The 144179-nt window shown below is 40.8% G+C and overlaps 3 protein-coding genes across 7 annotated transcripts; 1 reads left to right on the top strand and 2 right to left on the bottom strand.

Moving 5' to 3' along the window:
- Positions 1-32598: 32598 nt before the first annotated feature.
- NOL10 (nucleolar protein 10) lies at positions 32599-75376 on the bottom strand. The gene is made up of 21 exons (XM_081943245.1): positions 75232-75376; positions 71973-72018; positions 70157-70255; positions 69459-69536; positions 67494-67531; positions 63574-63710; positions 61839-61904; positions 60975-61035; positions 59272-59357; positions 59035-59113; positions 57399-57548; positions 53228-53294; positions 51150-51202; positions 42530-42656; positions 41082-41161; positions 40683-40781; positions 39243-39332; positions 36779-36952; positions 34579-34826; positions 33950-34052; positions 32599-32982 (listed from the first exon to the last, which is right to left on the bottom strand). Exons 1-21 carry the CDS (start codon positions 75295-75297, stop codon positions 32863-32865), a joined length of 2067 nt encoding a protein of 688 aa, XP_081799371.1. The 5' UTR covers positions 75298-75376; the 3' UTR covers positions 32599-32862.
- Positions 75377-75379: 3 nt separating this feature from the next.
- On the top strand, positions 75380-108492 carry ATP6V1C2 (ATPase H+ transporting V1 subunit C2). Of its 5 annotated transcripts, XM_081943248.1 has the most exons (15): positions 79315-79410; positions 79616-79777; positions 81235-81393; positions 82834-82901; positions 86464-86549; positions 87279-87308; positions 89577-89671; positions 90587-90678; positions 91510-91608; positions 94445-94513; positions 95638-95730; positions 100077-100170; positions 101933-102030; positions 102734-102863; positions 103854-105640. In XM_081943248.1, exons 3-15 carry the CDS (start codon positions 81265-81267, stop codon positions 103947-103949), a joined length of 1179 nt encoding a protein of 392 aa, XP_081799374.1. In that variant the 5' UTR covers positions 79315-79410; positions 79616-79777; positions 81235-81264; the 3' UTR covers positions 103950-105640. The 5 variants fall into 5 exon arrangements, with proteins under 5 accessions (XP_081799375.1, XP_081799373.1, XP_081799374.1 ...); XM_081943249.1 differs by lacking the exons at positions 79315-79410; positions 79616-79777 and adding an exon at positions 75380-75466; XM_081943247.1 differs by lacking the exons at positions 79315-79410; positions 79616-79777 and adding an exon at positions 75398-75470.
- On the bottom strand, positions 105418-125024 carry PDIA6 (protein disulfide isomerase family A member 6). Its single transcript, XM_081943246.1, has 13 exons — positions 124889-125024; positions 118704-118845; positions 117765-117822; positions 115550-115676; positions 114682-114788; positions 111768-111904; positions 110991-111105; positions 109987-110127; positions 108667-108751; positions 108499-108571; positions 107804-107962; positions 107115-107211; positions 105418-105772 (listed from the first exon to the last, which is right to left on the bottom strand). The coding sequence occupies exons 1-13, from the start codon at positions 124920-124922 to the stop codon at positions 105698-105700; spliced, it is 1350 nt and encodes a 449-aa protein (XP_081799372.1). The 5' UTR covers positions 124923-125024; the 3' UTR covers positions 105418-105697.
- Positions 125025-144179: the final 19155 nt, after the last annotated feature.

The raw sequence follows: 144179 nt of genomic DNA, 5'->3' as shown, positions 1-144179 counted from the left end.
CCTAAAAGGCCATTAACTTGGTTTAAACAAGGTTCAAATTGCCCTAATTAAAAATCAAATCCCCTCCCCCTCCATGGGGCGTGGGGCCCACATTGGGAACCACTGCTTTAGAGTAAAATGAATATGAGGAGATAAGTACCAAATTTTCTTGGTTTATCCTGAGGATTTGAACTAGATCTTATCCATTATTTTTTTCATCCAATCCAATGGCCAACATTGCTAAAAAATTCTGTACCATTTTGCACCCATTCCTGGAAGCATTGGAATGGAGAGGTGACACTTTCATATAAAGGACTTTTAAAAACTTGAAGGTTCAAACCATTTTCCCCCATGTCCCTCTAGGGAGCTGCCATTAGGCCTAACTACCCTCATCCTTTATTCTTTATTGAGAAAATCCCTCAGTTATGAAAAATTTGCTGAATGAATGTTGGTCATACTCTGATGAGTATTTTAATGCTGCTGGTAAGTATCATTTAAAGATGCTATTTAAAACTCTTTAAAGGTGCCAAATGTTTTTGCCACATTTTGTCTTGGCTTAAGACCTGTGAATCCTGCAGGAAAAATAGAATAGAACTCTTTGAAATAAACAAAGGAATGAATGGAGAACCATCCAGTACTGGAAGAGCAAGAACACAAATCTTTAGTTAATTATAGTACTGGACATACTTAAGCTTCTTGTGAAAGGAATTAAATTTGGTTGGACTAAATCTGTAAAATACTAAGACTATGTCAGCACCTGATTGAAGCAGCATCTTTCTTTTTCTTCAGGGAGGAGTGGTAAATCATGGTTGTGACCTAGTTTGAGACTGAAAACATTTCCATCATTTTGATTGTGACTCACTCTTTTGTATAGTCGACCTGGGTAACCACCAGGAGTATATTCTGCCTACATGAGAACATTTAACAACATTATGGTATATTCCACAACTAAAACAACCCTTTCAATTATAGATAAAATGAGATTGGTGCTGGTTTCCTAATAAATGTTTTACACTCTGGAATGAAAAATAACAGATCTTGCCTTTCCTCCTCTGCTGTATGTGTAACGCTTTCAAATCTTGGAAGAGAACTGTCATATCTCCCGTCAGTAATCTTTTCTCAAGGTAAAACATATCTAACACCTTTAATCTCTCCTCATAAGCAGGGGTGGGATCCTACCAGTTTAACAACCAGTTCGCTGCACGCGCATGCGCAGTTTACAGAAAACTCACCTTCTGCATTACTGCTGGCGAGGAAAACAGCTGAGACGCGGAAATTCACTCTGCCGCGCTGATCAGCTGGGCTTCGGAAAAGGGAATTTAGATGAGTATAGCGCAGGGGTCGGCGGGCCCATTTCAAAGTCGGAGTGAACCGGTTCGCTCCCAGCTGATAATCGGAGCTATCAGTTCGCCCAAACCAGTTCGAACTGGTAGATTCCCATCCCTGCTCATAAGCCTTAGTTTTGAGCAGGGGTGGTTTCTGGCAGGGACTACTGCTGGCTCGCTCGTGGGCACACCCCACCAGCCCGTTTTACGCTTGATGCGTGCTGCGCATGCCAGCACACTGCAATAAAATTGCATGTTTCAGTTTCTTTGAATCCTTCTTAACGTGTGAATCCTGGAATGTTACTACATATGAGGTGAGGTCTCACTGAAGTGAAATGTAATCAAATAATTTTTCCCACGATTGAGAAATGATAACTGTAGTTGCCTTTTATGCAGCCATATCACACAGCCAGCTCATGTTCAGGTTTTAGTCAAGGACTACTTGAAGATCTTCTCAAGCACCCTTACCAAGTCAGATGTACCCCATACATAACCATCTGTAAGTTACTTTCAGTCAGAATGAAGGTGGGGGAAGCCAGTGGCACACCACACACTCTCTATCTTTCATGCAAATACGAGATGATAAGACATAGACCCAAAAGGACAGGGCTTGCACTGTGATACTGCTTTTGTCATTTGCCCTTCTAGAGATGTCGTTGCTGCTATCTTACAATTGCTTTTGATTTTTGTGAAAAGCTTTGCACTTATGTCCCTTAAATTTCTGGTTCTTCACCAGGGCCTTTTGTTTTAAAAAAACAAATGTCTTTCTGCATACAGCTGAATATGCATTGATGATAAAGCAAAATTCTGATCCACAGAGGAGGCCAAGAACCTAAAATTATATCCACACATGGGGTTTTGTTCTCCAGCAAATGTGCTTTGAACGTTGTTATTGAAGATGGGGCTTCTTTGGAAGGCTAGCATGGTGAAATCTCTGGCTTTCAGAATATTTAACTGGATTTCTTGCTTTAACACGAACTTAATTCAGTCCTTAATTCCAAGAAAAGTTAAGTTCTGCAAGTCATACAAAAAAAATTAAAAGGCGGTAGTGGGGGCTTCTAAGATAAAGTTGGAACATGAACAGAGAGATTACTATAACAACAGAATTTAACAGAATAAAAAGGCTGACACTGCGGCCTTCTTTGCCAACCTATCCGCTGACATCTCCATAGTTTGGATCATAAAAGTTGCTTTTTTGTGTGTATCTAGGCACCTCTTTGATGTGCTGTAATTTATATTATAAAATGGGCACCAAAAGCCACTGGTATTATGGCAAACTGAAAACTGAAAATGAAGACTAGCAGCATCAGAATTCTATTTATTATATTCAAGATTTGCCATTTTTCTGCCTTGAAATGCAACCAAAAGAAGGAAGTATATATTCTGGTTTTAATATTTAGATTCCCCCTTCCTGCTAGAGATTCAGTTCTAGGCCAAAACTTTAACACGTAAGCCATAGTGGCTCTTTTACTACCTCTTGAAAGCATGGGTTTCAAGAAGAGAAAGTTAAAAATATTAACTGAATGGGATTTTAACCCAATTACACATTTAAATGGAGGAAATTTCATACAGATTTCTTTGGATATAGCCAACAAATCTAGTTAGCAATCTTTGATTCAATAATTTAAATCAACCAGATCCACCTGTTCAGGGGGGGAAATATGTATGAATGTATACAACTCCTTCTGACCTTCTGTCCCAGGTGAAATGACTAAAATCCATACACATTAACAGGAATTGAAGTTCATAGAGAGCACCATGTTAGCAAAAGTTGCATTCGATTATGTTTATAATGTTACACAATCTACTCAAAATATATAATTGAAAGCTTATTGCAGTATCAAACATGGATTGTATATTTAAAACTAGAGAACAAGTCCGGTTTGGAAAGTGATCTGACTCATCCATTTATTAATTATAATAACATTTGCCTTACATGTTTATGTGCAGCCTGTGCACATGATGAATTCATCTTCACCTTTGTAATGTTATGATACAGCTGATTTGTTTATAGAACAAAGATATGTTCCTTTATTAAAATGTCTAATTTTCCTGATGTCCTTGTAGATTACGGATGTAAACCAAACTCAGAACAATGCTAAATTTAAAGGTATATGTGCATGAAAGGAGAAAGCATTTTGTTTTTATGTTGAACAAAAAATAATCCTACTTTCTGTGGCAAAGATGCATTCCAATGAAACAAAATTCAGGATACTTTTCCTTTTGCTTGAACCAGCTCTCAAATGGCTTTTTGGAGAAAAATAAGGATTCAGAACAAGTCTTGCCTAGTTGTATTTTTTCCTTCATTATCTAAATCCACTTATCAGAAAGTCTTTTTTACCTAATGTAGGTAAAACACTTTAAATCAATTTAAATGTCCATGTTGTGATTGGGTAACATGTTTGTGTGTTATTACCCAAAGGAAAAAAATAATTTTACCCAATTTTAGGCAATTTATCCAGATTTGGGAAACATTGTCTTGGAGGGACAAAAAATTGGGATGTTCCATGATGAATTTTTCTAACTATCCAAACTGCGGTTGGCCAAAAAGTTTTTTTTTTAATTGAAAACCATAAATTTCAAAGAAAAGTATGAAAGTGAGATAAAAGTATGCTTTTTGCATCATTAACTGCTGCATAAAGCCGACCAAGGAGAGAGGACCACAGTTGGATTCACCCATGATCAAAAATACTTAAATCTAATCTCAAAAGGGGTTTGTTATTGTTCTAAGGTCAAAATAGTTGAATGGAACTGAACGTTCCAGTCTTAGAATATTTGTTGAGGTTAAAAATTAGCGATTGGTCTAGAAAATTGTGAAGCCATATACCAGGCCTAGCACTATGAAGTATAAGGCTTCGCCTCTCTTAGGTTTACCAGACATAGGATGAAAGGAGGTCATTGTCCATTATGTCCTCCATCCTCCAGTCCTTAAAATCAAATATTGTCCAGCTTTTAAAGTATCTTGGTTGTTTTTAATTGAACTATTTGTACAACAATAATCATTCAAACTTTTTGTATACTATGACCTTGTAAATGGTTTGATTTGATTCTTTCTTTCCTTCATTCATCAACAGACTTGATGACTTTGATCAGGGATTCTCAAATGTTTTGGTCCCAGGCTACCTTTACATTCTTAAAAATGATTGAGGACTCCAAAGAGTTTTAGTTTATATATGGGGTATATGTATTGATATTTAGAAATCAAAACTGTGACATTTTAAAATATTTATTTATTATTTGACTTTAGCCCCCTTGAAAGGGTTCCAGGAACCCCCAGGGATCTCAAGACCACAGAATGAGAATATTTACATGGATTTATTTCCTCATTCCAGCCACTGGCTTCAATCATGCACCATCATAGCTAAGATTATGGAGTCTGCAGTTCCCAGGAATCATCTTGTGTGTCCTTTGATCGAGCTGCATTTTTCAATGCTTGGAAGAGAGGCTTCTTAGACAAAGTAGCTCTTCCTATTTACTCTTGCAAGCTGAGAAATAACAAACTTCCAGCTCTAATCCCATCTGATAATTGGTTCCTTCTTTTGTCCTAGCCCGTTCCCAGTGCCAGCTAGGCAGTGACGTGCGGTGACGTTTATGACTGGTGAGGCTGGTGACGTCATCAAACCACGTCGTTGCTCCGATAGCAGGGGAGCAGCCCAAACGGAGAAGTTTCTTCAGCTCCAGCCTCAATCAGCGCAGCCGCGGTCCCCTTCATCTTGCCTCAGGAAGGAGGGGAATGGGACCATGTGCGCAGGGGAAGGGGATCGCGGCTCTGCTAATCTGAGGCTGTGCGCTGAGGAGCCGCCTGCACACATAGTCCCATTCCCCTTGCAAGGATCCCGGGCTCACCCGATGTAAAAAATGCCTAGGTACCGTGTTTCCCCGAAAATACAACCTGTCCCGCGCTCACTGACCTAGCGTTATCCTGAAAGCGCCAAGTTACAGGAGCCGGGGGTGGGGGGAGCGCTCACGTTGCTTGCCGCCTTCGGTATACCGCTAGGTTGGGGAGTGGCGTTCTGTCCGGCCAGAGGGGAGAGTTGCCGGGCGGCTGCTCTCTTGTGAACTGGCTCCCGAAGAGCCGGGCACAGCCTCAGGGGCGAAGCAGCCATGAGGTAACCATGCTCACGAGCAGCCGCCCGGCAAATCCCCTCTCCAGCCGGGAAAAGCACCATTCACTGACCTCAGCAGCCGCCCGGCAAATCCCCTCTCCAGCCGGGAAAAGCATTCACTGACCTTGTGCAGCTCTCCCAGGCCACCGCCGCTGCTGCCGCCACCGCCCACCGCCGCCACCGCCCGCCGCCGCCTGCCACCCGCCGCCGCCCGCCACTGCCCCGCTCCGCGCATAACTTCCAAACTCCAAAACTTCCAGCATCGGCCGCTCTAGGAGTGCTCTCTATGGTGGGCCGGCTGCTGGAAGACTCTGTCCAGAAAACTCTCTGTCCGGCAGCCGGCCCACCATAGAGAGCACTCCTAGAGCGGCCGATGCTGGAAGTTTTGGAGTTTGGAAGTTATGCGCGGAGTGGGGCAGCGGCGGGCGGTGGCGGGTGGCGGGTGGCGGGTGGCGGCGGCAGGCGGCGGCGGGTGGCGGTAGCAGCGGGCGGCGGTAGCGGCGGGCGGCGGCAGCAGCAGCAGTGGCGGGCGGCGGCAGCAGCGGCGGCAGCCTGGGAGAGCTGCGCAAGTTCAGTGAATGCTTTTCCCAGCTGAAGAGGGGATTTGCCGGGCGGCTGCTCAGGTCAGTGAATGGTGCTTTTCCCGGCTGGAGAGGGGATTTGCCGGGCGGCTGCTCGTGAGCATGGTTACCTCATGGCTGCTTCGCCCCTGAGGCTGTGCCCGGCTCTTCGGGAGCCAGTTCACAAGAGAGCAGCCGCCCGGCAACTCTCCCCTCTGGCCGGACAGAACGCCACTCCCCAAACTAGCGGTATACCGAAGGCGGCAAGCAACGTGAGCGCTCCCCCCACCCCCGGCTCCTGTAACTTGGCGCTTTCAGGATAACGCTAGGTCAGTGAGCGCGGGACAGGTTGTATTTTCGGGGAAACACGGTACCTAGGCATTTTTTACATCGGGCGAGCCCGGGATCCTTGCAAGGGGAATGGGACTATGTGTGCAGGCGGCTCCTCAGCGCACATCCTCAGATTAGCAGAGCCGCGATCCCCTTCCCCTGCACACATGGTCCCATTCCCCTCCTTCCTGAGGCAAGATGAAGGGGACCGCGGCTGCGCTGATTGAGGCTGGAGCTGAGGAGCCTCCTGCACACGTCCCATTCCCCTTGCAAGGATCCTGGGCTCGCCCGATGTAAAAAATGGCGAGATCGGCACACTTGGAGCTGCTGCTGAGATGTCCAGGGAGGCTAAACCAAGCCGCGCGCCTCTCCCAGCCACTTTCACGGCTTCCTGGAGTAATTCTTTTTTATTTTCATGATGAGAGTGGTGAGGCTCCGCCTCCCCTGCCTCCCCTGACTGCACGTCACTGCAGCTAGGAGTGTACTCCTCATTAATCTTGGATCTTCCTTTGCTGGTGCTTAGATTAAACAAATCTGGAGGTGGAGAGGGAGAGAGATGTTGCAGGGCTATAAAACATGACTAATGAAAGCAAATCCCTTTGTGAGTCAAATTCTGGAGACGGAGAGGCCCTTAATGCTGCATGTAATTAATGGGGGAAATTACATGATATTGTTGATTCATTCCTGGCATCCCCTTTAATGTTCTTTGGTATCCATTCTGCCAATTCTGGATTAGCTAGCATACAAGAATTTCAGAAAACAATGTATTTCTATTTGAAATTTGAAAAGCATGTATCATCAATTCTACATTATTGCTAATGTATGTTCTGGAAAATAAAGATTTGTTGCAAAAATATTGCTATTGAAAAATCGGTCCCCAAAGAAGACTTTTCCCCTCAAAATGTTTTTTTTAAATTCAAGAGTTAAAATAAAACTCACTAAAGAGCAACCAAGAAAGAACAAAACTAAGCAAGACCAAAAAAAAAACAAATGCATTAAAAAGTACATTAATATTGTTGTCGTCTCACCTCTGCACAGTTGAGCACTGAACTCAAACATGAATTCATACTTAAACATGGGCCAGCAGTGTGCAGCAGAAGCCAAAAAATCAAATACAATCTTAGGTTGTATAAAGAGAGGCGTAGAATCAAAATCACAGGCAATATTAGTACCTCCTATTCTGGTCACCACATTAGAAAAAAGATGTTGAGACTTTGAAAAAAAAATACAAAGAAAAGCAACGAAGACGATTAAAGGCTTGGAGTCAAAAACATATGAAGAACTGTTGCAGAAATTGGGTACGGCCAGTCTAGAGAAAAGAAGGACTAGGGGTAACATGATAACAGTATTCCAGTATTTGAGGGGTCACCACAAAAAAGAGGGGGTCAACTTACTTTCCAAAGCTCCAGAAGACAAGACAAGAAACAATGGATGGAAACTAATCAAGGAGAGAAGCAATGTGGAATTAAGGACAAACTTTCTAACAGTGAGGACAATTAACCGGTAGAACAGCTTGCCTTCAGACACTGGAGGGCTTCATCACTGGAGATTTTAAAGAAAAGACTAGATAGCCACCTATCTGAAATGGTATAGGCCAGGGTCTCCTGCTTGAGCAGGGGGCTGGACTAAAACATCTCCAAGGCCCCTTCCAGCTCTATTCTGATTGATTGATTGATAAATATATTACAGCATTAGTAGTTTTGCCCCCTTGCAAAACTGATCTACAAAATATACGCTTCTACAACTCTATTCACCCACAATTTGAACTATCATCAATCTACTGTAAAAAAAACCCACAATTAACAGGTATAGTCCAACAACAGAAACTAACTTCAAAGTCCTCTGTGAACAATCTATTACTGGGTTTTACTTGCAGAAAGTCTGCAATGGCTTCAATTTCAACCTTCACCATTGCATTCATTGTCTCTGTGGTTCATCCAGGATCAAATATCCTTGAATGATTCTTAATAATAAAACTTTTCCTTAAAATTATAACTACTAAGTCTTTATTTCCTAAAGTCACAGATTTCTGTTGTAGGTAACTCCACGGCATTCGCTACCTTCTATCCTTCCAACCTTGGTGGCGCAATGGTTAGACAGCAGTATTGCGGGCTAGGTATGCTCACATTGCCAGGAGTTTGATTCCCTCAATCCTCAAGTAATTTTCCTGCGAAATTCCTTCTCCTCCAATTCTGTCATCAACAAATCAATTTCCAATCCATCTGATTGGAAATCTGATTCTGCTATTGCTGGGAAAATGGCCTCTCTGGGAGATATATAATTGTTATTGTTTCAATAAGCAATTTAACCAATTTTTTGAAGAAAACTAATAGGTGAAAAAGCACTTTCCCCCCTAAGGGCTTCCAAGAAAGCTTTTAATGTCTTCATTTTCATTTTTAATGTAGTCCAAAAAACTTAGGGTATTCCTCTCAAGGACAGCCTGTTCCACAACAACCTGACCGCAGGAGTGATTGAGATAATTTTTCCCACAGTAGAAAATGAATAGAGACAAAGGGAAATGTTCTAGTCTCTTTAAGGGAAAATGAGAGAGAGAAATATTCAGAAATAAAATATAGTAAAACAGCCACTTCTTGTAAAAACAAGTGAGATACAAATTCCTTACTGTAAAAGTCCAGTGTAAATCAAAGCACTCTCACTACCAAATAAGAAACCTTCATGCCATCATCTTCCATGCGGTGAAAATGGAAGTATTTCATTAATTCAGAAAAAAAAACAGTTAAATTTTTTTAATTATCATATTATATTGATTTTTACATTACATTGTAATCCAGCAAGGGGTAACGGTCAGTTCAGCATTCAGTCAGATCAGGGGTAGGATTCAGCCAGTTCGTACCAGTTCGGGCGAACTGGATGCTAATTTTGCATCTGGTTCGCTGAACCAGTTGTTGCAAGGACCGGCTGGCCCCACCCACTCTGCTCCACCCTTTCCAGGAGTCTCCACGCAGCCTGTTTATCATGCCAGATAAGTATAGGGCCCGTGCAGAGGCTCTGGGAGGGCAAAAAATGGACCTACTGGAAGTTCCAGAAGTCTAGAAACAGGCCTGTTTTCAACTTCCAGAGGGCCTCCAGAACCTGGGGGAGAATGTTTTTGCCCTCCTGGAGGCTCAGGGAAAGCCTCTGGAGCCTGGGGAGGGCAAAAACTGGCCTACCAGAAGTTCTGGAAGTCTGGAAATGTGCTCATTTCCAGCTTCCAGAGGGCTTCTGGAGCCCGGGGAAGGCCGTTTTCGCCCTCCCGGAGGCTCAAGAAAAGCGCCTAGAACCTGGGGAGTGTGAAAATGCCCCCCCATGAGGAGGCCAAGGAGGCCACCCCTCCCCCATGGCTGCACCCACCCAGCAACCGGGCAGAGAACCGGTTGCTAAAAATGTTCAATTCCACCCTAAATCAGATGTTTAACATTTGGAATGTATGTCAAAAAACAAATTCCAAAAGTGATATTAAAACAAAGACGCCTTCAAAAATCCAAACAGCTGATAGGAAAAGATGGAGGCCCAACTCTCTGGCCAATCTGATCATGAATTGCAACCTTCCAGGTTCCTCTTCACAGGTAAATAGTACAGTCATCTAAGAGTGATCTGGGGTCATTCCTAGATGCTGCTATTCCAATCTAGGGAGCACGTTCCGCTTTGACAGTGAAATCAGCTGTTTGTTAGCAGGAAAAAAAAAACCTAGCCACTCAGAATGCTATTTTTGGAAGATCTTCTGAAGAAGTACCGTAATTTCATATACATGTAGGCCTAAATAGATATTTTTTGAAGTTTTTTACTATAAGTTTTGTTGCAAATGCCAAGAACTTAAATAGTTAGTATGTCCTCTTTTTCCGCCCCATTTGTCCTCCATTCCAATTGTTTATTTCCTCCTTTGCCTGTTGAGCTATCTGGTAATGATATCTCTGCCCTGTTAGTGCTAGAAAAGCAATAGGAACAAGGGGAAGTAAACATGTTAGTTCAGTTTTACATTTAGGTTTTAATAACTGAATATCATTTTAAAAACTACACATCATTGCTAAAATCCAAGTTGTCACAGTAGACTTCTCTTACTGTTTGCCTCATTTAGTTATTGACTGAAGTTAGGACGGGGTAAAAAAATAAATAGCTTTGCCATCCTATCCTTGCATTAATCTGTAGTCACATGATCACTATTTGTGTGCTTTGAAACTGGTGCACATTTATGACCATTGCGGCATCCCATGGCTACATGATCATCATTTGTAACTGGCTTGTGACAAACAAAAATAGGGAAGAACACAGAACTAAAATAATAAGTTGTAGTTGGGGAAGTTTTGCTTAACAATGGTTTGCTTTCCAACCAATATGGAAGCGTCAAATACATATTTATGCAGTCCATGTATAAGTTGTGTTTCTTCAATGAAGAGAACCTACCTATAAGGTGCTAGGATCTAATCAGAAATCTATAAAATAGCTAGCTTGATAATATAGTTTAAAGTTTGGGGGTTCATTGATTCCTTGTTCTTTCAAATCCTGTAACATTTTACTCATAGGCTTTTTTTATTAGATAATATAAAATACATTACTTGTCTTTACCAGCCATTTCATACCTTTTACATTTTTATTACAATTATTAGGAACAGAAAAGTAAGCCTTGATCTAATGTTCATTTTAATAGCTGTGATTCTTCCTTACCAAGACATTTTAACTTTCGCCATTTAAAAAATACCTCATATTTTTCACAACCTTTTAAATTATATTTAAATAGTCTTTATTGATTCTTGTCAAATAAGTCCCCAGGTATTTAACTTTTTAACAGTAATATTAAAACGTAGAATTTGCTATAAATATTGCTTCTTCAGCTAAGTTTCATGTCAACAATTGAATTTTATCCATATTAATCTAATATCCTGAAATGTTTATATTATTAACAAATCTAAAGAGTATTTCAACTTTTGACTAACTGTAAATGCAGAATCTTCAATGTATAATTTCAGTTTATATTCTTGAGTTGCTAATTTAATTCCTGTTGGTTTTTTTACATAACATCTCTGCTGAGAGCTCTAAGCCTGTTAAGAATATGCTAAGATAAAAGGGACAATCATGTTCTTGTGATTAAAAACCATTTTCTATGATCTTGGCTTTTTTGTTTGTTACTCTGTATTCATTAAAAAAAAACTAGGGTCATAATTCAACTTCTTCAGAATCATAACCAAGAAAGGCCATTCCAACTTATCAAAAGCTTTCTCCACATTGAAAATAAAACACAATTGCCTTCTTGTTGCTCCGATTTATTTTGTCAGTAACATTCAAAATGTGTCTGGTATACTGTCACTCATGTATTATTTTGTGGAAAATCCAGTGTGGAGAGGTGTTTTAGTTCAGTTAAAAGACCATTTATTTTCATGGCAGGTATTGCCCCAAAATTGTAGTATAGTTAATAAAGAAATAAGTCTGCAGAGGACCACAGTTTCAAAGGACAAGGCAGAAAATAAACAGGGTTTTTCCCAATCTTTTGTTTCTTCCAAATAAACAGATGGTTGCTCTTCTCTTTCTTCTGGTTAATAGTGGTGGTGATATAATATTCATCCTGTGCTCTTCAGCTTATGTTCAAGCAAAAAATGATGAATTCCTTAACTTCAAAGAACTGTGATTGTCTTTTCCCCAGAACACAGAAATAATGAGACAATGACAAAAGTATAGGTATACAGAGTCAGATGTCTAAAGTGGAAGGGTGAGGAACTTTGTTATTAGTCTAACAAATAAATGGACTATGGATAAGCAGGATGTTGGCTGCATGCCAGCAGTGGGTATGGCCACAGTAATTAGTGACACCCCCTTGCCAGCATACAGCCCCCATTACAGAGATATTTATAGAGAGATATTATTCACACTAGTGGTGGGATTCAATTTTTTTTACTACCGGTTCTGTGGGCATGGCTTGTTGGGCATGGTGTGGCTTGTTGGGCATGGCAGGGGAAGGATACTGTAAAAATCTCCATTCCCACCCCATTACAGGGGAAGGTTACTGCAAAATCCCCATTTCCTCCAAATCAGCTGGGACTTGGGAGGCAGGGAATAGATGGGGTTGGGGTCAGTCAGAGATGGTATTTACTGGCTCTCCGAACTACTCAAAATTTCTGCTACCAGAGGAGCTGATATCATGACGATACGGACATGCAATCTCAGAGCTCCAAGATCGCAGCCAATACTTTTACCGCTGGGTGGTCCACCTGGACCTAAACCATCCCGAAGAGACGGTGACAGGAAAGAGTACATCTTGCTGATCTCAGGGACATTGCAAACTCCCTGATTGATCCAAGAGAATCTCTTCTAGCTGGCGATAGAAGCGCAGCCCCAAGCTGCTGAAGTCGGGACAGCTCCACAACTGGAGGAAAGCGGAAAGAGAAAGTGTGTCCATCTGGTGAGGAAATTTTATTTTTACAAAAGAGACTGCCAAAAAAAGATTAAAACCAAATCAAGCTTGTAAAGAAAAGAAAAGAAAAGAAGTGGCGAATTTAAGCTATTTTGGACAGTGTGGTATCCTTTTTTAAAATTGTCTTCTATGGATGAAAGTTTTGCAAACACTTCCTACTTTTTAAAGTGAAAGTATTGGCTTTTCTTCTTCTTTTTTATCTATGGATTAAATCTTTTTTTTTCACAATACTGGCTTGGATGGTTTTTTTCTCCTTTTGTTCTATTTAAGAGCTTTGTTTCTTTTAAGCTTGGAATATAAAGAGGATATAAAAGGAATATAAAGAGAGCAGTAACATCAGAGAGAAAAGAAGTTACATTGCCTCTTGGAGGTTGGAGGCTGAGTTCTGGAAATATTTTTCTCTCTCTTTTCTTTGATCATTTTGACCTTGCACTTCAAAGGTTTTAGCTTGCAAAGAGATAAGATGGGTTGTTTATGCAGGTGCTCTTTGGATGTCTCTCTGGCAGCGAGAGAGAAGTGAAAAACAAAGCTTTGTTTTCCAACTAGAGTGGCAGTGTTTATAAATTGGACAATGACACAATGCCAAGAAGAAACCATAACATTACAACAGATTATGTTTGAAATTCAAAAATTATTTGAAACATCAGAGAGAATTGAGAAGAAATTGGAAAATATAGATGGTAATATAGCAAAATTTGATGAAATTGAAGATAGCCAGCTAATGGAAAAAGTGGAGGTTAGAGTCTCAAAAACCCAAGGGAAAAATGAACAAAGAGGCAAGATAACTGTGGATATTGACAGTGATCTGTGCGTGGTTGGAAATGGAAAGAATGGAACATGGAAAGGGAAGAGAGATGGAAAGGAGCTCTACCCCAGATTTCAAGGTATAGAAGGAGAAAAAAGAGAAGAATTGATGGATTTAAGGAGAGGAACTTTGACAAAAGCACTACTGATAACCAAAGATAAGCTTATTAAAGAAGCTGATGGAGGGTTTCAAGAATTTATAAGGCATGCAACAAGCAACAAGGTGCGAAGAGAAGTCCACACAAAGTTGATTAAGGAAATAACCAGAAGATTAATCCCACATAAGGCAAAAGAAATAAGATTGTACTACTACTGGAAAGACACAGGTTGAGACATGAAAACTATTAACAAAATACTAGCTAAATAGTTAAAATTAGAGCATTATGTTAAAAAAGAAGTGATAATGGATATAGCTAGATAGATAATTGATAATGATATAATGTATACATATGTATTGGTTTGACAAGAGAAAATTTGGTATAAATTTTTAAATGGTGACCATGAAAGGAAGTTTAGAAATTTTGTTATATATGAAAGCCTATAATACTGAAATTGGATTGATCATGGATATAGTTAAGTAAATAATTGATAATGATTAATGTATACATATATATTGGTTCGACAAGAGGAAATTTGGTATAAATTTAAATGGTGACCATGAAAGGAAGTTTTGAAACTTAGTTATGTGTGAAAGCCTATAATATTGAAATTGGATATAAATTGTAAACAGTGATTAAGAAAGGAGGTTTAGAAACTTTGTTATCAAACATAATTAATTTTTATTTAGAACGTTTCACAAAGATAGAATGTTGTTGGATTATATTGAAAATAGACAATGGAATGCCATTATGTGGTTTTGCTTTGAATTTTGGAATATTTGTTATAAAGGGATGTTAAAACAACCATAGTCATATGAAGGATGAGGTATGATGATAGTAATATATATATATAAATATATTTGATGTAAAATATATAATTTGATATGGATTATAGGTGATGACTGTGGAAGGGATGCACGAAAGTTCTTTGTAACCAATTGACACACTTTTTATAATTTGTAATGGAATATGTTTTTATGGTGTTTGTTGTGTCTTGTTTGTTTGTGTCTATTAAAAAAAAAAATTAAAAAAAATATGCTACCGGTTCTCCAGAACTGGTCAGAACCTGCTGAATACCACCTCTGATTCACACATACATTTCCTTCATTCATATGTGCCAAACCTTCACTGAGTGGGAAGTGATTTTTGCCAGAGAAGCACACTCAGCAAAGTAGAAGGCAGAGCAAGCCTTACCTTATTAACAGTGATTGTTTCTCCAAATATCACCATGCCTGCAGTGAGCTCCTTTAAAATATTCTTCACAAGCCATTGTGGAAGCTCCTTTAAAACCTTGTGAAGATATGCAAAATTTTACCTTCATCAGTGGCTGATGGAACTACAAATGGAACTATAATATCGTTTTTACTTGTGGATAAGACAAGAATTTTAGGTGCCAAAATACAGCCCCCAAAATTGGTTAAAAGTTTGAGTGTCAACTAATCCTCAAATGCCCTTATTCATAGGTAGTATTCCCTTTTCTCATGAGATTGCAAGCTGAAGTGAGAAAAACTTCAGAGGGGGCTTGAATGAGCACCTTGGACAAGGGGCTATAGGAAAAGGAGCAAACCTTTTTCTGGACTGAACTATACAGAAATATTGACAGAAGAGGACCTGGACCTATAAGCATCACCTTGGCACATATTCTGCATGATGATTGGCGGTGAGTTATCTTTTAGTTGGTGACATTCAAATATCAGCCATGGAAAAATATCGCTTAGTACATGTACAGTGATTTGTAGAAGAGATATGGGTACAGTACAGTTTATTTCAAGATTATTTCCTCCAGTTCCAGTAACTGGGTGATTGAGCCATAGTTCACAAAGGAGTATTGTTCAACACGTGGGAGACTTCCACAAACCCATTCAGGTCAAGATGACTACCTGCTTCTGAGGTCTTGACCTCTTGCTTTCATGAGCTTCAAAGGAAAGCCAAGAGAATAGAAGAGAAAACGATAAATTAAACTCCCAAAAGGAGAAAGAGATCCTAAGATTTGGCTTCACTACATTCTGTGCTGGCTTTGCAGCATTAATGCAGCTACCATGATTGCTCATTTCAAGGAAAATATTTTTCTAAGCATGAGATCAAAGGGGGGGGGAAGCACTTTGGGTCCCAAGCACAAGGAACTTTTGAACAATTGAGTCGGGATTGTTTATGTATCTAGAAATGCTGTGACAAAGAAAGTTCTTTTCATGGGGTTTAGTCACAGCAGCGTAAATCAAGCATTAATCAGAAGTGGACAGCAACTACTCTATATTTTTCAAGGGACTTTTACCGAGGCTGAATTTTAGGTGAACCCAATGTAATTCTTGTTTTTAGTAGCATGAAGGCAACCAGACAAAAGGCGCCACTGTATCTTTGTCCTAAAGCATAACCATGTTAAATATAAAAGGATAACTGAAACAATATGAAGCAGCTGATCCAACCCCTTGCAGGAGACACCTAGTGCCTCACAAGTCTGATTGGCTCTTTAGATTCTTGTGCAAAGTAGCATTTTTTTTTTACAAAAAATCTGTATAAATCTATAGTTGTTTGAGACATGTCTACAAAGCATGTCAGATGCAAAATTGCTGTATTTCTGTTAGGGCAATTCTTTCACTTCAGTGCCGCCTCTAGAAACAGAAACACTGAATATAAGCACCTATAAGGGATAGATTATATTGTAGGCATGGGTCTAATCTGGTGTTTCGTAACCTGAGCAATTTTAAGATATGTGGCCTTCAACTTCCAGAATTCCTCAGCCAGCCTGCTGGGTGGGAAATTCTGGGAACTGAAGTTTATACATCTGAAACTGAGTCAGGCTGAGAAAATTGGTATAACCCAGGAGTGTCAAACTTGATTTAATTGAGGGCTGAATCAGGGTTGTGTTTGACCTTGGGGGGGGGGCAGGAGGCATGACCAGGGTGAGTGTGGCCAGCTCATCACATGTCGGTGGTGCCTGTGGTGGCCTGAGCTGCAACCCTCTGCCAGCAAAAAGGGAGCTCGGGAGGGGCCACCTGCAGCCATCACAAGCTCCGTTTTCGGGTGCAATGAGTTTCTGCAACCCTCTACCAGCAAAAATGGACTCCGTTTTCGCTGGCAGAGGCACTGTGGGCTGGTCCTTTGCTGCTTGTAGGGCGGACTCACAGGCCAGATCTAAGCACTCCCTGGGCTGGATCTGGACCTGGGGCTTGAGCTGAACACCCCTGGTATAACCCATCACAGATTCCCACTTACCCAACTCCCACTAGGGAGATTGCTGTCCATCTCCCTTTCTTGCCTTCTGTGATACTCCTTATGAATCCAGTATCTCACTCTGTTTTTGGACACATTTCCTGGTTACTTATTACTCTACTTTAAAAAAAAATTTTTTAAGAATATAAAACGCTTCTGGGACCCTTTAAATGTCTCAAAAAATAAAATAGTTTATAAAAGTTAAAGAGCTTAGTAAGCATATCTCAACTGTTTATATCTCAACTTCAATAAGGCCACATTTAGAATAAAATGGTTTCTGAAAACCAGGGAATGTAACATTTGCAACACATAAATGCTTTTTAAAAGACATTGGTCAGAGATAGGTCACATCAGGAGTGGGGAACTATGGCTCTTTCATGACCTGTGGACTTCAATTCCCAGAATTCCTGAGCCAGCCATTCAGGAATTCTGGGAGTTGAAGTCCCCAAGTCATAAAGGGGCCATAGTTCCCCACCTCTAGGCCAGATCCATTGTCAAGGCATAAAAGGGAAAAACATGGATTGTTAAGCCTAAAACAAGAAGGTGCAGTATGTGCAAGTGACTCAGGCAGATACCTCCCTAATTCAGATGTGTATAAGGGTTTCTGGGGAAGGAAGTAAAGCACAGTCAGATTTGCAAGATTTTGTTACTATAATAAAAATAGTTTGAGCTTCCTTGTAGGTTGGTTTCTTGGTTTGGTCTACATAATGGGGCTGAAAAATTCATTGTTTGTTTGTTTGTTTCTTTCTTTCTTTCTTTCTTTCTTTCTTTCTTTCTTTCTTTCTTTCTTTCTTTCTTTCTTTCTTTCTTTCTTTCTTCCTGTCTGTCGGCCTGCCTGCCTGCCTGCTTCTGCCTGAACTTTCATTGTGCGGGTATTTGCATTTTTCAACGTAGACATATTTTACTTTTCTTTTCAATTCCTTTCCCCCCCCCCCCTTGTAATCCAATGCCTCATCTCTCTCTTTCACGCATGCACACACACACACAGACACACTCTCACCCATATTCTTACCCACACAAATTGTCTTGGATGCCAGAATATTCTGATTGTCTTGTTTTTGGCATGTTGTATATAGATGCTTCCTTCGCTGTTAAACCTAACCTGGTGTTTCATTGGATGAAAGGAATAAATTCCTGACAGATTTCAGAAAGAAAAGTTGGAATGAATGAAAGAAATGAAATATATATATAGAAAATACAGCTGTTCCAGATCATCATTGTTAGGGACAACATAATAGCATTTAATATACTTGCTTTCTTGTTCCTCCCCAAAGCTTGGGCTTTGTTGGCATCTTGATGTCTTTTTAAATGGAACAAGGAAAGGGCAACCCTTTAGATGCAGGTCCCAGCAGTCTCCCAGCAGTGACGTGCGGTGAGGTTTATGGCTGGAGAGGCTGGTGATGTCATCAGGAAGGCGGAGAATGGGACCACGTATGCAGGAGGCTGAGGCAGCCTCAGCCTCCTGCACATGTGGTCCCATTCCCCGCCTTCCTGAATCAACATGAAGGGGACCGCGGAGCGCGACCACCTTCATGTTGACTCAGGAAGGCAGGGAATCGGACCACGTGTGCCTTTTCCCTTTTCCCTTTTTTTTTCTTTTAATGATGAGAGCGGTGAGGCTCTGTCTCCCCTGCCTCCCCTGACCGCACGTCCCTGTCTCCCAGTCAGGAATGAAAGGCATAGGGTACTGGGAATTGTAGTCCAGCAATCTTGGAAGAGGCCTCAGGGCAGGGCCATCAATCTCCTGGCCCACGGGCCGGATGCATCAGGTACTGGCCATGGCCATGCCCGGTTTAGTGAAGGGAAAAAGTCCCAATAGGTCACATGACGCCACCATGATGGCATGAGTTTGATACCCCTGCCTCAGGGGAAAGGTATAAGGGCAAGTTTGTCATTTTCATTGATCTCTCAGCTGCTTGGAGAACCCATACAGTTGAAAGACTAAAAAGCTATACCATTTAAGTGAGCATCAAATAAATGATAAATAATCCATCAATCAGCTGTATATTTGCGCCAATTGTTTTCTTGCCTTGTGTAGTGGCAACAGTGTTCTGAAATATACTGATGTCTTAATTTTAAAAATAATATGCTAAAATTGCTCCCTTTCAGTTCCTCTTTATTTTCTTTAAGCTTCACTGACTAAAGAAATGGTAAGTTTACTTTTCATGGGGCTTACTTGTATTATCTTCTGTTGGTGCATGCTTTCATTTCAGGTTGGCTGATCAAAGAGGCCGGGTCTTTCTTTTCGCTGGATTTTTGCAAACAGAAATTAAATAGCCATCTCTCCAGGGTGCTTTCATTTGGATTCCTGCATTGAGCAGGGCTTAGATGGCCTAAGCAAGCCATTCTATCTCTTAAGATTCAGTGATTCATTATGGGTTAAAAAATTGGTTATACTATAGAGTTAGATTACTATACTATACTATACTATACTATACTATACTATACTATACTATACTATGATAAATGGCAGAAATTGTGGGATAGGAATTATAAATTAACAATGTCAACTGCATATAAAGAAAACCTATATAAAATGTTTTATAGATGGCACTTTCCACCAGCAAGACTGGCAAAGATCTTCAAGGACGGGTCCACTAAATATTGGAAATGTAATCAGACACTGGTTTCGTATTATCCCAAAGGCAAAAAAATATAGGACAAAAATTACATACATGGTTAGAAAAATGGTAAAGCAGCACATAGATCTAAAACCAGAAATATTTTTGTTGGGTATTTTACCAGAAAAATACAATAAAGGGAGTACATATTTAATTTTACACGTGTTAACAGCAGCTAGAATTGTGTTTGCACAACAGTGGAAAAACGAAGAGATCCCTATAGAGGAAAATGTAATAAAAAAAAATTAGCATGTCCAGAAATGGACAGATTAACTCTCATAGTTAAGGAGAAGGAAGAAACTGAATACTTTATAACATGGGATTTGTTTTATCAATAACAGGAACAGGGTAGAAATTTAATAGCATAAGAAAATGATTATTTACATAAGGAAGATTTACTAAAATGGATAAGCAAATACTATTATTAAATTATAATCATTACTGTTATGAATATTATTATGATTATGATTACACACACTGTTTATGTAGACACTGATTTTTAAAAAAATGTTCAATATGTTTTTTTAAAAAAGTTTCAGTGATTCCTAAATTCAAGACAGACAAAGCTCAGGGATCATCCTGAAATGTTCAGCTGTTGTATTAAAAGAACAGAATGTTATCATTGCATGTTGATTTTATCAATGGTAACATCACATTTCATGTTTCAGATCAATCTTGAGCTGAAAAAAATGTGGCTTTGTTAATGGGCTGCTCACAGGTGTGATGTTTTTACTGCTGCATGGTTCAAAGAGCTGTTTGACATTGCTTCCAAGGCATTGCATAGCCCTATTTATCAGTTCTCTAATAAAATACCCTTTCTTTCTTTCTTTCTTTCTTTCTTTCTTTCTCCTTCTCTCTCTCTCTCTTTCTTTCTTTCTTTTATCTATCTATCTTCTATCTATCTATTCATCCATCTATCCATATCTATCATATATCTAACTATCATCTATATCTATCTATCATTTGGCCAAGACTTTATTCCAGGGACATCTGTAGCAAGCCAAGTATTTATCAAAGGGATAAAAACATGGGTTGTGATCAGGAGTGGGCTGCTGGGGGTTTGGGAGAACCTCTAGGCTAGCTAAGATTCTGTGCAGTTTGGAGAACCCCCAAATCCTACTCCTGGCTGGCCCTGCCCACCCCTCCCCTCCCAGGAATCCCCACGTGGTCTGTTTTGGATGCACATAATTGCAGGGCACGCGCGGAGGCTCTGGGAGGCCAAAAAACGAGCCTCTCGGAAGTTCAGGAAGGATGGAGACAGGCCCATTTCCAGCCTCCAGAGAGCCTGGGGAGGTTGTTTTTACCCTCCTGGAGTCTTGATGAAAGCCTCTGGAGCTTGGGGAGAGCAAAAACTCCCCCCACACCATGGTGCAGGAGGTCGACTAGACCATGCCCCCCATGGCCACGCCCACCCAGAATCTGGGAAGAGAACTCCTTGCTAAAAATTTTGAAACCCACCCCTGGTTATGACATCACAGGGCAAACTTTGCCTTGTGCTAACTTACATGCAATGGCTTCATCATAAATACATGCGTAGAGTTTGCATGGTGACATTGCAATACACTGTAGATCATTTCCTATCCCTTCCTCCCCTCACAGGTATGCCTAAGGTGGGCAGGAGGGTACTGGAATGCCTTCCAACAAAGAACCCTGCAGTAAATTCAGAACTGAAAAACAAACACAAAGCCAGTCCTAGCCTAGCTTTCACTTGCACAATACTTTAGGAGGTTCGGCAGTGCATTTTGATCATAGGCAAACTCCTCATAGGCATTGGGATGCCTAATTTCTGCCTACAGGCTCACAGCTCCTCCAGTGAATGTTATACCTAGGTTCATTTTCATTGACGTAGAAAGAGTCTTCCCTTTGGACCATCTATTTTCTTTAAAATAAGGCCCAACGTGGAAGGGAAATTCAAGGAGACACATCTGCAGGAAGTATGAATCAGGGAAGACACTTAACATTTGGCACACTTCTCGGAAAGGATGATGGCTATTGAGGGGGTGCAAATGCATTTCTTTTCAGCGAGGAGGCTACTTATCAGTTTGGCAGGGACTGCACTTCCTGCCCTCTTTCAAGATGTTTGGAAGGGCCCCAGGAAGATAACTAGCTGGCCTGCCATGTTTTGATTTCCATCAGTTTGTCACAGACATTTCATAACCCTGGCTAACTTCATTGAGCTAGAACTGCATTATAACACACCTGCCAGGGAGGAATTAGAACAGTGTTTTTCAAACTGGACAACTTTAAGAGATGTGGACTTCATCTCCCAGAATTCCCCAGCCAGATGACTAGGGAATTCTGGGAGTTGAAGTACACACACCTCTTAAATGTCTATGGAGATGCTCAGTCATCCAGGTTATAGTTATCCCAAAGGTGCTTTTTCAAAAGGCAACTGGATTTTGGTTTTCCTTGAAGATGTTTCACTTCTTGTCCAAGAAGCTTCTTCAGTTCAGAACTCCTTTCTTTGGAGGAACTGAAAATGCATTATTTATTCCTGTTTTCAGTCAACATGATGCAAGTGTACGTCTTTCATGCTTTGCAGGAGACATTTTTACATTTTTTTTTCTTGAGGAAGGAAATGAAGAAGAGGGAAATTCTGGATTCTAAGCTATGATGTTATGGCAAAACTCTTCTCTTTTTGTTTATGAGCTAATTATGAAGCACACTACTTAGTATGGGTAAATGGCAGTTGTGAACAGTGTGACTTTACTGGAAGGTCACAGCAAGAACTACGGTGACGGTTCACCTGCCTTCTAAATGTGTTTGTGTGTGTGATTTTTTTCTTCTTGGAAAGTGAAGGATTTCTTCTCCCAAGGGATGTTCATACGTTGTCTTTGATTATGAATGCAGGTGATTGCAACCACCATCTCATTCTTAAATGCCTGGTTGAAATGAAATTAGGGGAACAGTTTGACTGTGAATTTTTTCTTCCTGGAAAGTCAGCTTCAGACAATGGGACATTGGCTCACATAAAACCCTAGGGGTTTTTTGCTTTCATACAGTTTAACATCTATTTTTGAAACATCTCCTTAGGAAATCTCCTCTCTTTCCCCCTCTCTCACTTCAAAGACTTCTAGAGATCCTGAGGTTCATGGTAAATTAGATGAGGTCTAACAAGAGACAGTAATATTTCCTACCCAACATATAAACCAAAATATGAACAGAGGGTATTGCCCTGACAAAGGATACCTCTAGAAAGCTATAAACCCAAATTCTACATCTGGTGGTGTAGGAAGTTAGACCCATTCCTCTCCTGGAAAAATGAAATATTCTAGGAAATATTAAAAAGCAGAATATTACATTTCCCTGAATGAGAAATGGAGGAACGTGTTTTTAGGCAGGAAACAGACTCACTCTTAATAGCCCCACCCTCCTCAATAGCCCACAGCAGTTGTCCGCACTTAAGAGATAAAGAGATAGCTAGGTCTATTCATAGGCAAATGCCCTCACCCAAGATCCAAGAATGGTAGGATTATCACTCTAGCCATCTCACCACATGGCACCTGGGAAGATTACATCACCCAGCAAGGCTCAACCAAGCCTGGGACTCAGGACAGCCTACAGAGTTAACCCTGCATGGCCCCATGGGAGCCTAACAACCAATCAGAATACAAGCTCAAATCCAAAAGCCCAGAGAGGGTATAAAATTCAGGCACTCTCAGCATCTCTCCCCCCCCCCCGCTTTTTTTCTTCATGCAACATCTTCAAGGCATGTGGGCCTGTCCACCATTAAAACTATCTTTCCAATCAGCCACCATGTGTCCAGGATCTTTCTCCCCACTTGGAACTGAATCCAGAAGGACATTTCTTCCAACAGTGGAAAGCAAGAAAGCACAACACTGTGGCTCCACTCCAAATGAGGTTTTGACAGTGTTCCTGATTCATCTGGTCATGGAGCTGCTATCCATAGGAAACAAATAGGGCCCTGATGATGGGCAAACTGATGCTCAGGGTGCTGAAAGGCAAACTAATGTTCAGTGTGCCCATTGATAGCTGTCTCACGTGGTCCTTGAAGCATCACATGCTAACAACCCAAAGATCTTCCTCTGAGTTGCAGAATCTCTGTGACCAATTTGTCAGAACTCAGATTAAAGCATGTAATAGGAGCAAATCCACGCCATGGAATAATTGGAGAAGGAAAAAAAAAAGTCAGCTTGAGGCAAGTTTGCAAATTACAGGGAAAGCAAAGTTGTGTGTCTCCTTGAATCAAGATCTGAAGCACATGACCTAGGGGTTATGGGGAAGACATATTTTCACAAAGCACTAAGTATCCACCAACGCACACAAAACGAAAAACCATAACATGACATAATGACTCCTGTATGATAGGAGTAGCAAGAAAACAAATGCTTTGGAAACATAGTGGCTTCAAAAAAACAACAACCCGTTGCCAGATCTTTGGGGTTATTCAGTGGATATACCCATCAATAAATTTAAAAAATGAATAAAAATAGGTTCTCATTACTTATTTTTAATTTAAACATATGTTTGAATAGAAAAGGAAATATTCTATAGTTTCCATCACATGTATAGACATCCATGTGACTGATTTGAATGAAGCACTGGAAGAATTCCTTGTTCACTATATTAGAATTAATACAAGGCCTACTATATTAAGCATCTGCTGTAATGCTTACACAGTTTTGTGAAAAAGTATTTGTCTGGTTTAGGTTTTTCCGACTCTTTGCATTTTATTTTATTTTATTGCCACTAAGTATTATCAGATCTTCTTGTGGGCTCTAATAATATACAAAGGAAGTCTGAGTGAACAAATAATGGCCACATTTGGTGTTTGGTTTGTTTATCTCATCAGCACATCCAAGATGTGATATGTCAGTATGAAAAAAGGGAATGCTCCCTTTCAGTGACTGGTTGCGTGGCCTTCAGATTCAGTAACTGCAGCCAAATTCTTCCTGCAGGAATTTTATAGCCTTTTCCACCCTGGCAGCTGCTTCAGTTTGTAGCATAAGTATGAGCTGCTCATTTCTAGTCCTCCCACCACCATTTCTAAGCCTATCTATCCTTTGAACTGGTCATTCCAAAGTATTCTGTTTGTTCTTCTTCATCTATTTTCTTGAAGTCTTGCTTGCAGGCTTGGGGCAATTGTTGTATTGCATAATGTAGTTATGCTTTAGCTGGTGAGCTGATATTCCTAGTTGAACTATTTTGTACAAAAGCAAACTTTTACTTCATGCAAGGATAATAAGGCACCCATGTCCAAAGGCCACAAAATATCTCCAAACCATAAGACTGCAACTCCCAAGCTTGATAGTGGTATGGGATTCTTATGGTGGAAAGCAGGGTTTGGTTTCTAAGAGATATAAAGGCATCCATATAACCCAAACCCCCCCCCCCAAAAAAAAACCACTTTTGAGACATCTGTCATTAGATCTTTCCTTTGGATGTTTGGAAGGTTTTGGTTTCCATACTTTTTGACCAACAAGAGACAAATAACAATGTTCTTCTTGGTGAGCAGTGGCTCCTGCTTTGTCATTCTCCCATGAAGCAAATCTTAATCCAGTCTCTTTCTGAAGAGACCAGATCTCTTCATCATCAATAGTGAATTTAGTGAGGTGAAAAAGGCCTGAGAAACTCTGATTGTTGTGTTGGGGGGTCTTAGTGATTTCCTGGGCAACTTTATGCAGGACGCTTGGAATGATTTTTAACAGGCGAACCCATTTTAAGAAAGCATACTACTCTCCCAAACCTCCGTTTCAAGACTGTGTGTTTGACAATAAAATCCCAAAAGTTTTAGAAATGGCTTTGTAACCTTTTTCCAGATAGATAAGCTTCAACCATATTTTTGTACCAGGGGTCTTCATAAATTTCTTTGGAAGAGGGTATATTGGCCCTTTACATATGGGTGGTCAGACCTTCACTCTTAATGAGAGAAACAAAAGATTGTGAGATTGTCATATTAGCTCTGACTACTAAAGTACTTCAAAATTGACCTTTGTTCTTTTTCATCCTCCTAGTGTTTTCCTACAGGTACAGGATCTGCCTTCTTGGATCAGTTTTCCGATGATTTTCACATCTGTTAATTGTGTCCTGCCATCTTTGCTTTAGTCTTCCATATGGGTATTTGTCATTAAGGTTAAAGTGATAGATAGTGGGGGGGGGTACTACTCATAGATAATGGCTCTACTACCCTAGGCAACATTTTCCGTATTTTCTCTGTTATTGATCTAATTCTCATCAGAGGTTGGACTGTATCATTGCTGACATACTCAAGAAGGGAAACATCTAATGACCCTGGAACATGTACATTTCCCCTGAATGCATGTAAATGCACTCAGCACTTTTGGTGGTTGGCTGGCACTCAGTGCCATACAGTACTAATCGGTGGGCCGCCATTTTATCCCCTTTTGATTGCTCTGATCTTTCATGATATATGGCATTCTTTACAGAATCATTTATAATAAAAAATATCTGCCACTCTGAACATTCAAAAAGCTGGTTTGAGGAATGAGGTTGTGCTAGATGACTAACAGTACAAATGGCAGAACTATTTTCAGGATACCTTTGACTAGAAAAATAACGTTGTGATTTACAATCACTCAGTTAAAAAGTTATATGATGGTCACTCAGAAGAACTAAATATTGGAGCCTAAAACAGCTTTACTAATGCCACTCATTAGCAATTATTGTTTATGGTCACATTGCTCATGTTTTTTTTTTAAAAAAATTTCATGGTAGTTTGTGTAGAATTATATGTAGACCTAAACTGATAAGCATCACAACTTCAATAAAACACTTTGCTCGCAGAGCAGACAAGAAGAAAAGCGATATTCATGGCTACAAAACTATTCATCAAGTTTAAAGTCTTGGAGAGAAGGCGTGTGCGCGTGTGTGTTTCACAACTTGAAAGCAAGGCCTCCAACATTTAGGGCAATTACCCTTGAAGCAACCAGTCACCAGATAACCACTTTGATTTCACTCTATATGGAATAAGTGTGTTGATGGGATTCTGGGCTGGAACCCACACACCTGAAGCCAGTTTAGCATACTGTAGTGGGAAGCTGCTGACCCAGAAACCAGGAGACAATGAATTCTAGGTCTTCTTTTAGCATGAAAGCTGCTGGGTGACTTTGAGACAGTCACTATCTCTCTCCCAATCCAACCACATCACAGAGTTGTGGTTGTAGGAGGCAGAAGGATTAGATTAAGTTAGATGATAGTTGATAGAAGATAGCTAGTTAGCTGTGTATGTGTGAGGGGGGCAGGGGGGGGAATTTGACACAATATTATTACCTTCATCACCACATGTAATTGGCTGAGTCCAGCGGTGGGTTCTGGCAGGCACTACTGCCGGTTCACTCATGTGTGTGCTTTGCACACATGCATGCACAGTGTAATTAAAATTGGTTTGCGCATGCGCAGAACTGAAAAAGAAGATGGCAGCGCCAATGGCGCCTCCAGGGGAACCAGTTCAGGAGCATGGCAGGCCTGGGTCGCTACTGGTTCCAGTGACTCAGGCTCCCAAACCACTATCCGTTCAGCTGAACCAGGCCGAACCGGTAGGAACCCACCACTGGCTGAATCTGAGTTGCTGATAGGAGGGGGAGACTACAGTCCAGTTCCTACCAGGACTCAAATTGGAGATTGTATCAAGGCTGTCAGTTTCTAAGTTATGTACACCACATAAAGTGCAGGGCTGTTATCACAGGCCAACCAGATCCTGCTCATTGTGCAGCAGAGCTGCTAATTACAAATGCTAGGGCCAGGGACTCAAAAAGACTTCCCTCTGCTCTGGGGTCCAATTGGCTAAAAATATAGCTGTGAAGTTGCATTCTCTTCATAAGGTTGCAGTTACCTGTATCTGAAGCCATTATTGTAGGCGTACTGGGCAACTCCTGTCCTTGCAAGTCATCGACAAGATTCACACGTGTATTTGATACTGATGCTAAGAGATGTCCATCTTAAATTAGGACTACAAAGGGACCAACGCTGTAGGATTGGTATTTGATGGCGCATCAAGTTGTATTTTTAAAGAACGAAAACTTCCTTCTGCATATGCTTACCTGGCAATATTATAAGTGGTAATACCTCCAGTCTTGTTTGTTGTCTCAAACTGAGTAATTAAAAATGCCTCTAGCTATAGAAAATAGAATAAACAATATGGACTTTTATTTTATACGCCTTAGAAAAGAGTGGGCTGAGTCCACAGTTAAAAATATGTTGTGATCTGAGGAAGCTGCATAAGGTCCCTTCCTATCTTTTGAATGTCTAATCCCTATCAGATCCTGATTTACTCTCCCTGCCCCCCCCAATGCTCTCTACAATCCCTTCTACAACTCAAGGGCAGCCCTAATAAGGGAGTTGCAACACAGAAACAAGGTGAGACACCCCAAAGGTACATCTTCAATCAGTCTCATTATCTCAATTTTCTATCTCCAGATCTTCTCCAGCAATGTTACTTTTTCTTAAATGGTCAGGTTGAGAAAAACCACCCTTCAAAAGATCATAAATAACCATGCCGTCAGTCAGTGATCTCACTTTTTCCCTCCCAGGTGCTCTCTGACTTCTGCCATGCCTCTTACTTATCCAGGCAATCCTTTCATGACTTCTTCCTTTGGTATGTTTTGTCTCCAAGACACCTAACAGCTGATTGGTAGCATATTTTGTAATTGGCTGTGTGAACATAGAAGAATAACCTAACCTAGCTGGAGCCAATGCCCACTAAGACCGAGAAGTCTTTTCATTTGACTTAGTATTGTCCAATTGTCTACAAGTAGAATCCTAATATCATCACCAGAATCAACCAACCAACCAACCAACCAACCTTCCTTCCCTTTCTTTTCTTTTCTTTCCTTTCTTCTCCCTCCCTCTCTTCCTCATTGCCTAGATAAGTGATTCCAGCAGGCTGTGTACCACGGCAGGGGTGGGCTGCTGGGGGTTCGCAGGGGTTTGGGAGAACCTCTAGCTAAGATTCTGTGCAGTTCAGAGATCCCCCAAATCCCACTCCTGCTGGCTCCGCCCACCCCACCTTGCCCCTCCCAGGAGTCCCCATGCGGCCTGTTTTGGATACAGGTAGAGGCTCAGGGAGGGTGAAAAACGGATCTACCAGAAGTTTAGGAAGGCTGGGCCCATTTCTGGCCTCCAGAGGGCCTCCAGAGCCTAGGGAGGCCGTTTTTGCCTTCCTGGAGGCTCGAGGAAAGCCTCCAGAGCCCGGGAGAGCAAAAACGCCTTCCCCCATTGTGCAGGAGACCGACTAGGGCACACCCACCATTGCCATACCCACACAGTAACCAGGCAGAGAACCCCTTGCTAAATTTTTTGAAGCCCACCCCTGACCTCAGGATAGAACTCTTCTGCTTTCTAACCTTAACCACCACACCAAACTAGCTCTCTGTACCATTCACAGCAAGGACCAAAACTTAAAATGCTCCACTGTTGCCCTTAGTGCCACTTCCTGTCTTTTTCTAACCCCCACCCCCACCCGCTGAGCCATCAACTCACTATGCTGCATGATAGAACTAGCCCAGAGAGTCAAGATCTTAGCCTGAGTCCAAACCAAGTAGATTAACACCCATAGATACTGCAAAACAACCACATAGACAAACGCCTCCGCATCAAAGCAGTTTTTCCAGAAATTCACTTTAATTTTACTGAACTTATTTAACAGCTCCAGGAGGTTGGTGGTCAGTTCTGAAATGACAGATTTGCATGGTGTAGCTTTTAGTCCGCTACCTATTTGAGGGGTGGGAGAGGAGCATTTGGATTTAAACATGTGTAATGAATAAAAAATAATATTTTTCCTAAATGGGGAGAAACAATTCTCCTAGTACTGCTACAGTTGAACTGAAAGAAACGTCCAAGGGCCTCATCAGCATTGGTCTCCAACATTGAAAGGATAATTCTTCATTTTGATCAACTCTTCACTTTTAATAAATAACATTCCTTCACTCTAGGTGTCACAGGCCTCTTCTGTGTGGGACAGGGAAATAATTTACTTGACTACTCTGGGAAGTATGCATTTTATTATGTGATTTCCATGAAGTCTTCTGCAATATCAACAGGGAGATAAGGAGGCCCTTTAATAGTTGTCTGCTCCGGCAGTTGTTTTCATTTCTGCTGGATTTTTTTGCCTCCCTTCCTTTAATTTTTGATATGGTTTTACTGAAACTCTACTGGTGGTTTAAAGTGCAAAGCTCTTTGGGGAAAAAATCCTTTGGATTAATAAAGGAGACCAGCCTCCAACCATTAACTCATTTTGCTTCTGGACTAACAGGAAACAAGTCACTCATTGTCTGGATGAAGAAATGGAGATCTGCATTGGTTGAGAATCAGATATGTCCCCAACCTTTCTGGCTCCAGGGACTGGTTTCAGAAGAACAATTGTATCCCATGGACTGGAGAAGTGGGGATGGTTTCACATGCACCACCCTAAATCCAGTGCATGCGCAGATGAAGCTTCGCTCAGTTGCCCACCACTTGTTCAGCCCATTTCCCAACAGTTTGGGGACCACTGAGATACATAATTGAATAAACACACACATTAAATGTGTTTCCAGAAGCTGTTTGCATAAGTCCTCTCAAAAGTTCTTGCTTTGAAGGTAGAATTAAGGCAAGCAAGGAACCAAATAACATTAAATACACAGGAAAATAAATGGGTCAGTGATTCAGAATCCCCCATTAGTAAATCAAATATAAAATCAAGGAACACAAGTGCCCACACAACCATGGGGCTGGCTGCCACCATGAAAACCCTCTGCCCCACCTCTATTAACAACTGTTAATCCACCATCTTGAAATTTTTCACCTTTTGAAATTTTTATAATGCCGTTTTATCATTTTAAAATTTGTTAATTCTAAATTATTCTGATTTTTGTGGTTGATTTTATTATTATATAACATATAATCGTATACTGCCCAGAGTCCTTCTCTGAGGGAGAGGGCAGTTAAAAAATATGAAGCATAAAGTATAAAGAAATGAATACTTCATCCCTCGTTACCATAGCATAGACACTATTCAAGCAATGGGCAAAACATTATTTCTGACTCTTTAATGGAACATTGAAAAGAAATTCTGAAAAGGAAATGATGTAAAAGGAATGGGGTCTCTGTCACTGTCAGCACGATCCATTCTTTAAAAACTGAACAGTGAAATTTGGTGTGACTAAAGACAGAAAGAGTTCAAAAATGGAACTGTCGACTCCAATGCTTCCCTACAAACAAAGAGACTGGTCCATAGATGCAAAATGAGGGTAGAGCATTTGTTTTATTTATTTAGCATATGGCATTACCAAGATCTTCTCATAGTGATGTGTTTTAAGCCAGGAGATCACATTGTCTGGCTGCCATTGTGAAAGAATTAGCCGACTCTATGCCGTTGCCCAGGAGACATCCCAGTTTAGGATTCCTACATTCTTCAGGGAGGCATCTTCCTTGTCTCCCGAGTCTGAGAGGAGAACAGACTCACATAGATACAACTTTCTACTCCAATCTCCTGAATTCAGTGCAGATGTCTTATTATGGCCACTGCTGCTACGGGATGGGGTGAGGGGAATCTAGAAGCCATTGTTGTCCACTTTCCCTACCTTTGTGATAAAGCAAAAATAATCAGGCTAGAATTGAGTTTCCACTGGTGCCTATCCTTGAAGAAGAGAATTAAATGAGATACCAGCATTATTCACTAACATTACTAGATGTCTATGGAGATTCTCAGTCATCCAGGTCATGGTTGTCCCAAAGGTGCTTTTTCAAGAGGCAATTAGACTTCAGAAAGTCCAGTTGCCTCTTGAAAAAGCACCTTAGGGATAAAAATTACTAGAAAAGAAATCCAGTAGGTGGATTTCAGGAAATTCTACTTTTATGCTGCTGTCTCTTTCTAATATGAAGCCACTAATGGGAGATTATCTAAGAAATTGTATGTTAGAGTGTACGTGAGCGTCGCGTATGTGTCAACCAACAAGTAGGAAATAAATCGGATTAGTCATTTGCAGGTTTCATCGACATTTGCTTGTTGTCTTAGTTGTGACCCATGGTAATAGATATATTGTGGTTTCGACTGCTTTGAGGTTGCAAGATCTGGGGGCTCACAATCATTAAGGGAACAATGAATTCTGCATTGCATCAGTAAATTCTACAGGAGAATATAAGAACGTGCATAATTAAAGCTTAAACCAGTGTGAGACATACAGGATCCTAAACACATAAATCATTTTACAACAAAATTGCTGAGGTAGAAAAAAAATGCATTATAGAATAGCCAAATCAAAGCCCTAAAAACAAAAAAGTGGCATCGCCTCAAAAGCTCCTGCAAAGTAGCAAATGGGTGATTATTATATAATCGTCGGGAAAATGGTTGAAATCATTGCTACTAAAGGAAACTAAAGTTTCATGTGTTTTTTCCAATAAGAAACATTGATGAATGTTGGCCCAGTGAGTTCAATAGACAAAATACATTTGTTGTTTGTTTTAACCAGAACCTCATTATTAACAGGATTTAGATGAACTTCAGACACTATTGTAGGTATGTACTGCAGGATTCCTGATAATTCTAAAGTTTTCACAAATCTCCTTTCAATTTTCCCTGCCTATCTTTTTCTTACAAAAAGTGGGGACAGCCATTGATTTAAGTTTTTCCATCTAAAGTATAAGTTCTTTTAAAGGAATTCATGAGACCTCAGTGCTCAGACATAGAAACATGAAACCAGCACCTGAGAAAACTGACACTTGACTAATTAGAAACTTCTGAAATAAAATTCACATTAAAGATATAGATCATATTAATAGACTGCAGGCTCAGTCTAATCCTAACCCTAACCCAGTATTTGTCAATAGAGAAAATAAAAAGTTACAGTATGTGAAATATATGTAAAATCAGAGTAGACATAATACCCGATGTAGGAAAGATTTCTCTTTAGATTGTTTAGCAAAATTGGAATTGCACACAAATCTCACATACAGGTATTTAAACTTAGTTCCTCTTCAGGATCACAGATTACTATCACCAAAGACTACTATTACCAAAGACAGCTTTAAAGTAAATCCTTTGCTAGAATAAAAGTTCATTTTAACATCATCATGTTGGGAAGAAGTGAAGCAAATATTATCTTAATTGCTTGATTTCCCAAATACCTATCAACGGGGCTGTGTACTATTGTTCATATACCATAAAAATATAATAAAGTTTTCCAATCCTTAAGAATTAGAGCCATTTGAAGTATCACAATACTATACATGTTTATTCCTGTTCACATAGAATGTATACCTATCAGCCACCACACACAAGGGTTATACAATAACCAGCTGCTATCTCTTCAGAAACACTTCAGTAATACGTCTGGGGCAAACAGGAGATCCATGATGCTTTCCCACAACATAATTGGACTTTGGATCATCTTTCTCTGTCACAGTGGAGAACAATCCACTATTAAAACAAATTTGTGAGTCCCCAAAGGAAAGAAGCCAAAGTTCTCCATCAATGGAAGCGCCGCCTGTTTCCCTGTTTGCTTTTGAGATGGCCAGCGGATCGCCTCAGTTTTCTCCTCTCTTCGTGATGGAGTTTCTCTGCTTCTTGCTGCTTTTTATGGTGCTCAGACTGAAAAAAAAAACAATTACAAAACTCACTTAAAGACAACACAGTAGCTTATATCCAACGGAGTCCATTCTAATAGATATCTTTTAGTGGAAGGAAGAGACAAAATGGTGCCCTTCTCCTTCCATTTGTATCTTTTCTCTTCTCCATCTTCACTTATGTGTTGGGGGACATATGGAGAAAGGGGAGAGAAACCAAAAGCTTTGGGGATGTGAGTTCAATCATTAAATTTGCAAGTAACTTCATATTTCCAGAAGAGAGATATGAAGAAATAGTATAAAACGTGCCAAAATAAAAAACAAATTTAGTGAAAAGTTTATTAAGGAATATAAATAAGTGGCTAACTTTTTTTTTAATCTGCTCATAATGCTAAGTTTAGATCAGGTCTGTCAAACTTGCAGCCCTTGGGCCGGATGTGTCATGTGCTGGCTACGCCCCCGCCTGTTTCAGCAAAGGGGGAGGGGGAGAAGAGTCCTAATACATCACGTGACACTGCTGTGATGATGTGAATTTGACACCCCTGGTTTAGATACTAAATGGTTCCCGCCCCACTAATGGTTTGGCCCATTATGGGGCGGGAAAACAGAGCTGCTTTGTTCTAGAGGTAGACCAAAGTGCGTTTTTTTCAGGCAGAAATACAGGTGTGGCTGGGGGAGAAAATATGAAAAACTCAAAGAAAAATGTGAAAACCACTTTTGGTTCAACTTCTGCAGCAGCCAAGTCATTACCCAGCAGAAGCATAATGTTGTCACAACACAATCAGACAAAGATTTAGTCCCCTTCCCACAGCTATTGGCAGCAAATTAAAATGTGCAAAGCAAAAAGAGTGTGGCCAAGCTGACCCAGCATAGACAATTTGGAAACAGTCATCCACCTGCAGTACGCAAGAGTGAAGCAGTCTCCTGCAAAGGACTACTTAGTACTCTGTTGCACTGATCTTAACAGTTCTAAATTTAGGATTGATGTTTACCTTTTTTAATTTAAAAGTAACTTGTTTACTTCCTACAGTGGTATCATGTACACTAAGTGCACCAACTCTCTCTTCAAGTTGCAAGCGATCTCCAAGTGACTTTCTGGGGGAAAAAAAGAGAGAGAGAAAGAGAGAGGATAAACTCAGCATCTATTTTCGTGATCAGTGTATCATCTTCCACAGAAATTGCTTTGAGAGCAAGTGAAACAGAAATGAAGAAGAGGTGGAGGGAGGAACCCAACTAGTTAAAGTATCTTGCGAAAACATTAAATGATCTTTAGATTAGGATAGGCCAGTGGGCTGACTGGCTAATAGATTATGGATCTTATAACATATAAGACCATATCCAGATTGAAGGGTCCAGGAGACTGGCACAATGATGCCAACTTGGCCTTGTGCCTCCCTATGCACAGTCCATCAACATTTCTAAAGAGTCAATTGTAGTTGCACCTCCTTTTCTAATTGGTGTGCAAATGAATGCATGAATTAAGAGAAACCTCTTCATTATATCTGCGCTATGAAATCAACTGCCTTCAGCAGAAATCTGAAATCATCACATCATCTTAATCATGAGCAATGAAAAGAAAATGAGGACAAATCACTAGAATGGAATAAAATCACGGTCTTACTTCATTAGCTTTTGCTTTTGGGCAGTGTCTTGGAAACTTCTAAATTCTTCCCCAGCTTTAATCTCAAAAAACTTGGGTTCCAGGACTGTTTTCTGATCCTCCTTGAACCTTTCCTGCCGTTTTACTTTTTCCTCTTGGCGTAGAAGGCTGCGCTGTTTCCTGACCTCTTCAACCCATCCTTTTTCATCATCTGAAGACTCCGAACTTTCTGCATCACTTGGTTTTCCTTCCGGCTCTTCCTCTTCTTCCTGAAGACAAAAATAGTCAGTTAAAAAAAGAGAGAAAAGAATTAATGTTCCTTAAATGAACCATTTACCTAATTAGGAGTACGTGACACCTCACAGATGCACTGCTTGAAACGGACTTCAACACAAGACTGGGCAAGGTGTTTTCAACAGAACGCCTTAATGGCTAATTGCCATCACCAATGATATACTTCATATTTTTAATCTACAATTCTCCCTGGATTATTATAGTTCCCACACCCCTCAAAAGGACAAAATGTATCCAGTATCAATTAAATTTAATATTCCTATTGTTGAAAAAAAGACAAAAAGGATCCAAGACTGCTAAGAAGCAAAGCATGTGCTACGTGTGTCCTCCAGCAGCTCAATTTAAGAAGCAAACATCTGAAATTAGGAAGCAACCTACCAGGGAACAGAGAAAGGAGAAATGGAAGAGATCCACCCCTTGAATTTATAATAGCAATAGCACTTAGACTTATGAACCGCTTTGCAGTGCTTTACAGTCCTCTCTAAGCAGTTTACAGAGTCAGCCTATTGCCCCCAACAATTTTGGGTCCTCACTTTACCGACCTCGGAAGAAAGGAAGGCTGAGTCAACCTTGAGCCTGGTGGGATTTAAACTGCCAAATTCCAGTCAGCCAGCAGTCAGCAGAATGCAGTACTGCCCTCTAACCACTGCGCCACCGTGGCTCATAATAATTCAACAAAACAACAACAACTTTTCCAAAGATAAACAGTGGCAAGAGAAGACCAGGATAAAAAGATTGTTCTTAAAAAACACAGAAATGTGCATGAGTTGGGGATCTGATGTACACGGGAGGGAAAACCATTCCACAGGCATACGTGCTATCAGTGAGTAACCCTGTCTCCATCATATCTCCCAGGATCGATCTGCGAAATTGTGACATAGGGAACCCGGTCTCATCCAAAGGCTGTAGGTGCCTGATGTATCTGGAGATGCTTTTTAAGATAGCCTGTTACTGAACTTGGTGGCAAAGTGCCAGCCAATTCCAATCTTTTAGCAGAGGGATGATTGCTTCACGTTGAGGCAGTCTAGATAGTAACCTAGCCATTGAATTCTGCACTAGTGGTACCTTCTGGACTACTCACAAGGAAAGCCCCACAAACAGCAGTTACAGCAGACCACTTAACAGTCACCTATGCAGTGAATTGATGTGATTAGGCAATTCTTCTTGAGGATAGAGCAGAACTAATCTACTAGTTTAAATTGATAATATACTTCCTAGCCATGAAGGTAACCATAGGTATATCCAGAAACAATCCTAAACGGCATATTTGTTCCTTTGGGGGAAACCAGTCCAATCTAGAGCAGGTAGATCTGCTACTTTCTATACAAATTATAATTGCCTTTATCCTTCCCCTCTTTCCTATTACCTTCTCCTATTGGTATCTTATGATTTATCACTTTGTTGTTTGTATGCACACTGAGAGCTTATGAACCGGAGACAAATTCCTTATGGGTTCAATCACATTTGGCCAATAAAGAACATTCTATTCTATGAAGCAGATACTCCTAATGCTTTAAACTCCTGGTAAAAAATTTAAGACCGTGTCCTACTTGCGTGTGATCAGAGTGCACACTACATTCCCATTTGGTCAAAACTGCATTTTTCAAGATTTTGTGCTCATAGAACAAATACAGCATAAAAGGCAAATGCCATGTGTCATGTTTTATTGGCTATCCACGTGTGCCTGTGCACAAGCAGGAATTGGATGCCTATGCAAAATGCACAACACAATTTTTCCAAATCTTGCTAGGGATTCTTAGCCCCCAGGAGCTAAACAAGTGGTGGGGATAGAAAGGTTAAGAAAATATGGTTCTACTGAATCCTCCTGGGATCCTTCTGAAGCAGTAGAGGGGAATCGCATCTCCATTTTTAAAAAATAAACAACTATTGGAGAACACTAGAAAAATCTCAAATTATCAGATTTTACCTCTCCCAAAGCTTCTTGGTATTCTAACAGCTTTAACTTCTTCTTCCTTTTCTCACTCATTTTAGAAACAAGTGGATTAAGCAGCCTAAATTCTTCGCTCTTCTCATCCACCTGGAAATCAGGATTCTCAAACATGACTTTAAAGCGGTCATCACTAAGGATGTTAGGCATTTTCTGGAAGAAAAATGAAAATGAAGTTGAGAAATGGTTCCCTTGCTTAACGTTTTCCAACTTTATCTGTTAAACGCATTTAGATCTCTAGAGACTTTTTGCAGAGCAAGAAGCAGCTTTGTGTGTGGGGGGGGGGGATTCTCCAATGAGTTATCTATTTGTACTCTTTATTTAATATCCTGCTAAACCAACTTTTTCTGCCTTTTAATAGTTTGCTTGGGGGACTATAATTCCTCTTCATATATTCGCTATCGGATGAGTTTTTATGTTTTGTTTTTCTTTTACTGTCAGTTGTCTTGAGTGCCATTTGTGGTGGAAAGGGAGGCTGTAAGTTAAACAAAGCATAACAAATGCAATTTGCAGGTTTGCAGAGGAAGAAGGAAGCTGCCAAGCAGAATGCTTTATGTGTTTTCTTCCAAATTCTTCACCAGTCCTTGAAATGTCCACATTACTTACCTAATATTATGCTGACTTAGGCTTATTTATCTTACGTTGGTTTATTTTTATTTCATTTGTTTACTTATTTAACTGATTTTAATATACCTATTTGTACTTACACATAATTCAAGATAAAAGGTTATTTTAAGATCACAGTGACAGAAGGGATGGGGGGTTGCTGCATTAAATGTTATGAGTGACAGTCCTAAACAGAATCCTTTGGGGATGGAATAAATAGACATTTTCTGTAATAATTCCATTGCTTGGAGAACATCTTTCTGAGGAGATCCATGCATCCCTTACTCAAAATTGCCCATAACAAAACAGCTGGTGTTTGGTATGTAAGTGAGGTTCTTCTAATATCATAAGGAGTCACACTTTTAATTCCATATACAGTGATTTCCTTGATAGTGTGGTTTTATTGCTAGCTTTTGAAAAATAGCATAGGTAAAGATTCCCCTCGCACATATGTGCTAGTCATTCCTGACTCTAGGGGGCGGTGCTCATCTCCGTTTCAAAGCCAAAGAACCAGCGCTGTCTGAAGACATCTCCGTGGTCATGTGGCCAGCATGACTAAAAGCCGAAGGCACACGGAACGCTGTTACCTTCCCACCAAAGGTGGTTCCCTATTTTTTCACTTGCATTTTTACATGCTTTTGAACTGCTAGGTTGGCAGAAGCTGGGACAAGTAACAGGAGCTCACTCCATTACACGGCGCTAGGGATTCGAATCGCCGAACTGCCAACCGTTCTGATCGACAAGCTCAGTGTCTTAGCCACTGAGCCACCACGTCCCTCGAAAATAGCATATATACACATCAATTGTGTCTTGTACTACTCACAACAGCCGCTGCCAGCTTGACCAGGGTTGAGATTCCCACCTTTACCTTAAGTCAATTTTGTTAGAAAATCTGAAGCCCAGCCTATTCGTCAAGGTACTCGGCATTTAAATAGGTTTAGGGTTCAATGTCTCATTTACTAATTAAAAGGCAGTTTCACCTTTAGAGTGAACTATAATTTTAATTAAGATTACAATGTTCTGACAAAGCTATTTAGTCACTATTTGCATTTTAGGAGTTAGAAAAAGGTCATTTGAGCCTGGCTGCTGGAAAAATACTAGCACCTGGGAACTAGTCATGTCCAACAACTTGTTTGGACAGCTGGCCAGAAAGGAAAATTCTTTGAGCCACTACAATTGCTCTAAAATATGCATTAAGTGCAACTAACAAGAATATTACTAATACAAATTGCTTTGTGATCTAACAGGAATCAGAAGTTGCTGGGATAAAATAAAAACAACTTCAACGTAAAGCCCAATTTAAAGTACTAAGAGGCAGGAGCACAGTATTCTGATCAAATAATATTATTCCCATTCCCCATTTATTGTGTAGATGATTAACTTTTAGTTCAGATTACCTAAAAGATCTTTAGCTTTACTATTTACTAAGCATTAGCCTTACTATTAATATTACTTTACTATTACTACATCACTATTAATTTCAATGTAACATTTCTAGACATGGATGTGCATAGTTCACTCTCATTTATGATCCTAACACAATGTATTTTGATTAACAGAATTCAATTTAGCAAGTAAAGCTCTTTTAGTTCAGTCATCTAAATATCATTTCCTGTCATGCTCTGGTAATATTAGTCTTAGCCCTGTCAGCAGAGGCCCAATAACTGGAGATAACAGGGTAAGTCAAAAGAGGAATTTCAAAGTTTCTGGTCTCCCATTAACTTATACCTCTCCATCACCCCACACATATTCAGATACTGGCATCTTTGAAAGAGCCCCACTGGTCAATTTCACTTCATAGAACTAATATAACAGAAACTAAGGAAGGGCAACCTACCTTCTGTTTCTTCTTTCGAGCATTTTGTAGTTCCTCTTCCCCCTCCTCAATCAACTTCAGTGCAAGTTCTTTATTAACTTTGGGAAGTTTCTAGTGAATAAAACAAGCATGGATCTCTTTAAGCATGGAACCTGGCACCTTCAATGTATTTGCTGATTTAATATATGAATCACAGTACAGACAGTAATTGTGTGGGATATATAATGATTTGGAAGACATTAAATTATATATTAAGTGAAAAGCAAGCTCTAGTTGCATCTACATAGATTTCTTGGATAATTCGAGAAATTCCAAATTATTCCAGGGGTTTTCAATAGAAAACATCAGCGATCGCCTGAGATAGCCAAGGACTTCTAATTTTACCAGTGGCTTAAGAAAGAGCAGGCTCACACTTGTTTTCACAACAGAGCAATGCATGATTTGGAAATAAGTCAAAAGAAAGGCTTCAAACTTTGCTACTGGTCTGAGGAATCCACTTTTAAAAATTAAGGAGACTCTTAAGGAAACTCCAAAGGGCAGATCGACGGACCACTGGATCTTTTTCTGCCATCAGTTTCCTATATCTCTGTTTCGTCAAGCAGCGGCATCTTTTTTTTTTTTCAGATTCACAAAGAAGCCTGAAAAAATGTTGGAATCTCTCCTCCACGATGCAAAGTGAGCTCTATGTACAATGCCCGTTTACATTGCAACCACTGACATTTTGCCAAGCTAGCACAAAGTAAAATTCAGGTGCTGACTTATCACCTGGTTCAAACATCATTTCTCATCAGGAAACCCTCAACTGCACAGGGGCTAACATAATTCCCCCATCAAGAACGGCCTTTTTTCAGAATCCTAAAAAGGGGGAAGAAGAACATGGATTCCTGCCGATAGTCAAGTCAATGCCAGTTATGCCCTTTGAGATGTGTTATGCCTAGCAAAGAGAAGAGCTCTGTAGCAGATGAAGTTGCTCTCCTTTCCTTTCAGATATAAGAACTCTAAGTAAAGGTAAAGATTCCCCCGCATATATGTGTTAGTCGTTCCCGACTCTAGGGGGCAGTGCTTACCTCTGTTTCAAAGCTGAAGAGCCATTGCCATCCGAAGACATCTCCGTGGTCATGTGGCCAGCATGAATAAATGCCGAAGGCGCATCGAACGGCGTTACCTTCCCACCAAATGTGGTCCCTATTTTTCTACTTGCATTTTTACATGCTTTCGAACTGCTAGGTTGGCAGAAGCTGGGACAAGTAACCGGAGCTCACTCCGTTACCTGGTGCTAGGGATTCGAACCGTTGAACTGCCGACCTTTTCTGATCAACAAGCTCAGTGTCTTAGCCACTGAGCCACCGTGTCCCATAAGAACTCTAAAACATCCCAAATGTACTGCTTATATCAGGGACTCTCTCTTTCATTCTGTCTCTTTGATGAGCCTATCCTGAATCAACCAAACTTCATCTTTACCTTTAGCTGCACTCTTTGTGCACGTGTTTCTTCTATCTTCTGTCTAATTTTCTCCCTTCTGTATTCCTCATAGGCAAAAGGATTTACCATCATTTTAACCTGCAAGCACAAGGGAGAAAAAAGGAAGAAATCATAAATCATTGCATAATTTTTCCATTTGATTTAACATTCTTATTTGCTGCATTTATATTCAGGATTGCTACCAAGAATGAGAGTTAAACTAAAAAAAAAAATCAGGCCATGTACTAATTAAAGGTTGCTGAAAGATGGCATTAAAATGAAACTCACAGCAGCCAACTAATTAAAAGTCATCGTGTCCATTCAACCAAAAGCCTGCCTGAAAAATGGTGCTGTATAAGAAAGGGAGCTAGCCCAACTTTTTTGGCCAAGCCCACATACCTTATGATACAATCGTATGTCCATGAAAAAGCCATGCATGTATGCCCGAAGAAGGGGTGATCCAATAAGATGAGCAAGTCCTGGAGACAAAATGGAGGATGTGGGGGAAGGAGAAAGGTAGATACATATATTGAACATGACCTTAATATAACACAAAATTTTAAAAAAATAAATTTCAGGATACTTTACCAAAAAAAAGTTTACATGTATCATTTATATAGAGGAAAAAAAGTGAAGAGTTGGTCTGGAAACATTACCAGAATGTGTCATCCCCCAAAGAGAGTCATATATGTTTTCAAATGAGAAATGCATGAAGTATCCATGGCAAAAAAGTAATCTTGTGGTGCTAACATTACTATAGACTTTTGATTCCAAGTCACCATCACAGACTCCCTGTAAAATCTAAGATAACCATTTTATGTCTCTGTTACTTACCGTATTTTTTGGACAATAAGATACACCGGTATATAAGACCCACCAAGATTTCAAAAAGGTAAGTAAGAAAAAAAAGTTTTTGTCTTCCCCGGCCCCCAGGAGCACTCTGCAGGCTTCAGCAGGGCTGGGGGAAGGCAAAAATACCCCCATTTTGGTGAAAAATGGCCTGTTTTTTGGCCATTTTTCACCAAAACGGGGGCATTTTCCCCTTCCCCCAGCCCTGCTGAAGCCTGCAGAGTGCTCTTGAGGGTGAGGGAAGACGAAAACACCCCTGTTTTGGTGAAAAACTGCCCGTTTTTCACCTATAATGGGATCAGGAGGCCAAAAATAGGTGTATAAGACGCAGCAACATTTCCACGCTCTTTTAGGGTGGGGGGGGGGAGGTGAATCTTATACTCTGAAAAATATGGTAGCTATAAATCTTAAGAAATGACAATTTTAAGTATTCCTAAAGGAACAAGGAACATGTAGATTTAAGAAACAACAACTTAGGTTTAATGTAAATTAAGGTTGATTTTTTTTTTAAAGAATGTATATGCTTAACTGGTTTCTACTAGGTAAAATATATTGATATAGAGTTTTAACAGTTTAAATTAAGCAAGTTTAATTTTCCTCAATTACTAATAAGGAATGGAGTCTCAAGCAGCTTTTAAATTAAGGTCTTTAGCAGGAGAATTATTTCTGCAAAAATGCTAATTAAATGTCTATTTTTTTCCATGGTATTGAAATTGGGGAAATTAGTGATTTGAATCAACCAATATAAACCATTCTTTGAACTTGGATCAAGGTAGAAATCAAAGTTCTCAATTTGGAGTAGGAAAATAAGGAAACCAAAACAGGAATCCTCCACCAACGACCTGGTAGGTAGGGACAGGAAAGCAAACACATTTTATCTTGGAATACTGTATATTGTAGCCACTAAAGTTCATAAAAGTAAAGAGAATATCTGAGGTCATACTCAAAAGGAAAGAGGCAAGATAAAATAAACCACATCTACAGCAGAAGTACTTTACCAAGATTTTCAAGATCTTTTCTTGTTACAAATTTATAGTCATCATAAACTGTTGTCTCCGGATTCTCCTCCAGCTCTTCTGTCAGATTGTCAAGAAACGAGCACCACTTTGGAGCAGGACCTAAAACCTGTAGATATAATAAAGTCAGATACAATGGCAAATTATTTCATGAAAACTCAGTGACCTTACCCTCCCCAAGAGCTCTCAAAATGATTGCTTCCATTTCCTCCCATATGAGGGTGGCTCATCCCTTTTCCACTGTTGATATCAATCTCTCTTCTGCTACCGTGAGCACACAGGCACACCCAGTGAACCAAGATTAAGTGAGTAAACTTCAGTATGTACAAAGCATTATCAAGGTGCATGTTGAAAGCTCTCTCTCTCTCTCTCTCCAGAGGAAAGGAAAAAAGGAAATAATGGTACCTACAGAATGGAACTTTAGATGCCCCACTTCCTTTTCGAATCTATCTGTGACAATTACACAGGGGGAAGGTAAACAAATCATTTCCAAAGAGAACAGCTGCCATCTAAGCCCCTCAAAGAGCCCTACTCCAGAGCAAAATAGATTCCAGGGACGATGGGCTTACATGCTCTTCATATAATGACTGTTGTCACTGTAACTGAGATCATGTCAACCTTACCTACCGCCTACACAACTCTGCTCAAGGATGAGAAAGATATTTGTAAACGTCAATAAAAACTGCTAATAAAAATTATCTTAATACGTGTTCACTAGCAGGATACTGCTAAGTACTTCTTTGGAATTGTTAATATAAGTTTAATTTGTCAATACACACGTGAAAAGTTAGGGGGGGGAGGACTCTACAAATTATTAATGATAAGTCTTGAATAAAAAAATGCTGCATACAGAAACATTCAGCCTGTGTTATCAAGTGTATAAATGGCCCATGGCAGTTGCTTTGGCAATAAACCTAGTGAAGCATAATTTTTCCTGATAAAATATTTTTGCTGGATGGAGATTTGGGTTCCCATAAAGATGTTACTTCGCCTTACTATTAAATGTAGCTTTCCAGCTATTTTTTTCCTCCTGTTCCTCCACATTTCAAGACTCTGACTTGAAAAATGTAATTATAATTTCCCTCAAACACCCAGAGAAAACATTCTTTCAGAATTAGCCACTCAATTTTCATCTTGTAGTTGTGTTTGTCCAAACTACTGACAGCTTCCCCATTAACCTACTTTCTAGCTTACTGAGAATAAGGCTGTCAACTTGTTCACGTTCCTCTCAGTATAATTATGCCATGCTTTGTCACAGGCTTTCTTTCCTCCCTCACTAGATACACCCAAGGATGATCATTGCTACCATTCATTTTCCCCCCTTTACTCTAGTCAAGACAAACACAACCCTAGCAGTCTCTTAGGTTCCCTTCCCCTATTTCTCCCTTGTTGCTCTTGAGCACTTTCCCTATTGTGTGCACGTGTGTGTGTGTGTGTGTGTGCGTGTGTGTGTCACAACAAATATATCTGCTCTTGCCACCAACAAATCTTCCTTAAAAAAATAACACGAGGACACTTTTTCCCAACAATAGTTACACCATTATCTACTCTTTCTTCATTAAGGCTGGCTAAATATGAAAGAAGAGCTTACGCAGGATCAATCTGACTGCAGATTACAGTATTGCCAGGTAAGTACGCCATCACATGTTGGCTTTCCACCATTTTATCTGCAAGCAAAGACAGAAAGCAGAGGATGCTATTTTATCTACACGCACCAATTTCAGTCCCTGGAACAGCTTCAGGTAAGCGATTCTGTTAAAATGGCATCCAAGAAGGAGGGAGTTCCAACTCCTCTTCACCACCACATACTCTGATGCTCCTTCTGCCTTCCTTCACTTTTTAAAAGCATTCATGTTAAAAGACAAGCCACACTTGAATAACATTTACGGTAAGAGCAGTGGTGGTGCAGTGATTAGAGTGCAGTACTGCAGGCAACTTCAGCTGACTGCTAGCTGCATTCAGCAGTTCAAATCTCACTGGCTCCAGGTTGACTCGGCCTTCCATCCTTCCGAGGTGAGGACCCAGATTTTGGGGGGCAATAGGCTGACACTGTAAACCCCCTAGAGAGGGCTGTAAAAGCACTGTGAGGCAATATATAAGTCTAAGTGCTAGTACTATTGCTGATTACACTGCCAGATCCAACCCCAACCTGCTGCCCAGCAGTCATTCCATGTTTCTCTTCCTCTCCTCTATGAAATCAGAAGCAAAGAAGAAAAGAGCTACTGGATTTTAAACAGCTGAAGAAAAAGAGAGTTTCAGCACTAACTAAAATGTTCTGTTCTACACAACGATGAAAGAACCTCTATTCTTCTTCATGACTGACCATCCTTTTTGGTCCCTGCTTTTGCGTCCTTTTCTTCAAAAAGAAATTCAAAGGAAAGGAGGAAAACAACAGAAAATAAAGCTTTTGCTTTTCTTTTAGGTCACCAGAGCTTTGAAGGTGAATCCATTGCTGGCCTTTACAACCCCACCAAGTGGGCTATCAGAGCAGCCTTCTCCAAATCTTGTGGTCACACACACCATGCTGGGAGTTGCACTGCAATGCCCTGGGAAGGCTGCACTACAAATCCAACAGAAAGTCAGAGGGCCATAATGAAACTCTTTCTAGAACAGCGGTGTGGAGATTATGAGCACAATCTTTAAAATATTGCATCCTCCAGATCTTCCCATGGACAAGCAATTTTTCTCCATGGATGTCCTGCTGCAAGATGCTGCCCGAATGAAGTATAATCTGCATTATTATATTTCTGTGCTAATGTTATATGTTAACCAGCCCAGGGATTTCTAACATCATCAACAATCCAGACCAATTCAGCATTGTGCTTTATGTGTCATCCTTCAACATCTTACAATACAATACAATAGTAGAGTTGGAAGGGACCTTGGAGGTCTTCTAGTCCAACCCCCTGCCTAGGCAGGAAACCCTACACCGTTTCAGACAGATGGCTATCCAACATCTTCTTAAAGACTTCCAGTGTTGGGGCATTCACAACTTCTGGAGGCAAGCTGTTCCACTGATTAACTGTTCTAACTGTCAGGAAATTTCTCCTCAGTTCTAAGTTGCTTCTCTCCTTGATTAGTTTCCACCCATTGCTTCTTGTTGTACCCTCAGGTGCCTTGGAAAATAGTTTGACTCCCTCTTCTTTGTGGCAACCCCTGAGATATTGGAACACTGCTATCATGTCTCCCCTAGTCCTTCTTTCTCTTAAGCTAGACATACCCAGTTCCTGCAACCGTTCTTCATATGTTTTAGTCTCCAGTCCCCTAATCATCTTCGTTGCTCTTCTCTGCACTCTTTCTAGAGTCTCCACGTCTTTTTTACATCGTGGCCACCAGAACTGAATGCAGTATTGTTTTGTTTTGATTTCTTTCCTCTCAGGCATTGTTAATCACTATGAGGATTGGGGATATACTTGCTTAGTCTTGTGAGCAAGTTGCCCCAAGGAAAAGAACCCACGAGAACTCCAAACAACAAGACAGCTCTGCCAGAAATAATTTTCACTTGTTTCCTTCTTGCTGTGCCCCTTTTTAAAAATTATGTCTCTTCCCTTTAGGTGGCCAAAGATAGCTATGTGACTCCTTGAGTAACCCTGTGGCAAGATCAGCCTTATCCCTTATTCTGAACCTTGGCTCATTTCTAGGCCAGATATTTAATACAGTTTGAGTCATCTGTATTGTAAGAGGGAACAAATGGCAAGGTTGTTCACACATACAGTGGTGAAAGAAATTACATGGAAATTTAGAACATTCATAATCTGGCAATGCTGTGACCTACAATGTGATGTGACTTTCATCTAAGCCTCATTAAGAGATCAAGAGAGTCTGGTTAAATAAACAACGAAAGAAGGTAATGTCAAAAGCTTTTAGTGAGCACACTGAGCCAACATTCACTGCCTTTGTTGGGGGGGAAAAACACCTGGTGCCACCTCTTTTGGCAATGATAACTTCAATCTAATGTCTCCTACACCTATTGATCAATCCTTAACATCAGCTTCGAGGTATTTTGGTTCACTCTTCTTTATAGAAACTGCTTCAACTCAGCTCAACTTAGATTATGACACATTTCAGCTGGGTTCTGGGCAGGATTGTGACTTGATCATTCCAAAATGTAGCTCCATGTACTCCCTTAAGAGAGATGATTATCTCAGGGCTTCACATACATTTCTACTAAGGCAGTAAATATTAGTCAGTACAATCAAATAAGGGATGATTATACTATTTGGGCTGGTTTGTTTAAGCAGAATTTCTTTTCTATTAATTGGATTTTGATGAAGTGGGCCAAGGTACTGTTGGATTACAGACAAATCTAAAGATTCGAACACGTTCTGGTACTACTCCACAACCATCCTGCTGCACATTTCTCCACAATAGCCAGCTATCAGAGAACTGAGGGGAAGGTCAGTAGAATCTAATTATGATAGAGGAGGAGATCAGGATTGTTTCCAGAACAAGAACAGCCAAACAAAACACACATTGCTTCTCCATCTTCTGGTCAAAAAATATCTTGTGTAAGTAAACTCAAAAGTGATCTTTATTATTTGACAGGCATACTAGTCCATCAATTTGGGGAAAGCGTCTTCTCCTAGATTTTCCAAGCTTTGGAAAGAGGGATTGTATTGAAGGAGTACACCCGTTTTTCCTAAAAGTTTGAATGCAAAAACAGTTGCCTTATAATTTCCAAATATCCTTCCTGTTCCTAAGTCTACAATGACTTTGTAAAATAGCAGAAATGGACTACTTAAATGGCCTTCTGGCCAAACAATGATATGTCACATAATTAGACTTCATATTCGTAATAGAAAGGAGCTATCATGAAAGCATCCTTTGGTTATTCAACAATTAATATCTGCCCTTCTCACTAAGTATAACTACCCGATGCCCTTTGTAGTTTCTAAAAGAGAGAGGTGCGGGTATAATTGCATCAGCTCAAGGACTTTTCATGACACAGTGAGTACTATACTCCTCGTAGTGAATAGGCTCTCTTTTGTTCTTTCCAAATCTAGGACCATAAAATAGCAAGTCACATCTATTTTTTTTGGCTCCCCTGTTCCAATACAGCTAAGATTTTTCTGACCAGAGGGATTCTATTTAAACCAAATGTGATAGGAATCCCAAAGCTGCATTGCACTTAATAGCATTTAGCAATAGCACATAGACTTATACATACCGTTTCACAGTGCTTTTACAACCCTCTCTAAGCGGTTTACAGAGTCAACCTATTGCAGCCAACAATCTGGGTCCTCATTTTACCCACCACGGAAGGATGGAAGGCTGAGTGAACCTTGAGCTGGTGAGATTTGAACTGCTGAACTGCAGCTAGCAGTCAGCTGAAGTAGCCTGAAGTACTGCACTCTAACCACTGTGCCACCTCTAACTACTAAAGTGGTGTCTGTTTTCACTTCTCTGCAGAGCTTCCTATTCTGTTTCAGGATAAAACTGCACATTTAAAATAAGGATGTTACAACAGATGGGGCAGGATGAAGAACTGAACACATTTGTATTTTAAATGAAATAATAGAAAACACATGTCAAGCCAAGTTCTGGTATGAACCTTCTTGTATTACTAATGATGTGGTCTTCTCTCTGCACAGGCAATATTCATCAACTGAAGCTCTATCTAATAATATAAATACCACATCTTCTTCATGCCCAGTTTCCAACCTATTCAAATGGTGTGTCAGATTTGGGAAGTAAATCGTACCACTCCTATTTCTACCCCCCTCAAAATTTTAAAGCGTGCGTGCAAAATCCGGGATCACTGAACAGAAATCCCAAAAGTGGGTTTGGGTGCGGTTCATGACTCCCCCACTTCCTTCCCCAAAGCCTTCTCTCCTGGTGGGGGTCACTTGCCCGCAACTCTCTATTTTCCCCATAACCGTTTCCCCTATGGGCGGGTGGGGTCCTGGCACCCATTGTGCTGAAGGCCACATGCAGCCCTCAATAGCCTTGATACCCACCTCTAGGCTCCCTCCCCATCCTGCCAATCAACATTAACTTTCTATGAGTTGGAGGTGGGGAAATTCCTAATTCAACGAAGAATAATCATGTTAACTAGTCAGTATAATTTAGTAAAATAATTCAATTAAATCACAGTTATGTTTCCCCTCACTCTACTTTCTTCTTTGTTTTAGTCCAGCCTATGTTGTGAAGTGCAACCCACAACGTGCTACCTAAAGCATTTCCCTTCGCAGAACATTTTATGCTCTCAGAAATGCCCCCCTCCCATCCAGACCCACCTTGGTCCACAATCTACAACCGCTCTTTAACTGAAGTATCTGACTTTCACATCTGCTTATCCAGCTGCTTATCAGGCCCATAGGGTCTCCCCCCACACCCGACACAGAGATCCAAATGTGTTAAAAGATTCTACAGGATGGCCACAAAATTACTTCCTGAGAGTCGCACATGGGATGGTTTCCGCACCTATGCCCACACACGCGCATTTCCTTTGAGGCAACATGTTATGATGGGAAGTAGAGGATTTCCTTTGTTGTGAATAAGCCCAACGTGCTACTTTTTAGGTTGTAAGTACTTATCCAAAAACAGATAGGAAGCCCACGTTTCCTGTTTTGTGGAGACTCAACAATTGTCTGGCAGATTGTACTTAAAAAAATATTGGCAGATGAATCACAGTATTTCACTACATTATCAAAAGACGACCCAGGAAAGAGAAGATGAGTTTTCTAGGGAAACAGTTAATGCTGGGTGTGTGTGTAATCCACAAATAAACTAACAAGTGTGTTCTTTTCAAATCTATTTTTTAAATTTTATTTAGTGCTACTTCTACAGTTATAACACCACATTGGCATCTGATGATCAACTATTTTTCATTTCACTGTGACAGCGTAAGAGAGAAAGTCTCATTGACAAGCTTTGTCCACAGTGTTCCACATATAAGAAGTGGAAATCAAGGGAAATTACCAGTTAATTTCATGTGATTATAGCAATTTTTGCAAATAATTTTGTGCTATAAACAAGTCTAAGAAGAGATGCAGAACTAGAGTGCAACAGCTGAAAGTCAAAGCACAGAATTCTCTTTTATAGCATCACAAGCTTCTCTGCCCCATCAAATAAATGCTTTATTTAGCATTCAAGTACAAGTCCACAATTCCATGGCAATTTTTCCCCATATAGCCTGGAGGGGATCTGAGTTATTATCCTAATATCTAAGGATGATATTAGATCCTAGCCACATTCTATTTATGAAAAAGCAATGTATTCATGGGAACAGGTTGCTTCTAATGACAGCTTGCTCCCAACACCCTTATCAAAAGTGTAAGAGGCCCATCTGAACAGAATTTGGAACATGTATAGGGTAGAAGAGATGAGAGTGAAATTCCTTTGATATAAGTGATGGTCACACATCACTTACACACATAATCTAAAATCAACCTGGGCCTTTCTTCAGCCTTATTGGCTGTCTTAATTCAAAATGCTGAGGCAAAATTGCTTGCTTTTATTTACTTAAATTTATTAAGGCAGCCTGGATTAAAACACAAGAATAAAAATAGGACAACCTACCCACCCTTTATATTAATCCCAGACCTGGGAACAAAGCAGGTTTTAGTGACTTTCTGGAACCCAGGATAAGGGTAACCTTTTGTAGCTCGGGCAGGGGGGGAGAATATTATTCCCAAAGGAATAATGTGTCTCTTCTGTTGCTGCCCCCATCCCCAAAGGACACATTTCCTTTGACCCACACAATGACAATCTTTAATGCAGGAGACCTGGAGCACATCCAGTCTTCTGAAAATATTGGATGACAGAAACAATTTAAGATAGGTGGTCCCTCAGATAACCAACCCCCCAAATGATTTGGTAGTGGTATCACCAGATCACTGTGAAAAGAGGGATGTCAAACAGAAACAAATCTTACATTTTTCAACTATTTCCCCACAGGATCCAATAAGCTATCCTCAATCTCCCAGTCTAAGTGCAGCTCCGGGATCTTCTAGTGATTTCCCCTTGCAGTACAAACTAAATACCGCCTTGCTTAGATGGAGGTACTGCCATCATGAAAAGATAACTTCAATGAAATAAAGTAAACGCTGTAACTTCAACGGGACGGGAATAAAAAGTAGGCATGAAGAACTACTGCTGTTTCTTTTTCAATAGCACTGTGACTCATGCATTGAAATATGTACAGTAACCCTTGTAATTGAATTAAATACAAAGGTAAAGGTTCCCCTCGCACATATGTGCTAGTCGTTCCCGACTCTAGGAGGCGGTGCTCATCTCCGTTTCAAAGCCAAAGAGCCAGCGCTGTCCGAAGATGTCTCTGTGGTCATGTGACTGGCATGGCTAAACGCTGAAGGTGCACGGAATGCTGTTTACCTTCCTACCAAAGGTTCCTATTTTTCTATTTGCATTTTTACATGCTTTCGAACTGCTAGGTTGGCAGAAGCTGGGACAAGTAACGGGAGCTCACTCTGTTACGCAGCGCTAGGATTTGAACTGCCAAACTGCCGACCTTTCTGATCAACAAGCTCAGCGTCTTAGCCACTGAGCCACCACATCCCTTCTAAATACAAACAGTACAGGTCTATTCTATCATGTCCAGGGACAAAACACCAAAGATCACTTAACAACCCATGTTACTTACTGGAATGTAATAGATGTTCATTTTAGGGGCCTCATTGGCTGTGAACAGCATTCCTATGAATCAAAAAAAAATTAAGATTGTTGATTTCAAATGCAGAACTTTTCCTCCATTTTAAAATTTGAGGATCTTGAATTAAGATTATTGGTGGGAATAAAGCTGAAATATCACACAGTCCAAAGTCATTTTCAAAAAGAAATTAACAGGTCCACTGATATAGCAGCAACTCTAACTCAGACAGAAGAATGTTTAACAAAAAAGCAACCAGAAGTAATTACCTTTTCTCCCATCTTTCAACATCTACTTTGCACTTAATTAAATACACTTGCAGATTAATTAAGAGTAAAACGTAACTCAGACCAACACTGATATTTGACAAAGAAGAAATTGTTGTATAATACTGATAATATTGGAGAGGTCTTGTTTAACTTTAATTGTCAGCAATGTCCATTATTTTTTATCTGGGATATTATACTGAGAACCAGATTCTAACAACCAAGACACTTAGAATAAATCTGGATTTTTGCATTATCCCATATAGTTGATTTCTAACAATAGTAAGAGATATGTTCTAATTAATATCTCTAGCTTAATCCTTGAACATGGGGGAAGGAAGTGTCATCCTCTAGCCAGATGGAAATAAGACAATATTTGCAGGAATTAAGGTTTTTGTTTTTGTTTTTTTTAAATATCCAACATTTCTTTTCATGTTTCCACCCTCCTTACTCCTGGGCAAGAAAGTTAATAATATAAAATGAGAACACTAATCGAACTACAGCGATTACAAAGAATTTTCAAACATGACCATCCATAATAACTTCTATACATTGCAGTAAAAATCCATAGCTTCCTGTAAGCACTCAAATTAAACTCTGCCAATCCCATCAAATGGTATCAACTTCCTGCAGAGTTACAGATTTAGTGTGACAAATCGGCAGGATCCTGGCTCCCGTGAAAATCAACATGTATACAACTGTGTGCAGCTTCCAGCAGGAAGCCAAGATTGTCTGAGTGACTTTGGAGGGGAGGGAGGGGAGGCTTAACTACGGCACGAGGACTTTCAGAACATATGAATGGAGCTCAAGGGATACTCTATTTAAGGCAGACAGGCCTTGTATTTTTATTTTCCCATTCAAAAGATAACAGGCACCAAATAAAGTTGCTTCCCCTCCCCTTTTGACATCAAAAAGAATATAATGGGCTCCTTGATTAATTCAGTAGGAAAAATCACAATATAAACTTAAATTCAGAACAATTCATTAACCAGGGATAAATGTGTACTCATGCCGTGAAGGGGCCTTTTCTATATGACAGTGGAAGAGTACTTCCAGAGAAGCACTATAAGGATATGACATTATAAAACACTTTTACAGTTAGATGCCCATCAAACTGCAAGCTTCAAACTTTCAGACTGATTCAGTAATCAATTAGGAAGGCATCATGCTCAAACATTTTTTTAAAAATCCTGTCTGTTTTGGATAATCACATTAGTAAAAGAGAATCTATGGAGACATTGTTAAGACATCATACACATTCCACAGTGAAATTTTGTAATGGGGGAATAAAATGACCCAGTTCTAACATGACAACATTTTCAATAAGAGATGAAGATTTTGGAATTGAGAAATGAACTGATTAAAAACCTCCATGAAGAATAATTACAAAGTATATGTCTATCTTTAAATCTCAAACTCCTAACCCCTTGATTTTTAGGAAATCACAACCTGTTCTCTATCCAATCCTCATGGAGGATTTAATATACAGTACAGTGCTTCTCACCCTTGGCATCAATAAGGTGGGTGGACTTCAACTCCCAGAATTCTTTAGCCAGCATGGCTGGCTGTGGTATTCTGAGAGTTGAAATTCACATATTTTAAAATGGCTAAGGTGAGAAACGTGATAGCCTGTGAGAGCGAAAGTGCTCTAATGCTGTTGAAAACTCTTTAAGAATTTTGAAATGGTCAACAGATGTTTCAGTTGTTAAATACTGTCAGAGGAAAAGTGAAAAAGGTCACCTCCTTCCAAATTCTCAAGACATTATCTAACATTGGGCTGCCAGGAAAGATTATTTTGTACTTTACCTGAATTGGGGTACAGACAAACATCATTAATATTATGTTCAGGTTCTATAGAGGTGAATATTTTCCCCTGAAAAATAAAGTCACATAATTCTTAATAAAAGCACACAAAGGAAGTAACGAATTTCATACTACAGAAAGAGGATTCTTTGGACAGTGAGATGGATGGCATATAAATTAAATAAAAAAATTATTCAGACAATAAATCTTATTATCTGCAGAAATACTATTATTGCCTTCATGTTGCTAATATTAATCTGGAGGTGCCTGCAATTAAATAGAACAATTTCATTCCTATTTCAAGAAGGAATTGGTTCAAAGTCTTGAATTCCACTATGCTATGGAGAGCCATATTTCTGTCCGTCCGTCCATCAAGTTGCTACTTGAACCATGCAAAGAACATCTAGCAGCAAATTTCCATGTCCAAATTACATTTCCTTTTAATAAACAGCATGCACCAAATTATAAGACTAGTCAAATTGTCAAATGGCACAGTCCAGTCCAATTCTAGTGATTTAAATGGCCATCATCAAAATCTCTTCTTCAGAAAAAGGAAGGATTTCTTAGCTCTGGCTAAACTAGACTCATCTTTATTGCCAACAAGCTCTTCTCTATAGCACATAGCTCTTCACTTCCACAATGTGTCTTCTAGTATTTCTAGTTCAGTAGATAATCCATAATAGAGGCACAAGGTCCTCTTTCTTTATGCTTGTGATCATGATGCTCGTAGCAAGCTCCATGTTCTATTATTTGAAGGCAGATTCTGTAGCCATTTAGGCACTCCACATTCCTTGGCAGCCAATTCCACCTACTTCCAAAGAATTTGGAGGTCAATCAGACAATTGCATTGTAGGTATGAAGAAAGCAAATAATGATTACAGAGAAAGGAAATTACTCTTCTGGTATTTTTCAGGTGGTGGATTGCAAAAACAAGAAATTGGCAAGCATTTTGAGGACATGGACGCTGAAGATTTTAACACGAAAACACACCAGCAAGTCTCATACACGTCTTCCTTCAGTAAGTGTTAATTAAACAGAGTATTGCAAGCAAACATTTGCCAATCCAGAATTCCTATCTGCCTGCTGGAACAGCCATTTCCCTACACTTTTCATCCAGTGTGTATGAACATAGTTTTTCTGGGCCTTCAAAGAAAGTATTTTCTCCCTTTCCAGGGGAAGTATGTGGATTTTCCATTCCACTGTAATATTTTCCACAATCTATTCCAACATTTTCATGTAGAGGAAAAAGATGTTTGGCCAGAACCAGATTTAATTTAGAAGTGAGTGTATGTGTAGAGGTATGAAAGTGGAAAGAAGCCCTTCTGCTTTAAAGAGAGCAATACATTGTATTAATTACCGCAAGTTGTTTGAGGAAGCCTCAGCCCCTTTCCTCTCTACCATAAAAACAACTCCCTCACCCCCCGAGACAAGTGAAATGTTAAATTCTTTTTGTTCCACCACATGCTGGGATCAGAACACTGGGATAATATTGTGTAAAGTCAGAGCTATGGCAAAAGAGAATTGTGGTAAGCTGGGAAAAAGGTGTCCACATTTCTGGTTCTTTCACAGAAGGTCCCTTTGTATGGATATATCTTCCTAAGCTGGTAGCCTTCAAATATGGGCTTCTTTGATTAATATCAATCAAATTTAGCCTGTGCGGTGGAGTCACAGGCTTCTTGGCAGCTCACAAAATGTGCGATATAAATGTACAATATAAAAACATAAAATAATTAAAACTCAGAGACAACATATGGCATCAGACCCTCCAAACTCTTCAAGAAAAACTGAGCCTTCAGCTTTTTTCAGAAGGCAGGCAATGTCAGAAATAGAGAAAACTCCAATGAAAGGGCTACCATATTTTTCGGAGTATAAGATGCACTTTTTCCCTCAAAAAAGAGGGTGAAAATCTTCAGTGGATACAGCATTTTTGGCCTCCCGAAACCCTGCCCCCTTTGAAAAATGGCCGTGCTCCTGGGGACTAGGGAGGGCAAAAAAAACCAAAAGCCTCAGCTGTTTTTTTTGCTCCTTTCCCCCCAGCCCCCAGGAGCACTCTATAAGCCTCCTAAAGGCTATGCATGCCCTTTTATTTTGATGAAAAACGGGCCATTTTTGGAAGGTCTGCAGAGTGCAAAAACTTTTTTTTTATTTGCCTCTTCAAAATCTTGGTGTGTCATATACTCCAGTGTGTCTCATACTCCAAAAAAATACAGTAGTCCTATCTCCCTGAAAAGCAATTCTTCCACACTCTGGACCCCTGGTTTCTAAGGATGAGAGACAACCAGCTGTTTCTCCCAGCATGATCAAAGAGGCCAGGCCAACTCCAGTGAGGAGATGCGATCCTCCAAGCAACTTAGCACCACACCTAATTATATAGGTTGAAACCAGGTTACAATTTCAGCCAGACCCCTGCTGAGAATTCTGGAGCATGTGGACATCTGGAAAGTGAAATAGTTGTACTAGAATAGCTCCCCAGAGGCCAGAGGTGTGGAGATTAGACTAAGAGTAGGGTAAAAGGTAACCATCTTAACCTTAGTTTTCACTGAATCCAGGATGTGTCAGCTAAATAAACAAAGGATATGAATAGTCTGACTCTGAAATAGGATTTTTTTTCCGCTCCCCTTGTGGATTCTTCCTTCTTCACTTGTCTCTTTAATAGTTTCATTTTGCTTCTAGGTACAATCCTTTCCCTCGTTTAATTCTGGAACCTCACCCACTTCTGCTGCTGCTTTCTTAATCATTAAGAAAAAGGTTTTCCTCCAACCTCATCTCTGAAAACAAAAAATGAGATCCTTTCCAGCACCAGGCGAAAGTGCATGAAGCTGCTTCCTACCTTAACACCTTCCTCTTTTGTCTAATGACACACAATCAGAGGTGATCAGGAAGCAGATGAGGCAGAGGCACGAATAATTAGATCTGCTTTGTAACAAGAAGACCTTCTCATTTGGAGACTCACTGAGAAGCACAAGAACCGTAGGGAGAAAAGCATCTGCTCTCTTAAAGTTCCATTTACTGAAATGGGTAATGGTGTTTGCCCAGGGTTTGGTCAATCCTATTTAAAGCAATGACCAAATCTTATTTTATGATTGTATAAATACACTAGCTGGATACCCGTGCTTCATGACGAAACTATGTGATCGGGCAATGCAGGAGACATCCAGTTCACTCCAGTTCAATCCGTTGGCTCAGTGGCGATCCGTGATTGAAACACATGAGGGAATATTGCTCTGCTGCCTTGAGTCCAGAAGCAGTTCCATAGGTAGAAGGCATAGACATGTTGGTGAGGTACCGACGTTTAGTACTGTAAGGAGCCCCAGACCACTCCTGAGTGAAGTAGTGGAATGTCTGCCAGTGTGAACTGAGGTAATGGAATGTGAGGCAACTGGCAGTTGGAACAAAGTCCTTTTCAGGTGGGGAGGGGGAGTAGAACTTCATAGCACATACCAGTGGTGGGATTCAATTTTTTTTACTACCAGTTATGTGGGCGTGGCAGGGGATACTGCAAAATCCCCATTCCTTCCCCACTCTCAAAAATTTTGCTACCGGTTCTCCAGAACCTGTCAGAACTGGCTGTACCACCTGTGGAACATAAGTGCCAAATTTCAAGTTTGTATGCTTTACGGTTCTGGAGATTTCATGATGAGTGAGTGATACTTGGCTTTTATATATAGATTTGAATACTGGGCGCTTTGGTGTCTCAGTGGTTGATGTTTGTCTATTATTCTGTCAAGAGAAAGGTCATTCTGGACATCTGTGACAGCAGAGAGTTGGGGAGGAGAGATGCCCTATGGTTGACTAATGAGCAGGAAGACTAGAAGGAGAGATGATCAGTGGTTGTATCATTCCCACACCTGACCTTGTAGAATTAGAAGGACAATACGAAATATGGCTCATCCCACAAATTAAGCATTTGGGGATTGTAGCAATACCAATAGGACTTTCAGTTTTTGCAAAATCCAAGACATGCAAACACATTTTTCTTGACGAACTGAAGCACTTCCACTTAACTAAACAGAGTTACCATTATGATTTACCCAGCACACTAAATACAAATCAATAAAACACAATTCTTATCTCGAATGGGGCACTGACAAAAGTAAACACACTATTTATGGTTTAGCTATAACAGTAGAAAGTAGAAGGTGCTCAGAGAGAAGACATGAATCATTATCCTTACCGTGTCCTGGTTCCATAGTTTTATAATTCGTGAATCAGCAGAAATAATCAGATCCAATGCATTGTGGAACTGGATTGATTTGACTGGTAGACCGTATTGGTGATCCTTCATTATTAATGGATTACTCGACCGAAGATCATAAAGTATCACCTGGTACCCAGAAAAGATAGGTCATTTTTTACGGTCAGGTATTGTTTAACACAGGTACAAATCTAAGATATCATTTATATTTTCAAATTGAGAAAAATAAAAAAGGTATTTCAGTTTACTGAGTATTCTGCAAATCCACCCCATGGATTTTTAAGTTACAAAATCTCTTAAAATAATTCATAGTATTGGTCTGCAAATCAAGCAGCATTCAGCATTATTTTATTTAGCATAACATACTTTTATTAAAACGCTGTGGAGCTGCTGCAGACTAGCTCAACCCTCATCCCCTGTATGGTTGACAAATCTCTATTTCTACGGTGCAAAATACAGGAATGTGTGGTCCTGTTGTATCATCCAGCCGTTAGTTTGGTTGGGCTACAGTAACCTCATTATATTCAAGAGCAGGGTTTTATTTACCCTGTAAAACTTTAGAGGTGCTATCACAATAATCATATGCACAATAATCCTCTGGCCTATGAATTATACTAATAATTATAATTAGACTACCATTCAGTCTGGTTTTGTTTGATTGTTTGAAGTTGTTTTTGCAGGAAAGCACCATAAGAAGCTCTTATCAACAACCCAACTTAACATGCAACACATCAACTAATCCTTCTGAAGAACCCACAAGTGTCTTGGACTTAAGACTTGAATTAAGCAATCTGAATTAAAATATTTCCCAGCACCACGTTCTCTTCACAAGCTCACCTTATCGAATTAACATCCCTACATTCATTCATTTTATATGCCACGCGCCTCTCTCTGCAAAGTGACTGGGTGGCTTAGAATTAAAATCATAAATATTAAAATATTAAAAACATTGGGTACAAAGACTAAGCAACAAAAGGCAAGAACGATGAAAGTGGCATCTTCCCTTAGTCCATCAGCCACCCTCCACATAGAGCAGCCCTGTCAGAACCCCAAACCACCAAAGCCAGGTTTTAATGTCCTTCTAGAACAGTGATGGCAAACCTTTTTGGCACTCAGTGCCGAAAAGGGAGCGCGCCCACAGGCAGCACCAGGTGCTGAAAAGGGAGCTTGTGCTTGTCTGGGCTGCAGCCAGAAAGAGAAGCTGCCCAGGGGGCATGCACGCGCTGGAAAATGATTTTCCAGTTTCTGGTGCACACATGCCGCTGGCCAGCAAGTCTTCCAGTTACTGCCATGCATGCGCCCACACTGATCAGCTGGCCAGCATGCATGCTCACGCCAGAAAATGGAAGACCAGCTCTTCCAGTTTCCGTCACTGCTATACACATAAATGCCAGCTGATCGTCACGTGCACATGCGCGCCAGAAACCCGGAAGAGGAATGGGTAACGCCACATGTGCCAGGTGACATGGCTCCGCATGCCACTTTGGGCACCCGTGCTATAGGTTCGCCATCACGGTTCTAGAAGGCCAAACAGGTGGAAGCTATCTCACCACAGTCAGCAAGAAAATTTGCATGACAGCCCTTGAGGATTGCAATAAGAAGGTGTCCAGTATACCTGCCCTGTAGACGTTCCGACAGCCATCTTCAAGCTTCCATCAAACTTCAGGGCGGAAATAGCGGGCAGGCCACCTACCCTGGGGAAATCCAAATACATTTCATTCAAATGCAGTAAAGGTCATCATAATCTGAACTCAGGCTGATCACCCCAAATCTGCATCTGACAGCATATAATTTTTGTTAGAAATATGACACTGGAGAAATATTTAAAAAGAGTATCAAGAAATGTCCATACTCCTGATCGGCCGTCACGCTGTTTAAAGCACAATCCAGTATTCCAACTCGATTTCTCACTCTAGGATCCCAGCATTCCACCTTTCCCTGAGAAAACACAAAGAAAAATGCCACTCAGTATTCTGAATAATTCACCACGGTTCACCAGCTTTCCAATCTGCTTTGTACAGAAATCACTGAATTACTATTCAAGGGGTCTTTGGAATAATGAACATTTATTCCTCCAGTTTTAATATTTTGCTGCATTCAAATTTGACATGATTTCCCCCAATTCTGAACAACTCAGGAGATTCCAAAGGCAGAATAATACAGAGTTTCTGCAGAACATCAGCCAGTTGAATTATTTGGAGTACCTGAGCTCTCTTAGGGAAGAAGGGACCATAAGAACCAGTTAGTATAAATTGTGATTGGGCATTTAATTGGTAAAATTGTTTGATCACTCCAAGTTGAAGCTGGATAGAACCCCATAAGATGATAAGAGGCAATATCTAGCATCATAAGTATTCTTCGAATTCTAACCACAATTAGGAATATAATTCATTTCTAAGCAAGGCAGTTGTTAAATAAGTCTACCCCTATTTTCTGACTTTTTCTGCCAATCACTGCAGCTGTTAAGTGAATCAGGTGGTCACTAAGCAAATCCAGCTCCCAGCACCCCCACCATGTTGCTTGTTGGCAGCCTTCTGGGGAGGTTGCAAATGGTGATCAAATGACCCCAAGATGCTGCAACCATTGTAAATACAATGCTGGTTGCTAAACACCCAAATTTTGATCACATGACTGTAAGGAATGCTACAATAGTCATAAGCACAAGAACTGGTTGTAAGTCACTTTTTTCAGTACAGCTATAAGTTTGAGCAGCTGCTACATGAATGGTTGTAAGTAGAGGACTTCTTGTATTACATAGGAGGTATTTTGAACTTCTGGAAGTGGAAGAGGGTTTTTGATTATGGTAACTGCCAAATGCAGACCCTGCCTCGCATGGCTGTTCATAATGGCCAGCTGAATAAGGATAAGCAGCTGAATCTAAGCAGTGGTCAACACTTCCTTGAGGAAAGGAAGGTTCCAACAGCCATGAAACAGGGGCTGGTCTGTTGACTCCTCAAGAGGACAGCCTAGGATCCAACATTAATGGATAACTATTATTCAAACTTGTTCTAGAGAAGAACGTTGTGAAAGCAGTAGGTCAATAATTAGAAAGGTCTAGAAGTTGCAGATTGTCTGGATTTCTGGCAGTGTGGATTCAGGCCTACTCAGGAATAAACCTTGTTGAATTTAATAGAACTATGCCTATCAACTCTTAGATAAAAGAACAGATAAAGGGATATAGAACTGAAGCTTCAAATAACTGTTAATTATTATTTAACTTTTTCTAGTCAAGTGCCTCGAGCCAAAACATATCAAACAAAAGAACTGCCAGCAATATCTTTTTCCAGGATACATTTTTCCATTTCTCAGTGATCTTTTCATATTTCCAAAAATCGACGTCCTCTGTTCAGTATTAAATAACATGTATAGAGATTCCCCTGCTATCATTTTCCATTACAAATTTAGAGATGATTTTTTAAAAATATATTTCTAGAAAGTTTATTGTTTCTTTACATCTTCTACTATCTCCCATTTTTGTGTGAGTGATGCTGTTCTGACCAAAAAATTTAACCCTGTCCGGAGAATGAGCACACTGCTAACTTTAAACTCGCTTACCTCAATTGTCCCAGTGGCAAATAAACCATGTACAGGATTTATGTCGCACACATGATTCTCTCTAGAAAACAAAAGAAATAGGTATTTAACACAGACAGGGAATAAAATCTTCAAGGATCTATTTGTTGGAGACATTAAAACCAATCAAAATATATAGAAAGCAAAAATTGTTAGGACAAATTGAATTCAGTGGCTTGCATTCGAATTACTGTATTTTATTTCTGAGGTAAAATATGAATAGTAATATAAATACAAAACCAGAAATTATCACAGAAGAAACAAAGATTTGCTTTTCCCATAAAGTATCTCAAATAGAAATGTCTTAATTCTTAACAGGTCATCCTGGCCCAATCTGCAGGTGATTTAAACAAATGCTTTATAACCTGGATATAAACCAGGGGGATATGTATATTTTAAAGGTAATTCTTCTCAGGGAGGAGCAAACCCTCAGCACTTAATTATTATTCCTAGTTCAAATGTAATAAGAAGCTATGTTAGCATAGTGAATCAAGGCTTATTTTACAACCTGTGGCAGGCAAATACCAAAGCTAAAAAGAAAGTGAGGGCTGCAGGCAGAAAGATTCCTTCTGCTTTTGCTGGACTATTCAGCTGATTTTAGAATTAGTGTAGTGAGCAAATGCTGATCATGAATAATGTTCAACATTTACATTGTAGATATATAGTGGTAGTATGTATATGTAGAGACACAAAGACACAGACACAGACACAGACATATACCAACACCAGATTGTTTAGAAATCAGCTTGGGATCCATCTATAGTGTTTTCACAGACATATCTTATATAGTTTGGCTCCATCTACTGGAAAAAGATTATTAGATTAAAAAGCAGAAGATATACTTACGAAGCATCTGTTTGTAGAGAATTCAAATACCTTCCTTGTTCCAGATTTAGCCTGTATATTTGAGAACTGTAATAAGAAAGATAACACACTCACTTTGCTTTTGATTCCTGAGTCTTATAAAGAAAGAGAAAAAAAAATCATGCAGACAAGAAAGGATGATTTAAAAACAGCTCTGCTAAAGTTAAAGTGGAATGAAGAGCCAGTGAGTAAGACTCCTATCACCCAAAGAACCATTAAGACAACTTGCTCATAGCTACTCTGAAATTCTTCCCCAGACTCTCTCCAGTATACAGAGATACTGGTAGATGTAGATCTCTCTGGACAGGAAGAGAACTTGAGATAGCCCTCAAGTGCTCCACGGAGCCGTTCATCATAAGAAGACAGCAAGACAGCAAGTTTATGGTAGGATCTTGGAGACAAGGGCTCAACCATCCTGCTCAAACCACAATCCGCAACTTTAAGGACACTGGGTCTGCGTACTTCCCTTTCTAGTAATTTTTGGCAGTTGCTTGTGAACTACTTTTTAGGTATCAGGAACATCTAGATCGACAAATCTGAAAACACTGGGTGAGTGACAAAAATCCCAGTACTGCACAAATTACTTATGTAATTTTTTAAACAAAAATGACATGGACCTGTTTGTGAAGTTAAGGGGAGATCAGTTTGCCTTGAAGGGGAGTTTAAAATAATACATAATAAATATAAAAATTATAAATATATAATTGTAAATATAAACATATATAGATATACTGTATAATAAAGGTTTTTAGGCGTTGCTATTTGAGAGTCAAAAACTAAATCGTGTCACCCAAAGAACCATTAAGACCACCTGCTCATAGCTACTCTGAAATTCTGCCCCAGACTCTCTACCGTGTGCAGAGGTACTGGTAGATTTACATATTTCTCACCAAATGTCAATGGGAAAAAAATGTAACTTCAGTGTGAATTCTGAATATAATTCCACTTTCTCCTTTTTTATAACAAGTCAGGGAAAAAATGTTTTATTGTATGGAAAGAATGTAGGCCTGGCCTTGGTAAAAGGGGAGGAATGAGCACTCTATTAAGGAGGGATTTTCAAGAATGATTACTTAATTTTGAGTAACAAAAAAGCATGAAAAAGTAACTCAAGATTTTGTAATTCTCTCATACAAGAGTAAGGAATATTTCAGTAATCTCAACAGGGCCTGTTTCTTGACCTTGCCAATCTCAAAGGCTGACAATTCTTACATTTCCGTGGAAAGGACTGGATTATGTTTCAAAGTTGTTATTAAACATTAAAAAAGCTTTTTAAAATGTCATTTAATATTCCAAGATTTTGAGTTATGATTTTTGCAGTTCTTTTACAAAACTTTTAAAAATGAATTTATGGGTTGCTAATTTTTTTACTACTGGTTTGGGCGTGCTCCCTCACACATGAGGCTTCTGGTGGGTGGAGCCCCCCGCCGCTGCTACTATTGGTTCGCCCAATCCAGGCTGAACTGGCAGCAGCCCACCTCTGATTTAGATTCTCAGTTATTCATGAAATTGAAATATCCACAAATATATTTAGAAAACTATTTGATTTCTGAAAAAGTACTGCAACAATTGTGCTTATTGTTTATATAGAAATGCTTATTAAATAATTTTCACTTTACTCAGGAAGAGAAAGAAAATGAATTTTTAAGAAAAAAACAACTATTTCCCATATTTAAAAATAACAGTAGAATTTAATAATGAATTGAAACACCAGAAATACCTCGCTCCTACAAAGTATAAGTCACAGGATGGATAATGATAGGAGAAATCTCTTCCAAATTTTGGTATTCTTGTCCTGTAATAACGACCATGTTGTGAATGAAATTCCACATATCTGTCGTTGTGCAAGAAAACAATCTGAAAAACACAAGGCACAAAACTACATTGGAGAGGAGGATTACTTCTCCCAAGTGATATTCTTACAAAGCATCATTGAAACAAAAAAAAACCAACAGTTGTTTAAAACAAAGAATTTGTCATTCAAAAAACTGTGTTACTGGGGAGTCAACCGGAAGTTCTCCAGCTGAATAGACGTGGGGGGGGGGGGGTGAATTCTCAAGAGCCTCACATGAACTCTGTCTGATAAACCTATTCCGAGATCCTTTTGGATCAGAATCCCCGTGGAGGAGGGGTGAAGAAGGGACAGCGTCTCATTAGACCCAGGAAGAGGCAACAGGTCCCTCGCAGGTCGGAGATTTGCCCTCTGAATCGGAGCAGGGGCAGCAGCATGATAACATGGCTGCACAAGAAGCTGGCTTCCAGCCAAAGCAACTGAACAGGAGTGTGAGGACAAGGTGAAAGACAGGTAAGAAGATTCATGTAACCGACAGTCATAAATCAAATTTGGAAAAGGCAAAGAATCTTGAGAGTACAAATAATATTAATAGACAGTCTGGATTTTGGCAAAAGAAAGGGAAAATGGAGGGTTGAAACACTACCCCCAAAAAAAGCCATCTGTTTGAAACAATTCAGACAGAAAGGGAGAAAGCAGAGAAGTGACAAACCCACTCAAATACAAACTCTAAATTTGGTTTTAGATTTGAAATAGAAGCCAAACATTCTGAGGTGATTTACTTTGTCCGAATTTCTTCCAACTAATATATCTTAAGCAACTGCAATTAATGAGAGGTGGAATGCAACCAGGAAGAAAAATCAAGAAAAAGCACTATTTTCTCACGGATAGCTGATAACCTAATCTTGCCCGTGTGGGAAGTTTTAATTAACCAACTGCTATAAATCAGAACTTGGAAAAGCAGGAGGTGAAGAGAAAAATACCAGGTATGTAAGTTTGTTCCAATTAATATATTTTGAGCAACTATAATCAATGAGAGGTGGAAGGTAGCAAGGAAAAAAATAATAACAAAATCAAGAACTGGGAAAATGTGAAGTTTTTTTCTTTTTCTTTTCTGCAAAAGATCAAGATGGCTCCAGCTTCTCTTCCATTTTCACATTAGTTGAATTAGCTAAATTTAAGGTGGTCCAGAACTTCGAAATAAGATCTGTATAACTAACTGCAATTTTGGAACTGGATATTAAGGAAGAACAAAAGACCAAGATGGCTCCCATCACTCTTCTCCACAGCAGCTGAATTAGCTAAATTTAAGGTGGACCAGAACTCTGAAATAAGAACTGTATAATTAACTGTAATTTTGGAACTGGACATGATGGAAAGGTGGGAATTTGAAGAACTACGTGAAATTATAAAAAATATACATAAATCATTAAAATCAAGCCTAAATAGAATTCTGAATTCAGAGAAACAGGTATTTAAAGAAGAAGGGAAGAAGGGGGAGGGGTAATGAAGGTGTAGAAACGGTGAAAAATAAAAAGCAGACAAAAAACTCCATTGGGTTTGGCAGTGGTATAGGGAAAACTGAAAAGGAGGGATGTGTCCCAACAAAAGGAAATAAAAAGCAGACAAAATATGTTTCGGAGGGTGACAGTGGCATAAGGAAAACTGAAGAAAGAGGTTACACCTTAACATAGGGAAATATAAAAGATTTATTTGACGGTGGCTTGGGGAAAATTGAAGAGGATGGACATGTCCAAACAAAGAAAAGGGAGAAGACAGGAATAGAGAAGTGGGACAAAAGACTTACTAGGAAAAAATCAGACAACTAGAAATTGTTATATAGGAAAATATAAAGCTTTAGGGGTTTACTCCTAAATATGACAATAAAATTGAGTTGCTAACTGATTGAATATGATAATGGAAAGATAATTAAATAAAGATTAAAATATATGAAATATGGACAAATATGAAACTGATTTGAGGAGATTGTAAAGTAGAGGTTTGTGATTCACTTTTATACATAATTAAACTGAGTTGCTAATTGATTGAATATGATAATATAACGGCAATTAAGCATGGGTTAAAATATACAAAATATGGACATATATAGAACTTCTAAGATGATGAACCAAGTGAGATGTGTACTGCTTGTTATTCTATATAGTAGATTAAGGGAATTGTAATGAACATTGAACAGTAAGGATTGCTATTTATAGACAATTAAGGGTAACTTAAACCAAGATATGGAAAAATGGAGAGGGAACATGAAATATACTTACAATGGGAAACTATTGAGATTTAAAGACAAAATCACAAAGTAAGGGCGTGTAAGGATGCATAATTATATAAATATAATGATGAGAATATCTGTGAATTGTAACCAGGTCTACATCTCGGCCAAAATTAGGCTGGTGTGTGTGTGTGTGTGTGTGTGTGTGTGTGTGTGTGTGTGTGTTTAAAAGCACAGTGACTATATATGTATACTTTTTTTCTCTTTTAAAAAAGGAGGAAGATATATGTTAAAATTAAATATTTATATTGAAAAGGAATTATAAATACCATCAACATAAAATGGAACTCGCTCAGAAGCTGAAATACACCAAATAAATGAGGTGAAGAGTGTGAAGTAGAGGAGAGAGGTAAGGGAAGAAGAGAGGGATAGGAGAGGGCAAGGGGGGGGAGGAGGAAAGAAGGAGTGGAAAGGGGAGAGAGAAGAAGGAGAGAGGAGGGGAAGTAGAGAAGGACGACAGAGGGAAGAAAGGAGGTGGGGAGGAGAGAAGAAGAAAGTGATGGATAAGGTATAAATATGGTGTCTATAACAGAGGAGCTCCCCAGTCACAGTCCTAACGGGCGGACTGAGTTTTTAAACTGGTCTACACGAGGCAAAGGGAGGCGTGGTCAAGAAAAACTCACTCAGTCCTAGGGCAGTTAGACTGTGTTAACCCATGCTTGGACTCTCCAAGCAGCACACAGGAAAAACCTGTGTTACTGGGGCTATGTAAATCTTTGAAAGGATGATTTGGTCCAGGAATAGTTAAGCAGGGCTTTTTTTTGAAGCCGTACCAGACTGAAACAAAGGGGCTCTATTTCTGCAAACAAACAGCTTCTCCCTGCTCACAGTGGCTACTGTTTGCACTGCAGTCCCCTGAGGCAGATCAGACCCTGGCTCATCTCTGTCAAGGTGGACCAATGCATATCCAGGGAGTGCTTTTTCTCACTGAGTCACAGCAAGGACAAAACTGATGCTCCTCAAGCAGCTCCTTATCTGGGGGTGGTTGAGGATATCTCCTCTGGGCAGGGAGTTGGACTAGAAGACCCCCCCCCTCCTCTCTGACCTTATGATTCTATGACAAGATAAAAGGCAGGCTGTCTACATCCTATGAAGCATGTGAAGCCTGTTTCAGAAACAGAGAAGATACAAAGAGGGACATTAGTTCAATTTAGTTGTTTCTTTTGTAAAGGTATATGGCAGGAGTTACAAACAATGCATTATGAGTTTTACTTTATTAGCTTCACATACACATATACTAGAGCCAAGTAGGTGTAGTGGTTGGAACCGGGAGCCCTTGAGTTCTAGTCCCACCTTGGACACAAAGCCAATATGGGTGACCTTGAGCCACTCCCTCTCCCTCAACCCTGGGAAGTAGACAAAGACAAACCACATCTGAAAAACCTTGCCAAGATTACTGGAGAGACCTCTCCAGGCAGACACCAAGAATAGGACTAGGACATAATTGAGCAAAAGAAGAGAAAAGGTTCAAACAGCAAACTAAGCCATAATATTGTTTTAACTGTAGTCCCAAATTTACTATTTACACATATAATTAAAAAATTAAAAGTTGACATACCTTTGAGTAATCATCTGATAAAATATCAAATGTGACCACTGGGGAGATGAAAAGATTACAAATAGCAGTCAATCATATGTAGCAACTATTCCACTTCATGCATTACCCATTTTCTCAAAACGTACTGTATTTTTTGGAGTATAAGACGCATCGGAGTATAAGACACCCCAAGATTTTGAAGAGGCAAATTAAAAAAAAGTTTTTGCACTCTGCAGACCTCCCAAAAACAGCCAGTTTATCGTGAAAACAGGCCCGTTTCCCCCCCCCCCCCCAAAAGGACATGAATAGCCTTTAGGAGGCTGGTAGAGGGCTCCTGGGGGGCAAAAATGAGCAAAAAATGGGCTGTTTTTCATGAAAACAGGCCCATTTTTTGTCAAAAAAAGGACATGCATAGCCTTTAGGAGGCTTATAGAGTGCTCGGGGGGGGGGAGGTGGAATTGAGCAAAATACGACCTGTTTTTCGCTCATTTCTACCCTCCCCAGCACCCAGGAGCACTCTGAAAGCCTCCTAAAGGCTATGCACGGCCATTTTGGTGAAGGGGGTGAGGTTTCAGGAGGCAAAAAGTGCTTTATTCAGTGTACAAGACGCAACTAGATTTTCAGCCTCTTTTTTGAGGGAAAAAGTTGTGTCTTATAGTCCGAAAAATATGGTAATTACATTATCTGCCAAACCCTCTCTGATCTTACAGCCAGAGTCAGGTGCCAGAGCTGGACCAGGCATGGCCATTACAGCTCTCCATTTGTCTTCTCAGCCAAACTTTTCTCCCTTGGGCTTTTGATCCATGGTACTGTCGCATCTTGAATCAAGGTCCTTCACAAGGAGAACAGCAACTTGTGTTTCAGTCCAGGTTCTTACTATTGTAAAGAGGTTTCAACCCCTCCCATTAGGATCAAGGGCCCAAGAGAAGCAATGGCAAGATTTATTTACGTATCACACTTGCCTGATTCTCTCCAAAGTTACTTTCACAGCTCTTATAGGCTACCTGCTTTACAATCAGTTTTATGTAAGCCAAGAGGGAGCACCAGTGCATTCATCCTGGATGAGCAATAAATGATTGCAAGCCTACATATTGTTTAAATATCCTGCCCAGAACAGATCAGTATCAGTTGTTACAGAACGTTTTATCTTCTAAGTGTTATACTAGCAGATAATCCACAAAAAAAACCCCAAGAGATCATTCCCTCTAGAGCAGGAGTCTCCAACCTTGGCAACTTTAAGACTTGTGGACTTCAACTCTCAGAATTCAAGTCTGAGAGTTGAAGTCCACAAGTCTTAAAAGCTACCGAGATTAGAAACCTCTGCTCTAGAATGAAGAGGAGGATCCATGTTCAGCAAGATAATTTAAACAAATTATCTTCCAATGATAATTTGTTTAAAATCAGGAATTGTTCAATGTACTACCCAAAACGGAGTGAAATTTTAAAAGATTCCAGTTTGCCACAGTCATATATTTTTCAAGAATGAAAACAATTCAATTTTTTTCAATATATTTTCCAAAAGAACAAAAATAGCATACATTGAAACTGTGTTACAACTTTATTCTTGAAGACCTAGCTATTCCCTTGGCATTGCAGCCAAGATGTTAGCTAAGCCTGATCACTATGAATGTTTAATTATGTGTTATGGTTAAGTTTTGAAGTTTCGTTTATACTACATTATACTGTATTGCATTGGTCTTATTTTGCTTTATATTGGGTTTTTCATGTATTAGCTTCCAAGAGTATTGTTAGGCTGAAATGGATTATCTTATAAATTGCACATATAAACAGTACAATTATTACATTAATAAGAAAAAAAAATCAGATCACTTAAGGTGCGGCCCCTATCTGTTCCCCAATAAAAAACTTCACAGACCAGAGGTATACTTATTTCCAAATAAACATGATTGATTTGCACTTTGAGATGTTTTTTACTTTGTGCCTAATTTATCTAGATTGATTTCCATCATAATTAAGATTACTAACCTTCAGCATCCAAGCATCTTTCAAATTTCATGGACAACTGATAGGTATCAAAACATCGGACCCTTGGCTTGTATGTGCCTGTTAAAAAAATATTTAACATCAAAGTGAAAAGAAAGATTCAGACGGTGCTTTTCTTTAAGAGATTTTGATCTAGAAATTAATGGTTAGGCCAAACAAAAATAGCCTGGAATTTTGTTCTTAGTGAAATTCCATAATGAAAATGGTCCTATTTTATACAATATAAGTTCATATTTCATATGTAAATGCATTTTCTTGAAGGTTAAATATGTACATGTATGCACGTGTATAGATGTTTATAAAAACTGCTACCCTTGGTTTCCATAATAGCCATTGTAACAGTGCCCATATTGTCCAAGTGTGTCCTTGAGACCAACAAGTTTGAAAACCTACAACCCTTTTCTAATTTCAATATTATTGTAATAATATTATAATATTAAAAAATTGATATTGTAATATTAAAAATTTGAAAGTTTAATACATTAGATATGATCTCTAATCACATTATCTTTTTAACACTCCCAAATACACTATGTTTTACTATCCTAACCTTTGCAAGATTTAGTGCCAGAAGACACTATATTAGATTTGTGTGTAATCCCCGAATCCAACCCAGTGTTCCACAGTCACAATTTGACTTTGAAGGTTTATTAACTGGATCTGGTTTTACCCAAATTTACCTGTTGCCATTACGTACTGCCCATCTTGTGACACCTTGATCTTGGTGCTAACAGCAGGCATGTCAAAATCTTGAATAAGTTCAATTCTTCTCTGAATATCTTTAAAATATGAAGCAAAATATGAAAAAAGACTGCATAGTAAATGCATCACTATCGTAGGACATTAATGACAACAGCACTAATTAACATTGCCCCTTTGGTAATACTATGGTATTTTGTGTTCTGCTATTTTGTGTCCTGCTATTTAAAACAATTAACGTTACTCCTTTTGTGCTCCTAAGCATTTAATCAAACATAGTTAAGTTCAGAATATTCTGTTCTGGACTAACACAATATGCCAACTCCCAAAACAAGACTAACTAGATCTGAAAAAGGAAGAAGTCATAAAGGAACTAGAATTACCGTGTTTCCCCGAAAATACAACCTGTCCTGAAACTAAAGCCTTGCCACATTTTTCACGTGGGCAAAAATATAAGCCCACCCCTGAAAATAACCCCCCTGGACAACTCTCCCCTCCAGCCAGGCAGAGCACCGCTCACCGACATAGCGGTATCCTGAAGGCACCAAACCGCAGGAGCCGCAGGAGCCCGGCGGGAGGGGGAGGGAAAAGGTGCTCACATTGCTTGCCACCTTCTGGATACCGCAAAGTTGGGGACTGGCGTTCTGCCTGGCCGGAGAGGGGAGTTGCCGGGCGGCTGCTCCTTGCGAACTGGCTCCCGAAGACTCCGGACCCAGCTATCCCTGCAGCCGCAGCCGCCGCGCTCCGAGCATAACGTCTTCTCTGGTTCCAAACTCCCAAACTCGGCTGCCGAGTCTTCTAGCAGCCGCCACTCTAGGAGGGCGCTATATGGTTGTGGGCTGGCTGCTGGAGAGTCTTCCGAACAGAGAGTCTTCCAGCAGCCAGCCCACAACCATAGAGCGCACTCCTAGAGCGGCCGCTGCTGGACGACTTGGTAGCCAAGTTTGGGAGTTTGGAACAAGAGAAGATGTTATGCTCAGAGCGCGGCAGCAGTGGCGGCTGCTGCAAGGAGAGCTGGCCCCGGACATGTTGAGGCTAGGAGGCATGCCTGCTAGGGGCGGAACAGGCGCTCTCGCAACCCCCTTCTCCAGCCGGGCAGAGCTCCATGCACTGACGTAGGGGGTATCCCTAATGTGCCAAGCCACAGGAGCTGGGGAGCGGGCAGAGCACCATGTGGCTTGGCGCCTTAGGGATACCCCCTAGGTCAGTGAATGGTGCTCTGCCCGGCTGGAGAGAGGGTTTGCTGGGCAGTTGCTCGTGAGCTTGGTCACTTCATGGCTGCTTTGCCCGAGGCTGTGCTCGGCTCTTCAGGAGCCAGTTCGCAAGGGAGCAGCCACCCAGCAACCCCAAAACAATAAACCCTCCCCCCCCCCCATAATAAGCCCAAGGCCACATTTTGTAAGTAAAAAGAAAATAAGACCCTGTCGTATTTTCGGGGAAACACGGCAGATTCCTACCAGCCATTTATGCACTAAGATCTCACTTGCTGACCATGAAAAAAAAAACTTTTCAAATCTAGATGTTGTATAAATGTCCACAGCAACCACTCAAACAACCAACTAAATTTCTGTATTTTTTTAAAAATACTTTCCCAGTTTAAACACAGACAAGCAAACACAAACCAAGAGACAAAAGGCAATGTTCCTCCTTTGAACATTAATGAAACACAGAAGCTATGGTTGATAGGAACCTGTATTCAGCTTGGTATCATGAAACAATTTGTTGGAATCAGAAATAATATTAACATGCATGAATGAACATAATAACTCTTTTTAGAATAAAATAAGGACAACTCACCAACATTTTTCTTTTGCAGTGCTCTTTTTTTTCTATCAGAAAGCCACTATTAAAAAAAACCACAAACATATGATTTGTGAAAAAGTCTAAAGAAAGGTTGTTCAAGAAGGCTAATATTTTTTTAAAACTTCAGCTAAACACTCTCAGCTTACACAGAATTATATATTTTAAAATATAATAAAAATTTAAAAAAAAACATAATTGCAGTAGGATCCAACACAGCAACTGAGTATTCACAAGTGCTGAACAGCCACCTGATTCTTTAACCAAGCATACCTTTACCATTACAAGTAGCATATTATAAAATTAAGGACTCGGGAAATATATAAACAGTTGATTAGAAATTTTCATTACTACTGTGCAGGTGATTTCAACATAATTCACTACAATCCCTAAAAGGTAAAGGTTCCCCTCGCATATATGTGCTAGTCGTTCCTGACTCCAGGGGGCAGTGCTCATCTCCGTTTCAAAGCCGAAGAGCCAGCGCTGTCCAAAGATGTCTCCGTGGTCATGTGGCTGGCATGACTAAATGCTGAAGGTGCACAGAATGCTGTTAACCTTCCCACCAAAGGTGGTTCCTATTTTTCTACTTGCATTTTGCTTGCTTTTGAACTGCTGGGTTGGAGAAGCTGGGACGAGTAATAGGAACTCACTCCATTATGCGAAGCTAGGGATTCTAACAGCCGAACTGCCAGCCTTTCTGATCTACAAGCTCAGCGTCTTAGCCACCGAGCCACCGCGTCCCTGCAATCTCTTTAGCTTTATTTTTTTCTTTCAAGAAGCTGAAGACGCTGTATTTGCCTTATCAATTTACAAATCTTAGATCTAGCAATAAAGATCTAGTCAACTTGGTAGTATGGTCAGAGAACTGCTTTTTCAAAAAAAAAAACCCTCCAACTTTCACACAAAGGAAATATAAAATTTGCAAAAGAACATGTTAAATACATAAAAACACCCTTTGCCAGTCTTGTATCTGCCAATTATGGTAGACTTTAATTTCTAGCCAGTTCTTCAACCAAAAAAAAACTTGACTCTTAAATAGGCTAAATGTTCACAAAAACAAGAAGAGGTGCTTGCCAATTGGTGCATATTTCCTTGGTTGCAGTCTCCAGCAATCAGGGATTGCCCGGAGCCTGAAATGCTCTTTTTCCTCCCCGATTGCAAAAATGGGGCTTGTATTCCTCCTGGCCAGATCCATCTCCTGGGCCAGGAGCAGAAGCCGATGACTGGGTTTATTTTTATTTTATTTTTATTTTTCAGGATTTATAGACCGCCCCCTCTCCCCGAAGGGACTCGGGGCAGTGTACAGGTGTCTCATTAAAACGAATACAAAAGACGAATATCCTATACCCTTAAAAACGAATTAAACCTCATACAACTGTACAAAAAAAATAAAAATTAAAAACAACTAAAAACATACCCCTAGAAAATTTAAAAAATGCAGGCTTGAGGGACTAAAATTGGGAATTGGGAATTAGGCCAGGCGGGCTAAATTGAACAGGTGGGTCTTTAGTTTCTTATGGAAGGAGCGGAGGTCGGTAGTAGTCCTGATATCCGGGGGGAGGTCATTCCAAAGGGTCGGGCCCATCACAGAGAAGGCCCTACTCCTGGGCGTCGCCCGCTGGCATTGCCTAGTGGACGGCACCCGGAGGAGTCCCTGTCTGTGAGAGCGAATCGGCCGAAGGGATGTATGGGGCAGGATACGATCCCGCAGATAACTAGGTCCTGTGCCATGGAGCGCTTTGAAGATGATGACCAACACCTTGAAAAGCACCCGAAAAGCCACAGGTAGCCAGTGCAGCCCACGCAGCAAAAGTGGCTCCCACAATTGTCCGCGCGGCCGCATTCTGAACCAGCTGCAGCCTTCGGGTGCATCTCAAGGGGAGCCCCATGTAGAGAGCATTACAGTAGTCCAGTCAAGACGTCACAAGCGCATGAGTGACTGTACATAGGGCGTTCCGGTCCAATAGGGGACGCAATTGGCGCACCAGGCGAACCTGGTGGAATGCCCCCCTTGCCACGGCTGTCACATGGTCATCCATTGACAGCCGGGCATCCAGGAGGACACCCAAATTGCGTACCCGATCCACGGGGGCCAGCTGTTCGCCCCCAATGGCCAGTGATGGATGTAACTGGTTGAACCGGGGTGCCGGTAGCCACAGCCACTCCGTCTTGGACGGGTTGAGTTTGAGTCTGTTACTTCCCATCGGGTTGTCTGGAGAAGCGGGAGTCCGAGCAGCGAGCCACCTTGTCTTACGCCTCGCGTCCTGCTCAGTGCCCACTTCACCTCCCTCTTCTCCAGACGACCCAGGCGGCTACATAAGTATAAGATGCACCCAGATTTTCATCCTCTTTGGGGGGGGGGAAGGTGCATCTTATCGTCTGAAAAATATGATATTTGTAGCTCAGGAATGAAGTGGGGCTCTCTGGGCTTGGTTTTCTTGCAAACATCTCTTGCATCACTAGCACTGATGATGTTACCCAGTTTGAGTAATGAAAGGTCCAAAAGAAAACAATCAAGCTCAGAGAGAACACCAGGGAAACATCATCCAGCCAGTCTACAGAGGTTCTTGCAATATTCCTTTCTCATCGTCTCGAAACATTGGCCATGCAGACTCTGGGATGCAGAGGTGGCCTGATTTTAGAATGAATGAGCTGGAAGGGACCTTAGAGGTCTTCCAGTCCAGCCCCTTGCTCAAGCAGGAGAACCTACACCATTTCATACAAGTGGCTAACCCTTAAAAACTTCCAGTGATGGAGCGCCCAGGATTTCTGAAGGCAAGCTATTCCACCTGTTAACTGTCCTCACTGTTAGGAAATTTCTCCTTAATTCCAGCTGGCTTCTCTCCTTGATTAGATTCCATCCATCGTTTCTTGTCCTGCCCTCTGGTGCTTTGGATAATAATTTGACACCCCCCCCCCTCTTTGTGGCAGCCCCTCAAATACTGGAATACTGCTATCATGTCACCCCCAATCCTTCTTTTCTCTAGACTAGCCATACCCATCATCTTAATTACTCTTCCCTGGTTGCAGTATTCCAGGTGGGAATATTGTTAGAAGTATTAGCCAGAGATACTCTTTCCCCTGTCGCGATCGGCTTTTTCGACGCGTATTAATAGGGGAGCGAAGCGCACGAGCCGCCTTCGGGCAAGCCGCAGAGCGAAAGGCGCGCGCTCTACCAGGCAACGCAGCGCTCGGGGAGGGGGAGCGCGCGGACAGGGCGAAGGGCGGGGGTGGGTTGGCGCTCCCGCGTCCTCACCTCCGGCAGGCTCCGGCCGGCGCTTAGGCTGTAGATCTTCACTTCGTTGAGGTTGGAGACCTGCATGTCACCCTTTTTCCCGGACGAGACCCGGGCTTCACTTCCGGGAGCAGGAGGGAACTCTTCCGGCCATAGAGTGCGGAAAACCGCTCGAAAGGCGGTGGATGGGTGACGTCATGGACGGCGAGGTGACGTCGACGGTGTCATTCAATTCTGCTCTTTTGCGGGGGATTATGTTGGTACTATCCTATTACAATCAGTTTCCTTGTTGCAATGAGTATGCAAGTTTCTCAGTGGATGTATTTCATATATGAAAGAGAATAGTTAGGATATATATTTGGGGAGATTGGTTTTGTAAATAGGGCACCTAAGCATTAACGTTGATCAGTACTTATGAAATTAACTTTTCCTTCTTTCTTTTAATGTGCAGTTTGTGAGTGGCATATGGACACATACACATACATGAAGTACAAGTGTGTCCCATTTGTATGTTTTCCTGAAATGAAGAAATATTTACATTCATATTATGGACTTAGATATACTAACGTAAGTTAAAAACTGATTTTAACTGATGTTTTTAACTGATGTTAGTATATCTAAGTTCATAATGCGGGGAGCTAACTCTGGACAGGGTCTTTATCTACATTTAAATTGATTACAATTACAATCAGAATATAGCTGGAAGGGACCTTGGAGATCTTCTAGTCTAACCTCCTGCTCAAGCAAGAGACCCTATACCCTTGATGGCAAACCTATGGCACGCGTGCCACAGGTAGCACGCGGACCCATATCTGCCGGTACATGAGCCATTAGTTCCAGTGTGGATGTACATGCCTGCCAGCTGATGTTTGGCCTTCCGGAGGGCTGGGGGAGGCCGTTTTCTCCCTCCCCAGGCTTCAGGAAAGCCTCCAGAGCCTGGGGAGGGCAAAAACACCTACCGGAAGTTTATTTCTGGAGGTGTTCCAGGAGCCTGGGGAGGGTGAAAATATCCTTCCCCGGCCCCCTGGAGGAAATACTAAGCTCAGCTTGGAGGCAAGCTGTGTGGCACGTGTGGGGGGGAGCGTGGGGGAGGTTGTGCACACATACACATTATGAGTGCTGGCATGCACATGCGCTATTATGCGCACGCCCTTGCATTTTTGGCATTCAACAACAAAAAGGTTCACCATCACTGCCCTATACCATTTCAGACAAATGTCTCTTCAATCTCTTCTTTAAAATCTACAGTGATGGGACATGTACAACTTCTGAAGGCAATCTGTTCCACTGATTAATTGTTCCCGCTGTTAGGAAGTTTCTCCTCAATTCCAGGTTGCTTCTCTCCTTGATTAGTTTCCATCCATTGTTTCTTGTCCTGCCCTCTGGTGCTTTGGATAATAATTTGACACCCCTCCTCTTTGTGGCAGCCCCTCAAATACTGGAATACTGCTATCATGTCCCCTCTAGTCCTTCTTTTCTCTAGACTAGCCAAACCCAATTCCTGCAACTATATATTTCATATATTTCTATCTCCAGGCCTTTAAGCATCTTAATTGCTCTTATTTCTGTCTATTCTTTATTTTAGGAGTGGGTCATCTTAATATATGTTTGTGTTCCATTCCAATACTATAAATACAATAAATAAAACTTCAGAAGCATCTTAAAGGTAATCATACAAAAATTACATTGTAATAAACTCAAACATCCAGGCAAATCAACAAGTCTGTATTCCAGGCAAAGATGCAGAACAACCACTAGTTTAAGTACCAAGACAAGCCTAATCCCTTGTTGAAATAAATGGTCAAATAGATAAGTAAATATTTGTGTAAGCACTAAAATTGGTGAACTGGGAACCCCTGGCTTTCAATCTAGACTGAATCTTTATTAAACAGATTTCTCCCAGCTTCAAGGCCACAAAAAGGAGATCCAAATTTCACTTTACTTGAAAGGGTGAAAAAAAAATGAACTAGAATTTAAATATTGGATGAGACATATAGACGGAGCTTGATTTTGGATACAGCAATAGGCCGATCTCTGAATTTATGATTTCGGATTTTTCTGCAAGAAAACAACTTCTCATTTTTCCTATAGAACAGTGATAGCGAACCTTTTCGGCACCAAGTGCCCAAACTGGAAGGCACATGCATGTGCATGCATGTGTGCGCACTGGTGCACCGAAGACCAGCTGGCCGGCGCACACGTGTCTGTTTTTTGGGCATTTTGGGGTCATTTTTCAGGCTGTTTTCAGGCCATTTTCATGTGCTCCTGTGCCCACGAAGATAAGAGCAGCTGGCGACAGTGCATGTGCCCACAAAGACGGCTCTGCGTGCCACCTCTGGCACACGTTCCATAGGTTCGCCATCATGGCTATAGAAGATTCTTCCCTTCACTCTTCCTCAATATAACAAAATGTTAGAGGTTGGGACATAGGCCAATTACTTGACTTCTCCACCTAGGCGTAGCCAAAGATGTTGACCCACCGCAACCCACAATCAAGATTCAATAACTCTTTCCGACGAACTGGGATGGAACTCTAATATTTTGGCACTGAGGAGAGGATTTCTAGGGAATGCCTTGTAAGACAATGAATACGCATTGCTGTTTCACTAGCCATGCTGCTCACCTCTCCAGAGTGGAAGTGGATACACTCCATCATCTGCATCATAATATAGATTTTTATAATTTTATAATCTCATATTCAGTGGAGTGCAGTGATTCCCCTTCCCAGACAATTAGACTATTCTCTCCATTTTAAATTTCCAAAGTGCCAAATACAGCTCGTCAGGAAGACATTCAGAGATAAGAAGACTATGCTCCCCCCAAACGGTACCTCTTTGGTTTGGCTGTACTCTTAGTATACATTAGCCCTGATGCTAATTTTAATCCACCATGTGCCAGTGTGGTAAATTGTTGAGAATCTTTGGAAATGGACTGGCTTATAAACTGAAATTAAAACAGGAATACAATTAAGCCAATTGCTGGTTGCTGTCTAGAGACAAGTGATCTTCTTTCTTCCTATTAAAATCTTGTGCTACTTTAAAAATTAAAGGACCTGGATTGTTGGGGGCAATATGGTGACTCTGTAAACCGCTTAGAGAAGACTGTAAAAACACTGTGAAGTGGTATATAAATCTTAAATGCTATTGCTATTAATACATGTATCCAGGCCTCATTTTAAATTGGACTATAATTCATATCATATGATACAACTTTAATTATCAGCTAGAGTAAGCAAAGCTAATTTATTTTAGAAGAGAAATTTTTGAAGGAGGCAATAGTTAACTATGGGAAGTCCTTAGGAGCAGGGATGAGGTGAAGGTCACCTTTTGGAAATGGGATAGAGAGGCTGCCAGAGTATATTTTGGAGAAAGTAGAAGAGGTACTATGTGAATTATTATATAGGACTGAAAGTTTTCATAATTCCATTTCCATGTACAAACCTAATGTTTATTATTATCCCAGTGTCTGTCTTCAAAGACAGAGAACCTTGGTTACAGAAAGGTAGATAGGACTTAGTCCAATGCTTATTATTTTACATGCAATTTAGAAAAATCTAGGTTAATACCTTATATGCGCCTCAGATCATTTCAAATTTTGCAAGAAGTAACCAATTTCAGCCATGTACCCAAGTGGCTTGGTGGCACCTTGGAGACTGGCAGTGATGGTAAGCAAAAGAAAGGAAAGGAAAGGAAAGGAAAGGAAAGGAAAGGAAAGGAAAGGAAAGGAAGGAAGGAAAGGAGGGAAGGAAGGAAAGGAAAAGAAAGGAAAGGAAAGGAAGAAAGTAAATCATGTGACAGCCCTAAAAAAGTTCTAAAGCTTCCCCGTCTGGGCGTGTGCGTGCCTCCATCATCTGACAAAAGACGGGGCCTCCCTGAGGAATCGTCCATCCCTGGCAGGCAACCTCCAGATCTGAACCACGCAAAGGCTGAGAGTAGGAGGAGGCCAAGGTGGAGCTTTCTCAAGCGCCACCGGCCAGAGAAAGGCGTCGGGATGGGCCTCTCCCCTCCCTCCTGCAAAAAGCGAAGCCGCAGCCGACCGCGGCTCAGCCGGTGGCTCCGCACCCTGCAAAGTCCGTTCCTCCCCTCCGGCGTCCACTGAGAGGAGGGAAGAGAGCCGCGCCTGCTGCCGGCGATGGAAGGGGCCGCCGCCACCACACGGTGAGGAGCAGAGCACACCTGCCGCGTCTCCCGAAGACTTGGGGTAAGTAAAGCGGTGGGAAACTTTTCCCATCGCCTCCTTAGAGAAGCCGGTGGCTGCTGCGCTGCTCGGAGGCTGCGGCTGGGAAGAGGGCGCGCTACGTCGCCCGCTTGGAAAGGACTGGAGAGCCGAAACACTTCAAACGAAATGATGGGCTCGGATCGGCCTCGGTGGGCTTTTTAAAAACTCCTTGGTCCATTATCTTCAGTTCGGAGAGCGGCGCTGCGTCGTGGGAACAGAACGCGCTATTTGTTAGTCGTTGAGCCTGGCCGTTTACGTTCCTTCTGTTTCGGAAAAGCAGCTCGGAATGATGGGGAGAGGTATTTTCGCCCAGCCGTCTTGAGCTACTTTCAACAACATCCAAGTATATGTGAGTTATCCCAATAAAACGGATAGCAAGCCTCATTTGTTTTTTGTTTTTTTAGGAGGCTTTCGTTGTTTTGTGTTGAAAGGCAAAAGGCAGAGATCCATCCGTCCCAGGAGGTTTTAGAAAGGTGTCAGTTTTGCCTTGGAATCAGCATTCTAAGGCCAATTGCTAGAATAAATTAAAGATTAAATGATGAAGGGCGAAATCGAAGAACATTGATTATGATGACTTTTGACACCTGTTTTAAAACAATAGCCAACTGTTTGCCCTTCTTTTCATTGTGCTTTCTGTTTTTTTTAATGATCTTTCTGATTAAAACATGGATGCATAGGATTAACCACATTTGTTTGTTCCTAATGGTAGTGGGCAGTTTCTGCAGGTGGTAGCCTCCAACTAACTTGGTTTTCTCTGAAAAAGCTAAACAGGAAGGGAACTGATTAAGGACAGGTTAGGAGACCACTAGGAAATCCCAGGGCTAACTGTTAGGTTGGAAAACTGAAAGTTTCCGAAAAGACAACTGTGCCAAACACCTTCTGCATCCTTACTGTGAATGTAGATGTATCTATCTAATAACCAGGTATCAAGCTCAATATAGATAATATTTATCTTTTTTTAAACTGAAAAATTATCATACTTATATATGAAATGCAGAAGGAGAAAATTGCTTCCTCGGCACGCTTTCTCATAATGCCTTAGTAATTTTATATATACATTTCATTGTTCAGATGTTTCTAAACAGAAGTTGATTTTTTTAAAAAGTCTACATCATGGGCATGCCAATATGACAACAGATATGTATTAACTGCCTGTCATTTAGATTTTTACAACAAAGTTGATTTTTGTTATCTGTTTTGATATTTCTCTTATAAAGATGAAGGACAAGAACATATATAGAATATTTATGCTAAAGGTAAAGGTTCTCCTCGTACATATGTGCTAGTCGTTCCCAGCTAGGGATTCGAACTGCCAACCTTTCTGATCAATAAGCTCAACATCTTAGCCATTGAGCCACCGCATCCCTTAAGATGAAGGACAAGAACATATATGCAGGAATTCTGGGAGATAAAGTCCACAGATCTTAAAGTTGCCAAGTTTTGGGGTGGGGGGATGCTTTAAGCTCTTACATCCTTCTCAAACTATGTTCCTTGGATTGGAATTATGAACAGATCAGCCTATTGCTTCTGTAAATAATTGTGGATTGCTCCATGCGATTAAAAACTCCTCCCTACTAACAAGATGAAACAACCCAGGGGAGGGTGGGGGAAGAAAAGAGGAACTATTGTTTGTTGGTGACATTGAAGAGAAGGTCACATTTAATTTTACATTTGGATTGAAAGGTGATGGATGTTTTCCTATATGGACTGAGATACCAATACCTTTTTGATTTTTTAAAAATTGGTTTAAAGTTTTAGCTGATCTATTTTTGTGTTCTTGGTTTTTTTTTCCTTTTTTACTTATAGTGATTTTGTACTCAACGATCCTTTCCCATCATGTCAGAGTTCTGGCTAATCTCAGCTCCAGGGGATAAGGCAAATTTGCTTGCCTGGGACAGAATGAATACTGTGACTTCGAAAGCCAACCTGTCCAGCAACAGCAAGTTTACCATCCCTGACCTCAAGGTAAAAAGTGGGATGAAAAGCTAGGAGTGGGAGGAAGAGCAAGACGAGAATAAGGGCAGGGATCAAACATATTTCTTCTTCCTTTTTAATAGAGTGGGTCTCCATACAGGGAAAATTAGTACATATTTATTTATTTCTACTGCTTTCTGGAGTGCATGAATAATATGCACCATTATTATTAATCAGTGGTTTAATTACTAGCAGAAAAATCTGGAGGTTTAATTTGGTTCTATTCAAACCTGTCCTTTGCAGAAAATCTCAAAGAACTTATAAGTTAAACAATCTATGAGCATCCTTAATGGTCAAGATTGCAATTAGTCAAAGTGGAACTCTGCCATAGATATCTTATATACAGACAAATTACGTAGAATTTACTCACAAATAAACGTACATGGAATTGTAGCATTAATAAACTAAATCCGAATGAATTTAATGGGACCTAGTTCTAGGGAAACATAAATTTCACTGGGCAAATACTTTGAATGGAGATGCATAGCAATTTAATGGATGTCTGCAAGGAAGTGGGGGGTGGGTGGGAATTGTAATATGTACCTAATGTCATTGTGTCATATTTTACCATAATTGATAAATCATAATATGTTACCAATGCCATTATCATGTCCTTTCCAAATAAATCTTGGTGTGCTGTGTAAACTTTCTCATGGTTAACAGAGCTTGGAATTATTAAAGTACTTCTTCAATATCATCCTGCACTAACACGTTAGTTAATTTTGTTGAAGTACTAGACCAGGGGTGTCCAAACTTGGGAACTTTAAGACTTGTGGACTTCAACTCCCAGCATGGCTGGCTGGGGAATCCTGGGAGTTGAAGTCCACAAGTCTTAAAGTTCCCAAGTTTGGACACCCCTGTACTAGACGTAAAAAATATAGGGATTAATAATACGACTATGCCAGAAGTGCTGGCTGATATCTGAAAACACCTTCACTGTTGGAATCTTAAAGTGTAATAATTTCAGGAAGAGATGCAATGAATTTATTTGCTGCAACCAGTTTCTGCTCAGATTATATATAAATGAGGTAGGGCTCTCCCATTTTAAGGCTTAAATGTTTTTTTTCCTGCTGAAGTTGGCAAGAAAATATACATTCTATTCAGTGCCTTATGATTGCATATGTAATACACTGTGAGCAATAAAGCTGTTGAGGAACACTGAGAATAAAAATAGGGAAGAAGTCTTATAGAAGTGGATTTATAATCACATGATAACATACAGTTTTTCCTTATTTAGAATAGAGGCATTTCTGTCATTTTCCATTGAGAGAAAATGTTTTCCCTGATTGACTTTGGCTTCCTCTGAATGCCCTTAATACTTTGATTACACAAAGGATCATTTGTGCCAAAAATAATAAAGAAAGATCATTCTGGTAAAACAGTTGAGCAGGTCTTCTTTTTGTGTAAAAGTATTTGTGTTTCCTTCCACAGGTAGGAACTCTGGACACGCTGGTTGGCCTCTCAGATGAGTTGGGAAAACTCGATAGTTTTGCTGAAAGGTAAAATAAAACTTATTTACTGCACACAAACACAAATGGAAGTGGTTTCTCCAGGTCACAGGGTTTCTGCCTGAACCTAACTCTAACTTGTTTAAGCTTGGTCCTAGAGGTCAGCCAGATCAGGCAGGTTTGGCTTTATTCTGTTTAAATTAGAGTCTAACTCCTGGGTTTTATTTTGAATCGAATATATTTAGATCTAGGGAAGCAGTGGGCTTCACCCCCACGGTAATCAGCAAGTCCCTATGAAGAATGATCCCTGCTGCTTCATTGATCTATTCTATACACTTATTCTGAGGAGCCATTTACAGAGAGGAACCAGAGGCTGGGTGGGGGGGGGGGATGTGTGGGAAATAGCTTTTTTTTTTTTTGCAGAAGCACTACCAATACTTTTAAGAATATGTAAATAGCTCTGTTCTGTTTTATTTGGAAAGATGTCCATCTGGAGCTGAATCTTCCCTGAATCTCGCTCCCCTCCCCAAATCTTCAGTGTTCAGACTTCACATATCTGAAGGATGGTCCTCTTTGTTTATTTCTCAACCCAGAAGCAAGTCCTCCTACATTGGAGGAAGCCAAAGTCAATCAGGGAGAACATTTTCTCTCACATTGGTAATAACAAGTCCTCCTACATTGGTAATAGCCACCACTAAGAGACACAGGAGGACTACTAAGACACGCAAAACATAGAATTTGGGAAAGTAAATATAGGGGTGAAAATGAAGTGTATATTTCAAATGCTACAGTCGGATTTGGCAGCCTGGAACAAAAGTTGGATTGGGGGGTGGGGCGGTAGGATGCTCCCCAGTCCTTCTCCCATTTTACACTGAAAAGCTCAGAAAAGACAGATCAGGAACCCCACTTTCTCTCATTTCTTTTTCTAAATGCCCACTTTCCAATTCTCTTTCCTCTTTTGTCTATGGAGATTCTCAGTCAAACAGGTCATGGTTGTCTCAGAGGTGTCTTTTCAAAAGGCAACTGGATTATATATATTTTTCTTTTTCCCTTGAGGAAAAAGACATTTCGCTTTTCATTCAAGGAGCTTCATCAGTTCTGGCTGGATGTGGGGGAATGGAAGGGTTAGTCCTTGCCCTTCCATTCCCCATCACCTACCACCCTCCAGCCAGAACTGATGAAGCTTCTTGGATGAAAAAGGAAACATCTTCTTCCTCAAGAGAAAAAAACCATAGTCCAGTTACCTTTTGAAAAAGCACCTTTGAGTTTTCCCCCTTTTCTTCTTCTTCCTTGCATCTGGATGAAAGGTTAGAAGTATGAAGCTGTGTATTTTATTGAGGGCTTGCGGATTAAGAAAAATGCAGAACGCACAGGTCTATTATTAAGAAATAGGTTTGCCGCTCCTCATTGGGACATTGTTTCTCAGAATCCATCTGTTTTCTCATCAGGCTCCTTAATAATATCCTGGTCGCCAAGAATTAAATAATTCAACTTTGCTGTATCCATAGACATCCATTCCTAATCATGCTGGTGCCAAAACTACAAGAAATGGGTTGCCACATTGTAATGCACATTTAACCTCCCCCCCCCCCCCCATTGCAGGTTTTCATTTTTATGTATGTATTACATACACTTCAGCATAATCCATCTCACCTAAGTAACTCTGGGTGGTTTACAATAGCATAATAAAACAATATAAAACCCAAATAAAAGCACAGCTAAAAACAGAATTAAAAACAAGTTAAAGCTTATAAGTTAAAAGTTAAAAAAATACTTTTCAAATTTTAAAACATAAAATTCAGAAGGCTAAAAAGATTAATGAGGCAACAGGAATATTCTCAAGCCACCAGCCACCCCCAAGATTACATCATACTCTTAGATCCCCATGCTAATTGGAAGAGCCAGTTCTTAATTCTTTTCTGGAAAAGCAGGAGAGGGGAGGGGGCTTGCCTTATCTCTGGGGGCAAGATTTTCCAAAGGGAAAAGGTAACTGCAGAGATGCCTCATAATAGCAAGTTTTTTGCCCTGAGATTTAAACCCACTTTTCTATTAACTAGGGACACGGTGGCTCAGTGGCTAAGACGCTGAGCTTGTCGATCAGAAAGGTTGGCAGTTCGGTGGTTTGAATCCTAGCGCTGCGTAATGGAGTGAGCTCCTGTTACTCGTCCCAGCTTCTGCCAACCTAGCAGTTTGAAAGCATGTAAAAATGCAAGTAGAAAAATAGGAACCATTTTTGGTGGGAAGGTAACAGCGTTCTGTGCGCCTTTGGCGTTTAGTCATGCCGGCCACATGACCACGGAGACGTCTTCGGACAGCGTTAGTTCTTCAGCTTTGAAACGGAGATGAGCACCGCCCCCTAGAGTCGGGAACGACTAGCACATATGTGCAAGGGGAACCTTTATCTTTTCTATTAACTACATTCTTTTATAGAAGAAGCTTGAAAGTCTGATGGGGAAGCTCATCTGATGAGAGAATAGAATTATGTGTGAGATTAGTGTGTTATAAAAATGAATGCAACACATGCTGAACCCCATGGACAAAGAGAGAATAGGTCTGAAGCTATGCCAATGAGCTCAGCATTTGTATTATAGTTGCAGAGAAGCAGATTGTTAGTGGAATTGTTATTTGATCAACATTTGCAAGAAATGCTGGTACATCTTGCTAGGCAGCAGAAACCAGCCAGCACTGCTTCTGACCAGTGTAGCAGGGAAGGGGCAAGAGTTTTCAGGGTCTCTTGTTTCCATGCAGTTTTATTACTTATTTACACAAGGAGGCAGAGTATTTTTCCATGTCACTTTGAAGCAGCCCGTGGCATTCTGATGCTCTCTTGCCCGTCCATTCTTGGAGCGGTTTCCATCTCGGATGGCACACGCTCCTTGCAAACCTATTTTTAAATGCTCAGCAAAGTTAAAATTGTATAGAATAAAGATGAGAATCCTGGGAAATTCGTGTAAAGACTTAATATTTCAAAAGCAAATTAATGTCCATTTTTAGGTATGTTTATTCTGAAGGAAGCATTTTGGACTTTTCCAATTCTGCTATATCAGTTACATGCCCAAACACATACCTGAAGGAGTATCTGTGGGTCCCATGGGCTTCAGCAGTGCTTCCTCCATTCGTGGTTGCTTGGAGGCTACAGTTTAATGCAACTTACATATAACACACTCTGATTCCAGGTTTACTTTTTCCTCTTCCTGGACAAGCCACACCTTATTTTCTTGACACCCAGTAGCTGTTGGGAAACAAAGTTTGTAACATAGAGAAATGACTAGGACTGAATCGTTAGCCCATCAATCAGAATTGGGTAAAAAATAACAGAAGATCATGCACATAGAATTTTTTAAAAAGCTTATCTTCTTATTTTTAGTACCAGAATTCAACAGGCCCTTAATACAGTGAACTAAGCACACTTTACAAAATAGCTGGTTACCTTTGTTCTTATTGAAACTTCCTGTTCATCTATCACTGATCTCTCTTTTGTCCATTTCTGTCTACACCTTGGTTCTCACCTTAGGGTCTGGAAAAGCTATGGTTTTTACTATCTACTGTAGCTGTAAAGTTATTTCATGAATTAATTTGAACTAAAATGTTACCCTTTTGTTCTTTTATGAAGCGTAATAAAGAAAATATCCCAGTATATTGGAGAAGTTTTAGAAGATTCAAAAGATAAAGTACAGGAAAACCTACTGGCTAATGGAGGTAGGCCTTAAAATCATGGATATATTGTTGTGTTTCAATATAATTCATTGTTTTCATTCAGTTTCCAGTAAGAACCGCTGAAATTAATATGCTCGTTTATTAGGAAATTAGATGGTGCTTCTAGTTTTAGAAAATATGCTTGTAGCTTGCATTTTTCATTAGCTTTAGGACAATTTTCTGTCACTCTATATGCTGTGAGTTATGGATAAAATGATTTTTTTCTTCTTCACTGCTTATATGGCTTAAAATTTGTGGTTGTTTTACAAGAAGTCCTGATTTCCAGAGAGGTGGCTATTACTCTACAATTCCATTAAGTTCTATTCTATATATCACAAAGTATTTAATTATTTCTAATGATACAGAGAAGCCCTTAATGGCAGTCAGCACTGAAACACTTAGCACAAGGAAAAGTAAATGTAACAGATAAGGAACAAGGAAACCAACTCAGGCTAAAATGACACTTTAAACTGCAATGTCTTGAGAACATTGCACTTGTCACAGGCTAAAGTGAGATGCAAATTGCCCCAAAGTCAGCTTTAGTTCATACCTACGTACACGAGCTTTTGTGCAATCTGCCGAAAACCACCTTTAACGAACTGTTGAAATGTCTATTGATAGCATAAACCCAGAATGGAATTCTGGTTTTTGGCAGACATCTTGTGCCAAGCGATAACTTTATTTTTTAAAGGGTATTTTTGAAGATCAATAATTGCACTTACTGTATTTCAGGCGCAAAGGACAAAATGAAATGTCTAAAGGGTATGTTGCATTTGGGTGGCAATGTGTCTTGGCCAGCATGCACTAAGTGTGTTTAATAATGGAGACGAGCCAACATCTGGTTGTAGGGGTACAGTGATCAGGTTACGAAGGATTTCTCTAGTAACAACCCCGTAGCTTGATCACCATCTCCCTATGACTCAGATTACTGCAGGTTTGCATCCTTTATACTACTGTTGATTTTTCCTTTCCTTCAGTCTTTTTTCTTTCTTTTTAACTTACTCTGTCTGCATGCATAGAGAAAGGAACTGTAGGGACTATGGGAGTGTGTGAAACTTTTTGCATGCGTCTGTTTTCTTATGATCAATTATCTCACGGGTGTTCTTCAGCGTGCAGAACTGCAGTTTTTACTGAATATTACTTCAGGTTACCAGATCTAAACTGTAAAAACTCAGAAGTGAGTTTAATGGCAGCAAATATCGCTTGCCGCTGCCATCTAGTGGGTATTTAGATTTTGCAGCCCCGGTTTGGTACAAGGTAGTCCTCGACTTACGACCACAATAGAACCCAAAGTTTATGTTACTACGTGAGAAATTTGTTACATGAATTTTGCCCCGTTTTGCAACTTTTCTTGCCACTTTTGTTAAGGAAATCATTGCAGTTAAGCTAGAAACACGGTTGTTAAGTGAATCTGGCTTCCCCATTGATTTTGCTTGTCAGAAGGGGATCATGTGACCCTGAGACATTGTAACCATCATGAATATGAATCAGTTGTCAAGCATCCGAATGTAAATCACATGACTATGGAGATGCTGCAACAATCGTAAGTGTAAAAAATGGTCATAAATCATTTTTTTCCAGGGCCCTTGTAACCTTGGCAACTTTAAGACTTCAACACCCAGAATTCCTCTGGAAATGAAAGCCCACAAGTCTTAAAGTTGCCAAGGTTGGACATCTTTAGTTTAAGGGAAAGGAAAGGGCCAGCCAGTTAGCCCTATGCACAATTTAACACCGGGCTGTGCACTTAGGAATTTTACAAACATTTTTGGAAGGAGTCCCATTTGCTTCTTGTATGTTCCTACTGAGCTGCCTCATACATATTTTATTGAAGAAGGCTAAAGATGAAGCCTGTTGATTTCAGGTCTCCAAGTCCTTAATCCTTGTGCGCGTTAGATTTTCGACACCCAGGAAATATAAGAAGGTAAGGTGACTCTTTCTAGGAGAAGCATCACTCTAGAGAAAGACTTAGAGATATCAGAAGGGAGACAGTCTGACACCACAAAGATAGAGGATTGTTGTAAGAAGCATACCACCCACCAAGGAAGAGGTCCCCACACCTACTTATGTACCAGTCAGTCAGTCATTTCCTTGGATCACCTGGATTTGCATTGTGTACGTATCCAAATGGGTTGTGAATTTTTAGTCCCATAGGTTTCTTGCAGACATACCATCTCACATACAAGGCTCTCTAAACGTGAAGAAGGTTTCACCTAAGAATTTCTTTTTGTGTGTTATTAAGGCCTTGCTAAGAACGACACAAAGTTGCTGGGATGTCTAGAAGCATCCTCAAATGTTCTTTCTCCTGTTTTTTCAGCTCTAACTATGTATGTGTTTGTCCATTTATTTGTTCTGGCACTCATGTGTTATTTAAAATGTGGTTTTAAAAAAGTACCTTGCCCCCTCTTGACCATTTCTACCCCCCCCTGCAGTGTCTCCATACTACTTTTGACATCATAGTAAAGGTTACTTGAACAGTTTTTAGGTGGACAAAACTGGCTCAAAAGACCAACCCAAACCAGGAGAGGGCTAAAGTTACAAAAGCAGTTTTTAAAAAAAGAAAAAAAGTCAGGGGACTTTATGATTCCCTAGCCAATATGCACTACATCTTTCAGGCCCCCAGATCTTGCTGATTGTGGCTGTGAAGCATTTCAGTTCAGTAACACATTGTGTGGGCCATGGATTGTCTAACCCTGCCCTAAATTAAAGCTAACTAGGTATTACTTTTAATCAAAAATTTTACTTTCTTATTTGCTAACTATATTGACAAGATGAGGCCTAAGATAAATATACTCCTCTTCATGAAATTAATTGGGTAAATCCTTATTTTTAAATGGTAAAGAATTGGCATAGGGGAGCTTGAGATGTGGATAAGCATCTAGAAAAGGGAATAAATACAGGTGGCAATCCTTCCTAATTTATATCCTAAATGCAAGCTAGTCTGGATGCAGGTTTTCATGAGAAAAGACTCCTTGTTTCTTAGAATAATTCTTATACACGTGCAGCTCACTGGATTTACTTTTATCGTTTCAGTTGACTTGATTAGTTATTTAACAAAGTTTGAATGGGACATGGCTAAGTATCCAATAAAACAGCCCCTGAAGAACATTTCAGAAGGATTAGCAAAGGTAATCACTGTTTTCCCTCCTGTATTGAGAAGCACCCTTATAAAAGCTCATTCCCTGGAATGATAATAAAGTGCTGTTAATTAAAGTGTATTTAATTACTGAGGACAGCTTTCTCAGGAACCAGTAATGGATACGATGGATACTGACTCACTTTGAAATTGATCAGAAAGCAAACCTGGCCCTTTTTCCACATTGTCCAATTTTAGCATTATGTAAATATCTTCTTCCACATCTTTCTCCCCTCAAAGTTATTCTTGTCTGAGAGGAAAAATAAAAATGTAATATCTACATCATCCTAAGAAGTATCTCCTGTGACTTAAGGAGACAATTTAGTTTATAAATTTCTTTCTTTCTTTCTTTCTTTCTTTCTTTCTTTCTTTCTTTCTTTCTTCTTTCTTTCTTTTTCTTTCTTTCTTTCTCTTTTTTCTTTCTCTTTTTTCTTTCTTTTTATCTATCTATCTATCTATCTATCATCTATCTATCTATCTATCTATCTATCTATCTATCTATCTATCTATCTATCTAGTCTGTCTTAGAAGCCGTCACAAGTCTCACACAGCAGCTTTCAACAGAGAGAAGGCATTTATTTCTGTATCTGTAAATCTGAATTACAAGTGTGTATTTAATGAGGGATTTCGCCCTAGTACAAGGAAGGATTTTCTTCAGGACCATAACAGCGCAAGAATAAATCAATTTTCTCCTTTCGTTCCCCATCCAACTGTTGTTATGAGAGAAAGATAGCTGTATCTATTTAAGCTGACCCTAAAATGGAAAATAAGTTTAGTTTTGGCCCCTTTGGCAAGTCTAATAACAGAATCTATATTCTCTATAGACTTTTTAATGTATGGAATTATCTCAACTTTAAAATGGATGCAGAGTTCATGTTGCTCAACTGGATTTCCTCTTTACATTTAGCAAATTACACAGATCGAAGCAGACATGAAAAGCCGAGCTGCTGTCTACAACAACATCAAAGGAAATCTTCAGAATCTGGAAAGAAAAACGGTGTATGTGTTTAGATAGGTTTTAATGAATTGCGTTTTCTGTATGCCTTGGCATATTGACTTCCTGTGATAATGTCTTAACATGTTAGCTGCATTGGGAATATAATAATACAGACAAGTAATATGGCTTAATCAGGAAGTAGGGTTTTTTTTGTGCTTTTGGGTCAATATTGATGACTTCTAGCCTCTCTGGACAAGTCAGCAAGTTGTCATTTTCTGCTTCCTAAGGCTAAGAAAGGGTGATTGGCCTAGGATGGCTTCATGCCTAATTTGGGACTAAAATTTACAGTCTCCCGGTTTCTAGCCTAGGGCCTTAACCATTACACCAAATCGCCTTTCTAATCAGCTCTTTAGTGGATCTGCATTAATTAATCTGTTTAAAGCAGGGGTCAGCAGCCTGCGGCTCTGGAGCTGCATGTGGCTGTTTCATCCCTCTGTTGCGGTTCCCTGTTGCCGGTTGGCTCCACAATTGATAGGGCTTTCAGTTAGGACAGGTAGAGGAAAAAGGATGTCGTGCTAGGAGGAGACTCTATGGTGGGGGGAACCGGACTTCCAGTCGTCTCCAGAATTGAACGGGGAGGGCTTCCATTTAGGACCTTTGTGGCTCTTTGAGTGTTTAAAGATTGCCGACCCCTGGTTTAAACAGAGTAAACAAAAGTGCCCATTTCCTCTAAGCTTACCATAATATAATGGATTTGCTTTAAGGTTGTCCCAAAATTCCCAGACAACATTTTCTTTCTAATCATCCAATTAAGCATCTATTTAACACTTAGAAAGTATCAGTGGTAGGTAAATACTCTATTGATTTTTTTCTGACTTTTTTTTTCTCCCCAGAGGAAATCTTTTGACCCGTACATTAACGGATATAGTGAACAAAGAAGACTTTGTATTGAATTCCGAATATCTCATCACTCTACTTGTTGTCGTTCCTAAGTAAGGAAAATTTGGGTTTCCTATGGATGGGCTTAATAATTAATTATTGTAATACTTTTTTAGAGAAAATTCTCTGTATACATTATATGCCAGTTTTGCCAGGAAAATTTTGAATGCAATGAATTGATAGAAAGTCCTCTACTAACCAAAGAGTTAATGGAAAAGGACAAGGTTTGAGAGTTTATTGCCTGTAATAAAATCCTCAGCTTAGCTCTGCTCGAATTCACACTGTGAATGTATTTACAGGTAGTCTTTGTGTAATGACTGCCCTGTTTAGTGACCATTTGAAGTTATGATGACACTGAAACAGTAACGTTATCAGTGGCCCTTGCTCTTGCAACCATAGCAGCCATTCCTGTGGCCACATGATCAAAATTTGGGCATTTTGCATTGTCAGACATTTGTGACCGTTGCAGTCACACAATCACCATTTGCCTGTATCATAACCGGCTTCTGAGAAGCAGAGTCGATGGAGAAGCTGGCAGTGAAATTGCAAGTTGTGGTCATGTGGCGTTTCACTTAACAATCGTTAACAACCATGGCAGACAGAAGTGAGATCATAAGCCTGTTGCAGTCACAAGTCTCATTTAATGACTGCATCGCTTAGTAATGAAGTTGCTGTGCTTGTTAAGTGATGTATTGCAAATATCGTAAATTCCACATGAGAGATTCAAAGTGCAGGTAGTCCACAGCTTACAACAGTTAGTTTAGCAATAGCAATAGCACTTAGACTTGTATACTGCTTCACAGGGCTTTTACAGCCCCTCTCTAAGTGGTTTACAGAGTCAGTTTATTGCCCCCAACAGTCTGGGTCCTCATTTTACCCACCTTGGAAGGGTTGAAGGTTGGGTCAACCTTGAACCTGGTGACATTCGAACTGCCAAATTGCAGGCAGCTGTCAGTCAGCAGAAGTAGCCTGCAATACTGCACTCTAACCACTATGCCACCATGGCTCATTAGTGCCATTTAGTGACCGAGGTTACAGCAGCAGTGAAAAAAGTGACTCATGAACATTTTTCACACTTAAAACAGTTGTAGCATCGTCATGGTCATGTGATCTAAATTCAGACGCTTGGCAACTGACTCTTATTTATGACGGTTGCAGTATCCCAGGATCATGTGATCAACTTTTGAGAGCTTCTGAGAAACAAAGCCAACAAGGGAGCCTGATTCAATTAAGAGCCATGTTACTAATTTAACTGTAGCGATTCATTTAACAACTGCAATGGAACGCAGTTGCCAAAAAAAATGAGGCGAAATTCACTTATCAGCCGCCTTTCCTTAGCAACAGAAATTTTGAGTTCCATTGCGGTTGTAAGTCGAGGACTACCTGTACCATGTTGCTTGCAATGAGGACTTCTTTATTTTTCAAAAACTGTAGACGCTGCTTTTTCTTTGCAAAATAAATCCAAGGATGTTACACGCATAGAACATCTTTTGTTCATGCTTATTCAAAAGTAAAACGCATGGAAAGAACTGGCTATTCATTAACCTCACTTCCTCTCTGTCATCATATTTCTAGTTGCTTGAGGTAGATTTAGAGAAATGGAGGTGAAGGGGGGGGGAGGAGCATGATGGAATCCTTGTAGATAAGTTTCAAAATGCAGTCCTTCACTTATGACACACCCAAAAAAGGAGACTTCAAAGTTCTGACTGTCAGGCCACCGCTCCCTGTTTATATGACTGAACTTCGGGTGCTTGGAATACGATTGCCATTTGCAATTCCCCACAATCACATGGCCACATTTTATCAGAACCTGACACTTCCGGGTTTTACCAAAACTGCACAAAACCAAGCTCTGGTTCGCTTAATGACCATGGGGATCACTTCACAACTGCCACTCTTGCTTAACGATCACTGCAAAAAAAAAAGTCACAATAATTTTACTATCACATATATACTATGTACATATATATATATATACTATCACAATATATTACCGTAATGGGTCTGTTGCAGTCATATGTAGAGGACTTCCTGTGCACGTGAGACTGGATTCTAACTGCAAGGGCCTCGTATGGAAACTTCAGTATCAACCCTAAATTTTCACCTCTCAAATCTTGGGGCCTGCACCATGCTTGAATTCACTTTTGTCAACATAGTTGGGAAGACTATTTCGGGAGTGCAATTCAAGCCTCTTAACATCAGCTATTTACTCTGGAAACTGGTTGATCCCTAAAAAATATGGAATGGGGATCGGGCAACCAGTGTTCTCCAGATTTTTCTGGGCTCCAACAAAAGTATAAAAGGTGCAACTCAAGAAGCCCAGTGCTCTCCCATTGAAGATTAACTGGGGCCTAAAATTTTAGGTTTTTTTAAAAAAATAAGTTTTGGTTATGAGGTAAAATGCATCACTCGCAGAGATTGAATAGTACCGTGTTTCCCCGAAAATAAGACATGGTCTTATTTTCTTTTGGCCTTATTTTCGGGGAGGTCTTATTATTTTGGGGGTGCAGGAGGCAGCGAGTGTGGTCGCCTCATGGCTGCTGCTGTGTTGCAATATTTTCAGGAAGGGCTTATTTTGGGGAAGGGCTTATTTTAGCGCATGCGCTCAAATGTCCGATTGTCCGGGAGGTCTTATTTTCGTGGAAACAGAGTATGTTTCAGCCACTTCTGGAATTTTGCACAGGAGAGGCTGCCTAGAGCCTCAAGTTGATGGAAATTGAACATTCTTGTCATACAGGATTTATTTCCTTGTGGTCTTCCCCCCCCCCCATCCCCCACTTATCAACTTGGCACTAAGATTTTCTGAATTTCGGTACAGAGAAGTTACAATCTTTGTACTTAAGGTAGAAGTTTATACACAGACGCTGTAGAAAATCTGTCTTGTTGCAGAACAAGCTATGTGCAATGGCAAAAAACCTATGAATCACTCTCAGATATGGTGGTCCCTCGCTCTACAAAGTAAGTACAATTTTTGGACTGTATCGTTTCTCTTAACAGATTTCAACTTTTTGCTCAGAATCATTGGAAGCAGTCAGGTAGCACACAAGTATGAATATTGCAAGGGACTCTTGAAAGAACTTAAATGAGATTAGGTACTGATGAGTCTCTTCTTCTGCTAGGAATTTCGAAAAAGAAAGAATTTGGATTGTGGCAAATTGTGAAAAGAAATATCTCTTGTTCTTATTTTAAAAAGTATTAAATATTAATACTATCTCATTGCATAAAGCTTTAAAGGGTGCTGGGGGAGGTTGGATTAAAGCTGCTGGGCTTTAACTTTTTGAGATTTCTTCTTATATAACAAGGTTGCTTTTTATTGGCAAGGAGAGGAGAGAAGGGGAGGGGACAAGGAGAGAGGAGGAGAGGGGAGAAGGGGAGGAAGAGGAGGAGAGATGGGGAGGGGAGGAGATGAAGAGGAGGGGAGGAGAGGAAGAATGGAGAAGGGAGGTGGAAGAGAGAAGAGGAAGTAGAGGAGGGCAGGGGAGGAGAGGAGGAAGGGGAGGGGAGGAGAGGAGGAGAGATGGGGAGGGGAGGAGATGAAGAGGAGGGGAGGAGAGGAAGAATGGAGAAGGGAGGTGGAAGAGAGAAGAGGAAGTAGAAGAGGGCAGGGGAGGAGAGGAGAGGAGGAAGGGGAGAGGAGGAGAGACGGGGAGGGGAGAGAGGAGAGGAGGGGAGGAGGAATGGAGAGGGGAGGGGGAGGAGAGAAGAGCAGAAGAAGGAGGGGAAGGGAAGAGGGAAGGGGAGGAGGGGAAGGGAAGGGGAACATAGGTAGCAATTTTTGGAATGTGTGTTCAGTTGTTTTTTGAAGACCCAGTTCCTTCTGTTAATCAGATGAACTTGGTGGTGGTGGTAAATGTAAAGGTAAAAAACAACAAATTTGTGTAACAATAGAGTATGCATCACAATATTATTGTGTAGATTAAGAAACTGCTGAGGAAAATTGAATCTGAGAATTACTATTTACAGTCAGTTATAATTATTAACAATCATAATTACACCCTCATTGTTGTTAATTGCTTTGCACCTGTCATGGAAAAGCAGGATAGGCTTTTGAATAACTGGACCAACACATTTGATTCTTCCAGGATGATCGCTGAAGACACAGAGGGAGGGCTCTTCACAGTCACCCTGTTCCGAAAAGTGATTGATGACTTTAAGACCAAAGCCAGAGAGAACAAGTACTGCTTTCTTTCTACTTTTGTGCCAAAACCAGAATAGTTCAGGCTCTTTCCCTTGCTCTGTAATGAAACAAGACACATCCGTGCAGTAATTTATCAGAGCTCTTGAATAATTTGCACAGGGCTGGATCCAGGGATGGGTCTGTTTCCATCAACAGAACAGAAGTGGTGGCAGCAAATTCTTCTCTGCTCTCCATGAATCTTGAAGATGTAGGGCAGGGGTGTCCAAACTTGGCAACTTTAAGACTTGTGGACTTCAACTCCCAGAATTCTGGGAGTTGAAGTCCACAAGTCTTAAAGCTGCCAAGTTTGGACACCCCTGATGTAGGGAATGTCTACTATATGGATGGACTTCTATTTATCTTACATTAAGGACAAACCATTCATGTATGTTTTAACCAGATTTTTAAACCTGTTTTAAGAATATTTTCATAAAATGAATATCCGGGTCAACACTGAAGAGATAGAAAAGAGAGGAAAATGGTTTTAAAACATCAATCTTAGCCAAATATTTTCAATGAACATAAATGAGGAATGCATGACAAATAAAACAGTCTTAAATGCCATGGCTTTTTAAACAATCTGATCACTTTCAAATGTTTGATGCTTATATTATTCAAGGTATCAAACCTTGAATAATCCTAAACTTTGAACAGGAACTCAGTTATATGAAACAACCCCTTCTGTAGAATCACATTACCGTATTTTTCGGAGTATAAGACACACCGGAGTATAAGATGCACCCAGGTGTTGAAGAGGCATTTTTTTAAAAAAAGTAGGTAGGTAGATAGAGGGATAGAGAGGGAAAGAAAGAGAGAGAAATACAGTAGGTAGGTAGGGAGAGAGAGAGAGTAGTTAGGTAGGTAGGTAGGTAGGTAGGTAGATAAAGGGGGGGGAGGAGAGAGAGAGAAATATAGTAGGGAGGGAGGTAGAGAGATAGAAAGAGAGAGAGAAATACAGTAGATTGGTAGGGAGAGAGAGAGAAAGTAGGTAGGTTGGTAGGTAGAGGGATAGAGAAAAATAGAGAGAGAGAAATATAGTACGTAGGGGAAGAGAGAGAGAGAGTAGGTAGGTAGGTATATAGGTAGATAGAGGGAGAGAGAGAGAGAAATACAGTAGGTAGGGAGAGAGAGAGAGAAAGTAGGCAGGTAGATGTTTCCAGGTGTATTTATCCATGTGCTGGAGAAGGAAAGTGCTGACAACCTGTAGCACCTAAAACTTTGCTTCTGCTGGCACAGCACTTGATCAATGCAATTCTCATCAACCACTCTTAACTACAGCTTTCCAAAAGGGGGGAAAAAGTTTTTGCACTCTGCAAACCTCCCCAAAATGGCCTGTTTTTTGCGAAAATGGGCCTGTTTATTTTTTTAAAAAAGGCATGAATAGCCTTCGGGGGGCTTGCAGAGTGCTCCTGGGGGGTGGCCCCCCCAAAACAAGCAGAAAACGACCTGTTTGCGCGAAAATGGGCCATTTTGTTGTCAAAAAGAATTGCATGCATAGCCTTATGGAGGGTTATAGAGTGCTCCTGGGGGCTGGGGGGGGGAGTTTTTTGCTCATTTCTGCCCTCCCCAGTCCCCAGGAGCTGTCTGAAAGCCTCCATAAGGCTATGCATGGCCATTTTGGTGAAGGGATGGGGCTTCAGGAGGCAAAAAATATTGTATTCAGTGTATAAGACGCACCCAGATTTTCAGCCTCTTTTTAGAGGAAAAAAGATGCATCTTATACTCTGAAAAATACAGTAGTTACAAACAGAACTTTTGCTAGTAATGCCATCACTGTTGCAGATTTCCATATGATGCTAAGGGAAAGAAGAGTTGCCTTCTGTGTACTGTATGAGATCTCCCTCTCAGCTAGGTTTTGATTACAGGTAGTCCTCAACTTATGAAGATCACTTAGTGACTGTTCAAAATTACAATGGACCTCCCTGAGGACACTTGTTACCCTGAAGTTCTGACAGTCGTCCCTACAATCATGTGACTACATGTTGGGCCCTTAGCAACCAGCCTGCATTCATGGCTCTTTTTGACATTCGGTAGTCACATGACTGCTTTTTACAATTTTGCTGAAAACGGGCTTCTGGTTTTCAGTGGAGCCAGCCCATTGTAAGCTATTAGTTCCCTTAATGACTATGGCATTCGCTTAACAGCGGCCATGGAAATTGGGCCACCACATGGGTGACCTGTTTTACGACTCAAGACCGTGATGGGAAGTCTCCATTACTATCATAATCATCGAGGACTATCTGGTATCTGTGGGAGAACACACTCTGCTTAGGCACACAGTAAAAGTGTACGAATGCCTGTTTGAACCCGCAATTCTCATGCAAATACGTTTTGGATTGCTGCCTAAGGAGGCATCCATTGGGAGAGACATCCAAAAAGATATTGGGGAGTTATCGCAAAAGAAAGGTTGGGGACCACTGTGATAAAAGGAATGAGGCTTCAATTGGGCCTGTCTTCTGGCCTTTTGATGACCCCACCCCCCGCCTCCAATAGTGCCTCTGTAACCTAAATCAGGGGTCTCCAACCTTTTGGACCTCAGGGACTACTAAATTCATAATTTTAAATCCCGCAGACAACTAATATGATCCGCTTAATGACCAGCTGGGTGGGCGTGGCTAGGTGGTCATGTGACTGGATGGATGTGGCCAACTTGATGTCACCCATGTCGAGGGGCGCCTCACCAACCTCTACTCGTCACCCGCTCTAGCCACTCCTCGCCTGCCCACCCGGGCTCCTTAGGGCCCTAATAGGAAGCAGTTGTTGGAGCTAAGCAACCACCACAAGAAAGAGTTGGCAAAATAGCTGGCTCATTTCAAATTGGATCTGACTGAGAAGGAAGCTCAGGAGAAACATCTCACTGAAGACTATGAGCATAGGCTCATAGAGGGAAGACCTGTGGGATTGCAAGGCCTGGTACCGGACCCTGGAGGCTCAGCGGACTGAGATGGTCAGGCAGTTCCAGGCCATGATGCAGTCCCACTGGAACAAGGCCCTCCGGCTCTTCACCACCAGCAGCGCTTCCCTCTAGCCTTCGCCCAAAGCCCCGCACCAGGAGGCTGAAGCAGACCCCATGTCAGAATTTCTGCCGTGCTGCCACCTGCACAAAAAGACCCCAAAGGGGGAGACTCTCTGTAGCAACCCAAGCGTTCATTGCACATATCCGGCCCAGGGGGTGTAATTTGAGGACTCCTGATTTAGTGTAATATTTAAAAAGCAAATAATTTTTCTGCAGACCACCAACATTTTCTCATGGACCACCAGTGGTCCACAAACCACCAATTGGTGGTTGCTGGCCTAAATCATCACTTATTTTGACTGAATTGGAACCACTGGCTAACCAAACAAACAGGATGGCTGTTAAATTCAGAGAGGAAGGATAGAATATACAGCAAAATAAGAAATCCTTCATAACTTCAGCTAATGAGTCAGTTTTTCCAGTCTGATGCATCGCAGGGGCTCACAGAGCTGAAAATAAAGCAAGCTTATTAAGGATGACAAGAGCTCCTAAAAGCTTTGGAAATTGGTCTAATATGATTTACTCCCACATGGCCAAAACGTACCTTGTTTCCAGTGGTGGGTTTCAAATTTTTTTAGAACCTCTTCTGTAGGTGTGGCCTGCTTTGTGGGAGTGACTTGCCAGCCATGTGACCATGTGGGAGTGGCTTGCTGGCCATCTGACTGGGTGGGAGTGGCTTGCCAGGCATGTGACTGGGTGGGCATGGCCAACTTGTAAAATGTGGTGAAACTCACTTAACAATGCTCTTGCTTAGCACCAAAATGTTGGCTTAGAAACTCTGGCATTAGAAGCACGCAAGTCTTAAAGCTGTCAAGTTACAAGACCCTTGCACCCCTAACCCTTTAGACAAAAAATCTCCAGGGGTGTTCAAACTTGACAGCTTTAAGACTTGTGGACTTCAACTCCAGCATTCCTCCTCCAGTCATGTTGGCTCAGGAACTCTGGCATTGAAGTGTGTAAGTCTTAAAGCTGTTAAGTTACAAGACCCTTGCACCCCTAACCCTTTAGAAAAAAAACACCAGGGGTATTCAAACTTGATAGCTTTAAGACTTGCGGACTTCAACTCCCAGAATTCCTCCTCTCGCTCTTTATTTTGATGATGTGCGGACGGGCGGAGGGGAGGGAGCTGGAACCGGTTCTAAACGGCACTGTAGATTTGTGTAACCTCTTCTATAGAAGAGGTTAGAACTGGCAGGAACCCACCCCTGCTTGTTTCCCAGCTAGGCTGTACTTTGTGGTTTTGAACATTTATGTTCAAAAGCTCAGGCAGGAAACAGCTTTCTCAAAGCCCTCGTGCTGAATGTCTAACACTGATTTTTTTTTTAAAGGTTCATGGTGCGGGAATTTTATTTTGATGAGAAAGAACTGAAGTGTGAAAAGGATGAAATGAGGAAATTAGCTTCTGATAAGAAACAACAGTATGTAAGTAAACTTCTTCAAGTTTGTCCGTATTGACTTCTGTGCCTGACTTGCTGTTTGCTAAGTTACCACATGATCTCACTATTAACAGTTTGCCCAGAAATGCTGTACATATTCTTGGGATGATATCCAAGATAATTCATTATCCGAAAGTGTTGTTCACACAACACACTTAACCTGATTGCTGAATTAATCCATTGCCATAATCCGCATGACTCACTGGCCCATAAATTAATCAGGTTTGCAAAGGAACCAAATTTAATACATTGTGAATACAACTATTATGCTTGTAGTTTATGTTTACAGGTGTGTTTGCGAGCCAGTTTGCTGCAGTGGTTAAAGCACCAGATAAGAAAACGGGAGACCGTGACTTCTAGGTTGGGGTTCAAAGCTGATTGGCTAACCTTGGTCCTGTCACTTTCTCTCGGTTCTAGGAATGAGGCAAGGGCCAAACACCTTTGAAAAACCTCGCCAAGAAAATTGCAGGGACTTGTCCAGGCAGTTGCCAAAGCCAACACTGACTCAAAGATGCATGCATGAACACACAAACACACACACACACGCATGGACACATTATTAGGCACAAATCAGTGCAGTTTCCTCTCATCAACATAGTGTTCTAATATGATATTATATGTAGTCCAAAATAATACTCAATTTTCTAAGAATGGGATTTTCTAATATCTTCCCTGTGAATGGATGTTACCTAATGTTGTTCATTTAATATGGCCACCCACCTTGCACAAATAACCCTGGACAGCATACAACCCACAAAATAGAAGCCCCCGTGCCCACAGATAAAACAGTGACCCCATTCTCAACTACTAGCACCCCAATAACAACATCAATGGACATTGTATAAACTTCCTGACCCAAATTCGGTCCCACAGATGACAGTGGGAGGCGCGACGGAGCTGGGTTGGGGGCGATGACGTGCGTGCCCAGAGAGAGAGGGCTCTATGTGCCACCTCTGGCATGCCTGTCATAGGTTCGCCATCATGGATATAAGGTCTCCTGCCGGAGCAGGGGGTTGGACTAGATGACCTCCGAGGTCCCTTCCAGCACTGGATTGCTATGTTGTTTCAAATGCCTGGGGGAATCATTTTATCCCCTGAATGGTGAACAGAATGCGATCCAAGATACACCATTCAAATAGGTTGGCTAGTTCTCCTGCAAACTTTCCCCAGCCAGAGGTAGCACCATAAACTGTAGGAGGCTTGATTACTTGAGTCACTGGCTAATATCACATTTGCCCCATTTTTGGAGGGCTTGGATTTTGAGGGAGTGAATGGGTAACTGAAGCCTCCACAGACCTTATTTTGCACGAAACCCATGAAAACATGCCATCGCTGAATATTAGTGAAGTAGAAGTGGAATTTGGGGGCATAATTGGAGGTTCTGAAGGCCATAAAATAGGGTTGGAGGTATATGCAGCCCACAAATGACAGGTTCCACATGGATGTCAAATTCCTGCTATGTCAACTCTTTTTTTACCTTCCAAGGAGTTGCTTTTTAATCACTGGATGCTGAATCAGATTAGCTGCAACCTTGCTGGGAGGGCCCCAGGACCACAATTAGGTTAAGTATGGTAGGACCATGATGATACCGAAAAGTAATTTAAGACTGGGTTTAATTTAAGAAAGCGGATTTCATTGCTCCTCACAAATTGTGAAAATTTTCAAAAAATTGGTCTATCAATTTAGAGCCTTTGAGAAATACACTTACAGTTCTTCTGTTGTCTGATACCATATTTTACTCATTAAAGGGTCCTCTGTTGAGATGGTTGAAGGTGAACTTCAGTGAAGCATTTGTGGCTTGGATCCATATAAAGGCGCTAAGAGTTTTTTCAGAATCTGTCCTCAGGTAAACAGATGAAATGTATAGGTTACATTTCCCCCCCTAAAGCCAATCACAATCTCCGTTCGATCATTACATATCCCAGTTGATCAGTTTAACTTCCTCATTGATTTTAAACATACTTTGGAGGTAGCCTGCGGAGTGGGTTCTTAAACATTCCAGGAATAAACAGACTGTAATTAGGCAATAAGGGACGCGGTGGCTGAGTGGCTAAGACGCTGAGCTTGTCGATCGAAAGGTTGGCAGTTTGGTGGTTTGAATCCCTAGTGTCATGTAACAGGCTCAAGTTACTTGTCCCAGCTTCTGCCAACCTAGCAGTTTGAAAGCATGTAAAAAATGCAAGTAGAAAAATAGAGACACTCTTTGGTGGGAACGTAACAGCGTTCCGTGCGCCTTTGGCATCTAGTCATCCCGGCCACATGACCACAGAGACGTCTTCTGACAGCGCTGGCTCTTTGGCTTTGAAACGCAGATGAGCACTGCCCCCTAGAGTCGGGAACAACTAGCGCATACGTGCGTATTACCTTTACCTTTAATTAGGCAAATGTTATAAGAGTTAATAAGGAAAATAAACAATCTTTGATGCAGTTTAAGACTTTAAAAACTCCTAGTCACAACCAAAAGCAAAATGAGGATAGATAGGTAAAGTAAAAATTCCTTGAATTGCATTTTGCTGCTTCCACTTTAACCTCCATTGCATCCGTTCAAGGTATGGTTTACCAGTGAACTTCCAGGCAATGCTACTTCAGCCTAATAAGAAATCTATGAAGAGGTTGAGAGAAGTATTAAATGCCGTTTTCAAGCATCTGGACGAAGTAGCAGCAGCCAGCCTAATGGACGTAAGTATTGCACTGCAGGTGGCCTGCCTAAAGATGGAGATGGCGAAGAAAGGTGTGGGAAGCATGGGGCAAAATAGGCAACGTCTCCTGTTCTCGGACCCTTCCCCTTGTCTCATTTTTGACACCACCTTCTGCCTACCAATCAGGAGGCTGTTGAATAAATGGTAATAAATTATTTACAGCAGAGGTTGGGAACGATGGCCCCTTTATGACTTATGAACTTCAACTCCCAGAACTTCTGAGCCACTTGATAAAAGGATCGTAGTTTCCCAGCAGAGTACTGTGTGGTTTTCCAGGGCTGCATTTACCCTACCCTTAAATTGGCCTACCTTATTCCTGTAACAGCCATGCGGTTTTCAGAAGACCTAGAGCAGGGGTGTCAAACTAAAGGCCCAGGGTCCGGATCCGGCCTGTGGGGTGCTTAGATCTGGCCCGCAGGGCTGCCCTGGAAACAGCGAAGGACCAGCTCGTGGTCCCTCTGCCAATGAAAACGGAGCTCCATTTTTGCTAACAGAGGGTTGCAGGAGGCCATTGCAATCAAAAATAGAGCTCGGGAGGGCTGTGGATAGGCATCCTGAGCTGTTTTTTGTGGCAGAGGGTTGCAGGACGTTGCAGCCAAAAATGGAGCTCACGAGCCCATTTTTGCTGGCACACAGGCCAACACAGGTGCCCCTGAGTGACACTGAGCTGGCCACCCCCACTCCGGCCATTCAGCCCCACCATCAAGTCAAACACAACCCTGATGCAGCCCTCAATGAAATAGTTTGACACCCTTGACCTAGATACTTCCAATGGGGGCTCAGCTTCCTTACACTAATCTGGGGATTTCCAAATCAACTTTTGTATTTACTGCTTGCTTGAAATCTTTCATTTCATAGTACTTGCTCCTGTTAAGGTTACTGATGTTTCAGAAGTATTCCCTCACATTTTGTAAAAATTGTAGCACTAGAGGTCTTAAGGAACTCAACTCTACTTTAATTTCCCCCCCAGACTTCAGTTGACATTCCTGGCCTGCAGCTAAGCAATCAGGACTACTACCCCTATGTTTATTTCAAGATTGACCTCAGCCTTCTCGATTCCAGCTAAAGTGTGCAGCACCGAGTGACTTTTCCCCCCCAGTATTGTAGGATGTGAACGAAATGTCATGTTTTGTTTTTAATGCAAACATAATTGGAATGCGTCCCTTTCGATGCAGAAAAACCAAGTAATTTTAAGCAAGAGATAATTGTAGTTCCTAGATTTGGCTTGACTATAAGTAGAGTGGGTTTCTTTATTTCCATTTTGACAATTAAAAGATACTGGAAGCTTTTTTTCTGATTGTATTAGAAAACATGCTTCAGAAGGCATTGTGTTATTGTTGTATTTATTCTGTTGTAATTACAAAACTCCTGATCATCTAAGGTTTTAAATAAAATCAAGATATCTGGCGGGTAAGGTAGAAATATCCTGGAGTCATCAATCTGTAATTGGTTTAATGTATTGATTCAGTCAACACAGCCGTTACACAGTGAAATTTCAGGGGGGGAAAATACGTTTGGAGAGTTAATTTTAATCTGGTTGCTTCAGTGTAGCATGTAAGAAATCTGGACAGAAAATTTTTCTCCGTTGTTTCAGTGAAATAGCTTCCCCTTCCACTGAAGATTGACTCACTGCAGACATAATACAAAACTTGAAATCTCATTTTGTCAGTTTGTTGAAACTAGTATGGCCTTTTAAGTGTCCAACATGATTAGAATAAATGGCGTTTCCTCTCAACACCTTTGGTTGACAGTGTTACAGTATAGTTGGAACCTCCTTCAATAAATAAAGTCCAATAAATGGCTCCAATGATGCTGGAATCCTGGAGTAAAGTGAGCCTTTTTAAAAAGAAAAATATTTTAAACATTCTTGGGGCAGGAGAATTTAATACTGACACTGGGATTTTTCTTATGTTCCTTCCAAAGAAATTATGTCTTCTGTTATAGGAGTATTTTACTTTATAATTTCATATTATTCTACAAATTAGTCTCAAGTCATCATTCTGGGCTATCTGAGAACATTATTTGTCAGAGGCAACAAGAATTAGCTGATGGGTTACTATTTTTCTTGAGTTACCATGAAGGAACATTAGTTCTTAAAGATTCCCATCCAATCAATGAAAAACCTGTCACATGTTACCAGTAAATAGGGCAGTTCTCTCAATCCCCAAAGAAAAATAACAGTTGAAAGTATTTAGACAGAATAGGTTCATATCCAAAGCTTAGTATTGTGTGAAACATTTCACTGTAGCTTCTTCAAAACAGCAAGAATTTTAAAAGTGACTGGCTTAATATGAGCACACACACATAATAATATTCATTTTGCAAAAGTGGCTCCAAATACTGCACTGATATAGTCAAAGGGAGATCTCTCTGTACACTGTACAACACTGACACCGAGTCAAAAATATTGTTTTATTCTTTCATTGAAATGGAAGCTATACTGTGGGGGAGGAGAAAAAAGATCACATTTTAAAACTAAGTACAACAAAAGTCTCAAGTTACAATTGACCACCACATGTCAGCTAGATTTAAAAAAAAACAAACACAACCCTCAAGAGCATTTCAATGAAAGATCAGTGTTGTTCTCAAAATATCTGCTACACCGGATACAATTTTCACTCAATAAAAAAAATTCATAGAATTTGTGAGATATTTTTTTCTTAAGAGATGCTCAGTTCACGGATGACCATGTCTCCCAAAAGTTTCTCTCTTGGCAAAAAAGGTCACTGGTAGATCTGTGTGATGCAAAATGTTCTTCCATCCAATCCAACTCCTGCCCGATGTCTCTCAAGAAACCAAGTTATCTTCAAGCTCTCACAATTCATCCTTCTGAGTATCCCAATCATCAAGATCTACATCACTGAGGTCAATATCCTCTTCGGCTGGGAGCTATGAAATAACAGTGTGTGAATTGATCAGGCATTTATCACGTATCGCCACGTACTTCTTAGAACAAGTTTCAAACCCGCTAAGATGCTGGGAAAATATTGCTCAATAGCAAACAACGCTACTATTAAATAACTTTTTCTAAAGAGAACTAAATGTGCTTTTTAGTTTGTCTACAACCAGCAATTTGCTTTTCTGATCTTCCCTTAAAAGTATAAACTACACACAGAATCTGAAGATAAGGTTTTTACCATTCAGATAAGTGATGCAATGTAAGTGGAGTTTCAACACCCACACCATCATTCAGTCTAATCGCTGTTATTTTGACTCTTTAAAATCAGTAGAAAAATTAATGCCATTAGTATCTGATGGTTAAGATCAAAATAACTGGATTTACACTGCCATGCTAAGTCAAATGTTGGCTTAACATGATAAGGGAATTGGGTTACATGTTTATTTACAGCTCTTTGGCTTCTTGATTCCTACATCCAAGCTGCTAAATGTCTACAGAGATGTACAGCAAAATCATCCAAACAGTAGACTCAAAATTGGCCAAACAAGGCATTATTATTTTATCTCTCTACAAGATGGGCGGTTTATTTTTCATTAAGCAAACCAGGATTGAAACAAGCCCAGGTGTGACATTTTGTTTGGCTTCAGTAAGCTGTGGAGCAGAAATTGCCTATGAAAAATTAGAAGTCAACAGTAGACTCTAAGCGAACAATAAAAGTTGAAAATCTATGTAAGCTTGAATGTAACCTGAACAGCTGAATAAACAAGCAAAGTAGGAGTGGCATTATTACCAAGTTCCTCTTTATAACAACAATGCTCGACTAGTTGAACATTTGGTGAGCAACCTGCCATCAGGACAGGAAAGAAAAAAAGAAAGAAAATAGTCTGCACAGGAAGCATATCAGAATAGCTCAAACAGGATACAGAAAAATAAAATGATGCCAGAAATAGATAGATAAACAAATGTCAAAGCTTTCAGCAAAATCCAAAAGAGAACGAAGATGCAGAGCCAAGTATAGAACTAAGGGGGCTTCGCACAGATAACATCAGTGACAGAAAAGAAAAGAAATAGTTAAAACTAAATAGATCTTTGAATACAGGCTTTAGGGCAGGGCTGTCCAAACCTTCCCCATGCTGGCTGGGGAATTCTGGGAGTTGAAGTCCACAAGTCTTAAAGTTCCCAAGTTTGGACACCCCTGCTTTAGGGTATATATTTATCAGGCTAACTAAACATTGAGAGATTGACTTGATAGTGAACCAATTTAAATGCATGAACCCTAAGATGCCCAAATAAGTCCTGTATGAATACAGAGATGAAAATGAAGTCTCTTACCTCGCCATCTTTGCCATCCCAGGGCTCCACTGTGTTAATTTTGGCAAAAGCCCCTCCACCAACTGGTGCTGTGGACCCTCGTCCAACAGAAAGTTCCCTAGAAATGGAAAGAACATTTAGAACATAATATACACCCCTCTAGGGATTCACATTTGAGAACCCAGCTTGATTAAGGCACCAGGTAGGAAACTGGGAAACCATGGGTTCTAGTCCCGTCTTAGACATGAAAGAAGACTGGGTGGGTGACCATGGACCAGTCACTCACTCTCAGCCAACCCACCTCACAGGGTTGTCGTCGTGAAAAACAGGAGGAGGAAGTAGTAGTAGTAGTAGTAGGCAAGAACACCATCTTGTTTATAAAATAATAAAGGTGGGATATAAAATAAATAAGCTTGATGTGATGAATTATATAGGGCACAACACTGAGGGAGATTGGTCATTGGCCCTCTTCCCCCCCAGTTAAAATTTCATGAGATTTCAGTCATTTCTTTCTAAAAAATGGGAGCAGTAGAAAAAAAGATGGGACTCCTGAGCAAAAGCTTTTTGTGTTCAAAAAAGGAAGTCAACAAACATGGTAACAGAAAACAATTATTTTTCCCCTCTTGAGTGATACTGCGTTATTTTTTTTTTATTGAAACTGGTGAATTAAATCCTTCATCTGATCTGAGGTACTGACAAAGAAGCCTCACCTTAGGAATTCATTAATCCCTTGATCGCTGAAGGAGCCTTTCAGCAGGGCAAATTTCATCTTTCGAGCATTCACGGCTGCCATGGCCGGATAGCCAAAGCCACCGATACCCAAAGAGCTTTCGAGATCAAACTGTGCTCCGGCTTCTGTCCACAGCCACCTTGGGTAAGAAGAAATAGGTGTAATAGCAATATAGCCTTGGTGGCGCAGTGGTTAGGGTGCAGTACTACAGGCTACTTCTGCTGACTGCAATTTGGCAGTTCGAATCTCACCAGGCTCAAGGTTGACTCACCCTTCCACCCTTCCGAGATGGGTAAAACGAGGACCCAAAATTGTTGGGGGCAATAGGCTGACTCTGTAAACCTCTTAGAGAGGGCCGTAAAGCACTATGAAGCAGTGTATAAGTCTAAGTGCTATTGCTATTATCTCAAAGCAAACCATAGAAGATCACTTTTCTTTACAGTTCCAGACCTCCTTGGCATCACCCGGTTTCTACTGCAAGTTGCAGAGGAAAAAGGGATGAAGACGGCAGATCAAAACCAGCTCATTTCCTTAACCCTCCCTTACTCCAGTTCGTAAGCAATCTACCCTAGTCTATGCTGTCACCGAGTTACTATTTTCATTCCAATAGGAGCACGGATTCGTATTCCTCCCTGCCCCAAATCAAAGCACCTGTGGCTACCACCTGCAACTTACCCCCACATCTTCCTTTTGTATTTGTCTGCCATTTTCAACATGACTTCTAGGTAGGCATTTCTACCTGCAGCTCCTGTTTAATAGAAATCATAAAAAGAAAGAAAGAAAGATCACTTTTGAGGCCAGTGTAAAAGCCAAAGAGAAGGGAAAACACTCTTTTGTTCTTACCTGTGTCAAGTATGTGGGGCAAAACAGAAATGATACATAGTTGGTGAGCATCACAGGTTTGCTTTATGACATCTTCGTTAATAATCTAGAGGAGAGACAGATTGACCAATTCAGACTCCGGGCAATTAAAGAGTAATAAATTAACGGCAACTACAAAGTTAATTCTCCTACAAGGTTTTCTCTTGCTCAATCGTTTTTTTTAAAAACATCGTTGATTTATTTGCCCTGATAGGAATTGGACTACAGATCTCTAAATACAGGTAGCCCTCGACTTAGGAACACAATTTTGCCCACAATTTCTGTTGTTAAGTGTGTTTTGCCCCAATTTATGACCTTCCTTGCCACAGTTGTTAAGTGAATCCCTGCAGTTGATTAAGTTAGTAAGTTGGTTGTTAAGCGAATCTGGCTTCTCCTCATTGACTTTGTCAGAAGATTGCAAAAGGTGACCACGTCTCTCTCTCTCTCTCTCTCTCTCTCACACACACACACGGGACACTGCAATCATCGTAAGTATGAGCCAGTTGCCAAGCAGCTGAATTTTAATCATGTGACCATGGGGACGCTGCAGGAGACGTAAGGTTGAAAATGGTCATAAATCACATTTTTCAGTGCCGTTGTAACTTTGAATGTTCATTAAATGAACTGCTGTAAGTTGAGGACTATCTGCATTCCAACATCATTAAGGCTTTAAAACAATTTTGAGCTACACAGCTAAGGATGCCTGAAGTTTTCTTAATTCACAAAGTCCACAAGAAACATTACAAAAAGTAGGGCCTGTCCATCATGCCAATTTGAATGCCATAACCAATTTCGTTGTCTTTATTTTGTACAATGACAATAAAGACTATACTATGCCATTTTGCTCATGATCTTTGAAGAGAGACTCCCTCACAAAGCTCTTTGCAAGTAAATGTTACTCTATCAATGCAGCTCATATGAAATAAAGGCAGACATTTCAACAAAGGGCTTGTAATTTCCAACCACAATTTAATAAAGGCAGTAAGGTGATTTTAAGTATATATAACGTTCCCTTAATTTTATCAATAAAGCACATCATAATAGTAAATTTGGTTATCGAATTATGACGGCTATGTACCCAAAATAGGACTAATGAGATGGGGGTAATCGCCATGCACAGGTTTGCAGAAGAGAAAATACTAAGAGTTCTGTGACTATAAAATAACTGAGAAGGGGTCTGAAATGAAATATGGAGTATATTTTGAAAGACTGCATGGCTGCTCATGGGACAGAAGTACCCTATACTGCAACGTTTTGTTGCAATTTCCCTAGGAAGTAACAGCTTGATCAAAATAAGGATACCTCTAGGAGTTCAGGTGCTGGTGCATTCTCTGAAAACAAGTCCAAAGCCCGAGCAACGATATCTGTTTTTGTCCTTCCACCATCGTAGTCAACAGGTTCTTCTCCTTTTTGGAAAATTTTTATTGTCGGAAATCCACGGACCTGAAACACAGAATCAAAGAATTCAAATCACAGTGAGCACAAAAGGGTAATCCACGTTGGTATTCGGTGAACTAAAAATCAAAATAAAATAGCTCTTAGCTTCACTGAATTGCAGCAGAACCCAAATTCTCTACATAGCCGTTATGTAAAAATTATCACAGAAATCATTACATCCATCCATCCAGTGTTTCCCTGAAAATAAGACCAAGTCTTATTTTCTTTCTAAACACCAGGGCTTATTTTTTTGGGGGGGGGGGTGTCTTATTCCCCCCCCCCTTTGTACAAGAGGCCCACTTCTGTTTGCTCGCGGCAGGGCAGGAGGCTGTGTGTGGTGCTATTGCCACCTCTGTGAGGCAGGAGTGGTGGACCTGCCCCACACGCCCTGCACCGGCTTACCTCAGGGCCCCTGCAACGAGGTCATCCTCACCCAGCGGCTGTGGCACCGGCATGCCACGCGGCCTCCTGCTCCATTGCGGCAGAAGCAGAAGAAGTGGGCCAGAGGCCACGTGGGCTACTGTTGCACATGGCTGCTGGTGCTGCTGCAACAAGGCAGGTGTTAGGGCTTGGCTGTAGGGGCCGTGTGGGTAAGCTGGTTCGGGGCGCATGGGTCAGCTCCGCCATTCCCCCCCCCTTGCCCCGTGAGCATCTATCTATCATTTATCTATGCCAAAGTTTTAATGAAAAAAGTTCCTAGTATGGTTTATACAAATGATGCTTTCAACAATGTTCCAACAAATAAATGCTTAAAACATTGCATGCAATACGATGTTGCCATCTTAAAAAGGACATATTCTCCTCTCTGTGATATTTGGGAGACAGCAAGTAATAAAATAAAAGCATTACCATTTGCACTATCTACTCACCCCATACCGACTGGCTAACATCTGGTGCACAGTAGCGTCTACAGCACCTAGTTTAACTTTTCCCTTTGTTTGCTCCTTCACTTCAGCTGCAGCTGATGCCCACTCTGGCTCCAAACTGTAGAAGACAATGTGTTGTTACATGTTGGTGTTTTCTTTTAAAAAGAACAGCAATAACTACAACAGCAACTTACAATTAAAACCCCCTTAAAAAAAAAAAAGCAAAGTGGTTAAATTATGATAGTTCCAAAGGCCATACTTGAGCTAAAAATTACTACAGGTTGGCTGCTAGTTACCTAATTACAAAACATGGTTGATAACTTTTACTAACAGATCACGACATAAGAATCTTATGACTTGACATCCATGGGAAAGCTTGAAACTACATTAGCGCCAATAACCATCATCAATTCTCTGATTCCAGGAACCAGGATGCGTGAAAGTCCTACTCCTGCTTTACAAAAGATTAGATTTTCACCAGTTTTTTGTCTTAGGTGACAACAAAGTAATGAGTACAGAGGAGAATCACATTAATAGCAAATAGGGGGAAAACAGGAAAGAAAATCCAAGGTAACTTAACCATGGCTCATGTGCCTCCAGAGGTTTCAAGCACAAACCATTTCTCTATTTGAGGTTAGTTCCACTGAATTAAGTAGGACTAACCTATTGACAGATTGCATTATCAACATTCTTGCACCCAACTATTACTCAAACATCTGGTTTCCCCTAGTATGTATGCAAATATGCTGTAGGAATCCTGAATGCAGCCATAACACTTACTTTTTGCAATGTCCACACCAAGGAGCATAAAATTCTACCAGCCAGACACTGTCACTGTCCAGTACGGTCTTATCAAAGTTATCATCCGTCAGTTCAATCACATCCTTTTTGTCAGAGCCTCCACTTTCGTAACTGCTCTATTAAAGAAACATTTAAAAAGGTATTTAGTACTACAGGTTTTACTCCAATTCCAATTATTGATGACAATAAATGGATATATGCTTTCCAGTCAAAAGAGATTAGGATAGAAACTTATATATAACATTTTAACTTAAAAAAAACAACAATCCATCTCTGCTTGAGATCAGTCTGTGCATGATGGAAAATGTAAAAGCAAAGTCAACCATCTATTATTCAAATTGAGTTTTTCAACAATGAACATCTGGATACTCTAGTGGAACTAATCAGTAGAGCTTCACTTCCTCTATTTCAGCAGATGTATAGGTAAAACTCGAAAAATTAGAATATCGTACAAAAGTTCATTTATTTCAATAATGCAACTTAAAAGGTGAAACTAATATATGAGATAAGACTCATTACATGCAAAGCAAGATAGTTCAAGCCGTGATTTGTCATAATTGTGATTATGACACCACAATTGTCATAATTGTGATTATTTTCATGAGCTGTACACCATAATTGTGATAATTATGGTGTACAGCTCATGAAAACCAAATCTACCATCTCAGAAAATTAGAATATTACATGCAATCAATAAAACAAGGATTGTACATAGAACAGTATTGGACCTCTGAAAAGTATAAGCATGCATATGTATTCAGTACTTGGTTTGGGCCCCTTTTGCAGCAATTACTGCCTCAATGCAGCGTGGCATGGAAGCTATCAGCCTGTGGCACTGCTGAGGTGTTATGGGAGACCAGGATGCTTCAATAGCGGCCTTCAGCTCTTCTGCATTGTTCGGTCTCATGTCTCTCATCTTTCTCTTGTCAATGCCCCATAGATTCTCTATGGGGTTCAAGTCAGGCTAGTTTGCTAGCCAATCAAGCACAGTAATCCAACAGTCATTGGACCAGGTTTTGGTGCTTTTGGCAGTGTGGGCAGCTGGAAAATGAAGTCAGCATCCCCATAAATCTTGTCTGCAGAAGGAAGCATGAAGTGCTCCAAAGTCCTGTTGCTCCTTGGTCCAAAGTCCTCTTTTCTGATGAGAGCAACTTTTGCCAAAAGCACCAAAAACTGGTTCAATGACCGTGGGATTACTGTGCTTGATTGGTCTCTCCATTCTTCCTCCATACTCTGGGTCCTTGGTTTCCAAATGAGATGCAAAAGTTGCACTTCATGCTTCCTTCCGCAGACAAGCTTTATGGGGATGCTGACTTCGTTTTCCAGCTGCCCACACTGCCAAAAGCACCAAAATCTGGTTCAATGACTCTTGGATTACTGTGCTTGATTGGCCAGCAAACTCACCTGACCTAAACCCCATAGAGAATCTATGGGGCATTCCCCAAAGAAAGATGAGAGACATGAGACTGAACAATGCAGAAGAGCTGAAGGTCGCTATTGAAGCATCCTGGTCTCCCATAACACCTCAGCAGTGCCACAGGCTGATAGCTTCCATGCCACGCCGCATTGAGGCACTAATTGCTGCAAAAGGGGCCCAAACCAAGTACTGAGTACATATGCATGCTTATACTTTTCAGAGGTCCGATATTGTTCTATGTACAATCTTTTTTTTTGTTGATTGCATGTAATATTCTAATTTTCTGAGATGGTGGATTTGGGGTTTTCATGAGCTGTAAGCTATAATCATCACAATTATGACAAATCACAGCTTGAACTATCTTGCTTTGCATGTAATGAGTCTTATCTCATATATTAGTTTCACCTTTTAAGTTGCATTACTGAAATAAATGAACTTTTGCACGATATTCTAATTTTTCAAGTTTCACCTGTATATGTTGACCTGAGAATGGGGAAATTAAATAACAGAATAACAGATTTGGAAGGAACCTTTGAGGTCTTCCAGTCCAACCCCCACTCAAGCAGGAGACCCTGTATCATTTCAAACAAGCGGTTGTCCAATCTCATCTTAAAAACTCCAATAGAAGACTTATGTGGCTGCCTATCTGAGATCTATGCAGCCGAGAAGACTTGCCTTCTCCAATGAGTCTCTTTTATTGATTGATAAGATTTCTTTATAAATCTTTTAAAATAATTCTTAAGATATAAACAATGCAACAGGAAAGAAGAAACAAAAAGAAGACCAAAAAAATAAGAATAAGATTAAAAGTGGCTTCCAATCTTCTTACATTATATTTTCCTTCTCCTTATGATCAAACTCTTAAATCCCAATTTCATATATGAAGTTATTGTTCTCTATTGCTTATAACAGAGGTGGGTTCCTACCAGTTCAGCCGAGTAAGTAGCAACTTGGCCTGGCACGCCCCCGAACCGGTTCTCTCGGTGGTGCCTATGGCGGTGCCATATTGTTTTTTGTTTCTATGCATGCGCAGAAGTATTTTTTAGTACTGTGCTGAGCGAACCGGCAGGAGCATCAGCCAGAACCCACCCCTGGCTTATAACCATGATTTCTAAAGCATCTGCACAATGGAGACATTGGAAGTCTGAAGAAATTCCTTGCCATTCATTTAACCTGCCAACTCTTTACTTTCGGGTATACATCTACTGCCACTGTCCCTTCTTTACGCTGGTATCTGTCACTATCCTCTAGTAAGAAACAACAGCTCCATATTTTTTTTTGCAAAATGTGACTCATTTAAATGAGCAAGCCCGTTGACCTACTAGATTTTTCACTCCTGCCATAAAATAAGCCCTTCTTAAATCCATCATTCAAATGCCAATGTTACCAAGCTGTCCTGTAACATTATTTGCAAAATACATGCATGGAAAGAATGAGGCTTTGCAATGAGTAGGAGGCAAAGCCTAAAAAGGGTACCTGTTTTCCGGAACTGTATCCTCCACCTCTGCCACTAAGACGATCTTTTACCAATGACCGGACAGCACTTAAAGCAGCATCAACAATAGAATCGCTGGTCCTGGCTCCTGAGACACCAAAGAAAAAGCGTAATGCTAAGCAATCACAAAGACTCCACATATATCAACATTCACATGTTTGTTCCAGTAGCGGTATCTACCATTTCAACCTTATAAACAAGGGGGGGGGGGGAGAAGAACCAATGGGGCAGCTTCAGTTTAAGTAACCAGTATGGTCCCTGCAATGGGGGTGGAGAACCTATGCTTCTGTATGTTCTGAACTGTAACTCCCACCCAGTTCAGCCAGAAGTGAGGTATGCTGGGAATTGAAGTTCAGCAGCATCTGGAAGACTACAGTTCCCTCACTTCTGCTGTAGAGCAAATACTCAGCTTGTCAACCAAACCTTAGGCAGCCATAAAACGTATAGGCAGCCGTGTGTGTGTGTGTGTGTTTGTGTGTGTGTAAAGGTAAAGGTTCCTCTCACACATATGTGCTAGTCGTTCCTGGCTCTAGGGGCGGTGCTCATCTCCGTTTCAAAGCCGAAGAGCCAGTGCTGTCCGAAGACATCTCCATGGTCATGTGGCCGGCATAACTGAATGCCAAAGGCGCACAGAATGCTGTTACCTTTCCACCAAAGGTAGTCCCCATTTTTCTACTTGCATATTTACATGTTTTCAAACTGCTAGGTTGGCAGAAGGTGGCGCAAGTAACAGTAGCTCACTCCGTTACGCGGCACTAGCGATTCAAACCGCCGATCTTTCTGATCGACCAGCTCAAGTTTTGTTCAAGACGCACATCAGCAAAAATAATGTATCAACTTAAAAAATACCTTGGTAGTCTTCTGCTTTGTGTTTGTTAGCACCAAAAACCTTGATAGTGGGAAATCCTTTAACACCATATTGCCCGCCAAGAGATTGGTGTTTGTCTGCATCAACTGCCCCAATTTTCACAACACCCTAGAAGAAATGAAGGCTTTCAAGGTAAGAGAAACAAGACAAAAAACTCCACAAAGAGAAGGCAAAATATGTTTTGCTGAGTTCACACATGTGTACTGACAGGTCAAAACAATGAAATGCATCAGTTTGTAGAGAAATCTTGGCTTTGGTTTAGATATTGCCTTTGACTAAGTGGTTTCATAAACTTAGAAGAATAATTCAGCTTGAAAATCAAGGATGGTGTGTATCTTGATTCTTACTTTAAATTCAAGAAAGTAATGCACCTACATTAACCATGTTCTCTGCTAGGGATGGGCTACCTTTGGGAGCATCCTCTGTGGTTTGCCATGACTGTGGTGGATCAAGACAATATTACTCAGGCAATTGTGCAACAGCAAATGCTTGCTCATTAGGAAGTTAAGGCACCGCTCACTGATTTCCCACTCACCCTTAACAAAAATCCATCATTACCAGTCTTCTGTCCAGTAAATCTTTTAAGAAGGTAAATATCTACTGTGTATAATCTCTGATGAAAATAAAATGCAGGCACAAATCCTGTGGCTGCTCCAACCAACCTGGGTAGAGTATCTGATTTGAACTGGCTCTGAAATTATTTTGTGGAATGTTTATAGCAATGCCAAAGTCAAACATCTTACATTTAACTTTATATACAGGAGGATATATAGGTTATCTTTTGACACACAGACTTCATTAGAAACAAACATCAGTAAAAGGTAATAAAATGAGACAGTCCTGGAGAATTTCTTTAAACAACTCAAAAAATGGAGCTAGCACCCACAAGGGTTCTCCTCATCGCAATAGTGGATAGCATGCAGCATTCTAAAGGTTATTTGAATTCCAACTTTGATCAATCCTGATCAACATACCCATTTTAAGGAATGGCAGAAAATTCATTTGAGAGATGAACAGGGTATATATTTTATTTTTTATCAAAGAAAAGGGGCATCCTAGAGATTGCATTTTCAATGTCATTAATTTTTTAAAAGACTGTTAAGATGCTTATTCAATGACAGCCGTCTTCTACCAACAAAGATACCAGCTGATGGGTAGGATACCTGCTTTTATTGCACACAACTCAAGTTTTATTACTACTATCTCATGTGGGACTGGGAAAGACCCAGAATTGCCAGTCCCTTTGAAGCTGTTGTTAGAGGAAACAGTACTATCAGTGCCTGAGAATCACTTGGCTAGACAGTAGTTTCTTTCGCTTTATCTTATCCTAACGCACAAACCCAAATGGCTTAGCATTATCTATGAACAAAGGGATTCCACTTTCTACAGTTCCAGGAGAAAACATGATGATGGGTAGGTAACAAACAGAATATCTCTCTCCGCCATTACTTTCTCCAGAGCAAATGGTTAAAGGCATCAGGTTGAAAACCTGAAGACAGGATTTTCTAATTGTGGCTCAGGCATGAAGCTTGGGCTAGTCCCTCTCTCTCTGTCTTAGGAAGAAGACAACCGAACCCTCTTCCAAAAATCTGGCCAAGAAAATGTCATGCACTTGTGATTAATGAGAACTGAGACTAAATCAACCACGCATGCACACTACACATATTTCCTTCCCTTTCTAGGCTCTCAGAAAACAAACCCTATCAGCTCAGCTATAAAATACTTGGAAAGCCAAGAAATGTTGATAAAGCTGGGAGAAGATGCTAGGAGGAAAGCAAAGGCCCTCGGATGCAGGACCAGCATAAGATAGAGATGCTGTATCTGCACCATTATCACGTCTGGTACCAAAAGTAAACAAGAGCAGATTGGTCTCTATTATAAAGAAAGCCGTGGGGAAATCTGTAAGAAAAAGATTCCCCTTTACAGGAAGTGGGGTTAAAATATCCTAACTTAACGGTATGGTGCAAAGGTTAAGGTACTGAATAAGGATAGGGGAAATTCAGGCTGAGCTGTGTTCTCCTTTATGGAAATTCAGAAAGTGTCTCTGGGCTAGTCACATTCTCTTAGTCCAATTTATCCTGCAGGTTTACTGCTATGGGAAAAAACTGGAGGAGGGAACCAGCACACTCCCTTGAGTTTCTGGAAGATAAGTAAGCTGTAAATCTAATAAAGATTATTTATGAATATGCTACTCACTTTTAAGGCAGTGGCAGCTTTCTTCCATTCGGGTGTCAATCTTTGGCAATGGCCACACCTTGCAGAAGATAAAATAAAAATATAACCTTCAAACATTTGACTTATTCCAAACCAAATCCCCCCTTTGTATGAATCCTCACACTGAAAACTATATAAGGGAACATACAATTGTTATATTCCAAGTGACATCTCAGATTCATTTTTATTTTTCTAGCATTCCATATGGTTTGTAACCAATGTTAATTACTACAACTTTCCACATGTGTAACATTGTACAAAACTAAAAGATATATTGACTGCCAAACATGTCTCTTGTCCTTTTAAAAAATAACACATTGAAGTTCAACACATAAAATTCAACCACAGCATTTTCATAGTAGGTAACTGAAATTCTTTCAACTTCTAGCTGCAAAAGTTACAAATCCTTTTTCCCCAGAAAAAACAACACCAAAGTTGGCAACCATACTTTTGTAATAACATAAATCTTCTGAAACGTGAGAATAAACTGGAGGCATGGAGGGAGCACTGTTACGAGGTCTCCGGCCTTCAACAAAAATTATTTCATCAAATGAAAGGTGTAGGAACAGCATTTATATTGTTAGCATGACTAACACATGCAGATCTGCATTTAATAAGGATGCTAAACTTTATCTTCATCAACTCTCCAGGGGTGTTGGGCCTGCATATTGCCTGTGAATTTCAGGAATTGCAATGCCAACATCTCTGAAGACAGCAATGAAAAAGGCTGACCAGTGCATTCCTGCACACCATCTTACTTAACTATAAGAATAATATGACCAGAACAATCTAGCTAGAAATTTTGCATTGAGATTCAAAAAATAATTATTTACAGAAATAAGACAGTTAAAGTGTACATATGAGCAAGTGACAAACAAAACAAACAACCATTTTCTTCAGGAGAGTGGAGTTAATACATACCATGGTGCATAGAATTCTACTAGCCATAAACTATCACTCTGAATAACCTCTCTGTTGAAATTTGTTGGTGTAAGTTCTATAACATCATCACTGGAAGAATACAAGCTGTTAACAGCCAAGAAGAGGGTGCAACCTACAGTACCTAGGGTACAAACAGAAGAAAATACAGATAATTACAGACAAGTTTTAGACGTTGTGGGTCAAAAACATGCACAGCTGCTAAATTAGCCGTAAAGCAATGTAGGAAGAACCCTGGTCCACTAAACCAAACAGCACAAGAAATAATAGGTGTGCAAAACATTTCAATAGTGTAATCCCATTTTGGGTAGGAACAAGCTCTGATATTACAAGAATTCCTCCAACCTCCCAACAGACCATTTCTGACCCGTACTCACAATCAGGATGGCCTTCTTCCATTAAGATCAGGATACTAATGGAATACAGTGAAGTTAGAACAGACAAAAAAATAAAATAAAAATCTAAAATCAGAATAGATACCCTGTTTCCCTGAAAATAAGCCCTCCCTGGATAATATGCCCAATTGGACTTTTGAGCGCATGCGCTTAATTCAGCCTCCCCAAAAATATTCCAACACAGCAGCAGCCATGAGGTGACCATGCTCGCCGCCTCCTGCGCCTCAAAAATAATAAGACCTCCCCGAACATAAGGCCAAGCGCTTATTTTGGGGGGTGGCAGGGGTCAAAAGAAAATAAGACCCTATCTTATTTTCGGGGAAACACGGTAGAACTTTCCCTGCTAACCTGGTGCTTCCATTCCCTCTATATGCAAGTGTGGCCATCTGAATTTTTTAAAAAAGGAAAAGGCGATTTTTCTCATCCATTTGCCATGAAAAGATGCCCCCTCATTAACAGGCAGCATAAATTGAACATATACGAAGTAATTTAGAGGTAATGCTCTTCCTGCTTAATCCAGGCATTTTCTGATTTTGGGGTCACAACTCTTAAAACAATGCATGGCAGCAGCTGCACCCCCAAGAGGAGAAAGCCCCCCAACCTTTAAAAAAAAAACCTTAAGCATTTTCTCAGCAAAGCTGGAGCCTCACCAGACTGCATTCAGGGCTTTCCTTTGCTTGGATAAGCAAATTTGCAGCTTCTCCTGGCACAGTGCGAGTGAGCAGTGTCAGTCTGGCTTGAGTGCATAAGCCCTTCCAAACTTGTTAGTTTCTAAATTTGCTTAGACCTCTCATAACCAAGAGTTCAAATCTTTCTGACTTCAATCCTTTATACAGCTTAAATCAGGAGTTCATGAACAAGCTGGATCCCTTTGGAAGTTGGCTTCATTCCTAAATTCGTTTACAGGAAAATAAGCTCCATTAGACTGAATGAAACTATTCCCAAGGAAACAGGGCTGTGTGTGTTGACTCACACAGGTTTGAATTATACTGCATATGTGGGAGTGGTTCTTCTGCTTTCAACAGATTACACCACATTTTGGAACACTGTTCAATTGCATGTTTTATTATATTTTTCACTGTTATATTAAGATGGTATCTTATCCTGCTCTGAATGAAAACTGAACTTTATTAGGATAATATGCCATATGTCACTGTTCTTTAAAGGTTCTGTAATGAAATCAAGGAAACAAGTTAACCTTTTGTCATCATTGGGTTCTTTCTGGAAATATACTGTGTTTCCCCGAAAATACGACAGGGTCTTATATTCTTTTGCCTCACAAAATATGGCATTGGGCTTATTATCAGGGAGGGCTTATTGTTTTGGGGTTGCTGGGCTGCTGCTCCCTTGCGAGCGGACTCCCGAAGAGCTGGGCAGGGGCGAAGTAGCCATGAGGTAACCATGCTCACGAGCAGCCGCCCCGGCAAATCCTCTCTCCAACCGGGCAGAGCGCCATTCACTGACCTAGGGGGTATCACTAAGGCGCCAAGCTACATGGCGCTCTGCCCGCCCCACAGCTCCCATGGCTTGGCACATTCGGGATACCCCCTAGGTCAGTGCATGGAGCTCTGCCCGGCTGGAGAAGGGGGTTGTGCAAGCGCCTGTTCCGCCCCCAGCCTCACCAAGCCCTTGTGCAGCTCTCCCAGGGCATCACCGCCGCCACGCTCCGAGCATAACTTCCAAACTCCAAAACTCGGCTGCTGAGTCTTCCAGCATCGGCCGCTCTAGGAGTGCTCTCTATGGTGGGCCGGCTGCCGGACAGAGAGTCTTCCGGTGCCCTGGGAGAGCTGCGCAAGGGCTTGGTGAGGCTGGGGGCGGAACAGGTGCTCGTGAAACCCCCTCCAGCCAGGCAGAACGCCATCCCACAACCTAGCAGTATCCCGAAGGCGGCAAGCAACGTGAGCACCTTTCCCCCCCCAGCTCCCGTGGCTTGGTGCCCTCGGGATACCGCTATGTTGGTGAGTGGTGCTCTGCCTGGCCGGAGTGGGGGGGGGTTGTCCAGGGGGTTTATTTTCGGGGGTGGGCTTATATTTTTGCCCACGCGAAAAATATGGCAAGGTGTTAGTTTCGGGACAGGTTCCATTTTCGGGGTAGTCTTTAATACCCAAATATTAATTCAGAAAAGATGTGCCCTGATTGGTTTGCTAAACCATTTATTTGAAGGTTAGTTTGCAATAATTAGTCAGCCTCAAAAGGTATCCATCTAAGGCAGAGGTCAGCAACCTACAGCTCTGGAGCTGCATATGGTTCTTTCATCCCTCTGCTATGGCTCCCTGTCACTGCCACAATTGATAGGGCTTTCGATTAGGACAGGTAGAGGAAAAAGGATGCTGCGCTAGGAGGAGACTCTATGGTGGGGGAGCTGGACTTCTGGTTGGCTCCAGAATTGAATGGGGAGCTTCCGATTAGGATCTTTGTGGCTCTTTGAGTATTTAGACTCCTGGTCTAAGGTAAAGTAATCTACATGAAAGCGCTAAGCAGCCTTTCAAATTCTGGTGTGATGCGCAGGTGGGTGACAAATACATTTAATAAAGAGAAGATGATCCCTGGAATGAGATTTAAGGAAGCTGATAATCAGCAAGCTGCATAGTTGAGGCATTCCAACAGAGAGATCATTTAATACAATTGTAAGCACTTTTATTTCTGCAAGACACCTTCCTCAGCCAGTAGCTGTTGGAAATTTACACACACTGGTTTTAACATGGAATTACCATCTCTACGTCAATCACTTGATTTATATGAAGATAGCTACAAGTCTGATCTAATGTCTGAAAATGTATGTATGTATGTATGTATGTATGTATGTATGTATGTATGTATGTATGTATTAGAAATGCCCAAAATTTGTAATCAAGAACTGAACCAATTCTGTACATTTCTAAAAGTAATTTATATGCATTTGGGCTTGCACTACAGTAAGGTTTTTCTCTTATGGGGGGGGGGGAAGCTTCTTATCACAGAAATAATCTGTGTTCAATTGAAAATGCTGAACAGTAGGAGCAGGAAAGCAACGGGGTGCCGGAGATCAATCCCATTCCCACCCACCACATTCCCTACAACAGCAGGTTTTTTTTTCAAATATGCTTTTTAATTGAAATAAATGCACTGCTGACATATTGAATGTGAAGCACGAATCTCTTGCATCAATCTAATTTACAAAACTGTTTCTGGACCCCCTATGGACTGTAAAAGCTGGGAAATAAAAAGTGTGGGTCCCTGTAGCCCTGAGTTCTGTTTCTCCTGGCTTGGCTGTCTAGAAAGAGCTGGTGATAAGCTGAGCTTACAACAGAGGTGGGTTGCTACTGGTTCGGGAGAATCAGTAGTGGTAGTTTGGCTTTGGTGAACTGAACGCTGAACCGGCAGCCATCCAGGCTGGCCACGCCCTGAACCAGTTCCCCGGTCGGCGATGCTGTTGCTGGCATGTTTTTTATTAATTCTTTCATGTTCTGCGCATGCACAGAAGAATTTGCTGTCAACTGTGCATGCGTGAGCGAAGCGCACTGGCAGCAACGCCAGCAACAACCCACCCATGGCTTACAAGGAGGTGTATCCTTGGGAGGTGAGGGGGCAAATGATAAATCCAGGTTTGTGCTTAAGTTCTGCCCCTTTTACACATGCCTAATGACATTACACGCCCACACAAAAGAGGTGGGGCTTCTGATGAGACGCCCGCATTGCCATTTTGATGAAAGCAAAGATCCTGCAGACACCTCCAATCTTCAGGTGGGCCAATGGGAGCACTGCATGTATTAGGACAGTCATTCTAAAGCAGGGATGTCAAACTCGCATCATCATGGCAGCATCACGTGACATATTGTGACTTTTTCCCCTTCCCTAAACTGGGCGTGGCCAACATGTGATACAACTGGCCCACGGGCTGCGAGTGTGAAATCCCTGTTCTAAAGCAAACGTTTATAATGGCAATCATTTTGCAAAGTTTCCATGTGTCCACTGACCCTAAAAATACAGTAAGTCCTTGACTTACAAAAGTTCATTTAGTGATCGGTTACAACGGTGCTGAAAAAAGTGACTTATGACCATTTTTCACACAACCATTGCTGCATCCCCATGGTCGTATGATCAAAATTTGGAGGCTGGGCAACTGACTCATATTTATGACGATTGCAGTGTCCTGGGGTCATGTGAGCCCCCTTTTGCGACCTTCGTATAATGCAATGGGGAAGCCAGATTCACTTAACAACTGGGTTACTAATTTAATAGCGGCGGTGATTCATTTAACCACTGTGGCAAGAAAAGTTGTAAAATAGGGCAAAATTCACTGAAGAAATGTTTCACCTAGCAACAGAAATTTTGAACTCAACTGTTAAGTCAAGGACTACCTGTACTGCAATCTCTATGCTAGAGAAATGATTTGTTTCAGAGTGACTCCTTTACATTCCTCTGTTCTTACTTGATTGTCAGCGCTAACAAGATCCACAACCCTAATCAGGTCTGGTGCACTGAGACATACCAAGGGGATTCCAAGGGGTTCAACCGGATCTCCTAGCCCAGGGGTGGGGAACTGTGGCTCTTTTGCGACTTGTGGACTTCAACTCCCAGAATTCCTGAGGCAGCTATGTTGGTTCTGGAATTCTGGGAGTTGAAGTCCACAAGTCGCAAAAGAGCCACAGTTCCCCACCCCTGTCCTAGCCTAAGGTGAAAAGCAGTACCTGAGACCCACTGCAGCAGGCACCAAGCTAAACTCAGACTCCAATTTCCATTCAGCCTGCATCTCTCTACCCAGCAGGGTGCAAAACACTGCAAATGGGAAGAGCTCCAGGCGAAGTCGAAACAACCCTGTTCCGAGTCGAAACTGGCAGGATCCCAGCCCAGCTCATTCCAAACGTTTCAATCGGAAGCATTTTGCCCATCCCATACAGGCACCCAGCTCACCCTGAGAGCTGTCGGACAAAAGGATGCTAAAGCCGCTCTTTGAACATGCCTCAAAAGTGGGGCTTTTCCTGTTAAATAAAGCACGCTTCCTATAGCAAAACAGGAACTAGAGGCAGCAAAGGATCCCGGCTTTTCCTATTTATCTTGTCTTTTTATGTACACTGAGAGCTTAGGCACCAAAGGCAAATTCCTTGTGTGTCCAATCACACTTGACCAATAAAGAATTCTTTCTCACTTTCATCTATCTATCATCTCTATCTATCTCTATCATCTCTAATTATCCTTCTATCTATCTATATCATCTCTATCTATCTATCATCAATCATCTATCTAATCTATCTATCGGCATGCATACACAGCACAGGGATAAAAGTAATAAAATATATAGAGAAGCAGCACATCGTACAATGGTATTATTTAGCTTTCCTAAAAAGTGGGTGGATAAAAAGCAGGACAGTTGCGTGATAAAAGCCATGCCTGGGGAAGGAGGGGGAAGAACCCATTTCACAAGGAGGAACCACCTAAATGTGCAAATCACAGAAGCCGCCTTAAGAAGAAAAAAGGCTGATTTGACTTCTTTCCTAAGTTACCCCTCGCATACCCTTCCTGCATCCCCAAAAACGCTTCTTCAAACTGTAAAAAAAGAGAGAGCCCGATCGCTCTCTTCCTCTAAAGGATCTTGTTCTAGAACGAGGTGGAGCAAATTAGTCTGGAGCCCCGTGGCCGGAGACCCCCACGCAGCCCATTTAAGGGAGAATTTCTTGCGCTGAACCCCATTAGCCCGTCCTCGCTTCCCCCACGCGTCAAGATCTGTCCTCCACAGCGGCGTCTCCTACCCTCCCCCCCCCCCCCCCGCGCGCCCTTATTCCCTTTAATTACCAAGCAAAAATCGTTTTCCACTCAACGCGCCCATGTTACCCTCCGAGGAACTCCGGCACAGCTCGCGTCGCCGCGATTCTATCGCTCCTCTCCCAAGAGAGGAGGCAAGTGTTTCAGCGATCCCCGCCGTGGCTGCCGCTCATTGGTTCTCGCCGCGATCCCTCTTTTGCATAGCCAATGGGAAACGGACGGGTCAGGCCCGGAACGAGGCGTGAAAACGTTCGAATGGGCGGGGCTTAGGAAGCCTCGGAGAAAGGGAAGGGAAAAAGGGAATGAGGGTCAAGGGGTGTGACAGTCAGAGCCGCTCCACCGCCGCTTCCGGCCTCTCATATTGGTACTCTTTGGTTGAGTGGCCATAGAGATAGGAAAAAGGAGAAAGATTACGTGGAAGGAAGGGATTCCTTTCGGTTTTTTTCCCCCCTTTGCGGACCAATGGCATTGCTACCTCCCGCGGCTTTAAAGCCTGGCGCCATGCAGATAACCTAACAGTTCCCACAATTCTCAGTTTGGGCTGACGCGGGATTTTGATAGGCGTCATACTAACCCTTGGGGAATATATCCCAAGCTGCAATAAGACAGCCAGTCTTTTAACACTTTTGCAGAAAGTAAAAGTTGAAAAAAGAGTTTGGAGATCGTTAAGTCTCTGCACTGCTTCCCATCCATTTCTACCTACTTGCACGATGGACTTGCAGGACCGGCGCAACGTGTAACATGTTCACACTGGTGCAAAAGGACGGTGTTTATTAATATCATTTATTGGGTTGGGGGTTTTCTGTCTTCGCTGTGAGTTGTATTGTGTTGGGGTGAGGGGTGCACTGAGGGAGCTCAACCAATATCATTGTGCGTATGCTGTGCACTGACAAATTAATTATTATTATTCATAGATATTGGGGTTAGCATTACATTTTTATCCTGCCTCCCATAGCTCGGTGTGGGCTACATATTCCTGTCTCCCCTTTTCCTCATTTTCCTTTGTCCTTAAAACAAATAAATTCTGGACCAAACCTCACCAAAAATATCGCTTGAAGCCAAGATTGCCAAACAGAGGCTGTCATCTGTAGAGATTCTCAGTCATCCAGAGCATGGTTGTCCCAAAGGTGCTTTTTCAGGAGGCAACTGGACATTCTGGTTTTTTTTTCCTTTGACAGTTGGGCAGACAGCAAAGGATGCAAATGACCAGCTGTCTGCAGGAAATACAAATCCTTCCTTTCCCCACTATCCTGTCAGAGCTTTAGGAAGCTTCTTGGATGAGAAGTCTTCAAAAGAAAAGTCCAGTTGCCTCCTGAAAAAAAAGCACCTTGGGATAGAGGCTGTCATACTTTGGTGAATAATAATAATACTTTATTTACAGTCACAGACCAAAACATGACCACACGACTACAAAAGAGACACAGCAGCCAGTCACCAAAAGCGCAACTAAGGGAGGTTACAGCTCTCTCCTCTAATGGTCACAGCTCTCAAGAAAAACCTGGAAACCTGAGAGGTGATGTACGAGGAGACATCCCCAAGGCAATGCACAAACAAATCACAGCCATCAGGACCAGAAGGGATGATTTCAGGAAGAGACAGTAACCTAGATCTGTCTGCGCTATACATAGGGCAAAATAGAAGGACATGCTCCGCTGTCTCAACCTCGGCTCTGTCACAAGGGCACAGCCGCTTGTTAATCGGGAGCCTCTTGAAACGACCATCCAGGAGTGCTGAGGGCAAGACATTGAAGCGAGCTAGGGAAAAAGCTCTTCTATACTTGGGAATGGTTAGGGTATAAAAATAGGAAACCATCCTCAATCCATAGTTATTAACTTGGTTGAGAGTCAGGGGGGAGCAAGTTTTATTGGCTCTGGCTTGTAGATATTGTAAATCAATGTCCACAAGCTGTTGGACTATCCTAAATTGGGCATCCTTGAGGTCGTCGTTTCCCAAGGCATCCTCCGTGAAACCTAGCAGATGAAGTTTCTTCAGCAGCTCTTTCTCCCAGCGAGAAATATGGGAGTCCATGAACACCAGGGAGAGGTAGCTGCCAGTAACTGCCAGAAAGAGCACCTGAAACCACCATTTAAAGGTGTTTATCCAGGCCATACATTCCACCGATCGAATGCCCAGTTCCAGGTATATCGGGGCAAAATCAACACAAGGCGGAAGACCCAGAAGTTTTCTAAGGAAAGCAGCCTGGGTTCTTTCAATGCAATCCTTGAAGCCCCGTATCCATATGGGAATGCCGTAAAGAGTTTGGGCCAGCGTTTTCGCTTTGTAAATATGTTGGGCAGAGGAATGAACTGGCCACCCTGGGTATAAAAGAATCTTAAAATCTGCTGGTGACTACAGGAGGCCGAGTTCAGCACCTGGGTTCTGAAATTGAATACCTAGATACTTAAAATGGAAAACCTGCTTAACAGCATTACCACTGATATCCCAGTTATACAATTTCCGGGCTCTAGTAAACACTAGTACTTTTGATTTATCATAGTTAATAGCCAAATGGTTTTTGGCACAGGAAGACCCAAATGCAGAAAGTAATCTTTTCAATCCTGGCCTTGACAATGAAAGGAGAACCGCATCATCAGCGCAAAGAAGAAGTGGGATCTTTGTAGTTGTTAGCTTCGGGGCGTGGGACTTAATATGTCCGATACTTTGGTGAAGTCATGAGAGCTGACTCACTGGAAAAGTCAAGCGTGCTGGGCAGTGACGTGCAGTCAGGTGAGGCAAGTGAGGCACAGCCTCACCACTCTCATCATGAAAAAAAAAAAGTAAAAGGAAAAAGCTGAGCTAGTTGCTGCCTCACCGTGGATGACTCTGCTTAACCTCACTGGTGCTCTCCCTCCCCAAGTGTAGTGACTTCCTCCCCAGGCCCCCATTCATTTCTCTCTCTCACACACACAGCTGGATAAAACTATATAAAAATCTAGCCCAGCTTCACTGATTACAAGTTTGAAAAGGCAACGTGGCTCCACCTGCAATCAAACTACACTTGGGGAGGGAGAGCACAAGCGAGCACTGAGGAGACCACAGGAGGAGGCAGGAAGCCAGGCAAAGACTCTTCAAGCCACTGGAAAAGATATCCAATCCAACTTTTGTGTGTGGGGGGGTTTGTTTGAGAGTGAGTGAGAGAGGGAAGGGGTAGGAGAGATAGTCCAATCCAACTTCTGTGTGTGTGTGTGTGTGTGTGTGTGTGTGTGTGTGTGTTTGAGAGAGGGGGAGGAAGGGAGAGAGGGAGGAAGGAGGGGAAGGAGAAGAAAAAGAAAGAAGGAGCAAAGGAGAAAAACAAATGCTGTCGCTTTAAATTGGAACTGAGCATGCCTGGCTGTGGAATTCTGGGAGCTGAAGTCCACAAGTCTAAAAATATTTGAAACTCAGCACTGTGTCAGTGCCTCACCAGTCATAAACCTCACCGCACGTCACTGGTGCTGGGAGTGATCAGTGGAAAAAGGAGAAGGATTTCCATACTACCTGCTGGCTGGGCACTCTAAAGGATGACACTGGGATGATCATGCAGAATCTGAAGGAGGTAGCGCAAGAAAAGGACATGGAGAGTCCTGATCCATAGAGCGGCTGAGGGTCGTACAAGACTGAATGACTGAAGATGATTTTCCCCACAACCACAACCCTGTAAGATGGGTTGGCTAACAGAGATGACTAGCCTGAAGACATCCAGCGGCTTTCATGCCTGAAGTGGGACTAGAATTCCCAGTCTCCTGGTTTCTTGGCCAGCACCTTCATCGCTACACCAAACTGGCTCTCTTGTGCAAGAGGACTCTGAGTGTGTTAATTATCCCTGATGGAATGCTGTCTAATTGAAAGAAGCACACCAGTAAGGAAAACTGTTACATTATTAAAACATGGGGACCAGAACCAGATTACAAAAGTGTTTCTTTCTTCATATAGTCTCTAAGAAACTTGCTTTCAAATACGAATGTTTGCATGATATTGCTGTATGTCTGCAGGTAGCTAGAACAGTTTTTGATTGGGCGGAATATCTTTCCTTCAGCCTTCTAAAGTGTTATGCCTCTTTTATATATACACACATAAATGTACACACACTGTTATAAACCTACATCGCACAGCAATGATGAGCATAAATCAAGTATGAAAAAATCAAGGACAATAGCCTAGCACAGCGATGGCGAACCTTTTTTGGCTCATGTGCCACAAGTGGGGGGAGCGCAGGGGGGTTGTGTGCGGGCGTGCCGCACCCATAATGCAATGAGTGACCCCCCCAGTGCGCATGCGGGCACAACGCGCCCCCCCCCATTTTTACATGATTTTTTCGCCCTCCCCAGGCTCCAGAGGCTTTATAGGAGCCTGGGGGAGGGCAAAAAGAGCCTCACCTGCTGCCCCGGAGGCCCTCCGGAGGCTTCAGGGACCATCCGGAGGCTTCCCTGAAGCCTTCGGAACGCTTAAAACCACCCTCCGAGCAAACCGGAAGTGACTTCCGGTTTGCTCGGAGGGTGGTTTTAAGCATTCCGAAGGCTTCTGGGACCGTCCGAAGGCTTCCCCGAAGCCTCCGGAGGGCCTAAATCAGCTTGGTGTGTCAACACTGCTGGTAGAGAAAAGCCATTTAAGTTGGAAACAAACAAAATTTCATTATAGAAGCTATCCTAGAATACAAGTATTTTGATATTCAGTTTGTATTGATCTATAATTTTGTTGTTAGGACAATATTTGGATTAGGAACAAGCTTGATTGTCTTTATTTAGCAAGTTCTGATAGTTCATGATGTGAAAGCGCATAAGCATGAAAATGCATTTCTGAATACCATGAGAATAAATTCCCTTCAATAGAGTGGACTTGTCAAAGTCAAATTTTATTTCAGTGCTTGACTGTATGTAAAATTCTAAAGCCAATGTATGCTCAAAAGAGAACAACTGTATAACATGTTAGTAAACTTCAAAAAAACTGGATGTCCTTCAGGATGAGCCCTTCATCTAGGTTAGATAAAAGACAAATAACATAAATGCATGGCTGTTCTTTTTCATTTTATTGTCAATCATAACAACCCATAACAAAATCGAAACTAATAAACAGAAAAAATAATGTAATAAAATGCATTAATAAAAATAAATCTCTGATTAAACAATGAGCTGAACCTTGAGACCTAAAGAAATATTGGACAGGTTTTCATCTGCATGGAGAATGAACATGTTTCATCCCTCTATGAAATTACTTGATCTCTGATTTCATGGCAGTTGAATTTGCTCCTCTTTTGAGGACTTTGTCAAAAGGCTTTTTAAAATCCAAGTATGCAGTATTATCCTTGTCTTATGTTTGCATCCCTCCACCACAACCCCAGTCTAGAAGGTTAATGAAGACATGGTTGAGTTTTGGGACACTGTTGGTTGTAAAGAATGTCATGACAGCTCTTCTTTAAATGTTCTTTTCTCAGTATCTGTAACCGTGTTTCCTCATTTTTCCAGTGAATGAAAGAGAGAGATATTCTAAACAAGTCTGCATGCAGTGAGATAGGAGGAACAGGACACAAAAGCATATGAAACAGGGTAAACTATACCTTGACCTAGCAACCAGGAGACAAGACGTAGATTCATCCAGGGGTGAAATTCAGCAGGTTCTGACAGGTTCTGGAGAACCAGTAGCGGAAATTTAGAGTAGTTCAGAGAACCAGCAAATACTACCTCTGGCTGGCCCCAGAGTGGGGTAAGAATGGAGATTTTGCAATATTGTTCCCCCAGGAGTGGGGAGGGAATGGGGATTTTGCAGTATTCCTCCCCTGCCACGTCCACCAAGCCCCGTCCACAGAAACAGTAGTAAAAAAAAAATGAATTTCACCACTGGATTCATCCCAGTAAAAAGCAGAATGTTTCTGTTGGAAAAAAGACCTCTGCCTTTATTGATTTTATAAATGACATAAGGTAGTGGGATACCTAATACTCCTTCCTGCTCCTGTTTTCCACACAACAACTCTGGGAGGTGGATTGGTTTGAGAAAGAGGGTAACTGGCCCAAAGTCACCCAGCCAGCTTTCATGTCTAGAATTCACAGTCGCCTGTTTTTAGCTTAGAGTCACTTGGCTGAAATGGGCAGATATAGAAATTGAATAAGTAAGAAAGTACATTGGCAGCCTCTGTCTTTTCGTTTACCAGAGCTGTTATTTCTTTTTAGAAAGCTTGCTTTTTAGTCAGTTTCACAATTGGTACTTTTATACCCTCCTAGTCATTTTATCCAGCCTATGGAAAATTCCCAATGCCTGCTTGCATTTCCCCCTAGCAGTGTCTCACACAAGCTGTACTGCATATTTTGTGAGGGAAAAACAGTTACCACTCTGACATCTGTGCAGAGAGAAAGAAAAAGGATCTCTCGCATCTAACTTTTCCAGTGCTTCATGAAAAGCACCCCAAAGGCCAACAGGTGGCAGTGTTTCCTTTGATGCAGCCACAGTGTCAAGAAAGCCAAATCAAGTGAAGTTATTTTGTATATTGCCCCGGAAAATGAGAGCAGAGAGCAGTATCAAAATACTTCAAAGGTTTTATAATAAATCAAGAACGAATGTCAACACTGTAGATCTGGCATTAAAAAATGATCCTATCAAGGAGTCCCAATCCTTTTTAAATTTTGCAGCGCATCACCTTAAATCAGGAAGCGCCATAGAATTATCTCTGTCTGCATTTAGTATGGTTCCACGACTACCACATCAAAAGGATGCATTCCAGGAGATTCATGACAGTTCAGTAGCAGAACCGAAAGGGATTAGAACAGGATCAACTGATATTGGATCAGGAAATAGTGACCTTTAAGCAGCCCACACAATTGCAACAAGGCAAAATACCAATGCAAAGCAAAATCAGGTTTTCGGATGCAATGTAACATCTGAAAGAAGAAAGAAAGATAATGGAAATAAAGTTATACAGAATAATCCTATATGGGTCTTATCAAAATCAAGACACTCTGCCTGAGTTTGGTGAGGCTGCTTTTCAAGTAGGTGGTGTAGGATTGGAGACTTAGGCAGTGGTGGGATTCAGCCAGTTTGCACCACTTCGAGAGAACCGGTTGTTAACTTTCTGAGCAGTTTGGTGAACTGGTTGTTGGAAGAAAACATTAGGGCAGAGAACCGGTTGTTAAATTATTTGAATCCCACCACTGGATTTAAGGTACAATCCTATGCCATGGATTTGGGAATGAGTCCCCATTAATTCACTGGGATTGAGTTCTCAATATCCTTACATAGAATGTTGCCGTTAAATTATTTGTTTGAAATATTTGTTATTTAGAAGATTTCGGAAGTCTCTTGAGTCAATGATCTGCAAAACCATCTGCAGAATTTGGAAGCAAATTTAAGATGGCCACTAGATGGCAGCCAAGAAATGTTTACTTATTTATCCAATTTATATACAGCAACTGCCCATCTCACTGAAGATGATTCCGGGCAACAGCAATTATTTCTATAAAACCATAGTAATAAATATCTGAAAAACATACAAATCCTAAGAAGAGGGAGAATAAGAAGTGGCCCCCTCAACAATGGGACCATCTAGGCAGGTCTCTAGTTCTGTGAGAGCCCCAGGTCTGGTATATAAAAAACCCTTAGCATGTTGCTGCCATCTAGTGGTCTTCCAAATGTTTGGATTCCAGAAACGATAATCTTTATAGTCAAGAAGTTGCCTTTTAACAGATTACTCAATTAACTACCTGATTAAATATAATGAGATGCATACATACCAGTGGTGAAATTCAATTTTTTTTACTACTGGTTCTGTGGGTGTGGCTTGGTGGGCATAGCAGGGGACGGTTACTGCAAAATCCCCATTCCCACCCCACTCTGGGGCCAGCCGGAGGTGACATTTGCCAGTTCTCCGAACTACTCAAAATTTCCGCTACTCTAGAACCTGTCAGAACCTGCTGGATTTCGGCGCTGCTAAATATTCCCAATATTTTTTTAATTGCAGAACTGTAATAAAATTCTTACCTTGTAGCTTTCCTTCTGAAAATTTATCTACAAGATTTGTACACTAAAGTAACAATCCTATGCCCTTTAACCTGTGAATAAATGCATATGAAGATCATGAAGCTTAATTCTGAATAAGCTTGCCTCGAAGTGCACAACGTATCTTTTGGTAGATTAATCTGCCAATTACTTATACAGTAAAAGATAACATTTGGGTTGTCAAGGATTGCTGCTGTTGTGGTTGTTGTAGTTGTTGTTCGCCTTTGGAGTTAAAGGGCCAGAGTTAATGTGCCAATGATCCAGATTGGTTGGGACTGTTTTCCCCCTCTAGTTTTAGGTGGAAGTTTTGTGGGATAATTTTCAAAACTATGGTAAGTCTCTTGTAGCATTTATATTGCTGTTTTCCTGTGTTTCCTGTTTCAAAATGGTATTAATTTGGCCCACCAATGTTCACAGTAGTGATCAGAGAAAGGCAGTGGTGGGATTTACCCATTTCGCACCTATTCGGGGAACCGGTTGTTATCTTTCTAAGCAGTTGGGAGAACTGATTGTTGGAAGAAATCTCCTTTTGTTTTTTTTCCACTTTACAGGGCTGATCCTGTAAGGAAGGCAGGAAGGAAACATTCTGGTGTTGTTTCTAGCCTAATTTTTATTGCCCTGCTTATAGAAACTGCCTCTCCAATTAACCCTTATTGCATTGTAACAGCTAAGGTGAAGCGCCCATCAATGTGAGTGACGTTGAGTTGCCACACCCACCCAGTCACATGACCATTGAGCCCCGCCTATCCAGCTGGTCATTAGGGCAGAGAACTGGTTATTAAATTATTTGAATCCTACCATTGGAGAAAGGGATTTGGGGAATACAGCCTGCTGGTACCTTATTTAAGACATTTTCAGAATTTGCTTTTCAAACAGTGAAATATGTGCCTGTATGATTTCTGATTAGATGATGTTTGGAAGAAGATAGAGACACTGCTTATGTTAAATATGAATGTGATTCTGCAAAGTATCGTAAGAGAGACTTCCCTTTTTTAAAATTGATTTTTTTTAAAAAATGCAATAACTCCAGGACATAATAGGACCAATTAAGCAACAGAAACTCACCACATCGCAGCTGGAAAGATTATATCACCTAGCAAGGCTCAGCCAATCTTGGGACTCAGGACAGCCTAGAGTTGCCCCTGCATGTCCCTGTCACGATGTTAAAAAGTTTGCTAGGCCTGAACTGCCTGAATTGACACTCAAGAGTTAAACTAAGAAAGCTTTATTGCGCAGGTCATAAAACAAAAAAAGGGTTCTTATCTGAAAGTGATTTATTGCGCACGTTACACATTCCAAATTCCTCTCTTCTTTGTTCGGCAGCCAACTTTGGCTGAGGAGCTTTCATTATCAAAATGTAACCAATTAGTTATTTCTGTTTCATCTACTTTTATTATTTTATTATTAAAGTTTGTTTATTAATTAGAATATTTTCTTAAAGACTATTTCTTTTCTAAATATCTCAAAAGATATGCGGAAGGGAATCAGCCACGGTCCATCGATCTCCAACAGGGTGTTTTTTCCCCTGACAGTCCCCATGGGAGTCTGACAACCAATCAGAATACAAGCTCAAATTCAAAAGCCCAGAGAGGGCATAAAACCCAGGCACTCTCAGCATCTCTTCCCTTTCTTTCCAAGATCTCCAAGGCATTTGGTCCTGTCTGTTAGGGTGTAACCAACAAGTTGGGTAGACAATATATTGCACAAGGCATGTTATGTATCTTTAAGAGAGGAGCTCTGCTAATTAGTAGATTACAGCATTTAAATTGCAGCTATGTTGTTGCTCTCTCTCTCTCTCTCTTGATTGATGTATGATAACTGCTGTCTAACTGTTACTACTGTTGCTACTACTTACTGTGTGTAAGTTATTTGCTACTTGTATCCAAGTTATCTTGGTAGTATTGGACTGTTTTTTTTTCTGTGTATGACTTTTTGGCTGTGTTTATGGATTTTGCTATATTCTTCAAAAAGTAAAGTTTATTTTGTTACTTTACTATCCATTATTCAGTGTGGTTGCTTTATCTATCGCATGCTGCGTATACTTTACAGGGTTGCTCTGTTATAACCTCGACCTGGGGTTCATTGCTAGTGCTTAATCGCACCAGTACCTAACATTGGTTATGGGCACAGACGCCCTGCCTTAACCATAATTTTTTTTTTTAAGCACCACTTTTTGGATAGTTTATTTTTGTGAATATGGCACAAGAACAGTCTGCTGCACTCTCCATGATTACCCGGTTTGATGGAACCAACTATGTTTCCTGGTCCTTGAAGTGTTCCCTACTTCTGCGTAGAGAAGGACTGTGGTTTGTGGTTCAGAACCCACCAGATGTTACAGATTGGGATCCTGCTGATAATGAGGATGCGAAGAAGATTGCGCAGTTTAACAGGGACAATGAGAGAGCTCTCTGCATTATTGGACTAACACTGAATGACCAGTAACTGGTCCATATTCGTGGCGAAGAGTCTGCTGCTAGGTGTTGGAACACATTGCGGAGAATTTATGTTCGGGACAGTGTGGGTGCTCATATTCATCTCACACGAAAACTGTTTAGAGCCCGTTTGCAAAAAGGTGGTGATATGTTGGCTCATTTAGACTTCATGAAGAAAACTTTGCAGGATTTGCAAGAAAAAGAGTTGATTTTTTCTGAGCTTCAACAGGTGTATATTATTCTATCATCGCTTGATGAAAGCTACGACTCTTTTGTTTCCTCATTGGAAGTTCTTTCACGAGATGAACTGACATTATCTGAGGTTACCGGGAGATTGCTTGAAGAGTCCAGACGAAGAGAGGATAGAGTTCAGTTCAGAGACAATCAATCACAAGAAGAAACACAGTTTTCAACTGTAAATTTTGTTAAGAAATGTTATTCTTGTGGTGGTAAGGGGCATATTGCTAAGAACTGTAAAAATAGTAAAAGAAAAAGCAACAATGTTACTGTAACTGTAGCTAAGGTAGATAAGGCTGTAAACCATAGTTTCTGGGTGGTTGACAGTGGCGCATCCCATTCTATAACTAAGGTTAAAGAAAGGTTTGTTACTATGAAGGCTAGCAAACAGCACATTTCCTTAGCAAATGGTTGGAAAATTAAGGCTTCAGGTGAAGGTACAGCTTATTGTCCATGTATTAATAAAAAATTGGAAATGTTATATGTACCTAAAATGAAATTTAACCTATTATCTGTAAAAGACCTTGTGAAATGTGGGTTTACAGTAACATTTAAGAATGATAGATGCATTATTGAAAAGGAAGGTAATAGTGTTATTGCCAATTTGGAGAATAATTTATTTATTCTACATGAGAACTCTTTAAATATTGCGAGTTCTGAACCTGGTTATAAGAATAAACAGCCCCATGATAACTGTATACATCTACTTCATAGACGTTTAGGCCATGTAAATTTTAAAATGGTACGTCAAACTGTTATTCTATCTAATGGAATCAATTTGAAACCTTGTTCAAAATATCTTAACTGTAATGCCTGTAACCAGGCTAAAAGTAAGGTTACCCCTGCAAACCGGTTTCAAAGATTCAAGACATCTAAACCACTGGATGTAGTGTTTGCAGACCTAATTGGCCCTAAGAAACCTAGCTTAGGAGGTGCCTGCTATATACTCAGCATTATGGACCATTATTCTAGGTATGGTTTCTGTTATGTAATGAAATCAAAGGCAGAAACTTTCCAACATTTTACTAAATGGTTAAAGTTTGTTGAACGTAAGATGGATAAAAAAGTACTTTGCCTAGTCACTGATAATGGGTCTGAATTCACTAATCATAAGTTTACATCAATGTTGGAAAATGCTGGTATAGAACATAGGCGTTCTGCCCCCTACAGGCCAGAACATAATTCATTTATTGAAAGACGTGGTCAATCATTGCAGGCAATGACCAGAACTATGCTGGTTGATTCTGGTTTGTCAGAAAAGCTTTGGGGTGAGGCTATAATGTGTGCAAACCATATTCTGAACATAGTAGTTAATTCAACTACTGGTAAGATTCCTTATACTCTTTGGCATGGTAGGAAGCCTGATTTGAGTTATTTACACACATTTGGTGTCCCTGCTTGGGTGCATATTCCCTCACAGACTAGACAGAAGGATCAAAGCAGAGCTAGGAAGATGGTTTTTGTTGGGTACAATTCCAATCATAGATCGTTTAGGTTCTGGGAACCTGGAACTCGGAAAATTATGCACAGTGCTAGTGCTAAATTTTCAGAACATGTTGGTTGGGAGAAGCTAGAACAAGAGTTTCACAAGGTTTGTGATGATATAGATGTTGATCGTTTGGTTAATCATGATACACCAAATGAGCAGTTAGAGAATCAGGATGGTCCATCTATTACTCTGAAAAGGGATGAAGATGTAGATGTAGAATCTACTCGTGAGGTGGAACAGGATGATTCTGCAAGTCCTGTATTGCCTAGGAGGTCTACTAGGGACAGGCATCCACCCGACAGATACCAAGCCAGTGTAGTATTGCAAGTTAGCATAGAACCTTCTAGTTTTGCAGAGTTAAGGCTGTATCCTGAAAAGGAAAAGAAATTGTGGAAGACAGCTATGGAGAAGGAGTTGAAATCCTTACAGGAATTGAAGGTTTATGAAGAAGCTAGGCTCCCTTCAGGGGAGAGTGCAATTGGCTGTAGATGGGTGTTTAAAATTAAAAACGATGCTGCTGGCAATGCTATTTATAAGGCTCGTTTAGTTGCTCAAGGGTTTTCCCAAACTGAGAGGGATTACGATGAGGTTTTTGCTCCGAGCTTGAAAGCCTCTACGTTGAGGGCAGCATTGGTGTGGGCTGCTAAGTATCGGTGTAATGTTACCCATATTGATGTTGAAACAGCGTATCTGCATGCTCCATTGCAGCATACCATTTATATGAAGATGCCACCAGGTGTGGATTCTAATGGCCAGACTGGTTGTTGGAGACTTAAAAAGAGCCTTTATGGTTTAAAACAGTCCGGTTTTGAGTGGAACAGATGTATAGTAAATGAACTAAAAGCTATGGGATTTATTCCAGGTTTGGCTGATCCTTGTTTATTTAGACGGGTGAAAAATGGTTTGATCTTGTTGTTGCTTTTGTTCACGGACGATATAGCTATTATTACTAGGTCTGAGCAGGAAGCTATTGACATTGTTTCACAATTAGAGAGTAAATTTAAAATCCGGAATTTGGGTGAAATTAAGCATTATCTGGGCTTAGACGTGGTTAGAACCAGTAAAGGTTTTAAGCTGTCGCAGGCTGGTAAAATTAATCATTTACTTAAGAAATATAGCATGGAGCTATGTAAGACTGCAAAGACACCAATGGCATTGGAGTTTAAACCTGAGGTTACTGAGGGTACTGGTTTTGATAAGGGAATCTATCAATCTTTGATAGGTAGCCTAATGTACCTAAGTAATTGGTCTAGACCAGATATATCATTTAGTGTGAACCAACTGGCTAGATTCAATGATAGTCCTTCAGAGAGGCATTGGCAAGCAGCAAAGCGTGTGCTGCGTTATTTGAAGAAAACTATCCACTATGCATTATATTTAGAACCGAATAGGGATTTAGTTTTGACTGTTTATGCTGATGCGAATTTTGCAGCTGCTATAGATAATAGGAAGTCAACTTCTGGCATAGCCTTTATGCTAGGTGGTGTACTGATTGGATGGAAGTCGATATGACAGAAACACATAAGCTTATCCACAATGGAAGCTGAGTTTTCATGTTTGTCGTTGACATGTACTGAGCTGATATATTATAAGCAGTTGCTTATAGATATGGGATTAAGTATCAATGAACCTTTTACTGTTTATGAAGATAATCAGGCAGCAATAAAAATGGCGACTAGTTTAGCTATTAAGACGAGATCGAAGTATACTGATTTGAGGTATCTTAATGTTCGACAAAGCATTAAGGATGGCCTGATAAAGTTGGAATATTGTTCAACTGAAGACAATTTAGCAGACAACTTCACTAAGGCACAAAGTTCAGTGAAACATACCTCATCATGTGAAGGTTATCATCTTACATTGTGAGTGGATATATTGATCTACCCAAAGGGGAGAATGTTAGGGTGTAACCAACAAGTTGGGTAGACAATATATTGCACAAGGCATGTTATGTATCTTTAAGAGAGGAGCTCTGCTAATTAGTAGATTACAGCATTTAAATTGCAGCTGATGTTGTTGCTCTCTCTCTCTCTTGATTGATTGATGTATGATAACTGCTGTCTAACTGTTACTACTGTTGCTACTACTTACTGTGTGTAAGTTATTTGCTACTTGTATCCAAGTTATCTTGGTAGTATTGGACTGTTTTTTTTCTGTGTATGACTTTTTGGCTGTGTTTATGGATTTTGCTATATTCTTCAAAAAGTAAAGTTTATTTTGTTACTTTACTATCCATTATTCAGTGTGGTTGCTTTATCTATCGCACGCTGCGTATACTTTACAGGGTTGCTCTGTTATAACCTCGACCTGGGGTTCATTGCTAGTGCTTAATCGCACCAGTACCTAACACTGTCCACCATTAAACCATCTTTCCAAGCAGCCACCGTGTTTCCAGTGTCTTTCTCGCCGTTTGGAACAGAACCCAGAAGGATATTTTTTCCAACAGTTCCCCTGGAGCTATGTTGATCCCCCTTGCCTTTCTCACTTTTTAAATCTTTCATCATGATCAAAGCAATCATGCAATTCCATTTATTCCTGGATTCACATCATTTCCCAAATTGAGGTGGTTTTGTAGAAGTTTCAGTTAGGCCACGGCTGACTTAACAATATATCAATTCAGCTTTCCAGCACTGATCATCTTTGATATTGCTTTGTCCCCTATCATTGAAGCAGAGGTTCAGGCCTCTTTCACCGTGGTGAAGATCAACACTTCACTGCTTTCGATTGATGCACCTTGCCATAAAGAAAACAAGATTGGAATACGAGAGCAGACATTCGGTGGCAATCTTTTGGACAGTGTCCATCATGCTTCTGATGATAAGCCATGTTGGCTTTATGCAGCTTCACAAAATGGTTTTCAACTTTGTCAACATCCTTTTATTGTGTGACACAAAATACAAAAGTGAGCTCGGTGTGCTGGATGAGATTGTCAGGAACTGAGCAGAACAGAAGTTTTATGTCTCCGAATCTTGGATGCAGTTTCTATGAAATTTAAAATGTAATAGACTTTTATACAATTAGCTTTGGTTCGTGTTCTACGTGTTACAGTTCAGTGCGATTTCTACATTGACAAAGCTACTTTGAAATTAGTGGTAAAAATTCATTTTGTTCAATGGAGCTCATCGATGTCAATAAGTTTATACTTTTCTGTAACCTATCTTACTCTTTGCCAAAAAATACAATGCACATGGACAAAAAGCTGCCTTCATTTTATCCACAAATTTCTGTTCTTGTAATGTGATTTTCCTTTATTCTCTTTTTTCTTTCCATTCCAGGTATTCCCCTTTCTTTTATTCCAAGCTCCTCTCTCCAACTCTCTTCAGCTATTTGGAGAATGGTGAAGGATAATCTGTTCTACTGGCGATTGCCATTCCATCAGCCAAATCATTGGATACAATCCTAATATATTGGCTTCTTGAAAGTATTGTCGATGTTCGAATGTGTGAAAGATGAACAGATTGGGTGTATCTTTAGTTACAATGAGGGGATAATAGTCCAAAACAAGAATGCAAAAGATGTAATCGAAAGACCACATGTGTCAGTAGGGTCAGTATATGTTTGCAGATTTGGGTACCCTAAATTGCTATGGGCAAAGTGTTTTGATCTTTCTTTACATTTTGAAGATTTGGAGACTTTTAACAGACAACAGTCTTTAAATCTTGCAGTTGCTTTTTTTTTTAGTTTATTTATACATTTTCAATTAAAATATTTATGTGCTTTGTGAACAGTGTAATGTCTGGGTCAATTGCTTACTTTATATAACATATAACAACAACAACAGCAACAACAACAACAACAGCAACAACAATAATAATATTGTTTCAGACACCGGGCTCATATTACCATATGTACCATATTATCATATGTGGTGGACTTGCATAGAAGTTAAAAGATACTGGACTAAAATCCACATGTGGTTGGAGAAAATGATACTAAAACACATAGACCTTAAACCAGAGATTTTTTAATTGGGAATTATACCAGAAACATACAACAAAAAATTGAAATATTGGATTGTAAATGTTTTAACAGCAGCTAGAATTGTATTTGCAAAAAATTGGAAAAATGAGAAAATACCAATGCAGGAGGAAGTTATTCGAAAAATAATGGCATGTGCTGAAATGAGTAAATTGACATTTGAAATTAGAGAACAAGAAGATGTACAATTTTATAAGGTATAGGATTTGTTTTATCAATGGCTAGATAAAAAAACACGGAAATGAAAAACGGAGAAGTTTTACATATTGTAAGAATAACAAAAGATATATTATTATTAAATAGACTAACAATGATGTAATGGAATATTGGCATATACATGAATTGAATATCTAGAACATTTTGTTTAGAATGAAGGAATAACAATTATAGTTGAACATATGATGTACAAAGATAACAATGTACCTATGTATACTTGATGGATAATTTGTGATTCTATGTATAATTCAAAGTAGCGATGCATAAATATAAAATATTGGAGAATTCTGTCATATTGCAAAAATAATATAATGAAATAGGTGATTCTATAAAGACATATTAATAAATAGACAAATAAGGATGCAATGGAATATTGGTATATATGTGAATCTAGTTTCTAGAATATTTGCTTAAAATGAAAGAATATCAATATAATATAATAATACAATATAATGTACAATGATAATAATGTATCTATGTATGCTTGATGGATAATCTGTGACCTTATATACAATTGAAAGTGGTGATGCACAAATGCTTGTAACCTAACAACATGCTATATGTAATTGATGAGGGTTTTATGTTACATGTATTGTTTGTCTTTGTTAGATCCGGAGCGGATGCCCCCCCCCCCAGTGGACCGGACGAGCCGTCTTCAGTGAGTCTTGTGAGCCCACTCTGGGAGGAGTTTGACTCTGTTGCCCCCGAGGATTTAGACGGGTTGCGTGGACGGCTGCGACCCACCACATGTTCAATGGACCCGTGCCCCTCCTGGTTGGTACTGGCATCCTGGGAGGTGACGCGAGGCTGGCTTCTGGGCCTGGTGAACGCCTCATTGAGCGAGGGTTCCTTACCGACTGCCTTGAAAGAGGCGGTGGTGAGGCCCCTGCTCAAGAGGCCTTCACTTGACCCAACGGAGCTAGCTAATTACCGTCCAGTCTCCAACCTCCCCTTTTTAGCGAAGGTTGTTGAGAATGTGGTGGCGCAGCAATTTCCACGTCGCCTCGACGAATCCGTGTATCTAGACCCACGCCAGTCCAGCTTCCGACCCGGGCACAGCACCGAGACAGCCTTGGTCGCGTTGGTTGATGATCTCTGGAGGGCCAGAGATAGAGGTTGCTCCTCTATCCTGGTCCTATTAGACCTCTCAGCGGCTTTTGATACCATCGACCATGGTATCCTACTGCGCCGGCTGGAGGGGATGGGAGTCGGAGGCACCGTTTTACGGTGGTTTGGCTCCTACCTCTCCGGCCGGATGCAATGTGTGTTGACTGGGGGGCAGAGGTCGACCCCGAGGCCACTCTCTTGTGGAGTGCCGCAGGGGTCGGTCCTCTCGCCCCTTTTGTTCAACGCATATATGAAGCCGCTGGGTGAGATCATCCGTGGCTTTGGGGTTGAGTACCATCTGTACGCTGATGATACTCAGCTGTACATCTCAACCCCAAGTCACCCCAACGAGGCTGTCGAAGTGATGTCCTGGTGTTTGGAAGCCGTCGGGGTCTGGATGGGGGACAACAGACTCAAACTCAACCCCTCCAAGACCGAGTGGCTGTGGCTACCGGCACCACGGTTCAGCCAGCTGATTCCATCACTGGCCATAGGGGGTGAGCAATTGCCCCCTGTGGAACGGGCGCGCAATTTGGGCGTCCTCCTAGATGCCTGGCTGTCAATGGATGATCATGTGGCAGCCGTGGCAAGGGGGGCGTTCCACCAGGTTCGCCTGGTGCGCCAATTGCGCCCCCTTCTGGACCGTGATGCCCTACGCACAGTCACTCATGCACTGGTGACGTCTCGCCTGGACTACTGTAACGCTCTCTACATGGGGCTTCCCTTGGGACGCGCCCGAAGACTGCAGCTAGTCCAGAACGCAGCCGCGCGGGTAGTCATGGGGAGTACTAGGTACTCCCATGTAACACCTCTCCTGCGCGAGCTGCACTGGCTGCCTGTAGTCTTTTGGGTGCGTTTCAAGGTTTTGATCACCATCTTTAAAGCGCTCCATGGCATAGGGCCTAGCTACCTGCGGGATCGCATCCTCCCACATACATCCCTGCGGCCAATTCGCTCTCACAGGGAGGGCCTTCTCCTGGTGCCGTCCACGAGCCAATGCCAACGGGCGACACCGAGGAGTAGGGCCTTCTCTGTGATGGGCCCAACCCTCTGGAATGACCTCCCCCCTGACATTAGAACCACTACTGACCTCCGCTCCTTCCGACAGAAACTGAAGACACACCTGTTCCCACTGGGTGGTCTGGCATAATTTATAACGTCTACCTCCTGGCATACACATTCTTACTGGTTTTTAGAGGGATATTTTTTAAATTTAACCTGATATGACATTGGGATTTTAAATTTTGTACATTTCGATTTATTTATTTAGCTGTACAGTTTGGCATATTTTATCCTCCTCTCATATACATATTTATGTAGTTATTACTATGTTTTAATTTGTTGTATTTTTGATACGGACTGTACACCGCCCCGAGTCCCTTTCGGGAGAGGGGGCGGTATATAAACACTAATAAATAATAATAAATAATAATAATTTGTTTGTTTAAAAATAAAAAAACTTTATAAAAATAATAATAATGTTGTTAATAATAATAATAATAATAATAATAATAATAATAATAATAATAAGGTTTTCCCAGGACCTAATTTCTACTTCCATTATCCAACCAGTTATAAAACAAATCCCATATTTGAAAATATTCCGTATCTTACTTCTCTTTTATCTTTAATGTCAGTCTATCCATTTCTACACAATCTAATATTTTAAATTACATCTTCTTCTCTCGGAGTTTCCTCATTTTTCCAGTACTATGCAAATACAATTCTTGCTGCAAGACATGCAATATTAAATACAAATTCCCTTTATTATATCTTTCTGGTACTATCCCTAACAAGAATATTTCTGTCTTATAATCTATATATGTAGCTTTAACATTTTTTCTAACCATGTATATGATAATACGTGTCTGGTGTCTGATTTCTGTTTTCGAGCATTTGG

The sequence above is a fragment of the Natrix helvetica genome (genome assembly GCF_964273705.1).
Source record: "Natrix helvetica genome assembly, chromosome: 2".
Taxonomy (NCBI): Eukaryota; Metazoa; Chordata; class Lepidosauria; order Squamata; family Natricidae; genus Natrix; species Natrix helvetica.
This window is presented reverse-complemented; position numbering and strand designations above follow the sequence as displayed.

What these genes read in the sequence shown, in the direction of transcription:
- NOL10 (XM_081943245.1), bottom strand. Translation starts at nt 75,297, where the DNA reads ATGCAGGTCTCCAACCTCAACGAAGTGAAGATCTACAGCCTAAGCGCC. An exon ending in CACAAAGAGTGCAGCTAAAG is followed by an intron (nt 39,333 to 40,682) that starts GTAAAGATGAAG and finishes TTTATTCACTAG; the next exon opens with AAACTTCCCAAAGTTAATAA. An exon ending in ACCAAGAAGCTTTGGGAGAG is followed by an intron (nt 34,827 to 36,778) that starts GTAAAATCTGAT and finishes TTTTGTCTTCAG; the next exon opens with GAAGAAGAGGAAGAGCCGGA.
- ATP6V1C2 (XM_081943249.1), top strand. Translation starts at nt 81,265, where the DNA reads ATGTCAGAGTTCTGGCTAATCTCAGCTCCAGGGGATAAGGCAAATTTG. An exon ending in TTACCATCCCTGACCTCAAG is followed by an intron (nt 81,394 to 82,833) that starts GTAAAAAGTGGG and finishes TTCCTTCCACAG; the next exon opens with GTAGGAACTCTGGACACGCT. An exon ending in GTGGTCCCTCGCTCTACAAA is followed by an intron (nt 94,514 to 95,637) that starts GTAAGTACAATT and finishes TGATTCTTCCAG; the next exon opens with GATGATCGCTGAAGACACAG.
- PDIA6 (XM_081943246.1), bottom strand. Translation starts at nt 124,922, where the DNA reads ATGGGCGCGTTGAGTGGAAAACGATTTTTGCTTG. An exon ending in GTAGAATTCTATGCACCATG is followed by an intron (nt 117,823 to 118,703) that starts GTATGTATTAAC and finishes ATCTTCTGCAAG; the next exon opens with GTGTGGCCATTGCCAAAGAT. An exon ending in GGGATGGCAAAGATGGCGAG is followed by an intron (nt 105,773 to 107,114) that starts GTAAGAGACTTC and finishes GTTATTTCATAG; the next exon opens with CTCCCAGCCGAAGAGGATAT.